Here is a 108761-nt window from a genome sequence, read left to right on the forward strand (position 1 = left end):
ATTGCATTTTTTAACTCTCCTTCATTTTGTTACTTTTTATTAGAATTTTTCAATTAGAAATTTCATTCAGTAAAAGATTAATTGCTTGAATAACAATTAGACCCTTCTCCTTCCCTTCTTGGTCTAGAATTCATAACCTATGGATACATTTCTATGAATTAGAGCTTTCCTTCGTGTTTAATAATAATAATAATAATTTATTTACAACCACCCATTACTGGGTAAGGTTGGACATAGAGTCATGACTCTCGCCCATGAGGCCTATTCACTTCAGAGAGTTACGACTCTATGTCGAGCTATCAAAAAAGAAAAAAAACTTCAAAATTATTTTTTCTTGCTTAAGGCAAGAGTAAAATATTGGTTTAATGAAACATTTTTAAACTCCATAGCTTGGTCAAGTAACGATTTCGTTGGCCGACCTCTTTTAGTGTAGTGATCGTTATTGAAAGTTAGTAATTTGACAGTTCGTGTTACTGGCATACGAATGATATGACTAACGTAATGATGTTGCTGAGATTTTATAAAGAAGCTAACATCAGATGTTCCACATATATTATGAAGTTGACTGTTGTTAATTGCATATCGATAGTCATTAGCATCCGGATTCACAAATCTGAATCCACCACGAATCATTCGACGGAGGAGTTTTCGATACACAACATCCAAATGGTCTAATTGTTTTTGGGTCATATTCCAGTTCTGACAGGCGTATACTAGCCTACTTCGCACAAAGTTGTTTAGGAAAAGTATGCGAGTTTTCAGATTAATTCGAAAATTCTGAATTAAATTTGACATTTGTTGAAATTTAGTGTTAGCAAGCTGGATGCGATGGTTTATCTCCTTTTCACCAGTGTTCGGCTGGCTACAATCGAGATAGGCTCCCAGGTATTTGAATTCAGAAACATTGGCTAGATGGCATTCGTTTAATTCGACAATTGAGTTTGAGTTTGAGAATATGGAGAATCTACTGGATAATTGAGAATCATCGTCTCTGTCTTTTGAGCATTGACAGATAGACCGAACTTGACGAAAACATTATCAAGAAGAATTGTTGCAATCTGTAAACTCTCTTGATCTTTCAAGAATAAGACTAAATCGTCGGCGTAACCGCTCCAGGGTAATATTGATAAGGTTGAGAGATTAATGTTTTTTACGAGTCGATAATCTCTCTGCTCGCGAAAGAGAGCTAGTGCTGATTTGGTATTTGTGATCAAAGAACTTGATATCATCATTTAAGTGTGATTTCTCGAGTATCAGACGCATGACGAAATCGAGATATAAGTTGAACAAAAACGGGCTTTCTGGCCCACCCTGGCGGACTCCAGAAGATGTTTGGAATAATTCTCCTTCATAGGTTAGAGAGGTGTGTTGATAAAGTTTTTCCAATATCTTCATCATAATCTGTGACTTTTTGTCGGTGAAACGAAGACAAATTGTATCAAACAGCCATTTACGGGGTATATGATCGAAGGCGGCTGAGAGATCGACAAATAATAGATACAACGGCTGTTGTTTTCGATGACTGATTTGGTGTATTCTCTTTACTGTGTAAATCCCATCAGTAGTGCCACGGTTTGGACGGAACCCGTTCTGTTCGTCGGTTAGTTGACATTCGTACCAGTCGCGGAGTAGGAAAGAGATGATATTGACAACGAGCTTACAGATAGTAGATCCGATACTAAGACCCCGATACTTTGATGCGTCCTTTTTTGAGCCTTTTCCTTTCCAGAGTGTTCTCAGATGGGAGTTACCCCAAGCGTTCGGTAAATCTAGATTTTCCCACAAGTTGTTGGTGATTCTTTGGATTACTTGAATCATTATCGGATGTGAAAATTTCTTCAGTAGCTCTGCTTCAACGTCATTGCTTGCTTTATTATTTTTGAGGAGACGGATGTGTTTTTCTATTTCATCGGCTGTAGGTGGGAGGTCGTTGGTCGTGATGACAGTACTGTCAGAAATTTTTCGAAGTTCCTTAACAAATTTCGGAAGTGTCTGATTTATTTCCTCAGGTGACGTATCAATTAATGGGTCAGTAGGGTTGAAATGTTTCTTAAAGTGTTCTAAGAGTTTATCGGTTGGGCAAGCATTGTTTGTTGGTTTGAGGGTAGTTTCCTGTCTTTTGGCACGATGGAATAGCTTTTCGACCTGCTTGTTAATAACAAAGGTGTTCATTTTCTCAGCTTCAAGCCTGAAGTGTTCGTTTTTGAGATGACGAGCTCGTAGTCGAATCTTTTTACGGATTCGCTTGATATCCTCAGGATTAACATTTTTAGATGAAAGCTCAGATTTTGTTTGGAAAAGTTCTTGGAGTTTAGCATCTGTTTTCCATGGAGGTGGTTGAGATTCAGATGTCATTGTAGGAAAGTAGATATTGGCAGATTCTTTGATCGTGTTTACAAGTTTTTCGTTTAGAAAATCGTTCGACTCTGAGTTAAGAACGTCATTAGAGTTAAGCTTTCGTGAGACATCATCTTTGAAAAGTCCAGTCATTGCTGGGGTGACTGCTTCGAAATCGATTCTCTTTTGACGTTTGGTATGGGTTCGGTTGATGTATCTTGCTTTCTTTGATGTTGGTTACAAAGGTGTGCAACAACAAGACGGTGGTCGCTATCAAAGTCGAAAGAGTTAAACACGCGACAGTTTGTAACATATCTACGTAACCACCTTGCACAGAGGATGAAATCGTATACCTTTTTCGTCTTTCCATCTGGGGAGTGCCACGTAATTCGTCTGCAATTTTTATGCGTAAACCAAGTATTCAATACAGACAATTTATTCAGTTCAAAGAATTCGTGGAATCGTTCTCCATTGTCATTAACAATCAAATCGTTAATTATACTCCTTCTCGTAACGAAGTGTTCGACCAAGCGGCAGATGTAGAAGCGTTGAAATCTCCAATGCAAATCAGTTTTTGGTCTTTTTCAATGATTTAATTGTTTATTCAATGTTCTATAAAACAAAATTCTTTGACGACTCGGTGCTTTCCTCTGTAGGAGGTAACAGTTTATTATTTTCAATGAGCAGCCGGCGATTGCATCAACAAACAATAATTCGAGCATCTACTGGTACTGGTATTACTTCAACATTTCTATCGACGAGAGTCTACTTTAATAACAATACCAACACCATGGGTTCGTTTTGTTACTAGTCCCGACCAATGTACTCGTATTTTTTGCCAGAGTTCGATTTAATCAGAGCTGATCCTTTGTTTAGACGTCGAACTTCCTGTGACCCACATATCGAGAGATCGGCATTATCAATTTCGTCAACTACACGTTCGAGCTTTTCATCATCTTTCCCTGTTCTAATGTTTATTGTTCCAATTTTCCAGTTGTGAAAGATCATTTCGTAAGTTTTGATAGTTTTGATAGTTTTTCAACCACATTTAAGGGTGTGCGTGGTTAGTTCATCACCCCGAGACAAACAAAAATCATCATATCATCATCAGTGACTGTTGTTGTTGATGTTTAGGTGTGGTGGCTCACCCCCATTTAATTGAGGAGGATTTTCTTTCCACCACCACACCTTTCTTTTTTTATTGATCTTATACTCAAAATCAGGAGTGATTGGTGTTTTTTTAAATGTGACATCTTTTTAAAGCTGTTCCATAGATATCCGGAGATGAAACTTTGAGGTGTACGGTGTACTAGCCTGTACCAAACTCTTTTTTCGCTGATTCATCTCGTTTCTCAGTGATCTCCACTTCGATTTTCAAAAAATAGAAGCCTTTCAAGACGTAAATTCGATTATTTTGCTACTGTTTCGAAAGTTAAAAGTGACGTCAAAATACACGTTTTTTTTTAAGAAACACTTTTAAGAAACATGAGGCTCAGAATGCCTAAAAATTAAGAAACATCTAAGAAACATGCTGAGGCTGAGAATGAAAAAAATACCATTTTTTAATTCGGTTTTTTAAAGAACCTTCCAATCCAGCCTTCCATGAGGCTGATTATGTCAAAAAAATTAGAAACATGTAAGAAACATTTAAGGCTCAAAAGGGCAATTTCTTAAGAAACATTGAGGCTGCTTGGTAAAACTAGTTTCTTAAAAAAAAAAACGTGTATCGAATGTTTAGAAAAAATCGCAAAGTGGAATAGACGTTAATTCATAATTGCGTAAAAAAACGCGGGTGACGTATATGTACTAGTTATCGCATGACTTCGAGTGCAATACGAGAAATATTTTACGAGTTCCGAGATTTTTCCGTAATATTAGGCGAGGAAAAATATCGGTAAAATCTCGGAACGAGTAAAATATCGAGTATTGCACGAGAAGTCATGTGATAACTAATTTATTGTCGACTCAAGAAAAATTGTCCTGATATAAATTTATTTTTGTTTTTGTTTTAAAACTTACTTCCGCCTTGCTTCTTTCTTCTGTGTAGTTTCGAATGTTTTTATTTGAAAATTTAATTCGAACGTTAGATTCGAACAACAAAACATTCGATATTTTCCCGCCGAAAATATTCACACAAAAGCAAAACAGAGAACATTTTCGATCATTTTCGATCCAGAAGTTTTGTGTTGAAGAGAATTGCAGATTTTTCAGAGATGTATTTGAAAGTTTCTAGATTGATAATTCAAAATGCAGATGGTGTACAGTATTGTTTCGATAGAGAAGAAACCCTTCATTGGATTAATCAGATTGATAACATTCAGTCTTTTCCTATGTTTTTGTTTCGATGCATGGAAAAGAATAGCAGCAGAGGATGAAAGGAGTTCCATGATGGAAATGTATGTAATGGTTAAAGAACAACATTTTTTCAAGAGCAAAACAATTTGGATACTTTCTTGATTATCGTCAAGCTTTATAAAATGTTTCGAATTTTAGAAGGAAGATGTAATGATTGTTGAGGTGAAAATTCAAGGACGTACCTCGTCGAGAACGAGAATTAGGAGAGAACTTTTATAAAAATCACTCGTCACTTGGTTTAATACAAGACATTTCAGTTCCCTTGCTATGTTATGAGAAATCTATTGGCAAACATTCAAGAATCTCAGTTTTTGTATGCATTGATAAAAAAACTGTTGGTTATACCACGGACGATTTTATACCAAAAGCTGATAATATTTGGGTGGTCTCAAGTAGTTTTATAATTTCTTAGTTCATCAGATTTGATTTTAGTGTCTTTTATGGAAGAACTCCAAAGTAAAAGTTAATCTGAAAATATTTTTGTTGCGTTTTCCCTTTGACTCCCAAGTCAGTTTCTCCGAAAGTCAGTTCTTTTCGGTGGTTTTGTTTTGATTTTTCTCCCGCCGCTTACCCAGTCCCCCAAAAGTCAACGCGGTCATATTTCCAGACTAGAGAAATATGAAATATCGCAAATATCTCGATGCTCTCGACCAATCAAAACGCTCATATTTTTTTGGGTCGGCAATAAAGGCTATGTAATGGTACGCACTCCTACGATTTTCTTTTATCGGATTTTACCCCAGAAAATTGGGACACAGAATCTCGCTAACCGAAAGAGACCGACACACGGCAAGTTTTTCCAAAAATATTGAAAACGCCCGTGGGCGGGGTGGTACAGGCTAACGGTGTACGGTGTAGCCTGTTTCAAATTGTGTAGCGAACTGTGAAAATAATTAAAACATATTCATTGTCCTCAATGTGAGAGAGCCCTTCCTTTGTTTTACAACTTCCTTTGTTTTACAAAAACAAAGCAAAACAACTTAAACAATATTCCTTTTGTTTTAAGAAACAAAAGATTTCTGTTGTGATTTGTCTTGATTTACATTTGCATTTTTAAAGCGCAGTATCTTTTCAATAACATGTGTTTTTAGTTTCAGCCAAAAATAATAATACAAGAAGGGGCTGGTTTTTTCTTTAATCAATGCTTGCCATGAGATGAACCTCCAGCTTTGGCATGTGTCGGTGTGTTTTGTGTTTATTCTTCAAAATTTTACAACAATCTCAATGGTAAGAAAGACCGTCTACACGCTTTTTTTATCATCATAAGAATATACACTTTATAAGAATGGCCATGATAAAAATGGCCAAAAATTAAGAATATGCTAAGAATATCACCATCATGGAATTTTGCTACCTACTCAAGTAGCTAAGCCATTTTTAGATCACTTTCAATTATAAATTGTCAATTACCCCCAAGTAAGGCTCACTCCTTTCACAAAAATGCCATTTTATGCTTGAACGGCTCAATGTACTAAATGTTAAATCTAGTATGAATTAGGATCCTAACCTAATAATGCTGTAAGAATATTTTAGGATGCTTTTCCCAAAAAAGTTAAGAATATCCATGATGAAATGGATTTACACCATTCTTATAAAAAAAGGTGTGTATCTCTATAATTATATCCATGACCACGGGACTTCTTTTAGGGGCCGTCTTCATAGTACGTACGCACTAAAATGTCGAAAATCGGATGCCCCCTCCCCCTTGTACGCAAGCGTACGCAAATGGCTATACCCCCTGGTAAGTACGTACTTTTCATCCACACCCCCTCCCTCGGTTGAAGAAAATTTCGAATTCAAATCGTTTGGTTTGGAGCTTTATTTCATACATGAAACTCAATGTTTATTAAGAAACTTTTTCTTTTCCTTGATACGTGTAAGAAGCGTAAAAATCGACAAAAAAAACAAGCAAAAAAGGGCTATGAAAATTTTTCTCTGCGTACGTACATTTTCTTTTGACTCCTCCCCTACCCCTCCCCCCGTACGCAAGCATACGCTTTTGAAAAGACTCCCCCTCTTAGTGCGTACGGCCCCTTATAAGAAAGGCGTTCTTTTTATTTTTTCAAGGATGCTCTTGACTTAGGGGAAATCATCCTAAAATATTCTTAGGTTAAGATCCAAATTCTACCTAAAATTGGCATGTATTGTAAATTGACATATATTTGGAGAAAAAAAAGTTCCCTTAACCTTTAAGGGTTTTATATGGACACGAAACCTTCCAAAAATATTGCAAGCTTCTTGCAATTTCCTAATTTTTTTTGGCAAAAATCCTGGTTCCAAAATTTCCGCGAGCATTAAATTTCGCGAAATTTCGGAAAAAAGAATCCGCTCGGAGAATTTCGCCACCTAGGAAGTAATTAGTCATAATCTGGTGATTATTGCTTTCACTCTAGACAATCACAAGCAATTCGGATAAGTCGAAAAGAGAGAAAATTGTACGCATAACCATTGAACATGTTGACGTGCCAAACACACAACAATCCATAGCAGATATTAAAAGAGCGCCAGCTTTGCAAAAACAAATTTTGCTTTTGAAAGAAAAAGAAAGTGTCAGGAAACAAGATGAGCAAAAGAAAAAGATTGAAAGTAAAATCCTGTCCAGATTGAGCAATCTGTTGGCTAAAGTGAAGGATATTAAACAAAGACATTTTCATCACCATGGAGATAGCGAAGTTGATGACAAAGAAGGTTTGTTTTTTTCATTTTCATTTTGAGCTGTTATTATTCAGGCCAGGGGTCTGTAAATTTGTTTTTTTTGGATGACAGTTTGCCTCTGGGTTATTGAATACACCCCTGTGTTAAAGACCCGGTGGAGCGGCCAAACCAAAATTTCTTCCAAGGAGGGGAAAAGTACCCTATAATTTCAGCCACACTTGTTTAAAAAGTTCAATGAAAAAAAAAACGGTCCGAAACGATCCCAACTAGATAACAATAGAATTTTTATCCGCATTGCGGAATTTCAAAAAAAATCATCCGCACACTGAGAAGAAGTTACACTGGGTCTGTGAGACAGTGATATTTTAATAACAATTTTCTATGATCAGCTTTTTTGTTATAAATTCAGGACAAGAAGTGATACCATCAGCAGCCAAAGTGGTCCACCACCACCCACACCACAAATCACACCACCATAAGCACCAATCGCCAGTAGCCACTCGTAAAACGTACCATCATGGAGAAAGACCGGCCTTACATTTACCCAATGAAGGAATGGATAGCGGTGACAATGTAGATATAAATATTACCGAAACTTCTGGAATAGCAGATGAGAACTCCTTAAGAACCATTGAAAATGAAGAACAGTACGGAGACCAGCTAAATCGCTTTCAAAATGGAATCAAAGAATCTACAACAAGCAAAAATATTGGCAATTTGCCAGCAACGAATTTAACGAAAAGCACATCAAGTGATATTTTGTATACCATAAATAAGGGTAACAAAAGTGTTTCTGATGGTTCGAAATCCAAACAGAGCAATGATGAAAATAGTTATAAAATCCTTGTCAAAGACTATGAATTATCCAGTGGGAATGATGATTCAGATGAGGACGAAGATATAACGTTTAAAAAACCAACAATGGATCAGAAATTGGTCGGGAAAAATTTAACACACTCTACAAGTGATAGCCAATTTTTTGCAAATACAAGTGCTAGCATTGGTAAAACAAATGTAAACGTTACTTCGCAAGAGGATTTTGAAGTTGTTAATAGCAACGAGCTAAGTCAGCAAAAACAATATGATACACAGTCCGCAGATGTATCAAGGATACAACGACCTGACGATTCCGAACAAATTTCTAAACACCAAGGAGATAGTCATGAAATTGGTTTTAAGATCCCAGAAAGTAAGATCGATTTTGTGATTCAACCAAAACCTGATTTACATTCAGGAGATAAAGGCAATACTTTTGATCCAACTACAAGACATTTAGGAGATAATAATGATAAAATCAACGTACAGATAGCTAGTACAAGATATATGGGAGATAAAAACGACTGGGGAAATGGTACACCGATGATATCCTCAGAAGATATACATTACTGGGATAAAGAGAAGAAAACGAAAGCTAATATCAATAACGTCAACCATAAAATGAAAGATTTTTCATCGAATTTCTTTACTGCTACGATGAGACACGATCAGGAAGATAAAGCAAATGACGAAGACGATTTTGAGGAAAAAGTTGATAACAAAAATAGAACTAGTTTGGAACATGATACTGAAGATGCATCTTCTGAAAAGAAGAATAGTACTGTTGTCTCTCTTGAAGAAAATAATTCCAATGAAAAGTTCAGTAACAATAGTATGCTTAATCTAAATCGAAAGACGAATTCTACCATGATTGAGAAGGGTAGCAATGTACAGAATTTACAAAACAATAAAACCTTGGATCTTGAGGATAACAAAAAACTGAAAAATGAAGAAGAAAATTTTACTAACATTTCCAAAAACAATACATTGTTGCAATCAGAGACTTTGAGTAATGCAACTTTTGGTGATTCTGGAGTAGTAAGAGATTCCTCAATGATAAATAGTTCAAGAAATGTCGAGTCTGCTAACCGTTCTAACCTTTCATCGAATGAATCGTTAAGTAAGGATATCTTTGATGGAAATATTGAAAGAGAAAGCAAACAAAAACAGGACCAGATACAACTTGTAGTTGAAAGTGAGCCTGGAAGTGCCAGTAAAATTCCTCAAAATGTAAACATTGGACCTCATTCTGGTCTGCAAATTGCGAAAATAAACATTACAAAGATTAAAGAAATGGATAAATTACAGAAGAATATAACAGCTGAGTTTTTAAATAAGAACTCTGCATCTTTGACTCAATCAAACAATACTCAACAAGACTTTAAAAAACGTTTAAAATCTAGACTTCAATTAATGAGCGAGAAAAGACAATTGTTTAATCGAACAGCAAAGATGGCAGATGAAAACGCGAGGCTTATCGTGGTCACTCCTACTAAGTTGAACGAGAATGCACACTCGAGAGAAATTGATGGTAAGAATATTTTCTGAAGGACATTTCATAAATATTACATCGAAAAAGACAGGCTTATCCGCTTGACGTTCGAGGCTAATAAATGTCTACCTACAATTCTACTACCGGGTGCACCAAAAAAAAGTATACAGGTTTGTCGAGATATTGGGCTCTTCCAGAAAAAATCCGTTTATGGGGGGTGGAGGATATATTATTTTTTTCATGAATTACCCCTGGACGTTTTGATTTTTAGCCCCCTGGACACGGGTTATACCCCTGGACAAACATCAAATCAACCCCGTGGACACAAAAAATTACCCCTGGACATTGGAATTTACCCCCTGAACATTGCAATTTTTTGGTATTTTTTCAATACCCCTGGACAATTCATCCTCCACCCCCCATGAACGGATTTTTTCTGGAAGAGCCCATTGTGAGCTTCAGGATTTATATTTTTTGTTCATTCTTTTTTTATTGCATAGAGGATGCTCTGACTTGAATTTTGAGCTATTATACATTAAATTTGAAAAAGTAGTTCGAAAATTATTTCCAAAAAACTGACTTTTTTTCCATGTCGAAATTTCCAAAAATCATTAAAAACAGCAATCACGCTATAAATAAGACAAAATGACAAAAACACAATTTCATTGTCTTTTTGATTCTTTTTTCTCCTATCTTATATTTTGCCAACGGTTTGTCCATCTTATTTACACGTCTTCAATATTTCCAACACCAGCAAACTCAATGCAGACCCAAGTTCTTTGAGCAAACTAGTTGAGGAATGGTGATTTATTTTTTCAAAAATTTTCTCACGTAGCACACCACACCTCTCTTGGAGATTTCCAAAAAACTTTTTCAGATTTACCAAAAATATTTTTCCACATGGGAATAGCTTGTTTTACCATATTCTTAAATTTCGTAACGAGTCTTGATGAACACAGTTGCATTTTTTGGTATTTTTATGTGTAAAGAAGGTAAGTGCCAAGAGAAAAGTTTGCTCGCTGTTTTAGATGATTTTTTGAAATTTCGACATTAAAAAAAAGTCAGTTTTTTTGAAATAATTTTCGAATTACTTTTTCAAACCTAATGTATCATAGCTCAAAATTCAAGTTAGAGCATCCTCTATGCGATAAAAAAAGAATGAACAAAAAATTTAAATCCTGAAGCTCACAATATCTCGACAAAGTTGTATACTTTTTTTTTGGTGCACCCGGTAGATAAAGTTAAAAAAACTATAGGAGTGGTTTTTTATATTTCTCCTTCATTTTTCTCTAAACCTGTTATTTTTTTATAAGGTGAAAAAACTGCAGAGTGAACTTTGTTATCAATCCATACAGCTACACTAACGAACTATATAAGAACATAAGGCTTCGATGGCCAAAATGTTAAGAACAAGTTAAGAACATTTTAAGGCTTTGTGGCTAATTTCTAAAGAAAATGGACAAAATTGCTCAAAAAATGGTGAAAATAAAAAGAACATATTTTTAGGCTTAAAACTCAAAAAGTTAAGAACATTTGAAGGCTTCAAAATTTTTGGATGTTCTTATAAAAAAAAACTTGTATATACATGCTATTTTTCTTTTGAGTCATCAAAATTATACATATTTTATTTCTCTACCATAGAATTTTGTTCCATGAAAGTCACTGCATCGTATGCCGACCCTAACGATTGTTCAAAGTATTGGTTATGTGCGGGTGGAAAAAAGTACGAAACACACTGTCCAGGTGACTTAGTGTACAACAATGTTATTTCATCATGTGATGATCCAAAGAGTTCAAAAAACCAGGTTGCACTAACGTGTACATGATTTTCTTTATTACTTTTTTATTTACTATCTTTCCATGTAATGATTGTAATTTCGAATAAAATTCCCTTTTTCTAGAAATGAATCTCCAATGTATGACACCTCCTAATGGGATAAACTTTCGCGGATGGGCGTCAGAGTTTACTGATTTTTTGCGTAATTTTTACAGATCAGGATTAAATCTAATTGTTCTAATAAATTGATTCCAAATTTTGCAAAATCGGAGTAGCAAACAGAACTTCTCTCAAAATTTTATTAAGGTAGTGTGCAAAAATTCGAAAAATAACGAAGAGACTTTCTTCAAAGCGGGGTTTGAGTAGTCTGATTTGCAGGACGAAAAAACGACGATAGAAATTTAAAATTTTTCGTAGATCGAAGAAAGTTAATTTCGCGGATGAAGATCTTCCAAATTTCCATTGGGGTTTAATTTCGCGGATTATTTTTTCACAAAATTTAATCCCGCGAAAGTTTATCCCATTAAAGTAATCAGTGGCTCGTTAGAGTGATTTTTTTCCACCCAGTCTGATGATTTTGATTGAATAGGAGTTGAAAGTCTGCGTCAAAAAGGTGTGCGTGCTTTTATTTTTGGCCATTAGTTTCTGTTGACGACAAAAAACGGTTTGAATATCTTTTCAACGATACCAAACTTTTTACAATATGGCAAACGCTTGGAAAATAAAAACACTGCTACCTTTTTAACACAGACTTTAACCTTTCCAGCGCGCAACATTTTTATATCTTCAGCCCGTCTGCGCGCAACGTTTTTTGATGAAAATGCAATTTTCACGATAACCGTTATAACTTTTTGAAAAATTAACTTCACAAAAAAACCCTTATATTTTTGTAAAGCCCTACCTTTCGCCTTTCTAAATATGTTTAACTGAGTACTTCAAACAATTTTGGACAGAAATTACGAAGCCAGACAAAAGGTATATGAAAAAACAATGTTGCGAAAAAGTTCTTTTTTGTGGTGCAAAACTTCAAAAAATTATAGAGAACTGAAAAATTGATAAAAACACTTACTTTTTTCTTTAGGAGGTTTCTTTATAGTTAGGTAATACAATTCCATACTTTTGAAAAGCCAAATAAAACTCTAAAACACTTTTATAAACCCTTACTTTCATAGCTAACTTTCTGCCTCCTCCAGTTTCACAAAATCACGCAACACAGCTTGGTCTACCATTTCTATTTTTGAAAAATGTTGCGTCATACCCATTGAGTTTCAAGCCGAAGGCTAGAGGTCAATCTCTTTGGTAGGATTTGAAGCCAACAAATCCTACCAAAGTTGCGCGGCCTTGAGCGACCCGCCTGGTTTTTACACAAATGACAGATTGAAACTAAAATTTACCGCTTAATTTCGAAAAATATATCACTCGAAGACAAAGGAATTGCTAGATTCAATCCGTCATCAAAAATACGGCGCATATTTTAAGGCTTCAATTTTTCTTGCCTGAGAAAGGTTAGAGATTGACCTCTAGCCCTTCGGGCTTGAAACTCAATGGTCATACCAAAACAAACCCCGATTGTTTCTTATCGGAAATTTCACGCTGATTCCAATTTTTTAATCGGTTTTACCGTACCTCTGACGGTTGGGGCGTAATCCGACCAAATATAAAGGTCACCTTAAAAACGTATAAGATACGTCTTTCGGAACGTATGGCGAACGTATTAGATACGTCTTTCGGGGCGGAAAGGTTAAGATGGTAAATCCATCTGCTGAGGACAAATAGATAGTCCTTCCTATATCCTCATTCATTCAAAATTAGGTTCTTTCAAGAGAAGATCTTCAAATCAGAAGGGTTAACGATTTTAAACACAATCTATTGAACAAAAAAAATCTGTAAAGATAACAATAAAATAGCTAGATAATACTATCCTTAAAATAAAACGTATAATTCTTGAAGGTAAATTAAGCCATTAGAAAGATCAATCAAAGTCAAGAGCAATTTATCAATAATCTACTAATCCGACCTTCCAAAATTGGACCTGTGGTGACTGATGATTGTAAATCTTTTCGGCGAGAACGAACCATTACTTTCATCCAAGTTCTTAGATCGAACCACGAACTATTGAAATCGCAGCTTTGTCCACCCTTTGTTTTTAGGAGGGATTGACATTTTTACATAAGCGCGATGAATAATTTAGTTAAAGTGTGTTTTCTGGTTTTGTTAAAGAAAAAGCCTTTCGTTGTCATGGTGATCTAAATGTAAAATTTAGCTGCTTTAATTCTTTTTCACGATTCCTGTTCCAAACTCTACTCTCGATAGATATATTTCACGAATAAACGTCTATAAAATGTGCTTATATTTTTAGTGCGCGCGATGTAAATGATCGAATTAAACGAACTATTAACTAACGTCATAAGACCAAACACGGTTGCTGCTGAACTAAACTGTGAAGGTGTTCTGAAGACCATGCGAACTGTATGTGGAAGATAACAAAGGACATAGAAAAATGTGATTATCAATAATGTGTTCACGCTTTTCAGTTTCCGTTTTCTAGATTTCTCTTCCTTAATATGGGTGCTATCCGAATTCTGCTGACTGGATAATGTTTTCTGCTTTCCCAATCGACTCAAGTGAAAAAACGATACTAAATTAAACGCCAAGATCTGCAAAATGATAACGAACTCGCCCACACCAGCAACGAGTTCAAAGTATACGAAAACTTCTGTGTTGGTAGTATCAAAGTATAACAACAAATTAAATATCATGGGGTATAAAATACTGACCAGAGATGAGATCATGAGAAACAATCGAATGAAACGTGTTGGTTTGGGTGAAAGTGGTCTCAATAGGGATCGACATCTTAAGATTGTGATTAGAAGGAATAAATCTACACCAAAGATTTGCGAAAAATTAGCCAGTATCATTAATATCATCTGTAGCCAATAATATGAGCGGTTACTATTAAGAATGAATATGACTATTCCCAAAATAGTATACAATGTCAGGCACGAAATATCGGCAACGCAGAGGAGAGCAAATAATCTCCCTGATGTCTTTGAAGTTTTCTTTGTTTTGAATAGCGCAATGATCATTAATATGTTTGGTAGGACACCGATCACTGCTAGCAATACTATCGCATAGATAGGTATCATTCTTGCTTCTACTTCTTCGAATATAGTTCCATTAAAACCTGTCATGTTTCCGGCAACAAGAATCCAGAAGATTAGAAGAGATAGCAAAAACTTTACAACAATAGTTCCCTAAAAAAACACTTTTGATGCTCCGATTCTTCTGGAACACGATTCGAAATTTTCTCTTCGCGCTTTGATAAAGATTTACAGCAATATTTCCGTAAAAGACGCTTTTGATGGCTGAAAAGTCTCAAAACATTTCAAATCAAAATTCTCGACAACCCATTGGAAAACCTTGATGTTATAAGGTAGAAGACGAAAAACGACAGGTGAAATAATTTTCAATTAACTAAACAGGGCAGTTTGCTCACACCCAGTGTTTAAACTTCAAATTAGGGGAGGTTGGTTTATTTGAAAATTAGCCATGTTTAACCTTTACATTATCAAAAGATTTCGAGGGGAAACCTACTAAAGGGGTTGGAAATATGTTTTATTCTAAGTCAAGGAGAAAATGAGAAAGAAATGAGCCTCCTAGTTTATTGTCTTTAAAGAGACAAAATTAATAGACCTTATCTGAGTTTTTTATTTTTCTAAAAAAGCGATGCATTGTGGGATTGTTTCGAGTGTATTACAATAGAAATCTCTTAGGAATTCCTCGAGGGAATTCTATTGTAATACACTCGAAACAATCCCACAATGCATCGCTTTTTTTACAAAAATCGAAAACTCCGATAAGGTCTATTGCGATGTACTACATGAGATACACTCTGTTACAAGAGTACCGACAATTGACACTCTCTTATTCCTTTTTTTCAAGAGGAATTGGATTTTCATCGAATAAGGGAGTGTTGGTCATAAGTTTCTTGATGAAGGTGACTTTTAGTATCATCGAGTAACGGAGCGTATCAAATAGTAGAACGTCGAATTAGAGAGCGTCAACCGTAGCTCAACAGACTACAACATATTTAACTGTCATCTACCCGTTGCCAAAAAGTTGCTACAAAATCAAAAAAGTGAAAAAGAAGTTTTAGATTGGGGAAAAAATGAAGAGCATATAAAAATAACCATCGAAGTAGACTTCCATCAAAGATGAATAATTTTGATTGACTTCGATTTTTCGATTTTAAAAAAGGAGTAAAATATAAAAATAATAATAAACGAGAAATACACGATTTAGGGATATCCCGATTTAGGTTTTACCATGAAATTTATGGTGTCTTTCGTAAAAGGTTCGTAATTGTCGGAAATGTTCTCGGTCGGCGTTTTCAAATGACGTACTCATCATCGAAAGTTCGACGTCGGTACAAGTGTCGAAGATGACGTATATCCCTTCGTCCAAGAGTCCCTAGAGAAAAACAAAAATGGTTTGCTTACAAATGATCAGAGTGGGGATACCTAGACAAAGATGGGTGCTGGGTATGTGCGGACGATAAGGTATTTTCACCTTCCAAAATCTCTCTAAGGGTTACAAAAATCAGAAATTTTCAAATTAGTCCTTGTAAGGGTAAAAAAAATCATGATTTTTAGGAAACTTTTTGGATTTCGAGAGAAAAAATGGCAAAAAGGATCTCTCTAGGGCAAATGATCAACAGTCTACTCTCTAAATTAAATCTCCATGGTTCATAGTGATTTTCATTTTTGAGAGAATATTTTGCTCGAGGTCTGCTCTTTAATTTGAGAACTATTACTGAATCATCTTTACATTAGAATTAGGCTATTCCAGAAATAGTCTGTATCCCCTATGTTGATGAGGTGTTACGTCCAGGGTGGTCTGGAAAATAAAAATCCAGGGTTTTTGAATGATAAAATCCAGGGTGAAATTGGGTTGAAAATCCAGGGTCAGTATAACGAGGTCGAAAATCCAGGCTGGTCCAAAGAATTGGGAGAAAAAAATCCAAGCGGGTCCTGAAAAATTGGAAAAAAATCCAGGGGGTCACCTTTTAAAAAAAAGATCTCAACATAGAGGGTACAAATTTTTTCTGGAATAGCCCATTATGAAAACTTCACTGCACCAATACTTCTGTGACCAGCAAAAATTTTAAAATGATCCCTACAAGTGACTTTCTTTTCACTCAGAGATGTTTCGAAGCCCCAACTTCAAACAAAATTGTTTATTTGCTAGTACTGGCGTGTAAATGAAAGCTATAGCTTCAGTAGAAGAAAGATCAAAAGCAAACTTAATTATCGCAAATTTTTCAACCAAATTTACATTCAAAATAAAAATTGCAAAAAAAAAACGGAAAAGCTCACTTTATACAGGACTGGTATGGATTCCGTTGAGCAAATCTTGATATAGCCACTTATCGCGTACGGTGAAAACTATAAAGTAAGAACATAGTAAAAAAGAACATGAGAAAGACGTTATACAATCAAGGCCGTAATATTTGAAAAAAAAAGGGGAAATTCCCATGAAATCTTTTAGCCACAGACTATTTGGAAGCACTCCAACTTAGGTCGGAATGGTAGAGTTTTAACGCTAGACTATACCTTAGGATTTGAGGATCAAAAAGCTCAAAATTGTTTCAATAAGGTTCAGAGTATACTTAAATGGGATTAATTTTCGCGGAGATTATATTTTGCGGTTGAACTCATCAGCGAAATTTTAAGATTTCGCGAGGACTTAATTTCGCGGATGACTCTATTGTTAACTAATATTTTCAAGACTTTGTTCTATTTTTGTTATTTTGCTGCCAACAATGCATGTTGGTTGCGAAATACGCATTATTAGCACTTCTTTGATGGCGGTAAACATAGTGAAAGTGGTCTTTTGACATTTTTTGGAAATTAATTGAAAACAAAAATTTCGCGGATAAGACCTTTTCAAATTTCCATTGGAACTTATTCTTGTGGGTGACACCCAAATCCGCGAAATTTAATTTGATTTTCAAGAGGAATTGGATTTTCATTGAATAAGGGAGCGTCGTTTATGAGAGTTTCTTGTTGACGGGGACTTTAAATTTCATCGAATAAGGGAACCTATCGAAGAGTAGAACGTCGAATTAGAGAGCGTCAACTGTATTCCAATAGTGTTTGTTGTATAAAATACCAACCTTTGTCATGAATTCTTTATGAGAGCCTAATTCACCATACAACCTGAAAGCAAAATAATAAACGGCGGTTGACGGACGGCGTGTAAAAGATCCTAAAGCACAATCAGAACGTGATGATGGTGACAAGTGACCTATAAACAGCCCGGGGGAGGGAGTACTTAGGCAAATTGAGGGTACGGTATGTGCCGCCCTTAAGAGTACCTTTTTTGGATTTCCAAAGTCCCGCTAAGGGTCGGAAAAATCTGAAAATCAAATTTCAATCCCACTAAAGGTCGGAGAAATAGGAAAAATTCAAAATTTGTCAAATAGATATTGACATATTCGGAAGTTAACATTGACTAAGGATCAAGTCGTACTTCTTTTTTCCGTAGTTTGGTCATAAGTCTCCTTAAGACGGTTGATGATCGGTCCTCAGATTGAGCGTAGAGTAAAACATATGTCTACTTCTGACTGAACTTTGCTTTCTGATGATTTTTTATGGCGCTGAGTCCAGTGAATTAGGCTAGAGGATTTCGCTATCTTGAATTTTTTCACTTTTGTTTTCAAAAATTATATGAAAACATTAAAACAATAAAATGTTTTCTAAAATTCCATCAAAGTTCATGAAACTGTAAAAAAATAAGAAAATACCTCCAAAATTTGAAAAAATTGGTCATGGTTTTCTATTTGTTTTTCTTCAAAAAGAGACTAGATCTAGTGGTACGGATTTGCTACCACCTCAAACAAAGCCAAAAAATAGAGCCAATAAATGGAGCCTGTCAAAATACACCAGATTGCGCGATTCTACTATGTAGACAAGAAAAGGCGGTCTTCTATAAATTAGGAGTATCCGTTATTGGTTGCAGGTCTAGATGAGTAGCTGCAAGATGCACAGGAAGCTTTGGCTACACCCAATGACCTTTATATACCCTGGACCAAGTTTCTCAATCCTGACCAAGCAAAATCTTTGATCACTGCTCAATAGCGGTGTAAATGCATCGAGAGCGCTAGATTTACTTTCCCTCCAAAACTTTGATGTAGCGCCGTCAGACGTTAATTTTTAACACTAATGGCTTCTTTACGGGTGCCAATTCAAAAGAAATTTCGGTCAAAGATGGTTGTGCGACGCGATGGCGGTTATAGCTTGGTCCAGGGATATATAAAGGTCAGGGATATATAAAGTTCAGTGACTATACCCCAATTTGATTGAAATCATTATTGACATGGTATTATTTCCTACCTTCCGATTCTTCTGAAACACGGTTCGAAATTTTCTTGTTTCATCTCTTCGCTCTTTGATAAGTGTACTAACCGACCTAACAGATGTATTTTGTATTTGGTTAAGAAACAACTGACAAATTGAATGCTGAAATATGTGAAACTACGATATATAGGGGAAGATAGACAGTCGGGTAGACAGTCTAACTCAGCTGAACGCATATACATGGTGAAGATCAGAGATCTGACCTCAAGGAAAAGAGGTATTGAGAGCACAAAACAAAAATAGAAATAAAACATACAGTTTTTGTAAATAAAGGGGGGGGGTTGTACTTTTACGGTGTGACGGTGTGTGATTTGCCCAAGTAGTTTAGTACAGTATTACGGGATTTGACGAAAAAAGAAACGGGAAAACGGTATTTTAAAATCAGACGGTGACGGTATTTAGCCTTATTTTTGTCATTATGCCGGTATTTTAACCTCTACAAACCGGTGTGACGTTGTTATTATTTTTTCAATTTTCAGGATTCCGGGATTCGGCAAAAATTTTGACTGGAAAACGGTATTTCGAACCCCTACAAACCCCATATAAAATATATAACAGATAATATACATCTAGTTTAAACCATCCTATTAACCATAAAATATATCCATTCAATGCAAAATCTTTCTTAGCTCTCTTTCAAGAAGAAGAAGGAAGAAAAACCAAAGAATGAAAAGGATATTATTTACTGCGTGGATGAAGCAATGAACTGTCGTTGAAAATGATGACGTGTGCAAAAACAACATCAAACTCAAGATTTGATACAGATCCTCTAAATCTACCTGGAAGCTGAGAATCAAACAGGAGAAATAATTATTTAAAATGAGGTAGGAAAAATTGGTAGCAGCAATACTTTCCCACTCTAACCTCTTAAAGGAAGGACCGGTAAATGGGCGTTTTAGCAATACTTTTCCACTCTAACCTCTTAATGGTGGGGCCGGTAAATGGGCGTTTTATGGACGCGAATATACGGTGTTTAGATCCCTAATAGAACTAGAAATCCATTTTTATTCTTATTCAAAAATAAGACAATATACATAGAAAAGCTGATCTTATTCCAAGAGCACGTCTTGCCCGTCTTGTTGGTCGTGTTTTCAAACTTGGTTGCTATGTACCCAGTATTAAATAAAAGAAGTAACTTTAACTGATAAAAATAAAGAAAAATTCGATAGCATTACCTTTTGCATTCCAGTAGAGATTTCAAATTGGTGAAGATGTTGAAAATAGTTGACATATAAGTGGTGACAGGACTTGCCTAAATAAGCAAACAAAACCATATACACAAAATGGAGGTGTACAGTCAAACTCTAAACTACTTAAAACCGGCCTATATCACAGATATCCATACTTTCCTACGGGGTTGATACCCCACCCTCGAAAACAGCCCCCCACCCTTTGCCACCAACCCCGCCCTAAATCTAAAAACTCTCTGAGTCCTGCCCTTTCAGAGCAACCCTGCCCTTTCAGAGCAACCCCGCCCTTGACCACCAAAATATCCATACCCCACTCTTCAAAAAAACAAAAAAATTTCCACATGTTTCCAGACTCTTAGTACTTGTTCTCAGATAGGCCAGAGTAAGTCCAGTTTTTATATTCATACTAAAATAACAAAAATGTTTGAATTTTTCATTATCTTGCAGAATTATTTCAGGAGATAGAACTCCTAGAGAAAATGGAGCAAAAATAATTTCTAGAATTTTTTCTAAGTGTTATTTCACAAAGTCTATGCAGATTTAATGATGATTAAGAATCATTAAAAACAAAACAAAACAAAATATAAAAATTGAAGGAAAAAGTCTTCAACCCCACCCTCGAAAGAAGCCCCCATCCTTTGCCACCAACCCCGCCATAAGCCAAAAAATCCCTGTAAACCCACCCTGTTCGACTTTTTTGGAAAACCGTTACCCCACCATCTAGCTAGGGTGGGGTGGAAAGTATGGATATCTGATACAAAACACTAGATGGAGCTACTCTGGTTGAAGCGAAATAACGCACCATTTTTATAACAAGATCACAGTTCGGTGCCGGCAATTTAATCAATCAAGACCTTTCTCTCGCCTCCTCGTTTTCCCGCCATGCGAAAGATAAAGTAGCACTATCTAGTACTTTAAATAAGATATCTGTGGTCTATGCAACTGATAAAGAATTACTGGATCAATACACAAAAACATGGACTGTAATAGACCTTTTCATAAATTACGCCACGAATATCACTTGCCTCGTATTCAAACAATTACCATGGTGATTATATCTCTTGAGACATTAAGAGATTTTTTTATGAATAGGAAGTACTTTTAATAAAATCTGCTGGAAGTTAATCACCATGGCAATAATTTCAAAACGAGGCAAGTGTTGTTCGTGACGTAATTTATGAAAAGATCTTTTGATACAAATCCTTTAGCTCTGAGTTTGGAAACTGTTCAGAATACCTTGGAGATTGTAACAGCTAGACATAAGATTTTTAACAACACTCGTTTGTTGTTAGATTGGTTGATGTTTTTGGTGCAAAGAGTTTTCACGGAGACCATGATGACCTGAAAATGTATAGGTAGTTGATTATACAAACAGGAATACTATACAGACAGTAGTATATTAGATTGAAGAGTGTCCATACCACATAAATGTTGAAACCCCAACTAAAATTGCATATACTTGTGTTTCCATCAATTCAATTGAGACCACTCAAATCAAAAACAAATCTCCCGCCGCTGAATAATTGATTTTTTGACAACTTTCCTCCAAGACATTTACATTCGTAGCTTCCCTGCTTTGAAAGCGACTACAAGTTCCTCCAAGGTTCTTTCAATCCATCGGAATGATTATCAATTAATAGCACCAGATGATTCACGAAATTTAATGCTCGCGAAATTATTAAAACCAGGAATTTCGCCAAAAACCCTGGTTTTCTTTCCAAAATATCTTGGGAAATGAAAAAAATCAAAAAAAAGCCGAAAATATCCGCTCGCGAAAAATTTTCCACTTAAGGTAAATTGTGACGAGACAAACTTTGGTAATTGGAACAATGGAACAAAAAGAAGCATACGTTGATTCCAGCTTTTCAAATTTGCCAACGAAAAAAAGTTACCTTGGGTAAAACTTCAAATAAGACATTCTTTTGATCTTTATCCCATTTGCATTGCAACAAATGTTTCCACAGATTGACGTGTTGAAATTCATTTGAATCGTTCACTAAGTGTTCCTCCTAAGAAGTACGAAGAGAAAATTATATGCTTTTCCAGAAAAAAGTCCGTACATGGGGCTGGAGGATATAGTGTCCGGGGGCGGGGGGTAGTGAAAAATCTACAAAATTTGCTCTGTTTGGAGGTATTTATGAGTGTCCAGGATGTCAACTGACGTTTGTCCGGGGGGTTAGACCTGCCGCCCGGGGGGTCAAAAGTCAAAATGTCCGGGGGTAAATTTCCAAGAAATGTTATATCATCCACCCCCAATATTCAATTTTTTTTCTGGAAAAGTCCAAAAGAACAGTAGACTAGGCATTTCCTAAAATTACTGCTGGACGTTTTTTTTCTTCTTCAAATTAAGAAATCTTCTACTCCAATGGATTATTTCAATGTCAAAACAACCCCTGACTAACCACAGCTTTGCTACCAATTTGCTGTATTAGCGAGACAACAAAAAATAAGAAATTTCTAGCATAGATAAATTATGATACCCAAAATCACCCTCATTGTGAATTCGACAACAGATTTGACCTTATTCAAATGAAACCATCGAAGTCTCAATATGGAAACAAAATATGAATTAACCTACCAGCCTATCAGCCATGGATAACAATCGATCGGTTAACCTCTGCGTATCCAGAGATAAAATCATTTTCGAAATGACATCTGGTAGTAGTTCAGTGTTCATATTTTTGGAAAGTAAAATCAACCTCTCCAAGACATCAGTTTCATTGTAAGTCAGTGAGTCTTGAATCTTTGTTGCGAATTCTGATTTCGAATAGATGAACTCTAACAGGTTCAAGCACTGAAAAATACACAAGATTATGACAGCACAAGTTTTGATGTTGTGAAAAGTATGACAAAATAAAAAGAACGCATAACCAAATTGTTTACCCATAGAGGAAGCCCATTTTCTTTCCAATTCCAATTCCAATTCCAGATAAAGATATACAAAAAATCTAGCAAAAGGATTTCATCCGAGTAATTTTTTAAATCCTTCAAAAATTCAAAAACAACAGATGAACTTTAACCTCAAAGTGCCTGGACAATTCCAGGGAGTTAAAATGGTTTAGCTGACTTCCTAAAAGGTATGTCATGAAAAGTGGGGCTTCTTTAGACGGAGGTATAAAGTTTCTTTCTGGAGAAGCTTGATACATACCTCATACGTCACGGAATCGGCAGTCAAACTTTCAATGTCGTCCGAAAGTATTTGAGGTACTTCTTTCAAAAGCTCGTGGATCTTGTTCTTGCAATTATCTATCTTCTCTTGTTTGACATGCCTTAAAAATGTAAAGAAAAAAGATATGTTTCAATAATTCAAAAAAAAAACGTTTTTATTTAGTGTGTCTTAAAGAATAACAAGCTACATGCTGAATGGACCTACCTGAAGATTGATGTAATACCCAGCCGGCAAAAAAACGTTTAAAAAACGTTTAAAAAACGTTTTTCACAACGTTTGGAAAACGTTTTTTTCGGGTTGTATTTGTCGCACTTTACAACGTTTTTTCACAACGTCAAAAAAACGTTTTTCAAACGTTTATAGATTACGTTTTTGCAAGGCGTTTGAAAAACGTTGTTTCTACGTTTTCTTCTAGCCACTTGAAAGACGTCTTTTTGGAACGAATTATGGACGTCTCTATGACGTTTCCGAGACGTCTTAATTTTATTAATTTCGGTATGGTACGTTTCTGAGACGACTTAAAAACGTCTTGAAAAGTTATTTTAGATTAGTTTTAACACGTCTCTAAGACGTTCTTTGCCAAAATAATTCCTATTCATTGCACTATTATGAGAAAGACCGTACACACATTTGAATTTTCTTTGAATGCTCTTTTCTATATAATTTTCTGGGTATGAAAATCTACAATCAGTATAAATTAAACGTAATGAAATCAAAAATTTGATGTTCTTTCTCTTCCGTCCTTCCTTTCTGGCATCTTTGTGATAATCATTCCAAACGTTTCCAGTATGATTGCTATTTGAAGTGTTAAAAAACGATATCTTGATTGCGATTTCTTTGCTTTGGTCTCCTTCACACATTTGCGATCCTGAAAAAATAAAAGACGAATAGTAATAAATTTGATGTTTAAAGATTTTTTAGCTGCGGTTGAGACGTTGAAAACTATCTTTTCTTTCCACGGGAAAAAGAATGCTCCAGAAGGATAAAGAAAAAACTTCTTAAATTTCATGGCCAAACTTTATGTTTCACGAAATGTATTCTACCAAGGACTTTGCTAAATTATTGTCGTTGAGACAGGGGTGTTTCCAACAGCCAATTCGATTGACTTCAAAATATGCCAATTTTGCCCTGTTTGCCAATTATTTTACATTCGATTGACAGAAGTTTGGCAAAGTTGGCAAAATTGGAGTGCCATAAATGCCAAATAAAAAAGAAGTGGTAAATCTGGCATTCTTGGCAAATTTGGAACTTACCTCCATACGTCTCCATACAAAACACTGTTCCCACGAGATTTGTGTTCTTTTCGGCTCCAATTTTGCCACTTTTGCCAAAGTTTTTGAAAAATAGAAGACCTTCCAATGCTAAAGCAAAACAATGCCGATCGGCAATTTGATTGGTTAAAAAATCGTTCGCTTTACAAACGCCGACAGAAAACTGCTGACTAAGCATCACAAAACGGAAATCATAATGGCAGAGTAGCGATGTACAAATTTGCCATGAAGCTGTGATCTTTTGACATTGAAATTGTGGATTTGGCAAAGTTGGTGAGTATGGCAAATTTGGAAGTCAATCGAAAGGGCTGCAAGTCAAATTTCAGAAGTTTGAACTACCAAGCTCACTCAGTGATGCAGGGGTATTAACAAGAAATTAGCATAGTTTTGGAAAGATATCATTAAAGTCTTGTTACATTTCACCTACCTTTACTAGCATATTTTCGGTACTTTCTGCTGGCGACCACACAAAGTCAGCTGAGGATAGTTGCAATAAGGAAACCAATAATACACTCCAGCTTGAATCTGAGGGAAAAGAAGTTAAAATAAAAAGTTTTAACATAAAGTTTACTGAAGATTATGTAATTTTTCCAAGGTTTGCTCTCAAACATAAATATCATCATTAATTGAAACCTGAAATAAGCTACACCGATAAAGCTTCTAAGAATTAAGTTAAATATCAAAAGCATTTTCAGTTTAATGTAAACTACTTACATTATCTAGTTGATTTTTGTAAGAGAACCAGTTTCTTCCAGTCTTCGTGCATGAAACATCCAACTTTTACAGAACTTTACTTTACTTTACTGTTTGATTTTTGTTTTGAACTACAAGTGATTTCGAATTCGAACGTTTGAACGTTCGAACGTTCGAAAGCTGTCCAGAAAAGAAGCCATTCCATTGTTAATTCGGCGGACGATGGGGGGGGCGGCGAGTAGATGGACGGGGAGCGGGTGCGTGGTTTGTAATTTGGAAAGGGCGTGACGGAGAGAATTTCACAAGTTTCTATTCTACGGGTGGGCGATCTTACGAGGTATTCAAACAGGGAGTGGGCGTTTTATTAAAATATATTTAACACTTAAAGAGAAGTCAATAAAGTAAAAGAGAAAAGGATATATCGAATATCTCTCCTATATCTCTGAGCAGGTAGGCAAAGCCTCAGAAATTTTCTTGGGATAAAAGCTGAGAGTCGATGAGGTTATATTTATATATTTCAAATAGAAATCTTGGGCACTACACTTTCGTCTCAAAAAAACGTTTTATAAACGTTTAAAAAACGTTGATCAAAATCACGTTTAAATCAAGTTTAGAAAAAACGTTTCTTAAACGTTGTTAGCAAAACCTTTGAAAAACGTTTGGATTGTAACGTTTCAACAACGTTTTATAAACGTTATGAAAAAACGCGTTTTCTCTACAACGTTGAAAAAACGTTTTTAAAACGTTTTTTGGCAACGCGTTTTTTCACAACGTAATCTAAACCTAAAAAAAACGTTTTGAAAACGTTGTGTGCCGGCTGGGTAAGACAATTGAAAAATGAGAACAATAGTATGAAAATGCAGAATAATACGAGAACAACTCGAGAAATTCATGGAATCCGGCGTTTCTCGGCTGTTCTGGCGATTTTTAGAAAGTTCCTGTGCCAAAATCAGTTGCATTGAAAAATTGAACCATGCTTAATCGTGGACATTCGTATAAATGATGTTTTTGTTTGAAAAAAACAAAGTAATGAAACGAAAAAATCCAATGAAAATATGCAAAAAAGGAAATTTCCGGCTTTTTTGGCCGGAAAAAACATTTTCTTCATAAATCGAACTCGGTCATGTTTTGAGCATTGCGAATACGCATCATTCTGCAAAAAATCAGAGTAAAATAAGGATGAAAATTCGAGAAAATGGAAAAAAAAAACCGGTTTTTCCAGCATATTTCCGGCATTTTCGGCCGGAAAAAAAATGTTTTTCGAAAATCGGGCTCCGTCACATTTTAGGTATTATCATTTTGCATCAGTGTGCTAAATTTCATAAAAAAATATAAAGTACAGCTCGAGAAATTCAAGAAATACTGTCTTTCCGGCGAAAATAAGCTATTCCGGCAATTTTTGAATAGTTCCGGCTTCAAAAATCAATTTCATTGAAAATTGGAACATACTTGATGGTGGGCATTGCTATTAATAATTTTTTTGAATGAAAAACAACCAATTATAAGGAAAAAGTCCAATGAAAATCCAGAAAAACGGCGATTTCCGGCATGTTTCCGGCATTTTCGGCCGGGGAAAAAATTGTTCTCAAAAATCGGACTCGGACATACTTTGGCCATTGTTAATACACATCTTTGTGCAAAAAATCTGAAAATACTAATGATAAAATCTCGAGAAAATGCCAAAAAACAGTTTTTCCGGCATATTTCCAGCATTCTCCGCTGGAAAAAAATGTTTTTCGAAAATCTGGCTCCGTCACATTTTAGGTATTGTCATTTTGCATCAGTGTGCAAAATTTCATAAAAAAATATAAAGTACAGCTCGAGAAATTCAAGAAATACTGTCTTTCCGGCGAAAATAGGTTGTTCCGGCGATTTTTGAATAGTTCCGGCTTCAAAAATCAATCTTATTGAAAATTGAAACATGCTTGATGGTGGGCATTGCTATTAATAATGTTTTTGAATGAAAAAACAACCAATTACTCGGGTAAGTTATGGCATGTCTTAAAATTACCATAATTTTTAGATCGCATTAGCCGACAGAAAACGACCAAAAAAATGACTGAGCATGAAGGGTACTATGATGTAGTTTCTAACCTGATGTGTAACCTAATTGTTTTTTCATTGGTTTTCGTGAAAAACCGCAAAAACTGATTATGAGGTCATAATCGATGACGTCATAAAAACTAAAAATTGAATTTCTCAAGGATTGCTTATCCAATTGTCTTCAAACTTTCACCAAAGATGTATCCTACTAAAGTCAATCATTTGAAAAAAAAATTTTCTCGAAATTTTGATCACGTCAGCAAAAAATAGGATTTTTCATTTTTTACTAATTTCTGCTGACGTCATCAAAATTTTGAAATTTATTTTTCTCAAATGATTGACTTTGGTAAGATACATCTTTGGTAAAAATTTGAAGACAATTGGATAAACCATTCTTGAGAAATTCAAATTTTAGTTTTCATGACGTCATCGATTATGACGTCATAATCAGTTTTTGCAGTTTTTCGCGAAAATCAGCCAAAAAACAATTAGGTTACACATCAGGTTAGAAACTTCATCATAGTATCCTTCGTGTTCAGTCATTTATTTGGCCATTTTCTGTCGGCTAATGCGATCTAAAAATTATGGTAATATTCAGTTTTTGAGACATGCCATAACTTACCCGAGTATAAGAAAAAAGTCCAATGGAAATCCAGAAGAACGGCAGTTTCCAGCATTTTCGGCCGGAAAAATTTTTTTCTCAAAAATCGGACTCGGCCATGTTTTGGGCATTGTTAATACGCATCTTTGAGCAAAAAATCAGAAAAAACTAATGATAAAATCTCGAGAAAGTGCCAAAAAAACAGTTTTTCCGGGATATTTCCGGCATTTTGGCCGGAAAGTTTTTTTTTCCGAAAATCGGGCTCCTTCACATTTTGGGCATTGCATTTTGCATCATTGTGCCAAAAATCAGAAAAAAACTAATGAGCCAATCCCGAGAAAAGCTGGCAACAGACGAACGAACGAACGGACATGGGTTAATTTAAAGGACCTCCACCGGGGTACCCGGAGGTATGTCCAAAAAAAACGTGTTAAATCTACACCATGATTTTTCCGTATGCAAGAATCGGTAAGAAATTACCTTTATGACTAATCTTATGTGTATTTTTTCCTGTCTGAACAAGATACAAAACGAAGATGTAACCACAGTTTACTGGACGGGATTTTTTATAGAGATTCGAAAAATCATGAAAAGTATTTAACAAAGGCTTCGCCTTCTTGACAAGGATTTACTGAGAATCGATTTAAACTTATTTTTGCAGAACTGATTTTCGCGGTTGACACCTACTTTTTGTCGAAATTCTTTCATATTTTTAAGGTATTTTGAAGATTTCTAAGTAAAAATTGCACTGCGCTAATTTTTGCGGTAGACACTCAAAAACGCGAAAATTAGTTCCAGCGAAAATTAGTTCCCTGAAGGTAAAAGTGAAGTTCGTCGAGTAATCGAAAAATGACTGAATATCCTTGCAAAAGAATGCTCACTCACTTTGTCTGTAGTGATTTTTCCAAGAGAAGACAGAATGACGTTACCAATCCAAGCAAGCCTCCTCTACATAGTACACTCAATTCTTTACAGTGTTCAAATAAAATATCTGCTGTCGATTGTACCAATGTGAAAATGTTGTTGATGGTGCGCGATTTCACCACAAACTGTCGTTGTACAAGCTGCAAAAGAAAAGATTTTGTTTTAATTCTCAACTTCCAAGAAATTTTTATAATGAAACGGCCAATCGACGAAAACATTATAAAATTTACTATAGTCTAAGACAGATCACTATCTGAGAAAAATCCCAAAGCTGTAGAAAATTTGCGAACAGATTTTTTTTGCCGAAAAGAGTTTACAGCCGGTAGAGTTTGAAAGTCGTTTCTTCGAAACCCTCCCGCCGATTTTTTCCAGATACTTCCAAAAACGCAGATAACGGCTGTAAACTCTGCGCATGTATATTTTCCTTTATCCCTGTAACGGACGATAACATCTTCTTAGAATTTACTGGCTTTTTATTCAATAATCTAAGGGCATATTGACAGCTCATCTGTGTAACGGGCATTGCCCTAATTTTATTCAATATTATGAGAAATTACAATTTTGTTTCAATATCATATTATCTCCATGATGTCAATTTGTAGAACAGTTTATTTGTTTACATTTTCTATTATTATAGAGATAATTTTATCATATATGATTAGTTATTTTATCTCCTTAGTTTTTATTATCTCCTTAATGTGGCCTTAAATAGTGCACACTCACACTTTTCTTCAGTTAACATCAAGTCACCACAGAGGAAGGAGCTCTCTAACTCAACTCAATATATATATTTTTCATGGTCTTGTGGATCAATCATACATTCACTTGACTTATTGCTGCCAGTCACAGCATTTTATATCTGGCAAGCTGGTAGGTTTTGCTTTCCTTGTTTTTCTTTCATGGCAGCCATCTTGTTTTTCCTTTGTTGGGCCTCTGTCTTTGCACTACTAAGTTAAGCCTTAATTTACGAGTCAACTTCAACTATTCAATTCTATATTCAAACTAGATTTGTAATGAGAGATTTATTTTATTTATTTAGTTTGAACTTCTACGTCATAAAGATGTTCCAAACATACCGGACAATTTGTTGAGTACTTCCTCGCCACATTCAAACAGCAAGATAACTCAAATGCTGTCAAGTCATCCAATCAATGGTCTGACGTCACCAGTCTATTAACTTATCCTGACACTCATCGGTCAAGCGTCCGACGTCTCGCTCACCGTCAAGCGTCCGACGTCTTGCTCATCCGTCAAGTGTCCGACGTCTCACTCATCCATCAAGAGTCCGACGTCTTGCTCATCCGTCATTAAGCGTCTGACGTCTCGCTCATCCGTCAAGCGTCCAACGTCTCGCTCATCCGTCAAGCGTCTCGCTCATCCGTCAAGTGTCTGACGTCTCGCTCATCTGTCAAGCGTCCAACGTCTCGCTCATCCGTCAAGCGCCCAACGTCTCGCTCATCCGTCAAGCGTCCAACATCTCGCTCATCCGTCAAGTGTCAGACATCTCGCTCATCCGTCAAGCGTCCAACATCTCGCTCATCCGTCAAGTGTCAGACATCTCGCTCACCTGCCAAGTGTCCTGAAACCACATTTCACCTACAGGTGAAAAGATACCTCCAGCAATGGCTGAGAACAAACCTATCCAAGCAATTCCAACTGCAGTCAGTGTGTCAATCCTTCAAGGTGAAATAGGAGATTTCATCAATGACAACAACCCCACAACCATTCAAGATTCGTATGACTTAATTATGAACTGTCTCGAGAAAATCCAATCACTGCGTGCTCAGTTCCGAACACAACACTCTTTCTTACAAGCTGAACTTGGTGAAGAGGCATACCAACCTCACGCACTGAAGTACAAAGAAGTGAATGATTCCATCAGCATGTATGTTCAAAGTGCCAACAAAGTCATCCAAGAGGCAAATAGTTCAGTAAAGACAATCAAAACTAATAAAACCACTTTCTTGACTGATGAAATGAAAAACATTCGATCCTCAATCAGAAAGATTTCAACATGCGAGGTGGATAAATTGTCAAATGAGGAAGTAAAGGTTCGCAATCAAGACCTCAGTAAATACACCAAGACTGTTACGTCATTGTCAGCAAAATTCAAAGAATATATTGAACTAGAACCATCGAAAGTCATCTTTGAAGCTGCAAAGAGGGATTATGATACCATTATCCAACTATGGGAAACCTACAAAGCCCTTATTATCAAAGAGTTCAAAGATCGTGAGATGGATAAAATTGATTCATTCAACAAATCGCAACTCAACATCAATCTTGGCAAGTTCAGTGGGTATGAATCTTCAACCAACATCTACGACTTCAAAACCAATTTCAATAAACTCTTTGCTCAATCTGTACCTACACATCTCCAAGCTGATTTGCTCAAAAACAACTACTTGGAGAAGGATGCACTAACACTCGTTAAAAATGTGTTAGAGATCAGAGATATTTGGGAACGCCTCAAAGAAGCCTACGGAGACACAAAGATACTTCTGACAAACAAAATATCAGAACTAACCGATTGTGAAACAGTCAAATCCAAAGATCCAACCAAAATCATCAATAGCATCAGCAAGATTTCCAACTTGATGAGAGACCTGATGCAATTATCCACTGATCACCACATCGAGAACGAGCTGTATCATTCTGACGCATTCGATCAAGCTTATAATCTACTTGGTGAGGAGAGATCAATCAGATGGCTAACCCTCAGCTGTGAGATACCAAAGGAAGGTAGATGGAAGTGGAGACAAATGCTGGACTTTCTAGATAAGGAAGTCAAGATGCAACAACAACGAGCGATTCTTCAATCAAAGTCAAAGAAGCAGGAACAATCAAAACAACCAACCAGACGTGGATCTGGCCATCAGACAGACTCAAATCCACCAGCAGCAAAACCACAGGCGAATCCTCCACCATGGAATCCACCTCCATCCAGTCAACCAACGAACAATCAAACCATCTGTTTCATTTGTGGAAAGAATGACCATGTCCAAACAAGAGGTCCACGTGGTATGAAACTGATTCAATATTTCTCATGCAAAACCTTCGTTGATTTGACACCGGCTGAACGTCTTAGCACACTGAAATCCAAGAATCTGTGCTTTCAATGCTTGTTCCCTGGAGCAATTGCCAACCAAGAGAAGCATCGCGATGGTCACTGTCAACATACATTCGTTTGTCAACACACCTACCATCAATCATTTCCAATGAAGAAGCACATTCTTGTTTGTGAGAAACACAAGAATAACACACAGAACCAGGAAACGCTCGAGCGGTACAAATCGAGATGTATCATCAATCAACCAGTCCTGAATTTCTCCAAAGAGATTAAACTATCTTTCCATGCCAATATTGAAGATAGCAACACAGATGCCATCTATATGTTCCAAAACATCCTTGTTGACAAAAAGGTGTATAATATCTTTTATGATACTGGATGTAGTGATTTCATCAGCCGCTTCAAAGCCGTTAAACAACTCAAGACACGTGCCAAACAAGTTTATGCTGGATCAATACAAACCAATGGTGTTGGCGATCAAGTCAGCCTATCAAGCAATGGCATCTACTCTGTCAACATACCTCTCGCAAATGGAGAAGATGCAACCATGATTGGAGTTTGTATGGACAAGCTCACACACGACTTTCCAATGTACAAGCTCAATGGTGATGTTATCAATGACATTCACAATGGCTTCAAAGACATTGTTGGTGATCCCAAGAAACTCCCACTGGTATCAGCGCAAGTTGGTGGAGAAGTCGATTTTATGATAGGTATACAATACATGCGTTACCATCCTAAATTCATCTTTCAATTGCCATCAGGGCTTACTATCTTTGAGTCCCACTTCAAGAGTGCCGATGGTTCAAGAGGTGTTGTTGGTGGTCCCCATAGACTATTCAGAGAGATTAATCAACAACATCACAACATCGCTAATTTTGTCAATCAACAATTTCGACTGTTCAACTTTGGGTATCATGTCAACCCAGATGCCAAACTTCTAGGATATCCATCTTACCAAGCTGACATCTATGTCTCAGACAAAGCAGAGGATCAAGATTTCGTCAACAAAGTTATGCTATTTGAGGCAGCCGAACAACTTGGAAGTGAGCTGACATTCCGATGCACCAACTGCCGTGGCTGCCAGAAATGCAAGGATCTTCAATCAACTGACGAAACCATGAGTGTTCAGGAAGAGATTGAGCAAGATGTCATTGACCGCTCAGTCACTGTCAATGTCAGTGATCAATTATCTACTGCAACACTCCCACTCATGATGGATCCTGTCACTTACCTAGCACCAAATCATCACATCGCTTTGAAAGTGTACAACCAACAAATGAAGTACCCCGATGACAAGGCAGATGCGCTGAAATCTGAGAAGAAACTTCAAGATCTGGGATATGTAGAATATGTAAAGAATCTTCCAAGTGATGTTCAACAACAACTGCATCAGAGTCCTATCAAGAACTTCATCCCATGGCGAGCAGTATGGAAGGAAAATTCAATTTCTACTCCATGCCGAGTCGTGTTTGACGCCTTAATGAAAACTGACTTTGGTAAATCACTCAATGATCTACTTGCAAAGGGAAGAAACAACATGAACAAACTTGTGGAATTGTTCATCAGGTGGAGGAGTCACTACATTGGAATACATACAGATGTGGCAAAGATTATAATTATATAGTATAATTCAGTTCAATTGGACAAATCACAATGGTGCCTACAACGCTATCTCTGGCAAGATGAGTTTGATCCAAACAAGCCACCCGAAGAAAAAGTTATAAAAACCCTCATTTATGGCATCAAGTCAAGCGGAAACCAATCTGAACGAGCATTACGTGAGACAGCAAACCTCTTCAAGGAGCACCACCCAAAGGTTCATCAAATCATTAACAAAGATGTGTACGTCGATGACTGTGTGACTGGAGAGGAAACTATCGATAAGGCATTCAAACTTGCTGACGACCTTGAGCTAGTAGTCAACCATGGAGGATTCCACCTGAAAGGCTTCACATTTTCGCATCAAAGACCACAACAATCTTTGTCAAGTGATGGAGAGTCTGTATCTGTTGCTGGGATGAAATGGTTTCCAGAAGCAGATGAAATCAGTATTGACAATCCTGAAATCAATTTTGCCAAAAAGTACCGTGGAAAGAAACCAAAACAAATCAAAGAAGTTCCACAAGCATTGACCCGTCGTCAATGCATGTCAAAAGTAGCAGAGATCTACACAAACTGGTCCTGAGGCGAATGGAGTGGGATGACGCACTACCAGATAATCTACGAAATGTATGGATATCTCATTTTGAAATGCTTCAAGAAATCAAGACAATCAAATTCAAACGTGCTGCTGTCCCATCTGATGCTTCCAATCTAGAGATCAACACTCTAGACTTCGGAGATGCCAGTGAAAATCTCATCTGTGCTGCAATTTATGCAAGATTTAAACTGACAAATGGAAGCTACTCATGTCAATTGGTATTTGCCAGAAGTCGCCTTGTGCCAGAAGAAATGACACAGCCTCGTGCTGAGTTATATGCAGCATTGGTCAATACGCATGCAGGAGAAGTTGTCAGGAAATCATTTCAACACGCAACATCAGTCAAATTCACTGACTCTCAAATAGTGCTTTATTGGATCACCAAGCCAACCATTCAACTCAAACAATGGGTGCGAAATAGAGTCAACGAGATCAAAAGACTGACATCATCATCTCAGTGGGTATACGTACAAACAAATGACATGATTGCTGATATTGGTACACGAAGATGCACATCAGTCGAAGAAGTGGACCAATCATCTGTTTGGACAACTGGCTATCCATGGATGAAGCAATCCTCAACATCCTTCCCTTCAAAGACAATGGAGGAAATAACATTAACCAACAGCCAACTGGTGGAGGTTCAAAAGGAGGTCAAACAAGAAGTAACACCATCTTGTCATTTCAATCAGAAATTTATCAATAACACCAAAGCCAGATATCGATTCTCTGGTTATTTGGTCGACCCCAACAGTCATCGGTTTTCAAAAGTTGTCCGAATCATGGCATATGTACTTCGATTCATTAATGTACATGTGTTCAAACAGAAATCACCTAGTCCATCACTAACAGAAGATGAACTTTGTCATTCAGAAAAGTACTTCTTCCGAAAGGCAACAAAGGAAATCAAGCATTTCACAGACCGTTCAAAGTACAAAAAGATATCAATGGAAAAGGATGGCATACTTATCCACATTGGACGTATATTGCCAACAGATTCAATCACTGTTCTGGGTAACTTGACAAAAACAACGAAGGATCTAAAGTCCACGACATTTTGTGTTCCCCTTGTGGAAAAGTTCTCACCGATTGCCATCAGCATTGTCAATGATATCCATTGGCATCACCCGACCGCCAAACATTCTGGGAATGAAACAACTTGGCGACATGTTCTTCAAAAAGCACTTATCATTGATGGTAAATCATTGGTAAAGGATGTGCGATCTTTCTGTCAGCGTTGTCGTTACATAATGAAGAAATCCATCAACATTGAAATGGGTCCATTATCAATGGACAACTTATGCATTGCACCAGCCTTTTTCATCACACAAGCCGATCTTGCTGGACCTTTCCAAGCCTTTTCTCAACATCACAAGAGAACAACTGTTAAAGTATGGCTTCTTGTGTTCTGCTGTGCGACTACAACAAGTGTCAACATCAGAGTGATGGAGGATTATGCAGCATCATCATTCATTCAAGCATTTACACGCTTTTCCTGTCAATTTGGTTACCCATCAAAATTACTAATTGACGAAGGTGGGCAATTAGTGAAGGGTTGCCAAACAATGAAGTTCGACATGATTGACATTCAGCAACAGCTACACAAGGATGTAAATTTGGAATTTCAAACATTTTCTGTTGGAGGGCATAACATGCATGGGCGAGTAGAGCGAAAGATCAAGTCTGTTCGAAATTCACTTGACAAAAATTTGCAACTCCACCGCCTGTCAATTATCCAATGGGAAACAATGGCGTCAATAATCAGCAACTCAATCAACAACATGCCGATCGCAGTCAACAACATAAAATCAGATGTTGAAATGGCTGATCTTATCACCCCTAACCGACTCCTTTTGGGCAGAAACAATGAACGAAGTTCAACAGGGAGATTAACCGCTGAAAATGATCATCTCAAACTGATCCGCGACAATCAAAAGATCTTCGACTCATGGTTTGACGCCTGGCTTACAACTCATGTGCCAAGCCTCGTTGCGCGTCCCAAATGGTTAAACTCCGACACTGATATTAATAGTCGAACGTGCGCAACGCACTGGGCTCAACTTCAGTGGCTTCAAATCATTCATAGGCCCAATTGTAGACCCCTAGATATTCACCCAAGGAACAAGTGTGCAAAATTTCAGCCAAATCGAACAATTTTTGAAGTCTCCAGGCTGCCCCAAAGCTTTAGCCTCGTTTTGGCAAAAAACTTGTGCCCAGGCCCCAAAAATCAAAATTTTCAAAAAATGAAAAAAAACACCCCCAGATATTTACCCAAGGAACAAGTGTGCAAAATTTCAGCCAAATCGAATAAGTTTTGAAGTCTCCAGGCTGCCCCAAAGTTTTAGCCTCGTTTTGGCGAAAAATTCGTCCCCGGCCCCCAAAAATCAAAATTTTCAAAAAATGAAAAAAACACCCCCAGATATTCACCCAAGGAACAAGTGTGCCAAATTTCAGTCAAATCGAAGCATTTTTGAAGTCTCCAGGCTGCCCTAAAGTTTTTGTGACAGACAGACACACACACAGAGAGACACACACACAGACAGACACACACACAGACACACAGACATTGTCAGATTGTAGCTCAACTGAAGTTGAGAATATTGGTGATGTAGTCCTATTTACAAAACAGGAATCAGTTCTATCCAATACCTATCAATATGGCATGGTTGATGAAGTTGAACGTGGCCGAGATAATCAAATCCGTCGTGTAAAAATTCGATACCACAACGCAAGTGAAAATTGTAAAAGGATTACAACACGATCAGCGCGTAGCTTGGTTGTTATCCATCAAATTGAGGAAATTGATTGGTCCAAAGAACTGAATGATTGTTTCAATAATTAATTATGTCAATGGACTCAATGTTTGGTGTTTACTCTCTATTTTGTGGGGGAGTGTAGCGGGCATTGCCCTAATTTTATTCAATATTATGAGAAATTACAATTTTGTTTCAATATCATATTATCTCCATGATGTCAATTTGTAGAACAGTTTATTTGTTTACATTTTCTATTATTATAGAGATAATTTTATCATATATGATTAGTTATTTTATCTCCTTAGTTTTTATTATCTCCTTAATGTGGCCTTAAATAGTGCACACTCACACTTTTCTTCAGTTAACATCAAGTCACCACAGAGGAAGGAGCTCTCTAACTCAACTCAATAATATTTTTCATGGTCTTGTGGATCAATCATACATTCACTTGACTTATTGCTGCCAGTCACAGCATTTTATATTTGGCAAGCTGGTAGGTTTTGCTTTCCTTGTTTTTCTTTCATGGCAGCCATCTCATTTTTCCTTTGTTGGGCCTCTGTCTTTGCACTACTAAGTTAAGCCTTAATTTACGAGTCAACTTCAACTATTCAATTCTATATTCAAACTAGATTTGTAATGAGAGATTTATTTTATTTATTTAGTTTGAACTTCTACGTCATAAAGATGTTCCAAACATTGTCATACCGGACAATTTGTTGAGTACTTCCTCGCCACAATCTGGCTTTGACAGGCTAATTAAGTAAAAAAGGTAGGGCTACTGAAAGGTTCAGTTACTATATTTAATCTGATTAATATTCGCGAGAAGGATTTTCGCGTTATTTGAGAATTTGAGCATTTTTCACGAAAATGTATCACGCAAGATCAAATAATATTTTTTGTATATTTTTTAATACAAACTTATGTTTAATTTCTGTAGTATATTACGTTCAGAAAATGCTCGCACGAACAAATGAAATAATTTTGCTCACTCGTGAATCCAAGCAAATTTCTTTTAGCTGAATAAGGCTCATTCGCAAAATCTAATCAACGCGAAAGTTTTTTCATGCGTAGCCTTTTCGAGTATCTTCCTACATGTTTTTTTTATAAGCATACAAAAATACAAAAGCTGGCTCGGAAATGCTCAGATCGAGAGATTTACAGAAGCAAAATTTTCGAGAAATTTCGAAGTTCCAGCCAAAAACAAACAAATTCTGAAAATAAAGGCTCAAGGTGATGTTTAGCATATGCTTAAATTTTTGCCATATATATGAGCCTATTTATGCTTATAAACGTAATGCTTATAAAGAAAAAAACATGTATTTCTTAGTAGTAAAAGCATCATGGAGGGGGAGCTCTCCGAATCCCCCAAAATCTCAAGATTGACAATATCTATGACCTTGAATTTTGACCTCAGATGATAGATATTGACGTCATTGGGATGACGTCATGACGTTATCAACGTTGCCGATATTTTCAACAAAGATGCCAATTCACATTAGGTACACAGTCGCAAAAATTTCATATTGAATTAGATAAACATTCCAAAAGTGATCAAAGACTTTGTTTTAGTGGGGGAGAGCTCCCCAAGATGTAAAGAGCTCACTCATACTTGAAGCTGAGTTATTGAGAAACCTGATTGACACCACTTAACAAACTACACGTTGTATCTTTTATAAGCTATTGTCTACCCCTATATCAGGCTCGCATTATGCTTAGCATTCTATTGTTCTTAAACAATAGTGGCATTGTTTAGATACCAAAAAACTGAGTATACATATGCTTATAATAAACGTGATACTTAAAGAAAAGAAAAAACATGTAAACCGCAAAAAAGAAGATTCAATTGAAAAGTATATTACCTCCACCAGATCACTGAATATAACATTTAGGATCTGAACCATCAGAATCTTTGATTCATTACCGGTTAAATGTTCACCAATCTAAAAAAAGCGTTGAAAGCTCAAATAACCACTTACATTCACAGGGTATTCTCTGGCGTCTATAAGTAACGTAAATAAAGCCTGGAATACATGGGGACGAGGTTGGGAAAAACATCCAATGCAAAAGAACAGATAATGAAAGACGACGGAAGAATTTAACAAAATATGAAATACACGAAAGAACAATTTTTTCGTTAGCTTTAATGGGCTTGTTTACATTTTAGGGGTCATTCGTCGAAGGTGGAAATTGGAGGTGATACGATGAAGGATTGTTAAAAAATGATTATACGAAATCCTCTATTTGAAAAAGATTTCCTCAATTTATTCTTTCTTAGAAATTTTACTGCAAGGGAAAAATACTATGGGATATCAACCTTTTTTAGGATATTGGTTGTATGCTCGCTTTCTCGATTGAGATGGATGACCATCAGACGAAACAGTGGTCCAAAGACTTCAATCACATCCTTGTTGTTGGGTGCCATCTTGAAAGTAAACAGTAAATTGTATTACACTTTTTTTTCATAAGCAACCGAGTTGGAAAGGGACAAGCCCTAAAAATGGCCAAAAAATTAAGCAACTTTGCTTCAGCAACCTAGCCCTGAAACTGGGCATGAACCGGGAAAGCAACCGAAAATACCTGGAAAAGAGGCATTTGAGGTATTCTGGATATTAAATGAGATAAAAAGTCAAACAATTTTTCTCAAAATCCATAAGCAACTTTTTGGCTGAAATCCAGAAAATCCTTAGCAACAGCCCTGATCTTCAACAATTGGAGTTTCTTTTAAAAATGTGTATTTCATATGTATATACTTTTAGCTAGTTTAGCGAATCAGAGACCAAGTAACACCTTTTAATACAACATTCTTACATTATGACCCTGCTTTTAATGGAAATAAATCAATCAACCCTAGAGGGGTCAAGTTCAACAGGGCCAAATACGCATTAAATGATTATATGTATCATCTTAGACGGCCTGGTAAAACTCTTAACATAACAATCATCATGTACGATTTGGCGCAATGGTCGATTGGTGTATTAAACAAAGCCAATGAAAGAAATCATAGGGAAAAAGACGCCTTAATTTCTAACTCCCCAAGCGATTTTAAGTACCTTAAAATCGGACAGATCTTTTAAGGGCCGGTAAATGACCGAGTCAAGAAAGAGTCCATTTAATATATCGGCCATTCTAAAGCCTCCGGTCCCAAACCGGCCTCGATCAACCGGCCAACATCTCTTTATAACAGATGTTTGATGTAATCGTTACTAACAAATAGCCAGGACCGGTCTAACATGAACGTTTATGAACGCGGCCAGGAAAGTTCAAAAACAGATTTTCTAGATGATCCGAAGGCCGATCTAAAACAAAATTTTTTGACTACTTAACCGCTCTTAATATTGAGCCAAGATCGGTCAAACTTTCAAGTACTTTAAATCGCTTGAAGAATCCCATGTAGTCAAAGCGACAATTTTAGATTCTCGTGAAAATTAGTGTTCGTATGAATTCATCCTTAACATATGCTCAGACTCGTTTGAACTTGAAACTTACCTTTGTTATTGAGGAACCAGTATCCAGCAAGTGTTCAAAAACATTTGAAAAGGGTACTCCACAACTGGAATGACACGCAGTCTCTGCATCTTGAAACATCTGAGTCAGCAGTTTGGTATGAACTATTGAAAGCTCATTATTCTGGCGAAAAATAGAAAGAAACTATTAGAAATAATTTCTCTAAACCCCTTCTGTTGAACGAAAAATACGTCTGTCTACAATAAACTTTCGCATATTCGAACTTCTATAATTCGAATCTCTCTGTTATTCGAACAAAATAAGATCCCCCGTTCGAGTTCGAATTGGCGAGAGTAAACTGTATTTTTTATTTTATAAGAACAAGAGACTGGAATTGGGCCAAACTTTACAGATCAATCTGAGCCACAGATTTTAATAAAATACTAACTCAAAGAATTTATTGTGTCTATAAGTCAGGTAAACTAGATGTATATATCTATTAAGATAATGCTTAGGTCATTTGACCCTGAAAGTTTAAAAAGAAAAACAATTAAATTTTTACGGATTCTTATTAAAAGAAGCGTAAACATCGGAACTCAAAAGATAACTATGGGAGGTTTGTCTCGAAAGAGGTTAGGTTGTATACAGTATTTCGAAGCGGGTTAGATGTGACGAAAAATACCTGACTATGTTTTGTAATACTTGGGCGCTTATCATAAAGAACATTGAATAATTTGAACCAATTTTCTTCTGTTAGGTATTCCGTCTTTAGTTTTGAGATTTTCTAAAAAATATGAATTTAAAGAAATTTGTTATTATGGAATCAAAGAGTTGATAAGATCTATATAAGTTTTTTTTAGTTTAGCACTCACTCAGGGTTTCTTACAGAGTCTAACCTTATCGGCGGAAATTCTTTAAGAAAACCTCACGTCTTTTCAATGACAAAAATTTCTTTTTATTAATCTACGAACTCTTTACAGATTTGAGGCCGAATTTATCCGGCATTTTGCTTAGATTTCTAAAAGTTTCTGCCGTTTAGAGTAAATTTGGCGTGGTGTAAAGCGTTTTTCTCACCAAAGAAAGCAGCAAGAAGGCCACACAATTCCGAAGATACTTAGTTACAAATGTAGTAACAATACCTTCAGGTCTCTTTTCAATGCAATTTCATCGCTTGATGTTGTCGTCAAAGTTTCTTCCCAGAATTCAACGCTTTTTGATTGGAATAGAGGATAATTGTAGACAGTATGACTTTCAATGATTTTTGTTATTCGTTTTGGAGACCTGTAAAAAATCAACATAATAGAAATGTATTCTTTCCCCGATATTAGCTTTTCAAGAAGACTAACCAAAATCCGGTCCAAATTCTAAAAATTTTCCACTAATTATAGAGTCCTGCTAGAGTGTTGGTTGACCCTTGATAATTTGATAAATCTAGGTTAGTCCTCCCTCCTGCTTCTCCACCTTTGCGCAAAAATTAAATTTCTTACTCGTCACCCATACGGAACACGGTCAACAGTAATTTGATTGCATCATCCGTAACTATTCGATTATCTTCAGGTAACATCAAGCAAAATTCAAAATGATCCAACATCTTGCCAGCAATGGCAGACCACATTGTCTTGTTATTAACTAATGTAGAAATCTTTTCTTCTTTTAACGATACAGACTCGATATTGCTCATCAGCTCTTTGTTGATTTGACAAAGTTGATCTTTACTGGATATGCTTTGGTTGAATCTCAACTCTGTCAAGCCCTGGCATACCTTTGAATTGAAGAGAGATAGGGATTTAGAAAAAACTTAAGTAACACTAAACAACTAACAACAACCTATGGTCTTCATTGGGATAATGAAACAAAACCAATCAATATAAAAAAACTCATAATTTAGAGTGTATAGCGAGTTTATCGTTCCACATCTGAAATTTGAGTTCTACTAACGGACTGAGAGAGAATGATATATGAGTGAAGGTAGAGAGTCTATCACCAAATTTCCCTAGCACCCTGCCTGGAAGTGCTTGGGATTCGAACACAGTCCGACTGTCTACCTTCACTCAAGAATCATTTTGATGTTTGTAGGCGTTCAGTCTCCGGTATCCATTTCTAATCTCAGATTCACCCCTGGTTGCGGCAAACAAGTCATAAAATAGGTCATACCTTAAGGTACTTTATCATTGCATCAGCACCATTGATCTCTTTACAAAGCTCTGTGAGAGTGTTTCCAATAGTTTGGCAATCTCCATCATTTGGTAGCAATGATAGATCTTTTAAGATCATGAAACATTCGTTGACACCCATTGTGATCAAAAGCAAAATATGACCAAAACTATCCTAAAATAATTTAAAAGGTTTTAAGCACCAATTAGATTACATGAGCGTCATTATCAAAACAATCCTAAAAAAATCAAAAAACTCCAAGAAATAATCATAAGTTTTAACACCAATATTAGGTTACATGATCGTCATTAAATCTGTAGTGAGTTTTTTCCAGAAAATTGGAAAAGGATTGGGAAAGTTTCGTTCTGTGGAAGTTTCTTCTTCATTTTTTCATCGTCATTGTATTTACGAAGATAACGTGAATACAAGTAGCAAAAAGTATGAACACAAAAAAAAATTTCAGGGGGGGGTTGAAATCTTAGGGGGGAGGACTTAAAGGAGGCAGAGGATTTTTTTCAATTTTCAAGGGGGCAACCTACCAGGACACTATACAAAGCTTCTTATTCATGGAACCTTATGACCTGTATGTAGTCAGATGCTCCCCTAACACTGCCGTCACTCGTTATACTCGTTATACTTATACAAAATATTTTACCTCCGATTTAAGAGTTTTACTGAGCTCAACAAATCGTTGACCGATTTCTGTGACGATAAGGATGAATTCTTCAAGCTCAGGTTTCGTGAAGAGGTTTTCTGGCACCACTGAAGCGTTTGTTACCAAAAGGTAAAACAGCAGATAACTAAACTGGTGAAAATTTGAATCTAGAAAAAAAGAAGCAATAGAACAGATGATTACAAATTTTATAAAGTCTTTTAACATTATGATCCACTTTTCCTATAAAATCAAAATGTGAAAAAAAACTTATCATGGTTCCATAAAAGATTTACTTTAACAAATGATCCAAAGTTAGAATGGCGTCTGAAAAAAGTTAGCAGGTAGGTTAGGTAGATATTTCTTTTATGTTACCTGATTTAACAGTGATCGATTCCATCTTTGATTGGAATATTTTCAACAATCGAATGACTTGTGAAGTTTGTAGTTTCGAGATCTCTTCTGAATAACTAAGAGAAGGTATGGGAAAAGAATCTTTTAGAATGGAGTTGTAAAACATGCAGTCGAAATTGAAAACAAACAAAAAAATAGAACAGAAACCAACAAACATCAAAATAATTATAAGATCATTTGATGATTTTAAACAGCAAAATATTGGGCAATTCCATTTTATATCCAAACAGGGGGTAGAGGAACATTTTCAGCAGGTATCCTGAGAGGAATTTCCAACGGGTCTAAAGAAGTTTTTTTTCATTTTTCCAAGAGGGAAGATATTGTTTTAAAATTTCCAGGCGGTATAAGACTGATTTTAGTTCGCCTACCCTTTCTTAAGGCATGAAAAGAATTTTTCCAAGGTTTTTTTTGTAAATTTTGCTATTTTCCAGGGGGTATTCAGATATTTCCAAGAATCTTTTTTGAAATGAAAAGGTTCGTCCAACCACCCCCTGAATAGATTTTTTATGGAACAGCCCATTTTATTTCTCTATACCTTACAGTGAAGTCGTGGGGAAAGTTACAGGACAGTCCGGTATCTAGCGGAAAAGCATCTAGCAAAAGTTCCATCTAAAAAGAAAGCGAGTTAAATATAAATCTCTCTCAAATTTTCTAAAAAAAATATCAAAAGACCTGACCTTAGAATACCTTTAAAAACGAGATTTTCAATACGGGGGTTGAAATATAAATACCTCTCAAATTTTCTAAAAGAAATATATCAAAACACGTGGATATTTTTATTAGGGGGGAGGTAGGAATTATCTCAAGACAGACCTTTCTTAACTGTGCAAAGTTTTCCAAGAGAGCTTCCAATAAAGCATTTTGTTCAAATTGTATCGTACTTCCTTCAACCTATAGTTTGACAAAAAATAGAATATTAACGTGTAGAAACCATGTCAGCGTAATTATAACGATTCCTTTGAGAATAGTTTCCACACGGTAGGCAAGAGTGAACGAGTGAACACTTAAAGCAAATGAACTTATCAAATTAGGCTTAAAATCTACCTATTTTAGCTCACAGCATAATTACATAACAAATCCTAAAACATCGCCCTTTGAAACATCAAATCAACTCTTCCCCGAAACCAGGAGACTAAACTGTAAATAAATGGGTCCTAGGACCTTTTAGTACGAAATATATAGATATAGACATAGATAGATATAAACAGTGATCAAACAATCAATTTAATAATATACTTCAGTTAGACAGTATCTCCACAGCTTGCCAAGAAACGGTTCCACAATCCCATAATCAATCAGCAACATTGTCTTGAATATTGATAACATTTTCATCTGGACGTTCATGTTACTAAAGATAGAAAAACACAAAATATAATACTACCACATATCATTATTATTTAAATTTAATTGCAAATAGTTAACAGAGCTTATAAATATTAATAAAAAGTGTCAAGTCAACATGTTAGTGCTAAAGGGTTTTTATGTATTTCGAGAGAGGTGGTATTTTAATATATCATACTTTTCAGCTAGAGTTCTTGATTGTTTCTGACTGTCCAGTTTTTCATAACAATTTTAGGGATGATCCACCCCACCCCCTGCTTAAATTGAAATTTGTGCTTTATTTATAATAATTATTATTGTGTTTTACCTATCTTTAAAGCCATTTTCCAAGAGTTTCATCAATTCAGTCATTTTTATGTGGTGTTTGTTCTCCTTATCATCTATCCTCTAAAGGTGGTGAAACCAAGATTGTTCAATACAGGTTTAAATTTCGTTCGGTAAAGCGCTATAGGATGACCGTATACTTTGCCTTTTAAAATCCCCTGACAAAGCCCGGGGGTACTAGATGTCCGAGCCAAAGTTTTAAAACCGACCCTTAGAGAGACTGAATTTCGAAGAATTTTGTCCATTTTTTTGACGTTTTTGTATGGGGCTCTGGAATTTCATCTACAATTAAAGGTTCATTATTTACCTGATACACGTCCAATTCTTGAACTATTGTGAAACTATCATGAATTTGATGCACAGTTGATTCATTTAAGACATCGATCGTCTGGGTGAGTTCTAATATTTTGAAAAGAACTTGTAGTTCTTCGTAGTTTGTAAGCTGAGAAGTATTTGATGACCTGAAGAAAAATTTACAATTTCTCTTAAATAATAAAGCAAGAAAATTTTATGAGGAGCAAACTATGATACAACAGTCACATAGATCTAACCTTGAAAATGATAATACAGTTACTCCCTATGGCCTAAACTATTCAATATGAAGAAAGTAGTTAAAATCATACCTTGAGCCAACAACAATTGCCTTGAAAATTGCAGGAGTACTTCTAATGATCAAATCTTTTCTCTGAAAAAGGAAATCTTCTTAAAAGAATAAGACTTTCTTTTAATTAGCAAAAGTTGACACAATTTTCCATTCTCATAGACCCTTAGTTGCTCAGTCATTATGCAATAGGATTTGTATGATAAAGAGTTTTCTTGGTACATTTCATTTCAGTGCAGAATGTTTTCAGTTAGTATCTAAAGCAAACCAAGTCTGAACCATATTTATGTTTAAGAAACTTTTTCCATGTTGTGCATAGTTGTGCTCAAGCTTTTGAGCATGTGAACAAGTTTAACTGACTGATTTTATGATATTGCATATAAGGGGTCTCTATGCAATGGTATCATACATTTTTAGCAAGATTAAAATAGAATGTCCAGGAATTCCTATTGTAAACCTTTTATCAGTCCTATGCAATCTGTCACAAGTTTGATATCACTGACCTTTATATATCCCGAACAAAGTCTCTCCATCCTGACTAAACAAAATCTTTGATCAGAGTTTTTGTAAAGTTGTACCCTAATGGTAGCACTACTCAATAGCGGTGAAAAGTGGTTTCAACAGAAACTATAAATAAACAGGAATTATAAATTGATCTATACATCGAGTTGTGCTACCATTGCATACCCTTTTCGAAAATCTTCGATCAAAGATTGTGAATATAGCTAGGCCAAGATTATATAAAAGTAAGTTAGTGGTTGATTATGTGGATTGATAACAAGTACATACCTCTGATATTAGACTGGTCTTTAGTACATCAAATAACTGTTTGAAATAGACTTGATATTTAGCTTTCTTAGCTGGAGTTTCTTCTGATACTGGCTGAAGCATCAATTTCAAATTTGCTACGTGGTCCCTGTGATTATAAAATATATTATGGTCTCAAAATTTCAGATCATTCAACATTTCAATCATCCCCAAAATATTTGAATCTTTTTTTGCAAGTTTCCAATCTTTCTCTAATTCAAAATTCGCTCTAGATAGGATTTTCATTACAGTTTGTGGTCCTTTGTGTTTTATTAGTTTTTATAGCAGTGGAGAAAAAGTTTTTATACTGTTAACCCTTTAACTGTCATGCCTATTTTTTAAGGTTCGACCTATTTGCCAGGGAAAAAATGAAGGAGCGACCTAATTACCAGATGTCGGCATATGCCAACATGAGTGACAACATAGTTTGCCATCACGTTTACTTTGAGTTGAAAAAGTATAATTATGAAAAACATCTTTGAAATATATTTTAATTATTCAACTGTGCTATAATGAAATCTAGTTCAAAATCGAACATTCAAAAAACTTCAAAAAAAAACAGTGGCAAAGAAGTGGCCGGGTTAATAAGAAAATCGCAATTTGATGCTGCAGGGGACAAAGCATATGATATCCCAATCTTACCTATGTCCAATCACAACAGCTATTAACTGATCAATCTCTGAAACAATATTGTCGTGTTGTAACAATCTTTGAAATACAGATCGCGTGCAAAGAATAAGTACCAATAACTTATCACAAAAATTCTGAAAAATCTGATAAAAAAAGAGCAAATAGGCTTTATTGCAGATTTCATGCTATACTTACAAAACCTGATCACAAGAAAACGTGAAGAATTTCTGGTGAAGAATTGCTGATAGGTAGAGTAGCGTAAATTTATCAGAATGTATGTATATATTCCTTGATGTAGCCAAGGAATGTAAATCACTAAAAAGTTCACTCTAAAGTCACTAAAAAGTAATAGTAGTGAAAAAATTGGCAAAAAGACATTGGGCAGATTCTTGCTTTCATACAAATGCAGAGTTTGATGGATTCAAACTTCAAACAACAACAAAAAACATTCAAATATTTGTATGATACCTTTTTGATATTAAACTGAGACTTTTTCTGATTGGTGTACATGATGACGAGTTGATGTATTACAGTCATGAATGCAGACTGTTCTTGTAAAGCTAATTTATCAGAGATAACCAATTCACATGTTCCACACAAAAGCTCTGTCTAAAAAATAAGTACAAATAATATAAAAAGTAATATATAAATAAACTAGAAGTATGAAACCTTGAACTATTCAAATAGAAACACAGAGAAAACAAAAGGACAAGACAAATCACAACAATTATCTAAAATGAATATCCACAAAAAGGCTATCAGGCTTGTAAAGAAATGGAAAAATATGATTAATCGAGATCCATCAAAGTAAAAAACTAAAATTACCTCTGGATTTGATCATATTTGACCATTGATTTTTTGAACAGATTTTTTAAATGTTATTTCTGTAATTTTTGAGGAAAAAGCCTTCTAGAGATCAGTATGGCACAGTATAGATTGATAGATACTGTAGATAGAGTGAATATTTAACGTGGATTGCCCAGTAATCTAGGACTTTTAGGTAGCCTTTCGATTGTTTTCACAGGTCCACGGCTAGCCGGCTTGGCTATTCTATGAACTGAACAGAACATTGGAAGGAGTAAGGATTGGAACCGCGAACCCCTGGTTTAAGACGCTGACGCCTTTGACCACTTACAACATATAATATTGGCTAAAGATTTACAAAAGTTAAACTGAACAAACCAGAGTGAGGGGTTTGGAAAATAGGATTTTCTTCCATTCTGGTGTTAGGAGAAGCTTGTCAAGGATAGTGAATGTGATATTGAAGTCTGTTGAGCCACATTTTAGGAGGTTGTTTATCACCTAAAGACAAGAGTAGTTAAATAATTTGAGTAATCGATAAAAGACAATGGGAAATCCAATCTGCTAAACAGGCGTAGATCTTTTAATTCAATTGTAAGTCAAATGGTCAAACCAATAAGCACTCTAAGTTTATCTTAGCCTTGTTTTGGCACAAAAACATGCTAAAACATGTACCCATTCCATGAAATTTGAGAAAAAAAAGCTCTTGAATTCAAGTGTCAAAACTTTCAGCCAAAACAAACAGCCAAATCATGCTGCCCCCAAATTTTTGAGTAGAAATACAAACAAACCAAAAATTCTCAGATTCTAGCTCATCGGAATAGAGTGAATTTATAATTTTGTTCTCCTAGAAAAATCAGTTCAGTCTTTTAAAGTACAGATAAAACAGATAAAAAAGTGTAATTACATCAAAAATGCTACCACTGATATGAAATTTCTTGTTTGATTGTAGCATATCTTCCAGTTTTTCTTGCAGGAGTATCAAAAATTCATTTAAGCTTCCAATATTATCAGATATCAACCTGAAACATGAAACATGAAAAATTCAAACTGTGTGATAATTTCTTTTTGAAAGATACATACAAAACATTGTCATTGTCATTATACTAATGGAACCTAGAAAAACTATATATTTCCAAAGTTCCTATTTAATTCATCATAAATCAATCATGTATTCCATTCTAAAAGGGTCAACGATTTAGACAAATTTTCTCAAATGAAATTCAAAAACATAAACAGCAGTTATTTAAAGGTTTTTAAAATTGATATCATACTTCTCCTTGTTATATTGTTCCAAGCAGAAGCATAATGAGTTTAATAAGTGTTGTTGTTTGGCAGATGAATGACTTTCATTTCCATTTAAGGTCTTGTAAATTTCCAACTTTTGCTTCGCATCAATCTTTGCACTTGAAAGTGATGTCAAAAGTTCTAGAGACAAAAGAACAATCAAGTCGCAAAAACAGAGGCTACCTCAAATTTTGGTTCGAGAAATTACTAGTAGGCCCGGTTCGTAACAAAAAACATCCAAAACGTGCAAAATTGGAACAAAGCACCAAATTTGGACCAGACATGCCTAATACCCTATGGATTGATATTAGAAAGGCAGCCCAGAAAACTTTTAAGGGTCACTCTTATTTTTGGACCCATTTATTGAAAACCAAACAAAATTTTCTGGGAAATAGCCTATCAGTCCATGGATTTACGTGGATGTCTTCTCCCCCGTAGATCTTTTTCTGGGGAAGTTTGTTCTCCAAAATAGTTTTTGAGGCAAGACTAAAACAAGTTAACTTCCTCAATGAGGGTGCCCTTTTGGATCAATTGTCAAGGCCATCTAAAATGATGGATGGATTTTCGAAAAAGACAAAGGTGCCCACTGCTTTGAGGCTGGTAATGCCAAAACGCCCAAAATGATCATCCGACAGAAGACAAATTAGTTGTCGCGCAAGTTACAACATGCACTCCACTGCATTGCAACGAACGGTGTGTTTAACAGTGAATACCAATAATTAACTTCAACTATGAGTGCTTCATTGAAGGTGAAGAAGGAGAAAGATAAAAAATGTGCTGGTTAATTTTGTTTAAATCAGTTTGTTTTAGGCGACAATCACAAATATCTTTGTTTCGCGTCGCCCGACAGACTCTCGAAAATTGAGTAGAATTGGGTCGGGGAGTCGTTAAATTTGTCGGACTTTTTCTGTCAATGACCTTTCCTTCGTTCAAAAATTTTATTATTACCGATTTTTTGCGAGCGATTTCTAGCGCATTCGCAGCATTTTGACTTTGTTTATCATTATATGCGCCATTTTGGGGTCGGAGGTCACAGTGTTCAAAGGTCATAATTTTAAACCACCCATTACACGCGGTTGTTTTGGCTGCTGGCTGGCTGGTAGTTTCCTCCAAGAATATACTCAAAAAATAAAATGGATGGAAAAATGGAAACCCGAAAATTTTTACGACCGACCGACCGACCGACCGACCGACCGACTCACTTTTTAGACCCAACGAGGACGCGAAATGAAGATATTTGTGATTGCCGCCTTATCATTGTTGAAAGTTGGAGAAAATTGTACAGTTGCATAAATTTTTCACAGTCTCAATTAAAGACACAGTCTGCTTATACTTATTGAGTGCTATAATGATTTTTTTGATTGCGGCCGTGTACAGAAACTTGCCAAATGTTCCTAATAACTGGTGTCTATAAGCCCTGGAAGCGAATCTTTTTTTTCTCAAGACAGATTTTTTGATGACAGATTGAATCTATAGGCGGAATGGATAGAGCAAGAGCCTGATTGCTGATTTTTTGGTTATTCTGTGACTAATATAAATTCTTACCTGATTCTTCCATGGTGTTTCTGTTTAATGTTTGGTTTTACTCTTCTTCCTAAAGATGTGTTTGGTGTTTTATGTTGTTTTTTCTCTTAAACTCTTCTTTCTCGTTGTCTAAAATGATTTTTAGAATTTTGTTCAACATGTGCTTGAAGCTACCATTTTGAATGTTTGTATTTACAATTGATCAAGCGCCAATTACTTAAAAATTCAATTTTATGAGAACGGCGCAGAATAACCATGCTTTTCATCACGTGAATTATTGATGTTGCAAGTACAAAGGTCAATATTTGTTTTGATTTTGCAGAATTTTTTTTCAAAGAATTTTCATTTTGTTGTCAAGAGTTGAGTGAATTAAAATCATTTTATCATTTAACTATGCTTTATTCAGTAATAGTGTGTGGGCAATCAAAGGGTCAAAGGTACCAGCAACCATCAGTCATAGTTGCATCATCACTTGGGAGACACTGACAAAACATCAGAAATAGCACAGTCAGAGGGCAGTATAAAAGTGCAGTCGAAATGTCGTGTTTTAGTGTTAGTAATTTTAGAACTGTCAGACTGTCTGTTTAGTTTTTTACGACGATTTAGACATTCATACAAAGAATGAAATATGGTGACTGTAAGTTTTTCTTGGGTAATATTTGTTTTCACATTCTAACTGAAATTTTCTTTTCTTTTTAGTAAAATTTATTCGAAATATTCTTTAGAATTTAAGTGAATTTAAAAAGAAATGGCAATCAGAAGACTTGCTCAACAAACTTTAAGGCTAAGACCACAGGGTACAATTACATGCCTATTCCATCAAGAGGGTAAGTTCTTTTTGCTTTTACATAGTGTGATATTGGATATTGATATTGATTTAAGTATTTTCGAAGGTTTTTATTCTGATGATTTTAAAATCATTTATTGCGCTAACAATACCTATAAGTATAAAAACAATTATTTTTTGAAACGTTTACACAGATTTAATAAATCATTTAAAAAAATTATACTCTTGGATCTTTCAAATCCCTCAGTTTTACACACAATTGAATTGTCCAAGGTCTGTTCTTCTGTAATATTTTCATTACATGATGATACAGAGATTTTAGCAGAGTTTAAATTGATGTATGGCCACTTGTTAAATTAAAAGGAATGTTATGAAACTCAAAGATGAGGACTTTATCTAAATAAAACCTTGCTTTAGCTTTTAATCGTATTTACACACAATAGAGATTATGACATCTATTTAGCACAATAAAAGATTTGAATTAAGCTTAAAGACGTCAAAATCTACCCTAATAGCCTTATTGTGGTCGATGTAAATAGAGACTAGACACTAGTTAGCAGTAACTATGGTAATAATCTTTAGCTGTATACATTTTTATCGTACTATCACCCTTATTTATCACTATGATTTTAATTTAATTATAGCAAAAGTGGAACTTCCTAAAGAAAATTCATCTGAGTATACTAGTGATGGTGAAAAAATTCATTGTGGTTTAAAATTCACTCAAGAAGGTATATTTATGCAAATTAGGTGGATTCATTTTCCATTGTTGTTTCAGTTGATTAAAAAGTTAGATTGACATGTGATGTGATTTAATGAAATGTTGCCAATGCCATTATGACTTCCTACACGTTATAATCATGTTTTCAAAGCATGGTTATAAAATATATCAGATTATGAGGTGACTTTTTAATCACACCTTAATTAAAGTTACTTTTTAGTCACACAATAGATTACACTGTTTACGTGAATGATAAGGGGATAAGAGATCTTATTTTGTATCTTTGGAAAAAACTTTATCTATTAGCTATAATAACCCTAAAAGGGGGTCCCTTTTAAGGTTATAGCTTATAGATATACATCGAGATTTAGATGTTTTAAGAAAAAGTACCAGTTTTACAAATGAACATAGAGAATTTTTTTCTGACATCAAAAATTCTGTAAATATTAAAAAGTTGAATAAAAAAATGAATAAAACGAAAGAAAAATAGCATGAACATCAAATCAAAGCACTAATGATGATTTGGTCATTTCAAAGAGTTTTTTCTTGGATTTAGCCTATGTAACGTTTTTTATATTGCTCCTTTATTGATGTAAACATACCATTATTATTTGTTGTAGGTAGCAGAACTGAAGAGGAGCTAGCTTTCATCCTTGAATCAGCACGTGCTAAGGCTTTTGCAGAAAGTACTACGAGATGTGTTAGTATCAAATCCGGTGATTAGCTGATGGATAATTTGACTGATTATGTCCACTATATATTTGTAATTTTCTTTTGAAAGCATTTAAACTCTTAATTATGGAGATTTTTTTTTAATCAGAAAATTTTGTAAATAGAATCGTTTTTAAAGTTTTATTGAGTTACTGTTTACTGATATTGGATAAGTGCTATCGTGGTACTCAGGCAAAACAGTGACCGTTTAGTGTACTTTTTTCAAAGAATGTTTTAAAATTTGTTGAATATCAACTAAGATTGAGGAATTTCTATTTCTAAGGGTGAATTTTTTATTAAACAGCCGTTAACTCGAAAACCTAGTAAATGCCCATGTTGTTTGATTTATTTTTCAGTGTCATATGTTCACGTTACTGTTGATTTTCATTGTATAAAATTGTGTAAATATTTTGTTTTGGTTATTAATTTTTAAATTTGATGTTGAAGTAGGCTGCAATGTAATTTTCTCAACTCCAGTCAGATTGAAACATTCCAAGTGAATCATTCAAAAAAACAAAATACTTTTTTTCAAATTGGAGCTAAAATGTTAAATCGAGTTGTGCACAATTAGTGTATTATTTTTCTATGTTTGTATTTTGTATAATTATATAATCAGAATTTTTAACCAGTTTCAAATATCTATAATATGAAAAGAGTAACACAAGTCAAGCACTTTTTTCTTAGTTTGATTTTTCCATTTCAATTAAAGATTAAAAGCTACACTCGATATAATATTGAACTGACATGATATTTTGTCAGCCCTCAAAAAAGATATTTACAAACTTCTTAGTATAATTGATAAATGATATAGTCAATATAATCCATAAAAAAGTGGAACCGAATCTATAAATATCAGAATCCTCATTTACTTTTAAATAGGTTCAGAAAAAAAACGAATGAGACAATGTGTCTAGTCAAATTTTTATTTTTCGGCAATTTGGGACTACACCACCTGTCCATAAATTTTCTCCACCCCTGCTCCAACCTCCATGAAAGCTAATAAAAGTATCTTTCCTACGGTATATAGAAACCTTTTATGAAAATTTTTACTAGGTGTACCCTTTTTGGCCCCCTTTTTTGATAATATTATACTGGACTATAACCTGAATTAAATCACTCGATTTCGACCCATTTATCAACACTAGAACACAAAAGAACAGCACCATTCCATTTTCAAAGATGAAATATGTTTATCACAGTGTTGTTTCATTTATATATAAAATGATCATTTCTGCTTTGAAGAATTTTCTTCAATAATTTCACAAGACTTTTCCATAAAATGTTCATCTTCTTCTTTAGGACTTGGTAAGAAGCGATCATATCTTGGTTGTTGATATGCTCTCACACTAACTCTATCACCAACCCTGGTGATATATTCTTCTCCACTACTCTCTATAGTTGGTAAAGCTGCAGTAGAATCTATACGTGGGTCGCAAATTTGATGGTAAGGTACTATGTTAGTTGATGATAACCTTGGTCGACCACGACCCATACCGTTATATATTGGCTGTTTGATCTTCTTTTTCCTAGTAAAAAACGAAACCAATATTTTCAATTTGAAGGTTGCAAAGTCAATAGTTTTAGTTACAAAGAAACCTCTTATTTAGATGTTCCCAGCAGACACACAACGTTGTTTTAACGTTCAAATAACTTTATTTGGACGTTATGAATGTCACATGGACGTTTTTTTGACGTTGTGTGCCGTCTGGGTTATCATTTTTCAAAATAATCACATAATAACTTACCGACTACAAATGTTTTCAAGTACAGTGAAAATTAGAAGAAGCGTTGCCTAAAATAAAGAAAGGAAATTTATAATTGTTTCCATGACTACAATATATTGACTGTACAATCAAGGTCGTAATATTTGAGAAAAAAGGGACATTCCTACAAAATCCTATAGCCAGAACACTGAAGTTTTCTTAGTGAACTATCCCTTGTAACGATAAACTCCGGTATATACAAATATTGAAAAATAATTGGATAGAGAAGAGTTTTTACCTCGAAAAGTAATAACGCACCAAATGCCTGAAAGAAAAAGAATACAACAAATTAAAATCAAGAGTTCATTTATCATTTGTAGGCTTTCCCAGAGGAACGGGGCTACCTTTTTGGACCTTTAAAGTCCCGCTATTTCTTGTCCTATAAAGAGTTTCAAAAAGGAAAAATCCCGATTTTCATCCCCTAAAAGATGGAATTTCGGGAAAATGTCACGAATGGGGGACGCATATTTAGAGGTTTTTAAATTCTCATTTCAAAAATCAGGTGAAATGACCCACCCTCCGGCAAATCATGCAACTTCTTCCACCATACTTTCTTAAGCTGGGTTTCAGCTAGTCTGCCTAATCGCAGACCTCTACAAAACCACATGTAGTATAAGTAGCACGAATTTGTTAGTAGATGCAAAGCAGCCTAAGTTTTGACGTGATCAACATAAGAATACAGTCAACTCTCCCTAATTCAAACCTCTATTATTCAAAATTGTTTTGTAATTTAAATTAACTTCCCGTTGAGTTGAACTCTCATTCATCAGAAGAGTGCTTGACCAATCGGAATCGGAAGCATATATATACTATTGTCGAATGAAGTTAATGAGTTTTATTTCAATACTAATAGTTTCACGCCGTGGAGACGATCATCAGTTGAAAATAAAATTTAATTTAAAAAAACTAAAATACTTTAGTTTTTTTAAATTTTATTTTCAACTGATGATCGACAATATATATAATTTAAATTAAAAAATTGGTCCCCTCAGCTGGAAAATGGTTTGAATTACATTGAAGAACATTTTTGGTCGGTCTTAGAGATCGAAAAAAGCCGCGGCCTGGAGGCCATTTGTTTCTTTCCATTGTTGCAAACTTGAATTTGCACTGAGAAATTAGTTTGTTTTGCTCACTTTTTGATCATGTGATTAACTTTTGAACCAATGCCAAGAGGAGTATTTGGTAACGTGATCAAAAACTGAGCAAATCGATAACAAAGGAAAAAACTGAAAAAAGGTCAAAAATAAGCTTCCAGACCAGGATTTTCTATACGGACTACGGTTAAACTTACAGCAGATGCCCAAGGAAATTGCAGGTTATCCGTCAAAGCACCTCCCAATGTTGGTCCAACCATACTCCTAAATCAAAATGAGCAGGTAAAATGGCTTCAATCTTAAAATAAAAACTTATCGTATACATTGACCATTTGAACATTCATAAAAGGCTTCAATTTATATAATAATAGCCGTACGTGTATAAAGACTTTTTTGCAGCAGTTTTGTTTAGTAGCGCACGATTTTAACTCTCGTGGGACTTTTTTAGGGTCAGTAGCGGCCTGGCTTAATTTTCTTGGTGGTGCAAACTATGAAATTGGCGCCCCTGGTATTTTCGTCCTTATTTGCGCCCTATACCATTAAGTGAAACTACTGTAAGAGCAGTGACTGGTTGAAAGTAACGGCCGGAATCTCTGAGTTAACGAACTTTTATTTATCATTAAAGATCAATGGCTGAAAGAGGCCCCAAAAATTCGAAAGTTGGCAAGAATAAGGGTTCTTTGCAATTCAGGCGCCGCAGGCAAAAAAAATTTGTGTAAGAAAGGTCAAACAGCTTATAAGATATTCTAAAAAGGAGAAAGTTAGTCCGCATAAGACCACAAAAACCACAGTGAGCAGTTTCGATCAATCTCTCATTTTGGGGGTGAGCATCCTCTTTAACCCCTGGTGGATACACAATACTTGCTTTGACTTTTCGCAATTAAATGTTGATAGTAGTTTTGAAAAAATTCGTAAAATAAAACGAAGCGCCGCAGGCGAAAAAATTTACATTGCACTTATAGAAGGCGCTAAAAACGAAGGGCGCAAAATCGCCCAACCAAACATCAAAAAGAATTTTGGCGCCCCCTTGAAAAGCTTTTTGGGCGCCCCTCTCAGGTTATTCTGGGTGGTGCACTGCACACCCTGCACCCCCTGCCAGGCCGCCACTGTTTAGGGACATTGTTTTATTCGCTTAATCCAACCATGTCCGAACGGGGTTGGACGCAGGCCTCGTGAAAAACAATCCAAAGACAATCTGTAGTCCTAGATTACTGGGCTATTTAAGTAAAAGATTGATTTCATCTGTTTGAATAAATATTAGGAAAAATGTAGCAAGAGTTGTCATTTCTTAACCATATTCAACCTAGGCTTTTAGGGGCGGTTCAAACCTAGGGGGGGGGGCTTTTCCTGTAAGTTCCAAAGTTCCTCTAAATATTCAGTAAATTACGGTTTAAACGATATATTGGATCCGATATATTTGACATAAAAAATAAATTCGTATTGGAAAAGTGTAAATTTTTTTACTGTCACAAATGTCATCATGCTCAAGGTGTGAAAATTTTTACGTGTGAAAAATTTTAGGTATTAATTTTTTAGGTGTTAATTTTTTTGAGGCTAAATAAAAGTTAGGAATTTACAGAAAATTTCGTGGCAAAAGCTCTATTATTTCAGGAGTTATTACCAATAACTTGACCTCCGAACAGAAACAGCCCCCCCCCCCCCCTAGGCCGAATAGGGTTAAGACAAGATTTTGCTAAAAAGAATTAAAACGTTTTCTTTCTTACCCCAAGTTGAAATTGGCTGTGTAAATTCCCGATAGAATGCTGTCTGTTCCCATCCCCAAAGGTAGATTTGCTTTTCTAGAAAAGAAACAACATTGCTTTGTAATATCCTGCACGATAGACCTTTTTATAAATTATTTCGAGTGCAACTACTACCTTATTTTTAAACTATTACCCATGTGATTAAAACTTAAACGCTTATTCTTTCGATGTTTGTAGTGATATGATTTTACAAGTGGAAACGCCGATAAATTGAATGATAATTGAAGGTCCACTGGGGGCTTCATTAAAAACACTTGCGATACCTGGCAATAAGCTGCATCTCATTGAGAACAGGAACAAATAGTGAGGTGATTGAAAAAGCTCCAAGAGCTAACAACACTCCAATCAATAACCATAAATTTCTATGATTAAAGATATCAAATCAATAATTAATCTTGTAAATTGTCTCTTTACAATTAGAGTTTTGGATACTAATAAATAGTGAATTAATACAGTCAACTCACTCTAAATCAAACCTTCTATTATTCGAATATTTCTATAATTCGAACCAAAACATTGGTACACTCAGCCGGAAAGTAGTTTAAATAACTATCTAGTGTTCCTTTTAAATTTTGCCTTGGCTAAAGTATTACAATAGGTATTCTGCGGAAAAAAACTGGACAAACTCACTAAATTTAATTTGTTTTTCGGCCTTTCCTCGGTCACACAATGTATAATTATTGGGGTCGTTTTTTTCAAAAACAAAACTAAGATCCTTTGAGTGCACTTTCTAGCACTTTCTCTCATTTCGACCGTTACAACACACTCCCGGAAGCCTAAAAACGTACCCGTAAAAGCCACATCTACGGTGTTTCACTTACTTTCAGTGCCCCCTCCCGGCATCTAGGTTACTTGAGTACTATTCCCTGGAGACAAATACACCCCTGTCTCACAAGCCCGGTGGAACTTTTTTCCTCAGTGGGGATAGAAATTCTATTGCTAAGGTTAAAAATTTCAGTGGGGATGGTTTGGAGTACAATTTTTAAACATTGAATATCGAATGGGGATCAAGTTAAAGTCAATTTTCTAGTGGGGCTGAAATTCCAGAGTATTTTCCCACCGGGGACGAAATTTTAGCTAAATTTTCCAATGCGGCTGAGGTCCCAACGGGTCTGTGACACTGGTGTGTAAAAGCTTACGGCTCAATCCAAGGGAAGAACAAAGGACATGGTCCTATGAAAAGGAAACATATTCCTCCAAGATAAGCACCAATTATACAAGCATATCGGCCACTTATCTAAAAGATAATTAGTTTTTATTAGTTTTTTACCGAAACTTTGTAACTTTCAATCATATCTGTTATTTCACTTTCAAAATCTCTGTAGGAGCGAGCCGATTTAGCATCGGAGAGGAATGATGAAAAATAATAAAAAAAACAATTTCTGGATTTACTCAAACAAACATGAATACGCGTTTCTTAAAAGAATGGTGTTTTTCCAATTCAGAACATAAGTCTTTGCTGATGGCCAATATATTAAGGAACATCTTAAGGCTTCAAAAATTTCGGATGTTCTTCTAAAAAATCGTGCGTGTAGTCTTCTCTACCTTTTTGTCGATCAAATATCCAAGGATTGGTGTGAAAACAGTATATGTCACTGGTATACAAAGAAAAATCAAGCCAACCAAAGCTGATGAAACTGAATTCTAAAAAGAGATAAACGAAATATAAATTAAAGTCTATTCACGATAAGTGTGCACTCTTTTTTCATTTACCTATAACTTTTGAAGGAATTCTTCAATCTTTATAAATTTGGTATCGTTGGAAAGATATTAGTGAGTGGAACAATTTGGAATAAAAAATCCATATCAAAATTCTAAAAATGAAGATGAAAATGAAGAAGAAAAAAATGAAGATCTTGTAGAAAGGTGCTATAACTATCATTTTCACTGAAGTGACTCCTTCATTATCGAACATCATCACTGTGAAAAAATTTCTCAAAAATAATCATTCAGTCAAAAGATATCAAACAAAGTTCTAAGCTGATTGACGTCTAAAAACGCTGTTTTCTGCTGTTTTTTGCTGTTTTTTGGGGTCAATCACTTATTAACTTTGTATCATCTATATATTAATAGCCGTAGTCTGTATGTCATTTTGTTTGTTTGTGTGTCACTTTCGTTTTCGCAAGCAATGTTTTGTTCTTTTAAAAGATGACTTTTGCCTCTTGCTCCACAAATGTGTTAAATCAGATTCGCGCCGTTTTTATAAAGACTTTGTTTTGATTGATAGATTGGACTTTTTCTTTTTTTTTTCTCTCTTTTCTTTTGTTTAATGTTTTCGAATGTAATTAACGACCTTATTTGATTTGAGACATTCGAATTCTTTTCAAAACAAAAATCTTTTAAACAGAATCTGTTAAAGAAAAGAACAAATATAAAATAAAACATAAGAATCACAAGACAAGTTTGTTAGAACAACAGCAACATTAAAAATAAATTCAATAGGCGGTAAAAACTAGAGTTCTTTCTTCGTAAAAAGGGACCTTTAAACATCTATGTCGATAATTATTTTGCTGTAAATCTAAGTCATTGTTGAATTTGAAAAGTTATCGAAGTTATGACGAAGTTATTTCATAAAAAGCAATATAAAATTGCGCTATCACGCTTTTTTGTCTGCGTGTCCTAGCTGCCTTCCAGGGGAACTATGGTTTCGAGCTGACTGTCGGCCCTGTCCCTCGGACCCTTAGCAGAATAAAGAGGAGAAGAAACAAGGGAAATTGTGTGGATTTTAATTCACTTTCTGGAACTAATTTGACCAAATTTCTATCTTTCTGGGGGGAAAAAGTTGAAATTTTCCTACTTTTTCGATTCTTAGTGGGACTGAAGTTTTATTTTCCGATTTTTCAAACTGCCATGTTTCAAAAAAGGCACCCTTAAGGCCGGCACATACCCATACCCTTCTCTTGCCTAAGTACCCCCCTCCCGGGCTGCCTTTTTTCGACGAATCTTGTGTCATGTCACTCCGCTTATCTTGACATCAAAGTTTTCCTAAACATCAAGAACTACGGCAAATATAAACGCGAGCGAAGCGAGATCTGCTTTCTGATCATTTTTGCCACAAAAATCTTTTTCAAAATATGGTTAAAAGATACGTCACCCGGGAGGGATAAAGTCAAACTTTGAAGAAAATTCTTCCCCAAAGGACTTTAAATGCGTTCAGCAAACAGCTAAACCGGCGTGCGACGCCGGGTACCGGCTAGTAACTTTATATTGAAAAAATATTTTAGTGAAATTTTTTCACAGTGATGACCTCCTAAGATCAAAGAATCTCTCCAGTTAAAATGAAAGTTTTAGCACTTCTCTACAAGATCTTCATTTTTTTCTTCTTCATTTTCATCTTCGTTTTTAGAATTTTTTTAAAGACTTTTTTTTTCAAATTGTTCCACTCACAAATATCTCTCCAATGATACCAAATTTATAAAGATTGAATAATTCCTTCAAAAGTTATAGGTAAAAGAAAAAAGAGTGCACACTTATCGTGAACAGACTTTAATAGACGATATCGGCTTCACATGAAAACTCATATTTGACCCCCGAGAATTCCCCACACCGCTTTGTGTGGAAAAAATTTCACCGTGACATTTTTTCTGCGCAAAGCATTGTGGGCAATTTTCAGAGGTCAAATCTATGTTTTCACGTTAAGCCGATATCGTCTATTATCACCAGAAAGATTTTACTACAAACAAGTCTCTTCTATAAGCTTGCTAGATAGATCAGAGAATCAAAAGCTTTAAGAGGTTATGGAATATAATAATAAAAGATAATCTAAGGAATATTTTGCTGGAACATTGCGTTATTTACAAAATACAGTTGATGCTCTCTAATGCGACGTTCTACTGTTCGATACGCTCCGTTACTCGACAAAAAACTCTCATAAACGATTCTCTACGATTCTACACGCTCCCTTATTTGATGAAAATTCGACTTCCCTACAAAATCAAATTAAAGAGCGTCAAGTAGTATTTCTGATCTAACAAACTTATCAACTGATTTATCAATCCATCGGGGGGTACAGAAAGCTGAAGTTCGCAAAGTTTAGTAATATTAGACACTGTTAATTCAAAATTAGGCCGTGACAGACGAAATTTGCATCCAGATAAACCCTAGTAGAAATACAGTAATAAAATATAATTCTATCCCCGGGGGTACCAGGATTAGTGGATGAGGGGTATGTGCCGACGGGACATCCAAAAACTGACCCTACCAAATTTTTAGTAAAAAAGTGTGAGACTATTTTGAAATTTTTTTTTCGATTTTTGAAAAATATCTTACCCTTAGAGACTTTTTTACAGCTTTTTTCTCTAGAAAGCAAAAAAAATTTTTTTTAAATCGAGTTAGTACTTTGAAACTTATTTTTGTAACCCTTGAAGAGACTTTTGAAGGTGAAAAAACCGAACCTTATCGTCCGCATATACCGCCCCTATATTTGCCTAATTACCCCCCCCTCGGATTCTATCAGATAATTTGTTTCTAAGTAAGTAAGTCTGCGATTATAGTCGGAGGCAACCCGAAGGCTCCTCTTTCGATAGCTGTCCAGCGGGCACCCACTCTTTCTCCCTGGATTGCTCCACTTACCCTTGATCCTTCTCTTAATTACTGAGCATCAAGCAGATAGTTATTAAGTACCATTTTGGGAGTCTTTGGTATGACCCGGCTGAGGGTTGGACTCACAACCATGCACACCGTAGTCGGATGCTCTACCACTGCACTACGGTCTCTAAAGATTTGTGTAACAAATTGTAATTGTTTTTACATACATCAGTTAATACTTCCACGTAATTTGTCAATGTTGGGTCGAGGAAAGAAATAACCATTCCAGCTGTCAGGGAAACTGTACCTGAAATTGATCAATCATTAAATGTTTTAACACACAAATTTCTGATTAGCAGATTCATGTAAAAAAGACATGAAAAACGTCGAGTAAAGCTCTGATTGGCTGAACAATGCTTAAATATAAACATATTTGTATTAAATTGTCCAAAGTATGAGGCATGTCTCAGCCAATCAGAGTTTTACTCGACACTTATTCGTGACTTTGTTACACAAATCTGCTAATAGGAAAATCATGTAGTAGGTTTAAAGATGAAATTACATCGCTAAATTGCAAGTTACAGAGTTTATGGTACAGGCTTTCAGAAACGCATCGCTAACAAGATAATATACTGGGAAAATTACTGGCCGACAAAGCGAGTAAGTTTGCAACCGCAGTCGAGGGCTACCGAAGGCTCCCTTTCCTCTAGTGTGGACGGGTGGACGAAGGTAGTGGAGGGCGCCACTACTTTCCCTGGATTTCTCCACTTACCCTTGATCCGTCTCTTTAATTGCTGAATATCAAGCAGAGAGTCATCAAGTACCATTTTGGAAATCTTTGGTATGACCTAGCAGGGGATCGAACCCACAACCTTGCGCACCGTAGCAGGAAACTCTACCTTCATGCTACGGCCACTCAAAGCCAACAAAGTTAAAACCTATAATTCAAACCTTGCAAACAGATTGTAGAAAACTTGAAGATATCATCACTCACCCATAATAAATATACCAGGTATTGTAATAACTTTTAGGAAGCTCACTGTTTGATCATCGTGTCTATGAACTCTAAATGCTAAATAAAGTTGCATTAAATTGAATATTCAAAAGAGAATTTTTGAGCTCAAACAATCCAAGAAAAAAATATATAGCAACAACTACGACATTTATAGGTATAAATTTTGTTCGGTAAGGCGTTATAGAATTAGCCTGGTTAACCAAGCCAGTTTTTACAAGGCCAAGATACAGCTGACGGCAAAATAGTGATATCGGTGATTTTTATGATGTACGGAATTTTAAGTTTGCCTTGAAAAACTGATATTCAGTCACAACTTATTTGTGACCTGGCTTAGATTTCTAAGCTACTATAGGATGACCGTATACTTTGCCTTTAAACTCTCTTGACTAAGCCTAAGTTTGAAAACCGACCCTTAGAGAGACTGAAATTCGAAAAAATGTTGTCCATTTTTTGACGTCTTTGCAACGCTTGGAGAGACTATTTCCCCAAAAATTTCAGCCAAAATTTTAACCCAAATTTAAAGAACTCATGACCCTTTGCTAAGGGCTGACTTTGCTTTTTAATGGTTTTGTATTCTTTTGAAGGACTTTCGAGTGAGAAAAGTGCGAGTGTGAAAAAGGGACCCTCGCACATACCAGGTATCACAGCTAAGTTTAACTCCCTTAAATTATTTAACTCCTCAGTCATAAAGTGCTAATTCGATGAAGAATCATACAATAAAATTAGGGAATTACAACGCCATATACAAACGAACCATACGTTGAGAAAGGTGAAATAATTTTCAATGTAAGTCTGAAGTTCGGAATCTTTGAGTGATGACTTCGGCAACATAGGGTAGTGAATCGAATAAAGGAACACGATATAATCAGGTTAATGTAGTTAAGCTTTTGAAAAATTGTTGAAAATTAACAACAAAGAAAGCTACAAAAGTACCATAATAATATGAAATTTGAGAATATCTCTAAGCAAATTAAACTTTTAATTCTAAATACTCTATTTGGGTTTTTTGGGTCCCATGGGACAAGAATAACTGCAAAATTTTCAAGGTTTGAGAATACAGCGTATTAGTATTAGTTAGGGTCAATGCAGTGCAATACAATACAATGACGTCTTTTGACGTTTTAGTAGGCGGGAGTCCCTACATCTTTAGGGTTATGGGAAGTCATTATTTACTAAGGGAGTTATAATTTCCTGGGAAACTTCTACTCTAGGGGAGTGTTTTATCATGACTGGGGAAGTTATCTTTTACAGGGAGTTAAAACAATCCACTACACTGGCACCCGTTTTGCCTTAGTATCCCCCGGGTGATCAAGTCGATACTATAACTGAAAACTCACCCAGCTATCTCGTACCCCGAGCCATATGCACCACTTTTTAATTTCACTGATGGACGTGATAACATCTTTTTGTGAGCGCTATCGTCGCTATCAGAATCATCAAAAGGCGAGCTAAGGGACTGGATACGAGTTTGGCTCATCTACTCTTGTGCGCTTAATTATAGGGGGTGGAATAAGCAGGGGAGTGGGTAATCCAGATTGAAATCAATAAAATGGGGGTGTCATAATTAAGTGCTATTGACCTGATTTTGCTAAAAAACCCTAGGAAAATGAAGATTTATGGCCAATTTTGGCCATTTGTAGCATAAAGGTCATAAAATCAGGGGCCGCGGCTCCACTTTGAAAGTGATGGGGCCATGATATACTGATGAAGGAGACGCCACCATGATTGGCGAATTTTAGCCCTTCTAGATCGTCTAAAACAGGTCTGTTTTAGGGTTATTAATTAAACAAAACTTTTCTTGATTAGTAAATTTTCTTTTTACTTTGAAAAAATATGGTCGGGCCAAGGCACGGGTGGCCCTCCCGGTGCCGCTGCCCCTGAAAATGGGGGGGGTCATTGTAAAGTGATATGAGGGCGATTTTTTCAAAAAATTGCAAGGGCAAAGCACATACCTTATCGGGGAAAACTTTGTCGGGAAAAATTTTCGTCGGGGAAAACTTTTGTCGGGGAAAAATATTCGTCACTTGCTGTTAGCGGATAGACGCATTAAGGCCGAGGTAAATTCTCGTCGGGGAAAAATATTTGTCACTTGGTCAAAACTTCGTCACTTTTCCCCGACGAAGTTTTACCCGATAAGGTAATAGTATTTTGAGATTTTATGTTTCCTTTTTACAAAGTGTATAAAGCTCTGAGTTAAAAAAAACAACTTACTTGCTTCCTCAGGCAGCACGAAGAATGTAAGGAAAGCTGCAGAACAAATTAAAACTCCAATCGACATCAATGGTAATTTAAATCCCCCAAACTGAAAAAAGAAAGTGATTGGGTAATAAAATGTATATATCAACCATTGAAAATGTGGTCGATTTGCCGAGAGGACTGTTCTAATTCTAGTTCTAGTTCTAGTTCTAGTTCTAGTTCTATATCAGTGTCTTCCCACAAACCAAATATTTTCTTTGTTGAAACGCGAAAAAAATGGTTTTCGTCTAACAGGGTTTTCAGTCTAATCAGTGACATACACTATTTTCACATAATTCACAATCACAATTTCACAATGTATCAAGATTATGTTTTTTTTCTTCACCAAAATAGAAATTCCCATGTCAACTAACTTACGGGCCCTTAATACATGCCACGTGGAGATGCCTCACATAATTTGAACAAAAAAAAGTGAAAAAAGTTGGAGGGGTCAAATTTTCGGCATTTTAAAAAAATCATGACGTCATCAGGTGGCAATGACGTCATCAGTGATGAAGAAATTTCACCAAAGATGTAAATATTTAGTGCACACTTGCAAAATTTCAAGTCAATTAAGTAACTAGCCGTATTGTATAAGGGTTGCGAAGCGATCCAGACTCCACCTCAATTCGCAAGTTGCTAGCAAAATAAAGAGACACTCTAAAAATCCCTCTAATAAAGCCGCTATAGAGACAGGGTCGTAAGAGCCTTAATCGTTAATGCCCCAAACACACCACATAATCCACGGCGCACAACACCGCCGCCGCCCGCCGTGATCGCTCGGTTTTTCCTTTAGTTATTCTAGTGTAAATGGGTGCCTAATAAAATGCGAGAACGATCGAACTATTTATTCGATCACGAACGTTGTCGAATCATCCAAAACAAAAAGAAAACAAAAACAAAATGTACAAAGATTCTTGTTGTTATTGGCATTTTGATTTATTCTTGACAATCGACATTTATTACCTCCGTACTTCCTTTACCGGGGGGGGGTAGTAGCAAATGGAGGGTACGTATTGCCAACCGGCCCTAAGGTACGTTTTTGGACTTCCATAGTTCCGCTAAGCCTAAGGGTCGGAAAAATCAGAAAATCAAATTTCAGTCCCACTAAGGGTCGAAAAATTGGAAAATTTCAACTTTTTACCCCCTGAAAGATCGAAATTTGGTCAAAATTTGTCAAATTTGTCCTGCCAAGGACACCATTTTAAAATGGCATCTTTCGCAGTCCTAGCTACCAAACCGAGAAAGTTTTCGTGGCTTCAAGCCAAACCATTCAAGGTAATTTTGATAAAATCATCGGTTTGAAGATGTGATTTATATAACAAATTTTATAGCAAATTTTCGCTTGGGATAGAAGTTAAAGGTACGTGCACAATATAGCAAAACTGCTTCGCTCGTAAATTCGCTTCGCAAAAATTTTAAAATTTATCAAAAACTTTCGTTTCGGGGGAGGCGGGTCTCTCCCCCTCCCTAAGATGCTCGAAGGGTTAACTAAAGTTTAAGGATCTTTTCAAAGCCACGGTCCATCAACTTCAAATAAAATTTTCTCAAAATAGGCTAAAACGAAATTATTATATTTTGTTTCATTGGAAAGCTCAAGATCTATCTTTTCGGCACGCTCTTATTAGTACTCAATCAAAATTACCGGCAGCCGAAAGAATCGTTCATAAATGAAGAAAATTTTGCTGGGAAATACTGACAAAGTTCAAAACATCAAAACATATCAGAGAGGAGATGCGTGCAGCCTAGTGGCACACAGATACCCTGAATATCAGAGGTTAAGTTTTCGAAGAATATATTAACCTCTGAAGACCGATAATAGAAATTTTATCGCGCATGTGTTAATCTAATCATTGTAGAAAGAATCAAAGATGAAGAGCAAATAATACCTTATATTAATGTCTAGCAAACTGTATCAGTATGCAGTTTACTATTTACGAATTCCCCAGAAACCTCCAAGTGTAATCGAAGTGAGTTTCTTTCGAAAGAAATCTTTTACATGATCCCCAAATGTATAACAGTAATTACTAAACTAGGAAATGTCACTTTCAATTGAATCGAAATAATAGACATACTTTATGTTATGATTCTCTATCACTGACTCTTTTTAAAAAGCATTGATGATATTTTTTTGTTGTGTTTTCAACGACGGGAATAAAGATATCAACTTTGAACTTCATCCAAGATCTTGGATGGTCGTCATGGTTACTTTTGTCTTCGTTGATTGCGGCGATGAATAGAATATCGATTCGTCGGCACAGCGTAAATATATGATTTTGAGCTGTGCTTTTCACGGTAGCACACAGATGGAACACTGAAATATATGCACATGTGCAAATGTGCGAGCAGAGAGTAGTGGTTTGGGTTAGCTTCTTACCTTATAAAGCACTCCACCAATGACAGGACCAAGCATCAGACCTACACCTGACGATCCAGACATTACCCCCTGAAAATTGATGAAAAAATGAACTGGTGACCCAGCTGGCACACAACGCTGTTTAAACGTTCATCTAACGTTGTATGGACGTTGTGAACGTTATACAAACGTTGAAACAACGTTGTGTGCCAGCTGGGGAATTTCGAGGAACATTTAAAGTTGTTTGAGCACCCACTGTTCTTTATTTAATTACTAGGGGCAACTTTGCTTTAGAATGCGCCAAAAAAGCCACCGCCACTCAAAATAATTCAGGGATTTAGGGAAAAGACCTATCAAAGAATTTAATCTAGCACCTTTGGGGCTTTAAAACTCACTAATCAGTCCCCTGCTATTACTTTAGTTTAACTGTCACCTACCTGAGCTGTGGACATCCTGTGTTTGAAGGAGATGGAGACGATAGAGAGACAGCCAGTTTCACACCCAGCCGCCCCAACCGCCATCACGACACGTAGAATGAAGCAATAAATCAAGAAAAGTTGATCATCTTCGATGTAATCCAAGCTCCTTGAAGAGAAAAGAAGATTTTAGCAAAGAATATCTTTTAGGGAAGCTTTTTTAATTCAACTTATAAGACAATGAAAATCATTTTTATGAAATGCACCATTGAAATGTCTTCCGACATTACATCACGGACCCAACATCTGATTGGTTGCAAGTGACGTCAATCAGTCAATACATCAATTGCAACCAATCAGCTGTTTGGTCCGTGGAAGACGTTCCGAACGTTTGCTTCCATATTGGTGTAAAATACATAACTTAAAGGTTTTGTTTTTTAAATAAGAGTGATATCATTTGCTTATTCATCAATCTTTATTCACAAGCTTTTTCCCAAATTGACAAGATTGTGGGGCAAGATTTGTCAGAAAGAGGAAAAGAAAAAAAAATTAATATAACAATAGGCAGACACTGTCCTGGTATGAAATATGTGTCTGATATGAAACGGGAACACTTAAAAATATAACAAAAATATGAAAAAAACTCTATAGCTTAAAGAAGCGTATCTATAACGGCACTTTTCGACGTATTTTAATTTTTAATAACAACAAAACACTCCTGTCTTACAGCCCCGGTAGAACTTTTTCTCACAGTGAGGATGAAAATTTCTATCGAAATCCCAATGGGGATAGAAATTCTATTGTTTCCGAGCTTAAAATATCCAATGGGGATGGTTTTGGACAGCAAATATTTGCATTGAGTTTCGAATTTTGAATGGGGATGAAATCAAAGTCAATTTCCCAGTGGGGCTGAAATTGTAGGGTATTTTGTCCACCAAAAGACGAAATTTTGGCCAAATTTTTCAGTGGGGCTGGGGTCCCAGCGGGTCTGTAACACAGGGGTGTAACAAATGAAGTCATTTAAAGTTTTGTGAGCCCCGGTATTCGATCTTACCCTAGAATGACTAATGAACATCCTTGAACGAACGAGCCACCAATCATTGAAAATTTGACACCAAGTTTTGGCATCTAAATTGAAAAATATATGATTATTCTATAGAAATAGTAAAATTGTAACTCGCTGGTTGTTTTCAAGCCGGATTAGAGTAAAAATAGGTAATATAACAGTACCAAACGTGAAAAAGATGCTACTAATGATGATGTTATACTTCAAGGTCACGAATAGTAGGGGAATAAAAGATTTTCCTTAATATTTTCAAAATCTAATAAACAGGGGGGAGACCGAAAACCCCCCAAAATAAGGTAATTGTAAGCTAAAACTAGGCTACTTAGAGCAATTCAGCTTTGTGATAGCTGAAAATATTTTTGAAAATAAATAAACGGGGGGGGCTCCTAATAAGAACGAGGTAGCCGATCCGAAAATTTTTCGCAAATTGATAAGCGGTGGGAGACGTTTATTCGGGACCTTAGAGTAACAAAAAGGAGCACAAGGGCTGGTGTAGTTAACATTAAAAGGTACACGGGTATGTCCCAGCCTTAGAACCTTGCTTCTTTTGACCTCCAACACTTCCCTCTGGCTCATAAAATCCAATCTATTTTCCCTAAAAGCGTTGTAAAAAGCTAAAGAAAGTACATTTTGGGAACAATTCTTGATATTTTTTTAGGAGGTCGACAAAATCAATCGGGGTCACTAACAAAAGAGGTTTTGACCTAGTTTAGTTTAACAAAAATATTCATTTCTGGTTTTTTTTTTATTATCCTTTGGAAATACCATATTGACATGTAAGTTTGGTTGGCAGTACTGTTGGTTGGTTGGGAGAGCCTTTATATTAAACTATTGACCAGAAGATTATTCAAAGAGTTGTTCAAAAGTTGCTGAAATTCTACGCTGGAGGGTCTTCTATATTTAGTATTATGAATCAGAGGATCCGCACTCTCCCTTGCATTAATTTCAAACCTTCCCTCAATTTTTTTACTGTCAAAAAGATTAATTATTGCGATAACAGACCTATTTATACAGACTTGACATCTTCCAATGCTAACAGGATTAAAGCGTCAAATATTTCAATGAATAATACAGTATTACTATCAATACACAATAGTTTGGTCATTTTTGTAGGAAATCTAATCGGATTGGCTGGTCTTGTTTTAGATCAGAATGTAATTGCTTAACTCCTGAGAAATCTGAATAAAATTTTTCACAACTAGGTCACTTGAAGTCTAGCCTGGAAAATAGTGCATTGCTGAGTCATAGAGCTTGAAAAATCACAAATTTGAACTACAGCCAACAACAAAATTTCTGTCTGGTTACTAGAGACCTATGATTTGTATTTCCAAGAACTTAAAGTGATGTTCTATGGGCAGAAAGTGGATTCATTCGAGAAAGGTAGCGAATTCTTTCATGGTTTTTGTTGCTCGCTAAAATTGTTTTTTGCAAAAAAAAATTAATACCTCTAAAGTAATTTGGAAAATTATGAAATTTGAGTTAAAAATCCAATTTATAGTAAAAAGAAGCTTAAAGATGTGGAACGTGCAAGGTTTTTGTGATCCATATAATCCCGGGGGGTACTAAGGTTGGAGAATGTTAGGTATGTGTGGACCGGGCCTCTGATAACCAACCCTTAGAGAGACCAAATTCTAGTGAAAAAGTGAAAACATCCTACCGGGAGAATTGTTTACAACTTTTTTGCCTAAAAACTAAACTTTTCCTAAAAACCATAACTTTTCCAACCCTTAGAGAGAGATTCAAAGGTGAAAAACCCACCCTTCATCATCCTCACATACTCATCACCCATCTTTGCCTAGATACCTCCACCTGGCATCCAATATATGCTTACCCACTTTCCGAGTAAAGGTGATACAATGAAAATAACAAACGGATAGATAGCGAAGATCAACCCTTGTACCAATGTCCCAATGTTCTTCTTTTTGCTCTGAAGAAAGTTTTAAAAAAAGAATAATTTGAATACTGGAATATTTGAAAAATCTTTTGGGTGATATCAGCATTTAGCTGTTGTATTTTGTTGTATGTTTATTGACGGGAAATGAAGCAAGTCAAAAAGACCGATTAAGAATTGGGCTATTCCAGAACAGAGTTGTACCTATGTTGAGGAGGTCTTTTTTTGGAAAAGGGCACTTTAATTTTTTTAGGACTCCCATTTTTTTTCTAATATTTTGGACCATCCTGGATTTTCGACCTCATTTCACTGAACACCTTTGACTTTCAACCTCCTTTTACTGACCACCCTTGATATCCCGCCTCATTTTACTGACCTGAACAGACCACCCTGGGCGTCACACCTCCTCAACATAGGGGTACAGACTTTTTATGGAATAGCCTATTTTGGTATTAGTATCATGTAGTTTTCTTAACATTCTTAGACTGACATTTAATGTCAGGGAAGGCTAGAAGATAAAAAAAGGTACCGAAATGTCGCTTGAAGAGGGTCCTTTTTTCTCAACCGTCAGTACAAAGCAGTATTGCTTCGGAACAATACGAAATTCAAAAATAAATCGAAAGTAGGGTCTATTTTCCAAACGTCAACGGAACCTTCCCGTCGATGTACATACAAGCGAGTTTACGTATGAGTGCTTTTTTGCGACAGAGACGGTTAGCTTCTGATTTTTTTAGATCCTGATCAACTGAGGACGACGGTAAACAAGCACTTTTGCCGTCCTCGATTTTGCGGGTTAAAACTGCTTCAGTCACTCTGGCGTCCTCAAAAGCGTAAATACATAAACTCGCTATAAAGTCACTCTCGGGGGCTAATGACAAAATTATGTAAATTTTTTACCTTGACTCTGATCTGTCATTTACAAAAAGTAACTACAAACCTCTATTGGCAAAAAAGGTGCAATAATGGCGAAACCAACATTGGCGTTCAAATAGAGATACGCCATACCAATCAAAATAAGAAGTTCTTGTCGGTTCCGTATTAATGGCTCTTCAACATCATGGTCAATAATAATTTCTTTAGACTGTTGCGCTTTGTCGGTTGTTGGATGACGACTTTCGTAATAGGTGGCCGGTGAAAAAGAAACTGATTTCTTCTTATATGCTCCTTGATCAAAGATTCTTGGATTCTTTGGCACCATAAAACTATCACTCAAAGATCGAATCATAGTTCCAGTAATGATGTTTGCCGTGTGTCGTGTTTCTTTTTTAATAGCTTCCACAAAATGATTTAAATTTTTTTTATCTTTGACCCTTTTAGATCATTCGATTAAATATAAATATCCCAGCTGGCACACAGCGTTGTTTCAACGCTCATCTAACGTTACATGGACGTTATGAACGTTAAATAAACGTTGAAACAACGTTTTGTACCAGCTGGGATACTTAATTGCCTCTCTCTAACTTTGAAATTCAATTCTTGATATGCGTAAAGGCCAGTGCAAACAAATCCAACATTTCAACCAACATTTGAAAAAAGAGAGAAGAGAGAGAGAAGCTGACCCTCCGATATCATCGGACTGGGCCCTATCCCGGGATAGTTTCCTTCCCCTAGATAGATTACCCGATTACAGCGCTTGCCAGACATTGTACTCTGTGCTCGCGACACATCAGAGCCGTGATGTATCGATGATGATACTCGCACAGTACAGGAGAACCTTGCGTTCTCACAGGTCCGGAACATATGAGTACATATGAGTAACCATCATCACACCACATTCAATGTTCAGCTGATCTCCCCATACTCTTTTATCATAGTAATGTTACGATTCCCTTCACATGGTCTGGGTTGACCCAGGCCAAGGTACATTCACTTGCCAAGTAAATCGCAACACCGAGTGGAAATCGAACCCTGACCTCCAGCACGGAAGTCAAGAACGATGACCGCTACACTCGATAAAATGCTGGATGGAAAACTAAAAACGTTAAATGAAATCTAAAAAGCCTTTGATCTTGAATTTTTCCTGTTTTAGAAAATTTTACATTGGCACAAACCGGTCCAACATTTCACCCAGGATGCTTTTTTTAATTGGATGAAATGTTGGACCGGTTTGCGTCAATTCAAATTTTTGGAAAAAAAAGAAAATTCAAAAAATGTTGAAGAAAAGAATCGTGTTGGACGGTGTTGGATGAAGTTTGATCGTCATCAAACATTTCATCCAACATTTGCGGCGAAATCAAAGAAGCTCTCTCATTGAATTGTGTAATTTTTTTTGTTGGATTGGTTTGGTGGTACTTTATCTTTATTTTTTGAATTTTCATTTTTTTCCAAGTCATGTCGGATGAAATGTTGGATCGGTTTGCCCCGGCCTTGATTTTCGCTTTATCCAACGCAAGTTCCATCAAACATCTCATCCAACATTGGAAAATCATGTTGGATGAAATGTTGGACTGGTTTGCCCTGGCCATTACTAAAAATAGGAGCCGGATTTTGAACACCGTTCAAAATCCGGCTTTTTTTGTGTTTCCGTTGAAGAATATAACCTTATCTTGACTATCAATAATAAATTCGCAAATCACTTTCTATCCAGTATCCCAGCTAGTACACAACGTTCTTTCAACGTCAATCTAATGTTCATAACGTCCATTTAACATTAGATGAACGCTGAAACAACGTTGCGTGACAGCCAGTATATCATTCTGTATCGCAAACAGCGTGTGTAGTCTCTATATTGCATAACTGATGACTTTCCCCACCCGAACATTTAGCAAAAAAGAAGCTAGAAATTCCTCTCCAAAAAATATCCAAAAATGGATTCTTTGGCCTGAAAGCAGAAGCCAGAAGAACTAACGCCGAACTCTCAAGAAAACTTAGACTTTGCCTACATTATTCTCCATGCTTATTTTACTATTCTGTCCGTTACAAAATTCGTCTGAATGACCCATTAATATCATCAACCAAAAAAAGTAGGGCAAAAAATTATTGAAATGAGAAATGGCACAGAATTGTCATTTCAATCCAATAAAATTGAAAATGCTTTAATTAGATTTTATCCTTTAAATGAGTTCTTTTATCATCAATGTGTGTGTCACATTTTATTACATTACGTACGCGTTGAATCGTTTAGTTATAAAAGCATCCAAAAAAAGAATATTATGCAAGAACCCTTTTTATATATTTGAATCCAGCTGGCAAACAGCGTTGTTTTAACGTCCATTCGACGTTAAATAGACGTTACGAACATTAGATGAACGTTGAAACAACGTTGCATGCAAGCTTGGGACACATCATATACTGTTCCATATGCTGTGAGAGGATTAGTTAAATTCAATCAAATTCATTTTGCATGAATGGAACTTCATCCTTAGGCGGGTATTCAAGATGTGTATTTTTTTCGAACAATTTCAGTTGAATTTTAATACAGGTCACAAAAATACACATAGACAGTGCTATACATCAGTCAATACGTCACTTCCAACAAATTAGCTGTAGGGTCCTTGGAAGACATTGTATTAATCTCATCTTAGAATCCAACAGGTGGACCTAAAGCACTACGCCTAAGAATCGCATTACCTTTCGTTTCAAAAATCAGAATCGGAATCGTAACGTTAATGGCTGCTCTGGACGTTTCAGATTGCCTTTCATATATCTACAATCATGGACGAAAATGGTGAGACAAGAATAGAATTATAAGTTTCAAGGCCCCCTCCCCCAGTGGCAATGTTGAAGGGTATTGGAAAATTCGGTGGGAAGGCCGTTCGCACTAAACATTGCCACTGGGGGGGAGGGGGACCATTCCATTGTTTTTCCAGAATTTTTTAGTGTTTTTCTCAAACATTGAAGTCCACAATTGTAGTTCAATAGAACTTTTCATAAAGTATGTCACGAACAACCTCATATCCTTCTTGAAACAATATATGACAGCATAAAGCTAAGTTGACATGTCGCCAAATTGGTCGTCCACTTTGCTCGACAATGGTAAAAACACCAAAATACCGTCGTCTGTTTAGGTGAACAAAGGTAATGTAGAGCCGTTCATCAACTATCAACTTTGTTTTGCTTTTTGGTTTCATATAGTGGTACAATTTCCAACCCCCAGCAATTAGGTCCCCCCGTTTATTATAATTGGAAGAATTTTTGACCCCCCTCCTATTCGAATCCCCTCTACTCTTTGGGACCTCAGAGTATCGAGAAAGGACCGAATATGGCAGATCAAGTTACTTGTAAAATTTCAACATTTTGCGTGGGGAATTATTTTTGTGGTAAGCAAATGAAACCATCAAGATTTCGTAATTTTAACATCCCTGTCTCATTTTCCTGAAGATGAAATCATTTCAAAAACATGAATTATTCTAGCCGAAACACTGGGGTAAGGGGGTAAGGAAAGATAATACAAATTGTCAGAGTAGATCATTTTGCACATTTTCACGTGTTCTGATATACTTGAATACTCTGTGTAGAAGCGAAGTCACGAGTTTTTCGTTTGCGGGGGGGGGGGTGGGGTGTGGATTGGAAGGATTTAGGGGCTTGTAACTTAGCAATCTCAAAGAGGCATTGGGCATTGGGAGGTCAAAGTTAGCAAGACTGAATAAGATCACAAAAAGTGAAGAAAACATAAAATGTCAAGTCGCAGAGAGTTTTCTTTGTAATCTTTGTGTTGCAGAAAATTTCTTTCTAAGAAATGTCAAGCAACTTGAAAGAGATAAAATTCCCTTGAGGAATTCCCAAGAGATTTCTATTGTAATACACTCGAAACAATTCCACAATGCATCGCTTTTTTAAAAAAATCAAAAACTCCGATAAGGTCTAATATTCCGTACAGGTAACTGAATAAGGTCTTTTTTGTAAGAATCAATGAGTTTTGACCTACGCTTAGATGTTCCTATATTTCAATAATTTCTTATAATGTTTTTGTTTTGCTTTCTTACCACTAATTCCTAAGCAATATCTCAAATATGAGGTTGTTTTGGTTTTGCACCCCTATGTCAATCCTTCAACCTGGAAAAATTGGACAAGATATCGTCCCTAGTGGAAAATAAGACTCCAATTTTTGTCCCTGCAAAAATAATGAAGTGCTATTTTTTCGTCTCCACTAGATTTTCTGACTTGAAAAAAAATGATAAATTCAAACATCCAACGATAAAAAATGTGCAATATCCCCATCGAGTTTTGTTTTAACCCCTGGTGGCCGAAAATATCCTACCGGGATCACAGATCTGTAAAGCCTGAAGGGCCAGATAGGCAACTTTAAGCTTTTTCCAGCAAAAAAAAGTGAAGAAAAAGATCATCAAATTGTTCTAAAAAAAAAGTGCACAACAAAAACTTATACCAAAGACGCCATACCAAATGAACAATGGAAATTAAATGATTTTTAATGAGCAAGAGAAATGAAATTGCATTGAAATTCAAAAGTATCAAACTTTTTAATTGTATAAAAGATTTTATTGTACAAGACCATCATTTTGATGAAAACAATCGCAATCGCCTCTTTATTCCCAAATCACTTTAGCATTGTAACATGTGAGTATTCGCAAGGGAAATTAAAACCTTGATAAAAACGAAAAAAAAATACATTTCAACCACACAAACACACGAAGTTAGGAAGGATAGCAGCACAGAACATTCATAAATTCTGGTAAGTGATGAAATACAATTTTCTGATTGAAAGTTATCTTTTTCATATATATCTTGGATAGTCCTATTTTTTTTTTTTTACTTTTGCAAAACCTTGAAATCGCTAACGATTATATGAGAAAACGTCAAATAAGTAATCTGAATGAAATTAAACTATTTTCTTATTTCACGAACTGCTCGAATAGCTCCCCTATCTAATCCAGTTTAACTGACATAATATTGAGTTTTTGAAATAAGTGCCATATACAGCGAAATAGTTAACCCTGTCAGCCTGGCACTTTATTGCGATGATTTTGATGAGGATTTATTTGCGATGACCTGATTTTTTTTATTTTGAAGTAGTTTTGGAAATTTCGATATGAGCTTATGGTAGCCTTTACTCACGGAAAAAAACTAGACTTTGAAATATGTTACCGCCTGTGTATATAGGCTAGCTTGACTGCTAAATTTCAGATTGTGGATCAGAAAATGAAATTTTACGGGCCTAATGACCCGTTTAAAAACTCTATATGGAAGCTTTGTTTCCTATTTTCTGACTTGAATTTATCTTTTGGTTGACCAACAAAACAAGGTTTCAGGCCCGTAATACGGTTCACCAAATTCTCTTCTTACTATAAAGTCTGAAAGAATTTTGTGTATAGATTTTTGATTTAATGTTTTGATGGTTTGTAAGCCATCTTTGCTCTCAAAGTTCAATTTTGAAAAATCCCAAAACGGCGGGTGGAAAGGGTCATCGAATTGAGACTAAACGATATTCCAGAAAAAAACCGGAAACCAGAAACAGAAAGGGAAAGCAAGCATTTTCATGGAAAGAATTGATAGAGAAAAGTATTAGTTATCGTTGTTTTTGCATAAGATTCCATTTTTCTTACGAAGATTCTCCTCACTTTACAAGGATTTTTCCGCTTTATTTCAGTGATTACATACCGGCCGGCATGAGATTGAAAAGGGTTTCTTCTACTTAATTAGGAAACTGCCTTAACTCTTCGAAGCTCATTTTTTCAACCACCCGAAGTTTTGGTTTTTTTCGATTGAAAAATGGTAGTAGAACCTTGGTGTGGGAAAATAACCTTTTTGAAGCAGATATGAAACAAATTCAAAGTATACAGCCGATCATCTTTTACCTTTTTCTATCTCTGGATTACACGTCCATCACAGATCACTAAGTTTTGAGATACATACTTTTTTATAAGAACCTGTAAATTTTGGCTCAGGCCGGGTTTTCGCTAATTATTTTTCCTTAAAATTTGAAATGGGTTCAAAATCTATTTCAAAAATCGGTACTTTCCAATTAATTTCTGAATCCTGAGGCTAATAGGATTATTTTAATTTTATATTAGACTTTTAGACCAATTTTCAGCCTCGTGTTCTTATAAAATTGTTCTTATAATAAAAATAAATTTTTGTTTTAGCAGGTGCTGAAGATGAATCGGAAGATGTTTTTCATTTGCTTCTTCGTTTTGTTTGTAAATCAATGTTCATCTACTGGAGGAAATGCTATCGAGATTACCAACGGTACCACTTCTTCCATGACTGAGAATCTTCTGGATGGACTGAAACATGCTTTGGATATTTCATCAATGAAAGTTATGGAAGAGTTCAATAACCCAAAAATGATGAATGAAAGGTATCTTATGTCTTAATTCTCGAGTCCAAAGCTAAAGCGAAAGGGATGTACCACTTCTAATGACCTTGTGAGAATTTTTGTATCAGATTGGATCGAATGAGGTCAGGCTTGCTACCAGAAAAAATGTAGTGTTTCCGGAAACCGGCCGGGTGATTTTGACAAGGTAGCAGACTATGGGTTCATCTATATGGTTAATTATAAAGAAAATCGAGTTGACCGTTCAAGCTATCAAACGTTGTTTGGTTATATATTCCCGCTATTTTCGTTAGGAGTTGTTACATTAGTATTCAGAGCTTACTTCAAACTGTTTGTACAAGTTATCTTTAAAGTTCAATTTCAATGATCTTAAGTTATCAAAAATAGCAAAACAATTTTCCGGACGGCTGATGAGAGCTTTTTTCCTTCACCCGCATTCCGAAATACAACATCTTTTATTTTCGCCTTAGCTCAATATTTTTCAATGAGGATTTGTTTGTTTTATTGTTATCAGCGGGGACAAATATAATAGGGTAAAATTTTCCTCTGGGACGATATTCTTGCCAATTTCTCCAGGGTGGGGAGGGGCGTCACCGAGTCTGTAATAAGAGGCTGTAGTAGTCCTTTTCGGCACTTTTTGACGGCCTCATATTTCAGCATAAAAACCAATAAAATATTTTTAAAAATAACTTGGACCTCTATGTTAGTTTTGAAAGTTTTTCAGAATACATTGAATGGGGGCTTCGACTTATTGTCGATAGCATGATAATTATACTAAATCTAAACAATTCTTACAATATCTAATCACTACATTTTTTGTTCCTAGGGATGATGAAGAGGATGAAGACATTCGATTCGATTTTACAAAAAGTCGAACGCGCCGTGAAATTAAAACATGGTATGAGGAAGTTAAAGATGCTCAAAAAGCTGCTAACCGAGAAGGTACTTTTTATTTAAACGGACTACCGTCGTTTTTAATAAGATTCTTATTCCCGCACTAAAATTCTTGTTGCTTTTCCGGAATTTTTCCGCTGTTTTTCCTGTGATAACCGGAATGAGATTGGGAAGGACATTTTTTCTAAAGGAACGGAAAATTTGTGCTTAGTTATAAAACTGCATAACTTTCCAAATGTCATTTTATAACAACCCGGAATTCTGGTCTTTTTCCGACAGAAAAGTGACTTAAGAATCTCATTGCGGGAATAGGAATCTTATGTAAAATGACTGGTTGAATCGTTATTCACGATAGAGTATACAGGTTTAAACTCGTTCCCACTCCTTGTGAAAGGTTATATAATGCTCTTCAGTATGATCGAAAGGTGGTACAAGTTGCTCTGGGTACGAGATTGATACTGTTAATGGAACGCAACTTCAAAAATCGACCTTGTGAGAGTCAGAATAATGAACTCTGTCAATTTTAGACCTTTCCCCGACGCTGTCACATTTTTTCTCCAATTTATTGCTAAAATTTATGTCTCTTTGAGGGAGTCGATTTTTGATATTTTGGGGTTTTGGGACCCTGTCAGCCCTTAAGGGTCCCATTTCCAAGTTTCGCAAAGTGCACTGTAAGGGTCGAAATGAGTAAAGATGAGATGAAAAGGGAAATTTAACCATATTTTGCCTAAAAATGGTTTAATGTCTATCTCAGTCGAGTTGTTCAAGATTCCATGGACTTATTGCTTCTAATTTTCTTTAGAATTGTTTTTGCGTCGATCAATTCCAGTCCTTTCATCCGAATACTTCTCAAAAGCCCACCAAATCCTACCTCTGGAACTTGGATCAGTCTTAGATCGTTATCAATACTTTGCAATTACCAAGAATGGTACCAGCACAATCATCATTGCTAAATATGACACCCAGGATAAATTGGTTTCCGTTCATACTATTTTGTTCGAAAAAGGACTTTTGAATCTGGCAGTGTTTCATGGTCATGTGAATCCATCATCTAAAGTGAAATTCTTTGCTGCAGCAGGTATGATTTTATTTGACAACAAGAGTGTACACTTTTTTAAAAACATCCGATATTTTTGAAGCTTTCGGATGTTCTTAACTTAGAGGTTTAAACCTAAAAGTTTTCTTAAAATATAAAAAACCATTTTGTGAGATTCTTTGTGTATTTTTTCGAAAAATTGGCTGTCTTCGTATTCGCTAAGCCTTGAAATGTTCTTGACTTAATATTTTGGCAATTGAAGGCTTATGTTATGTCATTCTTATATATAGTTTGTTCATACTTTGAGGGACCTAATCTTGTTTTCTTGCGTGATATTGAAACCCTCCAAAATAGGAGCTGAATGGGGAGTGTTAATGAATTTAAAGGTTTATGACAATTTTAATCCTATTATTAAACAGATCAATATGACATATATTAGTTGAAAGATCACTTTGGCATTTTATTGATGTTAAACAATCAAGGTCCTCATTCAAAATCTGTACACGTCTTTTTTTAATAGAACATCCGAAATTTATGAAACCTTCGGATGTTCTTAACTTTTTGAGTTTCAAGTCTAAAAATGCAGCAGTTGTCTAAGAGTCGTCTACGAAGCCTTAAGATATTCTTAACTTGTTCTTAACATGTTCTTATATAATTTGTTCTTATAAAAAAATGTGTAACTTTATCCAATTTCAGGTGATGGTTTATCCATATACGAGATCGATTTGAACAGTCCAACGTACTCATTTATCAAGATCCAATCAAATCCATTACCACACATCCGAGCATTGAAATTCGTGGAAATCAAACAAGAGACCTTTTTCATCATTGGTGTTCATAAAACAGTCATCAATGGAGGCGCAGATGAGAAATATGAGTGGCAAACGAATGTTCAAATCTTCAAATATCATTCCAATCAAAGATATTTTCATTACAATTCTATGTTACCAGGTATGTGATCATACACGTTTTTGTTATACGAACATCCAAAATATTTGGAGCCCATTTTCCTAAGAAATTGGGTATTTTATAGTCTACAAAGCCTTAAAAGTTTAGATTTTAAGATTTCAAATTCTATCATTTACGGCTGAAAAATCCATTTCGATCTTTTAAGATTTCTGAAATATTCCGATGGGGATTAGATTGTAGTGTATTTGCCTCAGCGGGGTGTTTGGTCAATATTTTCAAGAGGGTTAGGTGGACACTGCTAATAAATATCCTTTAGTATACTGACGTCGAATGAATTATAGCTCGTCATTTCGCTCTAAAGGTGTTGTTCAGACTTTAGGAATAGTCAAATGTTTAGTTTTGTAAAATTCAAGCTTGTTTTGAGATTTAGCGCAATTGTTAAAAGTCTTTTCGTATAAATAAGAATTTCAGTCTCATACTTCGAATTATATTTCTGAAACAAAGCTTAAATCCACTTAAGCTCAAACATCTTCAATTGCAACTTACAATTATTCTTTTCCAGGCTCAGGTGTTAGCGATATCGAATGTTTTGTATCCCAAACCAAAGCCTACTTAATCGTGGCCAACTATCGAAACGATGTTGGAACCCTAGAACCCAAAACACAAGTCTATGAGTACAACGTAAACCTTGGGCGATTCTTGTTCACACAATCTCTGGCAAGCAGTGGTGCCTTAGACATCGAGCACTTTGTCTTATCTAATGAAGATTACATCATTATTGCCAATGAAGCTTCTGGCACCACTGACAACAAATTAATGAATGTTCCATCATACATTTACCGACTGAACAAAGGAAAATTCCAACTTCTACAGACCTTGCCGACTTATGGAGCAAAGATTTGGAAACATGTTCCGATACCCAATTGCAAGCAAGATGTATTGTTGATTTATGGTGATCAGAGGGACAATATGGATCAAGTTGGTATCTACTCTTTCTCACATCATGATGAAATGTTTAATGCGGTTCCTTTCGAAGTTTACGCCATCGAAAACATCACAGCTGACTTCAGACCACAACCAAACTCCATATCTACCTTCACAACAAGAAGTAACGTTACCGGCAAATTTGACTTCATGCTTGTGATCGGAGCTGTTAACACAGACCAAGGTTCATCCATGTATCAAATCTCATATGACATAATCCTTCGGGACAGTCCAATGGAAGCTTTCAAAAGATTCGTCACCAAGGAGATTAGTCTCATCAATCAAACATTGAACGAGATCAAAACCCTATTGAGCACAACTGAAACGATCTTGAGTGACTCTGTACTGAAGACTGGACAACAAACAATCACAGGACAAAAGACAGTCAACAATCTAACTCTGGATAATGTGTTCATTGACACTCTAACTTTGACTTCAGGAAGTATCTTATTCTTGGTGAACCAATCATCCTACCTTGCTGATCCAGAAGAAGTGAATCCAACCAACATAACCATCTTACAATCTGAAGTCGAGCAACAAGGAGATCAGGTTACAACAATGGACAACAAGAATCTTTGGTCACTCAACTCTACATCAAATATCACCAACAAGATGGTCTTTGAAAACTCCACTAGTGCTGATACTCTCCACATTCACAACAATCTTAACGTCTCAAGAATCAACACAATCAACATCGATCAGTTGTATTCAAACTTGGTGAATCTCGATGAATCTGCTCTCATTTCTGGCAACAAGAAATTCAATGTTCAACAAACCATCAATAGTATGGACGTTCAAGGCAAGATCAACCATCTGGATTTCGAAAAGGACGTCTTCATTGATGATAAAAACCAGACCATCACTGGCATCAAAACGTTCAACAACTCCATCACTATAAATGGTGACTTGTCGATCAACAAGATTATGGGCATTGATCTCTCAGAATTTGCAGTTCTAATTGATCAACCAGCAACATTGAGTGCACCAAAGACATTCTCTTCACCAGTAACCACGAATACAACTAACATAACCTTGGTTAATGACCATAATCTAACCATCCTGTTCACTGATTGTTTCCGAAAAAACATTTCGCAAGATGTCACTGGTAACAAAATCTTCACCTCGATTACATCTAATGAAAATGTGGTTATTGAAAATCTCATCAATGGAATCAACCTTGACGAACTAAAGAACCGAATGTCCAGCAAGCAACAGAATCAAACTATAGCATTTGGCAACAAAATCTTCAATTCAAATGTGACAATCAAGGGATTCTTACAATGTCAACAAGAGATCAACGAGATCAATATACCATCTGATGTCATTTTGAATAAACAAGCAATCGCATTCAATCACACCCAGCATTTCAAAGGACCTGTCCACATGAAGAAGACTTTGCAAGTTGATGAAACCATTGCTGGTATCAATACATCAAGATTGATCAAAACCAATGGTCAGAAAACACTCGAAGGATCTTTGTCCTTCCAGAATGAAGTCGTCACTCACAACCTAACAATGGTTGACCAAAAACAAATCAACGGTATTGATTTTTCCGTCTTTGCTGAAAATGCAGTTCGTTTGGATCAAGAGCAAGATCTTGGCAATATGAAGTTCACAGACATCATGTTAGAATCACACAACGTCGATCAGTTGAACGGTAAATCAATCAGTGAGTATGGTAGAATTTTTGATAGTACTCTCCAAAAGAATGGTGACCAATCATTCGAATCTATCGAGTTTGCTAACAATGTACACTCAACTGGAAATCTCAACACATCCTTGATCAATGGTCATCGATTCCCAGAAGACTTTGCTCGAAAATCATCAAATCACACTTTCAACTATCCTGTAACCTTCACTGAAAGACAAACCTTTGAAAACGATTTGTCAGTTACAGACTCTGTCATGAATGTTAGTATCGATAATTTCTTCAATCATTTGATGTACAAGGACCAGGACGAGATTGTGAAATACTCTTTCACATTCAACAATGAATTCACCATTGAGAAAGACTTGATCACCAACAGCACTATCAATGGAGTTGACTTTTCAAATCAACTTATTCAAAGAACTGGAAATCAAAATATCACTGGTCATAAAACATTTGCTGTTTTGAATCTCACCAATTACCATGTTGAAGTTCAAGGTGATCTTGGTGTCTCAGAAACTATCGATGGTGTTGATCTATCAGACCTGGATTTGTCTGGTATGCAGATTTCACGAAATGAAACTATCACTGGTGAAAAATGCTTCGAAGGTACCGACTACAATCGTTCAGTCTCCTACGTCAATGGCATCGATCTATCTGCACTGAAAGCTGACATCGTTACTTTGGACACTGACCAAACTATTGAATCTGAGAAGATCTTTACCGACATTGAAATCAACACAAACCTTAACACCACCTCAACAATCAATGGAGTTGACATTCTGAAACTCAAAGAAGAATTATACAGTAAGAAGTCACAACAAGTAACCTTTGAGAATCTCGTCATCAAAGGAGATGTTCATATCCAAGGAGATGCAACCATTAGATCCATCAATAATACCAACATAACCAAACTCCATCAAGTCATCTCAAGGTTCAACACGAATAATATTTCAAAACTGGTCATCAATGGTGCTTCAAATATACAAAACCTCGAATCTCAAAGTATCAATGATATCCAAACAGATCGAATCATCTACCGATCCGAGAATCAAACTATCACTGGTCACAAAACAATCAACGGTCAAGCAATTATGGTCAACCTCCAGACACACCAAATCAATGGTATTGATGTCGATGATTTGTATAGTTCAGTAGTCACAAAAGATATGGAGCAACGCATCTCTGGTAACAAATATTTGATAGCACAAACCACAGTTCTTGGCGATGTGTATTCCAGATATCTTAACAATATGAACATCTTAGACTGGAACTTCATAATGACAAAAGGGTATGAATATTTCTTTTAAAACTATTAGCCAACTTAAAATAGGCATCTTGAGCTAATTTTGACAGTTTTTATTAAATACTCCTATGACCATGGTCAAAACTCAGTAACTGACATTTTTCTTAATCGTGAATTGTTATATATATGCATTCATTTAAGTTAAATTTTCTTCAAATGTTTAACACTTAAGCCTTATACCACGAAACTTCCTTTTTGTTGTTTTTAGGCTTAAAGAGCAGACTGTCTACTCACAAGTATCTTTCCAACACGAAACAATGTTCATTGACCTAAATGTCACCACAATTAACAAAATCGACATTGATAACTTCTTCAATCAAGTAGTAACAACAAAAATGAATCACACATTTCCAGATCTAATCAAATTCACCAACGGTATAATGACCGAATCCTTACATTCGACTGGTGAAAATCTCCTCATCAACACAATCAATGGGTTACCAATATTACGTCGACTTCACAACGAGACATTGAAAGTGACAGGAGAACAGACATTCTGTTGTCTTACTGGTGAACAGTTTACTGTCAAACATTTGACTACAAACCTGATCAACTTCCTCAGAATCCCAGATGACATTGTGACCAAGATGACTGACCAGGCAATTTCAGGTATAAAACATTTTATATCTAAAACCTTTTAAAAAGGTTGCTTGGAAGTTTATAAACTGATTTTCATCATACAGTAATTTAGTTCATCAAGAAAAGAAAGTAATTCAATAACCGATAGAAATTGTTGTTTTCTGGTTGTTTTTTGATGGTATTATATTTATCACAGGTCTATAAAGTGCATCCCTGGTTTCAAAAGCTGACAAATTGAAGTAACAGCAATTTAACACTTACTTACTTTCACCTAATACTTACGCTTTATGTTTAGGTGACAAGCTATTTGAGAACGTCGAATTCACGGATATCCTGGTTAACCAGCACATAAATGGTATCAATCTTAAGGAGCTCATTGAACGAACCCTTTTCAAATCTTCACCCCAGACACAAACATTGCACGGTCACGTCACTTTCCAGGAAAACGTTCATGTTCAGAATCTGATCACTTCTGGTCAAATTGGAGGAGTCTTGATGACCAAGGACAACCTGGTAACTCTTCGTAGTGACCAAACAATTGAAGGTGAAATCACATTATTACAGAATCTTCACGTGGAAACTTTAAAAGTCAATGGTAAGGACAATATCAATATTTTAGATTCAAACACGCGCTATTTCAAATATTTTTCGAATCCTAAACATCAATTTCCTTAGTGATTCTTTCATTGTGCCTCAGCACTAAAAATTTCTCTGATATTTTAGAATGAGATTCTAGGGGACGTGAGCTATAACATTTCGATATCTAATCACTTGGTTATCGGCAACAACTTTTCTAGTTTTGAGTTTACTAGTTCTCCTTTAACTACTGCAAAATTTATAATGTTCTTACACAGGAACAATCAACAAACTTAATTTGACACAAATTTACCACAATGCAATTCGACGACACACCAACGAGACTTTGACTGGCGATCTGCTCATTATCGGCAATCTTGCTGTCTATGGTAACATCAATCTGACCGGATTAACCAATGGTATTGATCTATCAAACTACGAAATACAATCTCCCGTAATGGAAGATTCACTTACTCAAGCAGAAAATGCATTGTCAGCAACTTTGAATAATCAATGTTCTGCACTTTCGTTCATTACAAATGCATTGACAGGTAATATTATCAATTTACATTTTCGGCATCTTTCTTGTTGGTCGATTTGAATAATACATTTGTACTTGCTACCCATGTACCACCCACCTAGCATTTAAAATGAGACAAACTTGAACTTCATAATATGGTAGTAATTTAACTATTGAAACAGTGCTTGGGTAAATACAATTCTTTGCTCCAACTAACAATAACCAATATGCAGTCTTAAAAAAGCCTGAGCTAATAACTGGACTCTATACCTTTTGAAATTATGTTACATATTTCAAAGCAGTAGCATAATTACTGTCCAGAATTAGTTGATGCAATCCCCGGGGGAGCACTTGACCGTTATTTATCTCCTTAACCTTGAGTGCCCCCCGGATACAATTCGTTGAAGAATGTATTAGATTAAAGATTTCAACTTTCTACTCATAGGATTTGGTTATCGATTGGACTACTTTACAATCCGACAAGAAATTCCATTCAAAAATGCAAAGCATTCTCAAGTCTTCACCATGGACAATGATATCTATTTAGCTGTTTCTATTTATGGTCAATCGTACACTTTGTGCAGTGAATCGTATGTTTGTAGATGGAATACAACAACAAAGAAATTTGTCCCATTCCAATCCTTCCCAACTGCTGGAGTTGAACAAATAAAAGTTGGAAAAGTTGGCAACCAGACAGTTTTGTTTGTAATGAATAGTTACGAAGGATGTGCAAATGTACAAGGTGAGAATCTAACTACGGAGTGAAGATTGAGTGGTTTAAAGAGCCAACGTCAGCATCCTTCGTTCGAACCCAGCTCTCTCCAATGATTTTTTTTTTAGTTCGAAAGTAACCACAACGGCCGACTGTAGACCACATCAAAACAATGGAAAGGTTGCCCAGATAAGTGGGTAGTCCATACAAAACATCCGTCGGTCTTAGACAAAAAGCGTCTGCTCTCAAGATCTATTTGCGTTGAAATTAAAAAAATATTGGTTAAACCTTCAAGAATCGGTTCCATTGGATTTAGATTCAAGTCTTCTAGTCAACACTTTCAATTTAGTATAAAATACATTATCTTTTTTTTCAATTCAGGACCTCTCCAAATCCTTTCATGGAATATCACTACAATGAGATTCCAATACGTGAGACAAATGTCAAAACAACCTGGTATTGGACTAATTTCATCTGGTGATGACCTCAACGTCCTACTATCCAATGGTACAAGTGTACAATTATCCAGCCAAGGTGAACTCTTGGACCTTGAACTATCTATTCCAATTACATCAATAAGCTACTTTGACACGATCAACGGAGCTAAAGGAAATTCCTGGTTAGCTTTGGCGAAAACTAACAACGACAGCACATCAAGGAGCACTCTAGAGATTTACCAATATTCTGGATCTGACTTCCACTTCATACAATCTCTGGCAACAACTGGTTTGAGTCGCACAACAAGTTTCACATTCAACAATGATACATTCTTGGTAGTAGCAAATGATCGTGACCAATCAGGTAGCTACGCAACCTACCAAGTCAGTGTTGATATCTATCGTCTCAAAAGCACTTCAACAACATTCGAACTCTTCCAAAAGATCCCATCTTACAAAGCAGTCGATGTTTCAGTATCCTCTTTTGGTACCCAAACCTTACTGGCTATAACACACTATGAGCAATCAGTATCGGTCTACAGGCTCGCCTTGGATTTTGGTTTCTTACTACTGGAGAATGTACCGGTTTCACATTGTCAATCTGCATCTTTCTTGGAGACTGAAGATAAGTCTTACCTCGTGGTGACGACAGATAGTGATGTGGATAAAACGAAAATACTTGAAATTAAACCAATCGGTAAGTTGAAATTTCCCAGCTGGCACTCAACGTTCTTTTAACGTTTATCTAACGTTCACAACGTCCATATAACGTTAGATGGACGTTGAAACAACGTTGTGTGCCAGCTGGTTGAGTACCTTTCCAAAAAAACTAATCGTTTACTCTCTATGAACCAGTAGCGCGGCTTTTTTTAAGTGGGTGCTTCGCTCTTTTGCACCTTTTATGATAAGCAGTTTTCAACCAAAAAGAAAATACCAAAAAATCTTCGCGTCATTTTTACAAAGATATTTTACTTTTAGAAGGGGCGCCAAATCCCAATTGATACTTGAAAAATGGGAAATACCACTTGTCATTACGAAATGATTCAACTGCAAATCTGTACTTAAAAGCAACAGTTACTATTCTAAATTCCTTAGATTATAATTTATATTTTTATCTTTGCAGGTGTTGACACTGATGCTCTAGACCAAATCGAAGGATGTTAAAGATGAACAAAATCGAGATATTCAATTTAATTCAAAAAATCCAAAAGTTTTATTTTGTAAAATGCATATACACAATATAAAAATTCATAAATTTGTTTAAAATATTCCAAAAATAATTTTATATCATATACATATATAAATTTAAAAATGTACAAAAATGAAAAGACAATACATTTTACCCGAACATTAACTTAAAATTTTAGTCATCTTTGCTTGAAAAATCCGAAATCTTGAAAATGAAGCGATGCATTGTCTGAGGTCTGTGTCTACAGTCTTGGACAGTTTTTATTTATAGTATACGCGGGCTGAAATATTATAAACAGGTTAAGTGTCCCCACACTTTTTGAAACAGAAAATGTCACCATAATTTCTTTTATCATATGTCCAGACTTTAAATAAAAGTTGAGATATACTATAATATACACCAGTGTCACTAAAAGTGACACTTGGACAGGTATTTCCACAGAAACTTGTTCGATTTTCAATAAAGGATTTCCAGTACATTCTAAAGATTTTTAACTTTCTCGACTTTTCACTCCTCTTTGACTCTAGTTTGTGAAAAACCGTCTTTTTGTAGGACTGTTATTTTTATTATTCACTAAGCCACTCAAAAAATAAGCCCATGGTGCCTGAGCCTTTCAGAACTTGCTAAATAACCCCAAATAGTTCGCTTTAATGAAACGCTGAAGATTCTGAGAATCGTATTAGTTTTTCATCGTGATTATGACGACTGAAATTAATCTACAATTATGGTCGAAATATTTTGACATTTCTGGGTATTTTAGTATTTTGCGGAATTAAAGTTTGGGCGAGAACAACATTTTCAGTCTTGCGAATTTATCTAATCTAATATTGATATTCAAAGTTAGAACTCTTCTTTCTAAGTAACCTTAAGTTAAGGCACGAAAAAACTGCTTGCCGTTTTTAAAATTTGAGAGTGAAATTCCTTTTTTTGCAATACTCTGATGATTGTAGGTTCGTTACCAGATCTTTTAGAAGGAAGCCAACCAATCAATGTAGTCATTTTCCCCTTCACTTCTAAATCCACCTTCAAAAAGACATTCATTCTCTTCTTCATTATAAATCAAATCTCTTGGACAGGATAAACAACCTATAGTCTTCCCCTTCCAACAGGCTACAAACTGTCGTTTACTGTAAGGGTCTGCAACCATACCAGTGAGATTATTGTCCTCTCTTTCTGAGCATGCATCAGGACAAAAGAAGTTGGAGACGATTAGACGTAACGATTGGTTCTCACCATCACATCCATCTGTCAAAATAATAAAGATACAGTAACCTAGGGCCATAGATATCTTAAATAAAATACTAAATAGAGCTACTCAGTATTTCTCAAACAATGGCAAAAAAACCTGAATGAAGCAAAGCGACGAGGTGAAAGATTGGTTTGATCGATCAAATTGCCGGCACCAAACTTGTGTCTACTTATCGAAGATGGCAGATTATTTTGCTTTAGCTACCGGTCTGTAAAATATACGATGCCAGCAGATGGCGATGAATTGACCCTGCGTTTAACAAAATTTAAGCAAAAAATCAGAGTGAAAGAAAGTTAGAGAAGGGTCTTATTTTCGGCACTTCAAAGAATGATCAAGTCACAATGGCGTCATTAATGATGCTTAAATTTTTACCGAAGATACCAATTCATATTTGGTGCACACTTGAAAGCACACTTAAAAAAATTTTCAAGCCCATTGGATACACATTCCAAAAGTTATGTAAAAAGTTTTCAAAGATGCTAGAAGGGTTAATGGTAAGACAATCGTTCCAGTAGCGGCGAAATTATTGCATCCTTGGTTCTGTAAATGCTGTTGATTGAAAGCTCAGCAATTAAATCAGGAATTGAATCATTAATTATAGAATGGGAAAAAAATCTTATAAACATCTGGAGAAGAAGAAGCTGCCATTTTTAGCGTTTTGCCGTTAATTCATTTAATAAAAGATCTCAGCTTTTCACTTAGAAAAATGAAGAATTTTTAAAATTTGTCACCTTCGTTCTTCTTGAACAAACATTGATTACATCTGACACTGTATTCGTAACTTGCTGGTGAACATTGTTGACAAAAAGCATATCCTTTCACGCAACGTACGAAATGATGTACGCTGTCCGCATGCGCGTAATATCCATCTTTGTATCCATCACATAAAGATTTCGGACATTCGATTGGATCTTTTTCGGACGGTTTTTGGACGGACTGTTCTTGGCTAGACGGTTTCTGCGCAGACAGATTTTGTTCGAACAGATTTTGACCAGACAGATTTTGGTCGGGCACTTTTTTGTCTGATAGCTCCCGGTTGGGTAATTTTTGATCAGACGGATTTTGGTCGGGCACTTTTTTGTCTGATAGCTTCTGGTTGGGTAATTTTTGGTCGGAAGGTAACGAAAATACGCCTTTAAAAAAAGGAAGAAGACAAATATTTAGTTTAAACGCACGAATGCTACGCTATAAAATGTTTAAAAGAAGGAAGACAAATATTTCTAAAGCATGAGTTTTCTAAACTGAAATTTGGTTTCAACGTAAAAGATTTTTCATTTGGCCCAACGTAATGGTTTTTTGCCCATTGGATTTTCTTATTTTTCTTATTTAAAGATAAAGCGATTCTTAATAAGTGTAAACGGCGAACCAAGGTATAAGGGTTGCAAAAGCAAGAATGAGTTGATCATCATTTCAAATTAAAAGATTATACTCCAAAACCATCACCACTGGAATTTTGTAGCTTGGAACAATAGAACTTCGGTAGCAATTTTTATTGCTAAGAAATACACCGGGGCTGCGAGATAGGGGTGTCTCAAAGAAGGAGACTTAGTCTAACCTAGTTCCGCAGGGGCAAGTCTTGTTGAGACTAGGTTTGACAGGGACTTTTTTAGAATAAGTGTAATCCTTAATTCATTAATCCAATGGCCTTTTTATACTTACTGGTTAAACACAAAGCTAAAAGCGTCTGGTGAAATAAAGTTGCCATGATTTTTCAACCAACTTCTTGCTTCAATGACCAAGACTTGTTTGAATGAAGATAACTGGTTGAGCTTCATTTTATATACCTATTGCTGCAAATTCAATTATCTTTTAGCATCTATATACCAACACGGTTAGCTTGCATGAGCTCATACGGATTAATTGTATTCGTTTTATTATGAGAACGTCAAAAATTTTCGAAGCCTTCGGATGTTCTTAGTTTTTTGGATTTGAAGCCTAAAAATGTTCTTAAAATGTTCTTATTTTCAGCATTTTTTGAGCATTTTGATGTAATTTCTTAAGAAAATGCATGTTTTAAGTCTCCAAAGCCTTAGAATGTTCTTAGAATGTTCTTAACTTTTTGAGCCTCGAAGCCTTATGTTCTTATATAGTTTGTTCTTATAAAAAAAAACGTGTATTCGTTTTATACTTTTATACGGATATTTCTTTTCATCTAGGAAAAAATAAAGTGAATGGCAATGAAAGCTACACGTTTTTTATAAGAAAATCCAACATTTTGGAAGCCTTCAGTTGTTCAACTTTTTGAGGTTTGAATCTTAAAATGTTCTTAACATGTTCTTATTTTCATCATTTTGTGAGTAATTTTGTCCATTTTCCTAAGAGATAGGGTGTTTTAGAGTCCACTAAACCTTAAAATGGCTCTTAATTTGCCGTTGAATATTTTTCCCATTGAAACCTTATATTTTTATACAGTTTGTTCTTATAAAAAATGAGTAAGCTAGAAGGGGCTCCATTCTAACGGTTATATTATTAGAGTCAGTATGATAATTAGTTTCTCTCGGTTTGTAAGTATAGAATTGATTAATGAATGAGCTAATTAGATTCATTAAGATAATCAGTATCAAGTAGCTTTTCTCTGTAATTATTTGTCAATAAAGCTTTGTAATAAAATATTGTGCATAGTGAGACCGCCATTGCTGCGACACACAAAAAAATGAGTTGTGGTATTATCATATCCACTTTGTAATAAAACGTTGCACATAGTGAGACGAAAGAGACTGTCATTGCTGTGGCACACAAAGAATGCGTGGTATTGTCACGTCGTACCTAGACCCTGTAAGACCCATACAAATACACCCCCTTCTCACAGACCCACTGGGGACCATTTCCCACCGGAAACTATACTCTAATTTATGTTGCTGTTTTTGGTTGTTAGAAAAAAATAGAATCATTGAGACAGCTGATTTTTCATCTCAAGGAAAATTGAGCTCGTTCATCTTTTCCTCATTTGGTGAAAACACTCTCCCTCACCGCTGGTTCACAATCGCATACGGCCCTATCCTCTCTTAGAATATTCGAAATATTGGGCTATTCCAGAAAAATGTACCCCTATGTGAGGTCATTTTTAGGAAAGTGACCCCCTGGTTTTTTTCTCTCGATTTTCAAAACCCACTTGGATTTCTTTTTGCACCACATTATGGATTTTTAATCTCGTTTTACTAACCACCCTGGATTTTCCACCTCATTTTACTGACAACCCTGGAATTTTACACTCGAAAACCCAGAACTCCTGGAAATTCATGATTTTTCCTTTTAAAATTTATTTTAGCCTGATAAATAAACAATAGATAAAAACATTGACAAAAAGGCATACTATGGTACTAATTAAAATATATGTTAAACTTTTATTTAATAATTTTGATAAACATCTTTCAGTTTTGATGTATGGTTTTTGGTGTGTGATATGATACTACCCTTGCCGGCCGACAGTTTTCTCAAAAATTTCCATATTTTTTTCCAAATTCCCCCAAAAAGCAACCCTACAAAGGACTGATTTTTCTATTTTGGTGTTTTTGTGACCCTACCTGGGACTCATAGAGGTGAAAAAGGTACCCTGGCCAGCGGCACATCCTCGTTGACCAATCCCCCGGGGTTGGTGTGGTTCTTGCCAAGTTGCCACAACATGAAGGGTGGAAACATATCTAAACAAGAGAAATACAACCGGAAAACAACAAATCAACTAATCAGAACTCATCAGTACTCAATCTCTATACGACATGAATTTTCATCAGCGTTGAATTTCAATTGTCCAGGACACGCTATACAACTAACTGTCAGCCCTTTCCAACAAGCAATATAATGTCTATCGTTATTAGGGTCTGCAATATTACCACTAAAATTTGGATCTTGTTCCGGACATCTATCTGGACATTGGAAGGTAGTGGCTGGTTCAAAGATTTGTGTTGTAACACAATGATCATTTTTGTTGTACAAACATTGGTTGCATTGTTCACTGAATTCTAAAATAGACGGCCAACAGGATTGGCAATAAGCGATGCCATGTACACATTGAACGAATGAATGTTTATTTTGCAGAACGGCGTAATTCCCATCGTGTTTTCCTCTGCATAATGAGTGTGGACAGGTCTTGGTTTCTTCAGGGATGTAAGTTAGAGTGACGCCAATACCTAGAAGATAAAGTAAAATAATCAGTTCTCAAAGTAAAAACAGTAAAATCTCCACAGCTTGAAGCCTCACAGGTGTATTCTGGGGGGGGCACTCGATCTGAAAACGACCATACGTTCGGCCCAAAATTTGGATTCTAAAGTTGGACCCTTACAGTGCAATGAATTTCCATGAAAATTCATACCCTTACAGTGCAATTTTTCAAAATTTCTGCAATTTTTGCAATTTTGTGCCAATTTTACCAAAAAATTGGCCTTTTATCACAATTTCCTACCCTTACAGTGCAGTTCAGTGCAGTTTTGTAATTTCCTACCCTTACAGTGCACTAGCTGAACTATGAAAAACCTACCCTTAAGGGCCGAACGTCTGGTAGGTCATTTACCTTGAGTCCCCCCCCCCCGGGTGGTAGTAAGTAGTAAAGTAATGAAGCATTGTTAACTGAAGGGTCCATAAAATCTGTTCGAGTTAAGGAGCCATTCGCGTTAAAGACAGTTCACTTTATGTATTCTAAACTGTATGGCAAGTTTTCCGTGGTGTAATAACCTTATACACTCAACTAAAATCAACAGGCAAGTTAAAGTTAGCCTTGGCTTTCTTGCTGTCTTGGTATAAAATTTAAAAATGTTTCTTAAAGTACTGAAACTTAAAAGTGAAAATAAAAGTTTAATGGTCTGGATATCCAGGCTAATCTATCTTCATCAAAGGGGTTGTCCACAGAAGCACACTAGAACCCTCTAAAACTCTATAAAAAGGATCTGCTTTCATTGAAAGATTTTCTTCGATTTCTGAAAAATATCTTACCCTTAGTTAAAGACATTTTTACAATTTCTTTTCTGGAAATCAAAAATACTTCCTAAAAGATGTGAATTTTCCGACCCTTAGAGGGACTACTTTGAAATGTTTTGATTTCTTTAACCCTTAGAGCGACTTTGGAAGAGACAAAAAAAATTATTATAAAATTTTAACAGAAATGTCTGGTCGATTTTACTTACCACAAACCAGGAGAAGAATAGATACGAATGTGTTCTTCTTCATGTTCATCAACAATCTATCATCCAGTTGACAAGTCCTGCCTGATCATTCAATTACTGCCAATCATGGAGAATTTCATTTGAAAAACAAACGAGCTATAGAAATATTGGCTGCACATCCTGTTACTCAACAGGATTTTTGATAAATACATACATAACTTGTATACTTATTTAGATACCAGTAATTATGAATTGCGATGATTTTCCTAAGATACAGTTGTTCCGATGTTTCCTGTTAAAATCTGTCTGAGGAATCGTAATTAATCTTAATGAGTCTGTTGTCAATATCATGATTGCTTTTACATTCAAGGTTGGAATCGAAAATCCTAATTTTGAGCTCTCTTGAATCAAGCAAACAAACAATTACTTTAAGTAAACCTTCTATGGACGAGTCGTTGATCACAGTATAGATAAAGTTGGCGATCCGGGGGGGGGGGGGGGGGGGGGGGGTATTTAGGCGTCAGGTATGTGCGTGCCATAAGGGTCCCTTAAAAAACGCCAGAACAAAATTTTCGAAATTCAGTCTCTCAAAGGGTTGATTTCCGAAATTGGACTCAGACATACCTGTGCTTTCACAAACCTTATTTCAAAACAACACACTGCAATGTAGTGTTAATACCGAGTTTATGTATGTGTGTTTTTAAGCGACGGAGGCGGTAAAGTTCTAATTTGGCTAGATCCTAACCAGCCGAGGACGACGGTAAATCAGCGGTTTTACCGTCCTCGATTTTGCGGGTCAGAACTGTGGGTTGTTCCAAATCGCTTCAGTCACTTTACCGTCCTCAAAAGTCCAAATAAATAAACTCGCTAAATTTTCCAGCGCGCAACATTTTTTGAAAAATGTGAAAATTTCCAACTAGCATAAAAGTTTGTAAGTTGACAGCAAGACAATGGTTTTGGTACTATTAGAAAGGTATTTTTATACTCTTTCTTTTGATTTATGCCCTTTTAAATAAGTGGTCAGGAGCCTTAAGTATGGGACTCGGTATATTGGCAAATTTAGAACGTGTGATACACGGCACTCAGGTTTGAAGGGTTAAGCTAAGACTATACTGATAATTCTTTTTAATTCCTGGTTCCTTTTTTTGATGGCTATTTTCAGGTGGGCGCAATGCAACAATTGCATTGCAGCTGCCTGAAAAAATCATAAGTGTAGCCTTAACTTTTCTATTTTTTAATATTTAATTTAATTTTTTAATATTTTTTATTGCTTATACAAAACACTTTTCAGAAGATAGGAAAAGATAAGCTTCGGCAACAAGCAAGTTATTAACATTGGAAATCTCAGATCTCAGTAATCCACTCACCGTATCCGGGCACGTAATTAGCATCAAGAAAAGTCATTTGTCATACCTTCCTGTTATTAATTACGTTCAGTTTGTCAATAAACAATTTTTCAATTCTTCACTTTTTATTTCATTCAGCTTTTTTTCTTCCTTAGAACATTTTGGGTTACTTTTGGTTGAATTTTATGTTGAAAAATCAAAAATTCTTTGGGATTGTTCTACTCCCCGTTCTCACGGTTTTTTTATAAGAACAAACTATGTAAGAGTATCAAGCATCGATGGCTAAAATATTAAGAAAAAAAATTGGAACATTCTAAGGCTTTGCAGGCTCTAAAATACCTTATCAGGGAAAAAAAATGTCGGAGGAAAGTGACGAAAATTTTGAAGGGGTGACGAAATTTTCCCCCGACGAATTTTTTCCCCGATATTATATCACCCGACCAAAACTTTTATCCAATTTTTTTTATCCCCGACCAAAACTTTTACCCGATTTTTTAAACCCTAACCAAAATTAAAATCTAAATTTTGTACACCTTTATTAACCGAAATTAGTGCTTTAAACGTCGAATTACGAGATCTTTTTTCGAGCTAGTGAAGGAAACCATTTCATTTGGACAATTTAGTATGGTGTGACTAAAGTGTAAATTTCGTCGGGGAAAAGTGACGAATTTGAAATTTTGGTCGGGGGAAAATGACGAAAACGCCTCTAGGTGACGAAATTTTTCGCCGATGAAAAAAAACCTCGACTTAATAAAACTTTCCCCGATAAGGTACCCGATTTCTTAGGAAAAACAAGTCTACCTGAATGTTATTATTTGAGATGTCTTTCTTTCATTCGAATCTTTTCTACGTTTCTAATTCTTGATTTGTTCGGTACAGCCTTCATCCAAGATCCTGAACGATTGCCATGGTGACTCTTTTTCTCACTTAGTGCACGTTGAACGGAATCAGGATCACAGCAGTGATGTTTCAAGTGAGTTACAAGCCTGAAGGGCTAGAGGCGAAACTTAAACCCTTCTCAGGCAAGAGAAATTGAAACCACTTATTTCCCATCCAAAACGCGCATATGACGTGGTTTCATTTCCCATCCAGGAGTCCCGTCTCTATCCCTTCGAGCTTAAAGCTCAATGATCACAACGTAGTACTCATATACGCTGAAATCTAATATTTTTCCAAAATTAACCTTCTTTGTTATTTTTTATAGCTTAAGAATAAGATGACCTTGACTAACGGCACCCTCCCCGTACCTCATTTTACCTGTAGAGTCCCCCGTGGAAAATCCTAGTATTTGCAATTCTACACAATTATTTTTGTATTTTTCAACCCCTTAAAAAAGTTACCTTCGTTTTGAATACTACTCTACTTTCCACGACAGGAAATTCACGCTATTTTTTATGAAGATGGAAAGATTTTTTCTAAAAGTACGGAAAATCTTGTGTTCACTTGCAAAACAGTCTAACTTTCCGAAGCTCATTTTTCAACTATACGGATTCCTGGTCTTTTTCCACTAGAAGAGGGCAGTGGAATCTTATAGAATACGACAGTAAAAATGGACTATTGAGAGACCTAACCCGTCGGGCGGCCAACTCAAGGAGAAAGTGATCACATCGGTTTTATAATTTTTAGGTGTAGTTTCTTTCAGATGAAAAAATATTTTTGAAACATTTAGATAAATATTACAATAAGATAAATTATCATATTATAGAATTATAGAAAATTTCAAAAATAGAGAAGGAAGGAAATTCATAGAAGAGTAAGATTTTCAGTTACAGGGTTAGACAGGAAAGTGAACAACAAGATAGAGGCTTGCAAGAAAGGTTGGATTCTAAAGAATGAAAGTGAAGTGAAGATGTAAAAACAGAGTTTTCTGTTTTGAGATTTTCGTTTTACGACTTCGTTCGATTGTGTTTAGTATGGTGCGGTAAGGTATTTGCCTTCGTACAAGCAAGCATTTTCTTTCTCGTTGAATTTCAAGTTTCCTGGGCAGGCGATACATCCAACAGTAACTCCCTTCCAGCAAGCAACGTATTGTCGTGGTTCATGGTCATCTTTAATGTTGCCAGTGAAATCTGGTCCACGGGCTGGGCATTTGTCTGGGCAAGCAAAGGTGGTGGCTGGCTCCCATTTTTGTGTGGTGACACATTCGTCTTTGCGGTTGTACAAACATTGGTTACATCTTTGACTGAATTCCAAAGAAAGTGGGAAGCAGGCTTGACAATAAGCGTTTCCACCGACACATTGGAGGAAATAGTTTCTGTGTGATTTGAGGGCAAAGTTTCCGTCATATTTTCCTTGGCATAATGAGTTTGGGCATGGAATAGCTGGTGGTGTGGTTCCAGTGATTGGTGGGTTGGTAATAGCTGCGGCAACTGCAAAAAAGATACAAAAACAGGGATTATTCATAAAGTCTACTCTTGTATATACGAAGGTTTTTCCAATAGCCAATTTACAAGGAAATAGATTAAAACATATTGAGTAATTTGAATTAGAATTTTGGCCTAAGAAATCAAACTTTAGATATTCAATAATTCGGTTCGACCAAAAATTAAGTTGATCAGACGAAAAATATTCCAAAAAATAAAAATGACAATGAAAGCCTTACCAGCAACCAAGGCACAAGCGATGATTAACTTCATTTTTGTGGGTGTTATTTTTGTGGTGGTCTTCTACGTTGTTGAGTGGACTGATGAGTGAAGATGGTTGATTGAAGAATCTCCAAGCCTTTTTATAGTGAAAGACATCTTCGGGTGGTGCTATGAAGGATTATGGGAACAATTAGTTACGGATGCCACGATTATTCCGATCTGAGTTTTATCAATATAGTGCCATTTGTTTTTATAAGAAATTGTTTCAGATGACAGAAACTTTTTTCAAGTAATCTTCAATTATTTTCCTCTTTTCTGCTGAATCTGCTAATTTAATGGTGTACAAAGGAATGTGACAGACATTGTGAGGTGTCGTGGCGGCACTCATAAGGTTCGGCCTCGCGTGAGCATCTCTCTCGAGTGTGATGGTAATACTCCATGGCTTGGCAGCTCGCGTCTGTCAGGTCGCAGTGTCTGTCAGCGCCGTGATTTCTACTCCTTCGTCGGTAGGACCCCATTCCGAGTGCATTTGGAGGGCTCATATCTATCTATTTAAAAACAAAATGGCTTCCGAAAATAGCAATCAGTTATTCACTAGGGGGTAGTTGCCTTCCTTGCCCTACCCCTCGCCTGCTACCATGTTACTGGTCATAAATAAGAAGCTATGCCTTAAACTTCAATTTTGTGCCTTTATGTTCCTATAAATGAATCTAAGAAGAATCTTTATCAACGAGCTGGCTGACGGTTAATGTACTTTTGATGTCAGGAAGAAATATCAAAATGATGTAAGCATTATCAAAGAAGGCACCCTTTGGAAATCTTCTTTGTCAGTAAAAAAGAAGAAATATGAAAAATTAATTATCAAAACAATCAATGTGCGAGACTCGGCATCAGTCTTTGATAATAGTTGCCAACACATAATTAATAATAGAGATAATAGGGTTGTCCAACGATCTAGTTATACGTCTAGCAACGCATAATGGTAGTATTATGAATATACTCTTACCACTAGGATGCCAGAATATTCAGAATTATGAAATGTAACAGATCCACCCTGTCGTTGCTAACCATTAGGATTATGATGACCTCCTTTTTTTGTTTACATCTCACAGATTTCGAAACGACGGTATGTGCCGCGCAAAATCTGCTTTTCAAAATCGTACCCTTACATTTTCTGTTTCAAAGAAAAACTGAGAAAATAATTCTTGTCGGCTGTAATTTTCAGACAATAGAAACTTTTTCAAACAAACGAGAAGTAAAAACCTTTCTTTTTAACAGTTATTTTGAATTTGTTTTAAAATTCGACCCTTGCAGTGCAATCTCACAGAAACACACCCTTACAGTGCATTTTAGGATGCTGAAAAACCCCACCCTTAAGCGCGGCACATGACGTAGGTCAGTTCATATGAGTGCCCCCTCCCCCCCGGATATATCCATAGCTAAAAGATTTATTGGTTAAAACTGCTCCCTTTTGATTAAAAAAAGCATCCACCAAACCCGGGGTGGGTACTTTGACAAAAATAGGTATGGGGATGTACCGCTGGTCAGAGTACTTGTTTCAATTCATGAGTTCCAGATAGGGTCACAAAATCAACAAAATAGAAAAAATAGCCCCATGTAGGGTACCTTTCTTGCGGGGGTTTTGGGGAAAAAGTGGAAAATATTTGAGGACATTTTTAAATTTCGGTTCCTTTTGGGGTCACTTTTTTGCAAATTTTGGCAAATATTTAAAAAAAGAGTCCCGCCACTTTTCAAACATCAGAACACCCCCGTCGGTTAACAAGGGTAGGACCCTCTCCTCCAGGCTATCCATGATGATACAAACACATTTTTAATTATTTAGCGCTTTAGCGGATGCTGTCTTGTCTGCTGTACAGTTTCGTCTAGGTTAAAGGCATATTAAAACATACACTAAAACTGGAGTTTCTTGCACTAAAGGGTAAATTATTCATTATTTTCTTGCTCAAATTCCATCTTCATTTTCTAAGATTTAGTTATAGTGGTCTAAATTATCTTTTCAACGAAGTATAACTTGTTTTATTTGAAGCATTGGTTGGAAAATGGCAAGCAAACCAAACTTTAGTGCACAATTAAGGTGGATAGACATTAATTGTTGAGCAAAATAATGAAAATGGTGAAATTTCGGAGAATGCATTTGTAAGTTTGTAAAAATGAATTCAAAAAGTTGTCTCTAAATCTTTAATTTTTTCGAAAATTTTCAAAACCCAATCTTTGGCAGACTGGCTATTCTTTTTCCTATGTGTTTTTGCAGTCTGGCGTGTAAGTACCCATTTGCTGAATGATGTACCTCCCAGGGGCAGTGATTTCCAACTGACGGTATGGTTCGGGGTCCTTACTACCTGGGGTTTTGAAAAGGTCTGTGATTCAGACTAGTATGAGCGGCGAAAAAATTAGCTTTTAAAATCGCACCCTTACAGTACAGCAAAAATACCCTTATGGTGCATTTTAAACAAATTTTCAACTCTTTTGGAGCAAAAAGAATCAGAATTTTCGGGCAGAAAATTGCAATTTTTTCTGGTTTTGCTGAAATCTCCACCCTTACAGCGCATTTATCAAATGTTCACTCTTACAGTGCATTTCTGCTATCTATAAAAACATGCCTTTAACTGTCCCCATGAACATACTGTCAAACGTCAGCCAATACCGGGTGTACCTGCGATTCTATTCCTTTTGAAACATTGGATGGATAAAACGTCTAACTGGTCTTTGAGATGAAATATGAATACAAATGACTCCAGTAGTTTTACTGAAAGTACTTTTGCAATATATTCAAGTGCAATCAAAAAAAGGGTAAAAGTATCTTTTAAGAGGTCTTAACCATTGTGACCCAATAACGCATTCTCTCAGATTCTAAATATAGCTATCTACACATCTGTTTTGCGACTGAGAGAACCTTTTATCTTTATGTAGAAGTAAAAAAATATAGTAAATAGCTTATCAAGTCACGCACCCCTGTGTCACAGAATCACTGGGACCCCAGCTTCACTGGATAATTTGGTCAAAATTTGGTCAAAAATTATTTCTGTCAGGGCCCACCTTTTGTCGGAATTTGGTCTGACAGGATCCAATTTTTGGGTAAAGATGATTTCTGACACGGTCGATTTCTATAATTCACATCCCCGTCGCCCATCAAGATCGCCCATCATCCCCTCATCAGTTTGACCAAAATCTTCAGAATTTGGTTTCATCAATCTTAAAAACTTTTTCGACCAATCAAAATAGATAATAACGGCGCTTCATATACTTTGTGAGTGAAAAAGGATATGATGAAAACTTTGGTGAATGAAACGGATGAGATTGTGTAAGCTGTCTCATCAGATGACACCATCTAGGTCCTTCATCCATACAGGGTTTTTTTTCATAACAACAAACTATATAAGAACATAAAGCTTCTATGATCAAAATATTAAGAACAAGTTAAGAACATTTTAAGGCTTTATGGGCTCTAAATTGGCCAATTTCTTAAGAAAATGTACAAAAACTCACCAAATGGTGAAAATAAGAACATGTTAGGAACATTTTTAGTTAAAAAGTTAAAGAATTTCTAAAGGCTTCAAAATTTTTAAATGCTCTTATAAAAAAAAAGGTGTAATGAAAGTTGAATGACCTACAAGAAAAAACATACAAAATGAAGAAGACAATGTTACATCCTGTGTGCCCGGGACAACCAATCCCATTATCAAAAAAAGTTAGATTGTATATTTTTAGAAAATTGAGGAATTTAATTAGCTAGAGATAATTAGAAAAGCCGTCAATCAGGAACAATGTGACGGCATAGCTCATTATGACGTGATATTGCGCGAAGGAGCACCATAAACAAATCCAGGATAGGTTGCCCAGAGAAAACGACAGCGGCCCGATCTTTGTCATAATTTGAACAAATGTGTCAACCCTTATAGAGTCGGCACCACCCTGGATGTTATGAAACGTGTCTGGCTGTTTCATCAGTATAAATATGGTTGGTTTTAGTTTTGAAAATCATCATTCAACAATTAATCATCTTCTCTTAACACACAGAAGAAGAACTTGAAGAAAAATGAAGACAATCATCGGACTCTGTTTGGTTGCTGGTAAGCTTTTCATCTCTCCCATCTTCAAATATTTTTGGATACATTTTAATATCCGAGCAGATTCTGAATACTCTGTCCATGATATGTATTCACTCTGAAGGTCATTGCTCCATAAGAGCAACTGCTTTGGTTAGCACTCCACTTTGATCTTTTTCATCCAGATTTGAGATTGATATTTTTTGCAAGAAATTGATCATATCTGTCTTCTTACTATCTAACATAACATTTTCTTTCTTTTTTTCTTTTCAGTTGCCGCAGCTATTACCAACCCACCCATCACTGGAACCACACCACCAGCTATTCCATGCCCAAACTCATTATGCCAAGGAAAATACGATGGTAACTTTGCCCTTAAATCACACAGAAACTATTTCCTCCAATGTGTCGGTGGAAACGCTTATTGTCAAGCCTGCTTCCCACTCTCTTTGGAATTCAGTCAAAGATGTAACCAATGTTTGTACAACCGAAAAGACGAATGTGTCACCACACAAAAATGGGAGCCAGCCACCACCTTTGCTTGCCCAGACAAATGCCCAGCTCGTGGACCAGATTTCACTGGCAACATTAAAGACGACCATGAGCCACGACAATACGTTGCTTGCTGGAAGGGAGTTACTGTTGGATGTATCGCCTGCCCAGGAAACTTGAAATTCAACGAAAAAGAAAACGCCTGCTTGTACGAAGGCAAATACCTTACCGCTCCATACTAAATTAAAAGAAATTCAAAACAAAAATAATTGTATTAAACTGAAAACAATCTCAAAATCTTTCCTGCTTTTTCTATCTCGTCATAGCTTTTAGACTTCTAAATCGTTTTCTAAATCTCTCACTTTATTCTAGCTTCTCATTCTATTCTAGCTCTAAATTCAGTCTCTTTATCTCTTCGCATCCTTGATTCTTCTATTTTCATCTTCTTCTTCACTTCTTGGCCTTCCTTTGCTTCTTCTGTAAACTCTTTTCTATTCATCACTTTTTTATTCGAAGCCTAAAATATTTTTCTGAAAAAAATTATTTATAAATAGATTCTATTTATTTATATAAATTTTAACATTTCAAATATTTACTAAATCTTTTGCTCGTAATATATTGAATTTTCTAAAAAAATTATAAAATGCCCGTATCAACGAAGGGAATATACCCTTTATGACAAACGTCTATTTATACTACCTTAACAGCATTGAAACAATAAAGTCTGTATTAGAGACATAGGATATAACACTCCTGTCTCAAAGAATCGTTGGAATATTTTCCCACAGTGGTTATGAAAATTTATATGAAAACCTCAATTGGGATAAAAATTCTATTGTTCCCAGGTTAGAAAATCCAGTAGGGATGGTCTTTGGGTACAATCTTTCCCTTTCAATTTAAATGGGGTCAAGAAAATAGTCATTTTCCCAGTAGGGCTAAAATTCGTGTGCATTTTTCCCACCGGGATAACGTTTTGGCCAAAATTTCCATCGAACGAGTTTGTGACATATAGGTGTTGAGGGAGTGGTCAGAAAGTAACTACTAGAGAGAGTGGAGGGTCCTAGGGAGGTGTCAAAGATTTTCCCACCCTTAGGGGAGGGTCTCAAAAAGATTTCATGTCAAGGCAATGAGTTTGAATTTCCCACCTCCGAATGACAGTTGATAACACAGCCAATCGAACTTTGTTATTCTTTCATTGGTCACACTTTCCTAAACAAAACGTAATTTTCTAACTTTATCTTTAATTTAGTCAGAGAAATTTCCAACTTTTATGAGTTCAAAATACGGCCTTATACATCAGATTATAAAATGGGTCTTTTTTTTATCCTAAATTCAAGAAAATTGGCTATATTCATGACCTCGATTTTTTATAGACTAATTTTTTTTTAAGTCAAAATCCTAAAAATATGTTTTCATACAATAACACCGCAATTTTTTCTCTAGATTTAGGCCCCCTACTTCAAACAGCTCACCGGGATAGATAATACGAGAGATTATCTTTAATTTCAAGTCCTGGGTATCGCCCCTGTTGGTCAAAAAGATAGCATTGATGGATGAATTCTTAGGTTCTATGAAAATATACAGTGTGCCCCAATAAAGCGGACAAATCTTTATTTAAAGTAAAATCCTCATAATTTATGCCAAATTTTATGACCTGTACTCATTAATATTTCAATCTCAAAAACATACTCAATCATCTTGGGAATTGAATATCTATTGATTGAACAGAGAATTGTAATTTTTATTTCAATTATTCGGAACACAGTTCAGATAATGAGTTTTGTGGATTTTACTTCATTATATAAATTTGTTCGCTCTTCTTTTCAGACACACTATAGTTTCGAAACAAAAATATTAATATAACAATAGCGTTCAGTTTGAGGTCGTTGTTGTTATTTTCTGCCCGCGCAGTTTGATTATTAGCCCGAGAGTGTCATTTGGGCCCGACGCGAAGCGGAGGGCGCAAATGGCACTAGAGGGCTAATAATCAAACTGCAAGGGCAGAATTAATGACAACAACGAACGTAAGCTTAACGCTATTACTATTACTATCCATATCGGAAATTCAAACAACGTTTTTTTCTAGCGTCAGCCAAGTCTTTTCGCTTCAATGCAATGACTTCAACAAGTTTTGAGTACCCTTGCGAGCGGGCCGCAAATGACCAAAAAGTGTTTTTTTTGCTGACGTCGGTTTAGTCTCACCGCTTCAATGCAACGACTTCAATAAAGTTCCGAGCGGGCCGCAAATGACGTTATCGCCCTATTACCAGGGCGGTTAATGATATTTCAGGCCTCTGAAGCACAACGCCTTAGTTTTCTCAGCGCGGGTATGACTATTTGAGTCATAGAACGTTTAACTTTCTATTTTTTACTCCTGGATGGAAAGGACGCTGTGAGTAAAACGGATAGTCCAGAAGTGGGTGAACGATAAGGGAAACCAGTGTATTAAGTTTTGGCATTTGTTTATTGGCTAACCACTCCTATACAAATAATTTTGGGGATAAAATATTTCCCAACCTTGAAAATTCGATTTCAAGCGATGTTTTATCATTTTTAGAAATAATTACAAGAGCATAATTGCATTTCCTATTTACAAAACAATATAACTTTGTACATAAACTGCGGTGGGAGGAAAAAAATATTATATTTCACCGTCCCTCTCTTAAAGCATTTTCAAGGAGTGTGGATGAAAATTTTTTTGACAACGGAACTTATGACACTGACGCACTTCCGGTTGGCACACGCTTTCAAAACAAAAAATGTCCTCCCTATTTTTGAATGCCAGTTAATCTCGGTTTCAGCTTTTTTGTTATTATAAATTTTTGATAATTTTGAAAAAGTTAATAATTTTTTTTTTCAATTCATGATTCTCCGATTGGAATATTTTTTCAAAAGTTATAAAAAAGAATTGGCTGGTAGAGATCAAAATAATTTTCTTAACACATTTTTTTCCATCATAAAATAAATTTTCCTTTCTATTGTCATAGCGGTGCAAAAGTGTCAACAATGGTCTGGGAACTAGTTTGGATTTTGAAGTATCAGTACGAGCTCTCTCGATGCAAGAGTTTCAAGGATCTCAAGATTGGATAAACATTCAATATTTTGATATCAAGACTTTTGTTTTATTATAAGAATCAACGTCATTGGTTTAACAGATTTTGAATTTCAAATCCATCTTACTCAAAACTAGCAAAAAATGTTTAGTTCGAATACATTACAAAATGAAATAAAGTGCTGGATAGAAGAGACCCATTCCATTGGTGATGTTGAAAAAATAAACATTTATGCACAAGAAAACTGAATACTTAAAAATCCCTTAAGATTTCCTCTAATTCTAAGCTATTGAGAGCATTTTTCCTACCTTTCAAAACTTAAAGCAAACAAAATTTCAAATTAAAAAAAAGAGTTATATACACAAGCAAAAAATAGAAAACATCAAGCTATATACAAAAAGCCTATTCTATCCTATAATGAAAAAATATCCAAAAATCATTATTGTTTTAAGATTTTTAATTTCAGCCAAGATTTGATTTGATCGATACCCAAAACTTTTCTAAAACCTCGACGGAATTGAGTGTTCATAGTTGCGTACAGAAATGCATTCATCATAGAGTTTACCAACGGTAAGAAATGGATCAAAACAAGATAGAGGTGAGGCCAGTCCTGGACGTGTGTGCAAGAACTGGTATCTTTAGAATCCTTACAAAACATTACAACAACGGTAAACACGGCTATCGGAATCCAACATATCACATAAGTACCGTAAACGGCTGCGACTGTTTGAGCGGCTTTACGTACAATACGGCGATATTGATCCATGCTTTTAGATGAGCTTCGACGTAGTGTACGTGAAGTCTGTTTAAAATCTGTTGTTGTTTTGGTATCATTGTTTGAATGTTTATTTTCAATAGTATAATGTTCAGTATACGAGCCTCTTCGAGATTCGTTCGAATTCGTTCCACCGTTCTTTTTAACAGTCATTTCCAAAACAACAGGCTCGTTATTCATTGTATTGTTATTATTGTTTTGATCTTCGCTCATCTGTTGCAAAATGACTCTATTGTTATCAAGGATGACTGATTCAGAGATACTCCTAGCATGGTTCTTGGTGATTCTGAGGATTCTGAAGTATATGATTCCCATGCAAATGACAGGAATACAGAAATTAAGACCATACAGCAAACCATAGTAGATATAGTTCCTATTCATTTGACACATTAATCCTTCTATAACTACTGCATCTTGGGAAGGACTGTCCAATTTAACATTGATCAGGCAACTTATACAAAATCCATAAACCCATGTACCAAGAATCACTAGCTTTGCACGTCGACGCGTCACCCAGTTTGGATATTTGTAAGGATGATTCAAAGCCAGGTGGCGATCAACTGCTATGGCAACTAAATTAGCAATGGTGGTCACAAAGGCCCAAGAATCGGTCATCATGTTTGCTCGACAAATGTTGATACCATAACAAAACACCATGTTATTGCTAAACATACCAATTTTGATGGGGATGACAAAAAGACCAACGAACAGATCACTGCATGACAAAGAGATGATGAACAGGTTAGCCACGTTGTTCCGTAAATGTGGAACTTTAAGTACGGAAACAATGATGAGGAGATTGTTTAATACAATCATGATAAGAAGGAGTGCCCAGAATGCAACGTAGATTTTATACGTCGGTTCCGTATCTTTTGAACAAAAATTTTCAACGATGGTAGCATCACTATTTGCACTCGATGACGAAGAACAATCTTTAAATTGATACATTGTTGTATTTCTCCAAAACCATAATAAGAATT

At 35.8% G+C, this 108761-nt stretch overlaps 7 protein-coding genes and 1 long non-coding RNA gene across 8 annotated transcripts in view; 3 read left to right on the forward strand and 5 right to left on the reverse strand.

Moving 5' to 3' along the window:
* The first annotated feature begins 5723 nt into the window (after positions 1-5723).
* On the forward strand, positions 5724-11557 carry LOC136805887 (uncharacterized protein DDB_G0286591-like). Its single transcript, XM_067062460.1, has 4 exons — positions 5724-5919; positions 7086-7380; positions 7757-9694; positions 11297-11557. Exons 1-4 carry the CDS (start codon positions 5848-5850, stop codon positions 11479-11481), a joined length of 2490 nt encoding a protein of 829 aa, XP_066918561.1. The 5' UTR covers positions 5724-5847; the 3' UTR covers positions 11482-11557.
* Positions 11558-15642: 4085 nt separating this feature from the next.
* Positions 15643-50984, reverse strand: LOC136805889 (uncharacterized). Its single transcript, XM_067062461.1, has 33 exons — positions 50771-50984; positions 49213-49366; positions 48846-48960; positions 48320-48439; positions 47606-47746; positions 47150-47280; positions 46490-46616; positions 45723-45784; positions 45407-45560; positions 45083-45162; positions 44671-44782; positions 44248-44325; positions 43970-44043; positions 43396-43490; positions 43024-43190; positions 42369-42542; positions 41702-41976; positions 41354-41495; positions 40897-40998; positions 40257-40397; positions 39085-39192; positions 38630-38710; positions 28703-28881; positions 23189-23309; positions 22619-22834; positions 21933-22049; positions 21277-21381; positions 20026-20102; positions 19530-19636; positions 18827-18911; positions 17608-17650; positions 16808-16876; positions 15643-15902 (listed from the first exon to the last, which is right to left on the reverse strand). Exons 1-33 carry the CDS (start codon positions 50781-50783, stop codon positions 15747-15749), a joined length of 3921 nt encoding a protein of 1306 aa, XP_066918562.1. The 5' UTR covers positions 50784-50984; the 3' UTR covers positions 15643-15746.
* LOC136805888 (uncharacterized) lies at positions 23839-25396 on the reverse strand. Its single transcript, XR_010846463.1, has 3 exons — positions 25195-25396; positions 24908-25005; positions 23839-24077 (listed from the first exon to the last, which is right to left on the reverse strand). It is a non-coding gene; the product is annotated as an uncharacterized lncRNA (long non-coding RNA).
* Positions 50985-54138: 3154 nt separating the features above from the next.
* On the reverse strand, positions 54139-70308 carry LOC136805994 (MFS-type transporter SLC18B1-like). Its single transcript, XM_067062577.1, has 15 exons — positions 70216-70308; positions 69192-69265; positions 68159-68306; positions 67743-67811; positions 65342-65432; positions 63110-63187; positions 62343-62422; positions 59134-59232; positions 58728-58825; positions 57852-57950; positions 57550-57624; positions 56023-56089; positions 54970-54996; positions 54714-54760; positions 54139-54494 (listed from the first exon to the last, which is right to left on the reverse strand). The coding sequence occupies exons 1-15, from the start codon at positions 70306-70308 to the stop codon at positions 54194-54196; spliced, it is 1446 nt and encodes a 481-aa protein (XP_066918678.1). The 3' UTR covers positions 54139-54193.
* Positions 70309-78539: 8231 nt separating this feature from the next.
* LOC136805996 (uncharacterized) lies at positions 78540-89283 on the forward strand. Its single transcript, XM_067062578.1, has 11 exons — positions 78540-78658; positions 79155-79270; positions 80025-80300; positions 80955-81209; positions 81730-85090; positions 85314-85714; positions 85980-86279; positions 86539-86811; positions 87226-87522; positions 87874-88626; positions 89053-89283. The coding sequence occupies exons 1-11, from the start codon at positions 78540-78542 to the stop codon at positions 89091-89093; spliced, it is 6192 nt and encodes a 2063-aa protein (XP_066918679.1). The 3' UTR covers positions 89094-89283.
* A 9266-nt stretch (positions 89284-98549) lies between these two features.
* On the reverse strand, positions 98550-99494 carry LOC136805963 (uncharacterized). The gene is made up of 2 exons (XM_067062553.1): positions 99412-99494; positions 98550-99178 (listed from the first exon to the last, which is right to left on the reverse strand). Exons 1-2 carry the CDS (start codon positions 99443-99445, stop codon positions 98718-98720), a joined length of 495 nt encoding a protein of 164 aa, XP_066918654.1. The 5' UTR covers positions 99446-99494; the 3' UTR covers positions 98550-98717.
* Positions 99495-103398: 3904 nt separating this feature from the next.
* LOC136805964 (uncharacterized) lies at positions 103399-104582 on the forward strand. The gene is made up of 2 exons (XM_067062554.1): positions 103399-103485; positions 103735-104582. Exons 1-2 carry the CDS (start codon positions 103452-103454, stop codon positions 104193-104195), a joined length of 495 nt encoding a protein of 164 aa, XP_066918655.1. The 5' UTR covers positions 103399-103451; the 3' UTR covers positions 104196-104582.
* Positions 104583-107242: 2660 nt separating this feature from the next.
* Positions 107243-108761, reverse strand: part of LOC136805891 (probable G-protein coupled receptor No18) — a 1705-nt gene continuing 186 nt past the window's right edge. The window contains exon 1 of the mRNA XM_067062462.1: positions 107243-108761. This exon is cut by the window's right edge and continues 186 nt beyond it. Coding sequence (XP_066918563.1) covers positions 107446-108761 — 1316 coding nt within the window. The 3' untranslated portion in view covers positions 107243-107445.

Source organism: Clytia hemisphaerica, unplaced genomic scaffold, assembly GCF_902728285.1.
Source record: "Clytia hemisphaerica strain Z4C2 unplaced genomic scaffold, Clytia hemisphaerica genome assembly, whole genome shotgun sequence".
Classification (NCBI taxonomy): Eukaryota; Metazoa; Cnidaria; class Hydrozoa; order Leptothecata; family Clytiidae; genus Clytia; species Clytia hemisphaerica.

Bases quoted from the DNA above. Each gene is read 5' to 3' on its own strand.
- LOC136805996 (XM_067062578.1), top strand. From the start codon at position 78,540: ATGGTTAATTATAAAGAAAATCGAGTTGACCGTTCAAGCTATCAAACG. The intron at 79,271-80,024 runs GTACTTTTTATT...AATTTTCTTTAG, and splicing joins AAAAGCTGCTAACCGAGAAG to AATTGTTTTTGCGTCGATCA. The intron at 85,715-85,979 runs GTATAAAACATT...CTTTATGTTTAG, and splicing joins GACTGACCAGGCAATTTCAG to GTGACAAGCTATTTGAGAAC.
- LOC136805963 (XM_067062553.1), bottom strand. From the start codon at position 99,445: ATGAAGTTAATCATCGCTTGTGCCTTGGTTGCTG. The intron at 99,179-99,411 runs GTAAGGCTTTCA...TCTTTTTTGCAG, and splicing joins CGCTTGTGCCTTGGTTGCTG to TTGCCGCAGCTATTACCAAC.
- LOC136805887 (XM_067062460.1), top strand. From the start codon at position 5,848: ATGAACCTCCAGCTTTGGCATGTGTCGGTGTGTTTTGTGTTTATTCTT. The intron at 5,920-7,085 runs GTAAGAAAGACC...CTTTCACTCTAG, and splicing joins ATTTTACAACAATCTCAATG to ACAATCACAAGCAATTCGGA. The intron at 7,381-7,756 runs GTTTGTTTTTTT...TTATAAATTCAG, and splicing joins CGAAGTTGATGACAAAGAAG to GACAAGAAGTGATACCATCA.
- LOC136805889 (XM_067062461.1), bottom strand. The intron at 28,882-38,629 runs GTAATATACTTT...TTTCTTTTGCAG, and splicing joins TATTCAGTGATCTGGTGGAG to CTTGTACAACGACAGTTTGT. The intron at 19,637-20,025 runs GTAATGCTATCG...TTTGATTCTCAG, and splicing joins TCTCTACTGGAATGCAAAAG to CTTCCAGGTAGATTTAGAGG.
- LOC136805994 (XM_067062577.1), bottom strand. From the start codon at position 70,308: ATGACCAAACTATTGTGTATTGATAGTAATACTGTATTATTCATTGAA. The intron at 69,266-70,215 runs GTATAAATAGGT...TTTTCAATTTAG, and splicing joins CATTGGAAGATGTCAAGTCT to ATGCCAAAACTTGGTGTCAA. The intron at 58,826-59,133 runs GTAGAGAAGACT...ATTATCTTTTAG, and splicing joins GATATTTGATCGACAAAAAG to ATAAGTGGCCGATATGCTTG.
- LOC136805964 (XM_067062554.1), top strand. From the start codon at position 103,452: ATGAAGACAATCATCGGACTCTGTTTGGTTGCTG. The intron at 103,486-103,734 runs GTAAGCTTTTCA...TTTTCTTTTCAG, and splicing joins CGGACTCTGTTTGGTTGCTG to TTGCCGCAGCTATTACCAAC.